The sequence below is a fragment of the Mustela nivalis genome (assembly GCF_964662115.1).
Source record: "Mustela nivalis genome assembly, chromosome: 4".
Taxonomy (NCBI): Eukaryota; Metazoa; Chordata; class Mammalia; order Carnivora; family Mustelidae; genus Mustela; species Mustela nivalis.
In genome coordinates, this window is record NC_139023.1 from 133,238,549 (window position 1) to 133,382,727 (window position 144,179).

Sequence of the window (144,179 nt, forward strand, 5' to 3'; positions counted from 1 at the left end):
TTTTTATCAATTCGTCACCAGATGGGACACATGGTGGCTCAGTCTATTGCGTGTCTGCCTTCAGCTCAGGTCATGGTCCCAGAGTCCTGGGATAGAGCCCCATGTTGGACTCCCTGCTCAGTGGAGAGTCTGTTTCTCCCTCTCCCTCTGTCTGCTGCTACCCCTGCTTGTGTGCTTGTTCTCTCTCTCTCACTCTCTCTCTGCATCAAATAAATAAATAAAATCTTAAAAAAAAATCTGTCACCATATTCTCTTTTTTTATCCATATCAAAACCCCAGGGTATTTGACAACTTCATATTCCTTTGCCTCCATGTCAAATTAGTCAACAAGTCATGCTCCCTCTTTCTGGGGCACCTGGGTGGCTCAGTTGGTTAAGTGTCAGCCTTTGGCTCGGGTCATGACCCCAGGATCCTGGGATCAAGCCCCGCATTGGGCTCCCCTCTCCCTCTCTCTGCCTGCTGCCCTGCTTACTTGTGCTCTCTATCTCTCTGTCAAATAAAAATCTTTAAAAGAATGATTTAAAAAAAATCTCCCTTTCCTGTCCAGGACCATATTCTCTTTTTCTACTCTGTGCCTTTCTCTTTCTTAAGTTTTCAAGTCAGTACTCACCTTATTTGTGAAGACCTTGTTGTCTGGTACTTTTGTTGAGTTAATTTGATTTAATATATTGGATTTATTTCTTGTGTCTGAAGTTAATAACAAGTTTCTTAAAGGCATAATTCTTGCCTTATGTTTTTTTTTAAAGATTTTATTTATTTATTTGTCAGAGAGAGAGAACAAACACAAGCAGGGAGAGCAGCAGAGGGAGAGGGAGAAGCAGGCTCCCTGCTGAGCAGGGAGCCCAATGAGGGACTCATCCCAGGACCCTGGGATTATGACTTGAGCTGAAGGCAGACACTTAACCAACTGAGACACACATAACCCCCAACCGCCACCCCCACCAGCTCCCAACCTATCATAGTATGTTCATCAAATACGTCATTTAATAAATGTTGCTGGTTGACTGACTGGAATCCAAGTAAGTTCCTCTGTGCCTTCCTTATTTATGGAGAGCATTGATTTTATGCTTCTAAAAGTGAAAAAGAAGAAAAAATTAATATATAAATGTTGTATACAAGTGTTCAAATGCACATCGCATGAGTCTGAGTTAGAATATACATTCCTGGAGGTAAATGTTTTGGTCAGTGAATATAGTAAATTGTGCCAGTATGTTCATTCAAAATATGTGTTGCATGCATACTATGTGCTAGAACTTTTCTAAGCCTGCATATGGGGGGGGGGGACCAAACAGACTAAAATCTATGCCTTCATGGAGCTTACATTCCAAGGGGAAAGACAGACGATAAATGAAATAAACATGTAAAACACCTAGTTTGTTAAATTGTGATTTATAAATAAGTGCTTTGGGGAAAAATAAATCAGAAAAGGAGTTTAGAGAGTATTGAGAATACAACTGCAACTTAAAATAGGGTGGTCAGTGCTTACCCTATGTGGCATTAAAAAATTGATATAATACCCAAGTCTAATATAATTAACATTTGCTTGAATCAGTTTGCCTCAGAAAGTATGACTGGGAATATTTTTCTTGTGATTTAGTTTTAGTTGGCTTTTAACAAAGACTTCAAAATGGCAGATTAGGTTCATTTTTAGTTCAGTAAAGAATAGTTCTCATACATATGCAGCCTGGATTCAATTCTATTTCTTGGGTTGGATTATTACCAAGATCCTAACAAGGAAAATGAAGAAATATGGATGCCTCAGGAATTGACTAACCACTTATATCGTGCATTAAACATGCTTCTCTGCATCCAGAAGCTGACTAGAACCAGATTAAGAACTAGAAAGGATTTCTTGGCAAAGGATCCTGACTCGCAAAAATAATTCCGAGACTTGGGCTGAGCTCAAATTTTAGGATTTATGTGGAAATTCATGACTTATCTTTCATATTACCATGTGAACAATTTGAACAAATAATACAAACTCCCAGAGGCTTTGTTCTCAAAAAAGTCTGGTGTTCAAGAATATTTTTCATCTCTTCTGTCAGCATCGTCCTTTATTTAAGTAAAGCATTCCTTTCCCAGTGTTATACAGTACATTAAAGAAAAAGACACATTTCAACATCATACTTTGTTATCAAAAATATTGTGATTAAAATAATATAGAAGACATTGAAATGTATTCTAGGAGAAAGGAGAGTAGGGACTAGGGTATAAAATATTATTTGGCTAAAATAATGCTAATTAGAAGTTACCTCATTATATTAAAACTATTATATTAAAATGTAATCCGCTCATCAATTATTCTGTTAACTCCTATTAGATAATCTCTAAGTTTTATTAGGGATGAAGAAAGGACATTGGAGATGAGTAGCTGGGGACGGCCAGAGGTGATAGATAATTGATTCCAAAAGGGGAAAAAAAAAATGAGAATGCCAACAAAAAATTTATTTCACTGCTTAGGTTCGGGTCCACGCTATGAACAGTCAGCTGTGATGGACACACAGAAGATGTGGGTAGACATTTGTGTGTGTGTGCGCACACATGCACGCATAACTTCAGATGAATGACAGCATGCTAATAATGCTTCTTGTAATTTGTCAAGAATTTTTACTTGCTCTTTCTTCCCCCCAGCTTTGCTGACTGTGTAGAAAGATGTTTTAGATAATTCTCTAATGAGGTATTACATCACTAGACTACATAAATAGATACGATATAACTCTATACAAGTAAAAATAGATTAAGTAGATTTTCTTTTCTTAAAAAAAGCACAGAGAAACTGCTTACCTGATATACATTAGTGTGAAGTCTATTTTTGGATTCTTCCTGCACCAAGTCCAACATATTTCCAATTAAACTTTGCAGCAAACGATTTGCTTTCATGTCTCCTGGAGCCTCCTATCCAGGATAATGGGCAGGTGTGCTATGCTAGAAGTAGGGTGGGTGTCGTAAAGACTGTGAAAACAAGGAAGCATTTGCAGGGTAAAGTGGAGTCATAAAAATGAAGGATTCCTTCCATTAAGGATTTTCTATTGGTCTGGAGCAGAAGACTTACACCACACCCTTTAACACCACAAAGCATGTAATAAATACCTTTAATGTACTGACAAATCCATTTGCTAAACAGCAAAATCTTGCAAAGATATTTTGAAATGCTTCATAATATATTAGGTACACTAAGCTTCTTCCAAATCAGAAGAATAAAAGCAAAAACCCTAATTTAAAATTAGAAAAGCAACTCAAGTAATGCATTTCAAACTACTTATTTAGGATAGAAAATAAAATTTTTTTTTGAAGGTCTCCATCTTCTTTAAAAGTGTATTTTTGAGTAAGTGATGCTTTTCATACCTGCTATATATACACTAAGAAGAATTACAAAAACAGGATCTTCCACCTTTATACTCTTTGGTGAAATTAAGTCTTTTCTTTACATGGATAAGTCTCAGTTCCCAGATTTTTGCCATGTGATATGTTTGTGCCTGCCATTGTTACTGCAATGTCCGATTTCAACTCAGTCTAAGTAATTTTTGTCACCAGCTACTGTCATGGATATGTTCCTCCTTCTTCTCCTCCTCCATCTTCTTTTCGTTTCGTCTTCTGCACAAGTGATATATTCGGGTTATTCCCATTAGCTTTAGGTTGTAGTTACTAATATGGCTAAAGACTTGTTTTATTCCAACAGTATAACAAATGAACTTTTGTGTCATCCCTCTGTGGGGTGTGAAGAACTCATCTAAAGAAACATCAGGAGATGAGTGGAGCTAATAACCTACGCAGGGAGAGCTCAAACACCTTTGCATATCCAGTCATCTCCATACCAAGGAAAGTGGAAATGAGAAGTCCTTGGTGGCCTTGGGTAGCTACTCCTAATCTTTTGTGTCCTTTAGTTGAGAAAATGGTGAAACTGACATACAAATAAAGATGTATTAAATGTTTTTCCCCCCACAAATTGACTTGCTTTCTTCTTGTCAAGCACTGTCATTTACTTTTCTTGTGAATGGTAAAGCATGGTTGGGTCTTGGGGTTGCATCTGGCCAAGGGTCAGCTTTGTGAAGTTACTTGGCCCATGCAAAGATGAAAATGGAAACTGGTTTCATAAGTTGCTACTTATCTTAGGCAGGTCTGCTTATATCGGAAAGCCAAGGATTCCACCACTATCTTTTCAGAAAACAACAAAAGCTCAGTATGGATTAATTAACACTTTTAAATTGCTTCAAGATTCTTAGATGAGATGTTGAGTTGTGGGTTTAGTTCTTCCACTCTTTTGCAACGAACAGGCATCAGGGCAGAGACTTAGATTAGAAATATGGACTGCCTTCAAATTTACCCAGTGGTAAATGGGATACTAGAGCTTGTAGACTGACATTTGACTCTCAGTGAGGTTGAGCTATTCTAGGGTAAAAAGGTACTCTTTCCCAGACCATTTGTAAAATCTACAAATTTAAAACTAGATATAAAAAAGAAAGGTTTGGGTACATACTTAGCATTCTAGATGACCTGGATCCCTTAAGGAGCAGAGAATTCTAACAGATATAATTAACCCAGGGGAGGATGTGAAAGGAGCTATGGTTTGAAGTTGTGTGCCTACTTGTCAGACTTTTTTTTTTCTTCTTGAAAGAGTTCCTGAAATGGCTGATCAAACAGCTCTGCTCACTCACCTTATATGTAGAAAAAGAAAGGCCAAAGTTTTGATCAAATCTAAGTTAGTGTGTATCTCTTGGGTTCAGTACTTAATCTCAGCTCAGTCAGGTATGACTGATAGTCATGTAAATGTGTAGAAATAACAATAGCAATGACCATTTATTAAGTGCTTCCATTATACACTTATGTTATACATTTTAGATAGATTATTTCATTTCATTCTTACAATGATCTGATCAAGTAGGAAGGGGTTTTTTTTGGAATCTGAAAAAACCACCAATAACTCATTGTGTATGGGGCACCTGGGTGGCTCAGTTGATTAAGTGTCTGCCTTCTGCTCAGGTCAAGGTCCCAGGGTCCTGGGACCGAGCCCCGCAATCGGTTCCCTGCTCAGCAGGCAGCCTGTTTTTCCCTCCCCCACTCCCCCACTGCTTGTGTTCCTTCTCTCTTTCTCTCTCTCTTGCACTCTCTCTGTCAAATAAATAAATAAACAAAATCTTTAAAAAATCCTCATTATGTATGCCCTATTCATGGTGGATCAGTAATGCCACCACATATGGAGAGGTTAGCCCATGCTAAGGTATACTAAAATATTGCTTTTTTTTTCTGGAATACTTCACTACGCCACCAAGACATTTCTGGTCCTCCTCCTACCCCATCCACTGTTCCTTCTCTGTCTCCTTTAATGAATTCTCTTCATCTTACTATCTTAATATTGGAGTGCCCCAGGGCTCATTTCTTTGTCCTCTTCCATAGCTACATGATGTAGTGGATCTCAGCCAGTTCCATGACTTTAAATAACACCTGCATGCTGACAAACTCCACGGTTATGTCCACTTCAGATATACTTATCTAATTGTCTACACCTATCTTTACATGGATGTTTAATAGAAACCTCCAACTTAATCATGTCTAAATCAGAGTTTACAAATACTTCCCTCCCCCGACCAAATCTGTTTCTTTCTATCTCCCCAATCTCAGTCAATATCAAGTCCATTCTCCCAAGAGCCCAGATCAAAAACCCTGGGGATCATCTTTGACTCTATTCTTTTTCTTATACTCATATCTAACCTATCAGCAATTCCTGTGTGCTTTATCTTCTAAACAGAATCAGAATCTGCCCACTTCTCTCCATCACTCTGACTTTTCCAGGCCATCCTTATTTCCCATTCCAGCTAGGCTAAACCGTTTGCTCTCTTACTTCCCCACATATTCTGCTCACATAGCAACCAGTCATCTTTTGAAAAACAAAACAAAACACCACTTTTTTTTTTATTATGGGCCTTGAAAAACATGCACATACAAGTAAATGATGAACATCCTCATGTACCCATCACTCAGCGTCAAAAATCAATATTTTGCCCATTTTTAAATCATTTTCCTTCAATTCCTTACCCTTCCTTTTTCTTTTTTGGTGGAGTATTTTGAAACAAATACCAGCAAAGCTGTCCTTTTAATTATCAGATTAATCTGCTCACAACTTCACAGTAGCTCCTCTTCTTGGTGAAAGCCAGATCTTTTACGATGGCCTACAGTGCCTCTGCGATCTGTCAGTACTCCCCACAGGATATCTCCTCGGACTGTCTCCTGTCCTCACTCTGCTTCAGCCACACCAGAGGTTCTCAAACCTTAGGGCATCAGCATCATCTGGAAGCCTTGTTACAGCAGACTCCTAGGCTCCACCCCCCCCCCCCCCCCCGAGTTTCTGGTTCAGTAGATCTGAAGTGGGCCTCCTGAATTCGCATTTCTAACCAACTGCCAGACGCTACTGTTGTCCAGCGGGCGTATCTGGGTGACCACCTGCTACATTGTTCTTCTCCCTGTTCCCCAGCAAGCCAGGCAAGATCTTGCACAGGAGTCTCTGCCTTACTCTTCCCTGGCCCTGAGGACTTTTTGCTTTCCTAAAGATTGATTTTATTCCATCCCTGTTTAAATGATATCATTTGAGGGGACTTCTCAGGCTACTCCTAAAATAGCATCCCATTTTCCTCACTCTGATTTTCTGCATAGCATGCATCCTTCGTTTGTTTCTTAGCCCGTCTAGATTGACAGCTCCGTGAGCAAGGAGACCTGGTTTTGCTCTCTTACCGCATCCCCTACCAAAATCTTGTCTAGTAGGTGCTCACTTCACCTGTACAACGAATGGATCCTACACTGAGAAGGGAGGCCCAGGTCCTTGCTTGGGAAACTGGACAAATTCATTTCTCCTTGCCTCAGTTTCACCATTTGCTAAGAAGTAGTTGGTGAATGCCTACCCTTCTCATCTCCCTGGGCATAGAGAGGTTCAAATCAAAAGAGAATGATGTGAACAGCCTGAGAAGCACAGCACAAGTCAAGAGAGAGCGCTGATATGCTGTGCTTTCGGGTGCCCTTTCCCCGCACAGACAACACCCCCTTCTATTTTCTAGCAACCCCCCTCCTCCCGCCCCGGTGACCCACAACCCCAGCTGCGGGCGGCCGCCGCCCCCGTCCCGCCCCGCACCCGGCTGGCGCCCGCACGCCTCCGCCGGCAGGAACAGCAGCAGCAGCAGCGGCAGCAGCACCCTCCGCAGCGGTAGCACCCTCAGTAGCAGCCGCAGCAGCAGGAGGAGGAGGAAGGGGAGGCGCCGAGGGAGGGGTCCTCGGCCGCCGCGGGAGGCCGCATCGCCGTCCCGTCACGGCGTCGGCGCGGCCGGGGCCGAACCCGGAAGTGGCCGAGCCCGCGCGCCCGCCCGTCCCGCCGCCGCCGCCTCCGTCGCCGCCGCCGCCGCCTCCACCGCCGCCACCGCCCGGCACTCCAGCGAGCGCGGGAGCCGCGCAGGCAGACGGAGCGCGCCCGGCCGAGCGGGCCATGGCCGCGGGGGCCGCCGCCGCAGGTGGTGGCGCGCGGTGAGGCGAGCGCGGCGCCCCCTCTGGGGCGGATGGAACGCGGCTCGGCGGGCGAGCAGTGCCGGCGTCCGCGGCTGGAATGGTGCTGGCGGCGGCGGTCGGTGCCTGCGTTCTGAAGCCCGAGAGGAGCCACAATGGAGACGCCGTCGCTGCCTCCCGCGTGAGTGAGCGGGCGAGCGGGCGGGCGGGCGGGCGGGCTGGCTGTGCCGCTGCGGATAAGCGCGCTGCTGCGGCGCGTGTCGCCGGCCGCGGGGGCTGCTCGGAGACGGCCGCCCGGTGCCCGCTGGCGGAAGCCGCCGGGAGCCGCCGGGGAGCGGACGCCGGGGGCGGCGGGAGGTGGAAGCTGCGGGGCGTGACGAGGCGCGGTTCCCGCAGTCCTGAGGTGGACGCGGACGGAAACTCAGCCTGGCCAGGCAGTGACTTAAAACCCTGTCCAGGATTTCCAGGGAAGGGTCTTCCCGATCCCGGGCGAATAGAAGATTCGGTGTGGGGCTGAGCTTGGGGACTCTGCCCGTCCTGTGTACGCCTCCCTGGAATGCATGGGCTGCTTGTGTCCAGCTTGCCAGCCCCTTTCTGAGGGATGGAGATGTGCTGCACGGGAGTCCGTTGAAAAAAGCAAACTGGAAAGTACCAGACACCGGTGTCTAAATGAATTGGTCTTAGGTCGCTTGCTTCTCTGAATTTCTAGCAAAATTATTATCTGAGGAGCTTTTACATCACTCTAAAGGAGCCACGGCTCTTCAGGGCATGTGACCTCTTTTACCTGGCACTGCAGAAAATTGTATCCAGAAACCGGAGCATCTTCTGTTTCCTTGGTACCCTAGGCAAATTAGTAGTGTAGCGACCTGCCAGGCACAGGTGTCTTTTTCCTTGGTACCCAGATACATTCAAGATACCTGCAACGAAACTACTTTCCAGAAATAATAACAGTTGCACAGTTATTGTGGGAGCTATCGAAGATTTGCATTATTCAGTACAGTATTATGTTTTGGAAAGTGTTTAGTAAAAGTGGACTATAAAATCCTCAGGAGTTTTGAAAATTTCAATTTTGATTTGCCTTCCTTAGGTTAACCTTTAGGAAGGGACAAGAGCCCCTTGAATCTGACTTTTCAGACCTCAAGCAAACCTCATTCTGAGAACGGAGTACCTTTTCATGGGAGCTTATTCATGGAGTCTTATCATTTTTCACTTAGATTTGGCCAGCTTCTCTCCATGGCACCAGCCTCTTGCGGTTAGTTGGCAGAGTTCCAGCCAAAATGTGGATATTTGGCTTGGGTTGAATAATATTTTGATGTCAAGTCCTTTTAGGAGAGCTAATAGGATCCTGGAACTACAATTTCTAAAAGTGCCTTACAGCATTTTTAGCTTGAGTGGAACAGGTCATCGGGATCTGAGGAGTCCGCCGTAAGACTGATGAATTGACCCTCTTGGGCGTATAGAAGCAAGGCTCTGTTGCTTCCTGATCACTATGGCTTTGAGGGGTTTGTAGGCTTTGTTTTCTGGTCATGTTCTTCAGTGGCTTTGGGAAAGCACCTGAACCCCTAGGAAACATGATGGTGGGTTGTTAGCATCAGCAGTGTGAATACAGCACATGGATTCTGTCCAGGCTCAAAGGCAATTAAGGCAGGAAATGTTACCTGTATGTAGATAGCACATAATATATAGAATATACCATGTCGGCATGTTAGTTGTAGTAAATCTTCCCCCTTTATATTCCATTTTCTGCAGTCCCATTTTACTTTTGAAGCAGAGGGAACTATAGGAAAGAACAGGGGCTCTAAGAATGCAGGTGAAAAAAGGGTGTGGACAACAATAAGGCTCTGGAAGGAGAGAGTAGAGACATAGAAAATGGTTTAAATAGACTTAATTGAAAAATGAAATTGATGTGTGCATGCAAACATTGATAAACGGGATCTAGGACAGATCAATTAACCATAATTTTGGTATCTAGCACAATTCTTTGGTATTGAGACTCCATCAGTAATGCTGGAACAATGGCAGGCTGAGATGTGATGGAAGGCTAGGAATGCCCACAGGGATCAAAGAACTGTTAAAACTTCTTTTAATTGTGGGTGTCTAAAGTTGGTGAGACTTTTTCATTGTGCTTATTCATTTAATGATAAATACAAATAGGGTTTGTTTTCATTTGGTCTCTGTAGAATTAATCTTCAGTTCAGAGTTTGTTAGAATCTGTAATAGTTTTCCTTCCTACCACTTGGCCTTTTTGCCTTCACTCCCCTTAGCTTACTTTTTCCTTCCTCACTAAGTCATGGGGTGCTGTGTTTGAGAATTGCAAGACGGTGTCTTTGGGGAAGGAGCTTTATTGGGCCTCGCTGGGCTAAAGCTAGGTGGATGGAGGCAGTGGAAGTTATTGGGAGGACTCAGCTTTTCGTAAGGTTAGATTTTTAGCCTGAGTTTTAAGGCAGGGAAAGATGTTTGATGAAAGATGTCTGAAGCCTTGGGTGATGTGGTAGGAAGCAGGGACTTAGGTCCTCTTTGGGGAAGTGTGTGTTTGTTAATTCATTAATTCTGCAAATATTTGAATGCCTGTCTCTGCCTGACACTGTGTGGGAGCTTATGCTGGTGCTTCTTCTCTAACAGCTAGTTTCAGTGTTTTCAAATCCCACCTTCCTGCCCTTTGGCCTGTTAGCACATGGTCTTAGAGGGGTGGAGTTTCTGTAGTTCCTTTGGGATAGGCTTGTTGAAATTAGGTTTTGATTTCGTGTACTCTTTCCACTCTTTGCCTCCACTTTCTCCTCATCCTTTTTGACTCTCATGTTGTCACTGGGCTTCGTATCTCTGCGTATTGTTTTTTCATTCTATATGTAGCATTTTGATTGTCTTGCATTTTGGAGTTTGGGTGATATGAAGATAATGGGACATTTGCCTCTGATCGAACCTGAAGGTGTGTTACTAAAAACTAGATGTAGGGTAGTAAAGGAAATCCAGGTGCTAAACTGAGATATGCAGCCTTGACCCTAGGAATGTTTCACACATTCTGGCTTTTATGGTTATTTTTGCAAAGGATTTTCATAATTATTAAGTTGAGGGAAGACAGGTATAGAATGGAATGCATTTCTTTGACCACCCCTCACCAGTTTCTTAGCCTTCATTTTCTTTCTGGCTCCTCTTTCACAAGTTGACTTTCTCTCTACAAGCCTTATATTGTTGCTTTTCCTTCACAAAACTAAGCAAACATGCCTCAGATAGAACGGTATCTTGGACCAGTGATTCCATATCACTGGAGAGTCTTGGCATCGGAGTTGTTCAAGCGTAGGCAGGCAAACATCTCGTTGACCACGCTCTAAGGGATTTAGACAGCAGAAGATGGGTTGAATTAGAACAGAAGTTTTCAGAATTTTGGATTTCACTGACCTGTGAAGTTAAAAGAGAAAAACTCAGGTCCAACACAGGATTGCTAAGTTTTTTGTTTTGCCTAGCAGGAAAAAAGATCTATAAAATAATAATTATCAACTTTTACTATAACTCTCACTATCTTTTGGTAAGAGAAAGGACGTTTTAGTGTCCCTTTCCAAATACAAAGAAGGGCATTATCTCAGATTAAAAGCTCGTCCTTAAATGGAATTAATTTAGTTTTATGAAACCTTACTACATTTTCCTTATTTTGTCACAGACCAGTAAAAAGTTCCCTGAAGCCTGACATTTGTAATCCACTGGACCAGATGACCTTTAATGTTCTTTCTACTTTTTAAGATTCAATTACTGGGGATTTAGAACCCTGACACAGGTTACCCCCATATTCATTGGTTTGTCTTTTATAGCACATTGGAATATATTCTTGTTTTTGTATAACTAGACATGAATGTTAAGTTGGGCATCTGTCAGATCATAGGTGAATCTCCTCAGTGACAAATATGTTTAAAATATTTAGGAGCAGTAATGACTGACAAGATGATGTTGAGAGAAGATATGGATTAGTGTGTGTTAAAGGAAGTGTTATATAAGGAAAATTCTTAAGTGTATTTGGGAACTTGAGATGTGGACTCTGGAAATAGGTAACATGTCAGCAGTAGTTTTAAAATTTTCTGATGCTGGGAAATCACTCATCCTCCTCCTACTGAATAGCCCTAATCCTTGTTTCTAGTCTGTACTTTCTAATGCACCCAGTAGGCATTCAATCAATATTAGTAAGTATGCTTTCATGAACGTAAATTTACTCACCTGTGGCTGTTAAGGAACTGCATCAGGAATGTTTATGAAAACAATTGAACTTCTTAAGATCAGATGGAGGGTTCTTTCCAGGTGATACAGAGAATGAAAATTGCTTTTTAGATGCTCTTCTGTAGAGTTCTTCCAAATTCCAGATGTATTTACTGTTTATAATAAGGGAGTTCAGGTTTTTCATTCATGTTTATTGGGTGCTTACTATGACCAGGCTTTGGGGATATCTCAGAAAACAAAGTCCTTCGCCTGGGTGGCTCAGTTGGTTAAGCAGCTGCCTTCGGCTCAGGTCATGATGCCAGTGTCCTGGGATTGAGTCCCACATCGGGCTCCTTGCTCGGCAGGGAGCCTGCTTCTCCCTCTGCCTCTGCCTGCCATTCTGTCTGCCTGTGCTCACTCTCTCTCCGTCTCTCTGCTAAATAAATAACATCTTAAAAAAAAAAAAGAAAAGAAAAGAAAACAAAGTCCTTTTCCTTGTGGTTGAAACTGATTGTGAACAAATTTACTGTAGTGCATGGGTCAGTATATTTTGTGTTATGTGCTTTACTGTTTTACATTTCAGGCTGTTGGCATTTGCTAAAGTATTTTTTTTTTTTAAGATTTTATTTATTTATTTGACAGATCATAAGTAGGCAGAGAAGCAGGCAGAGAGAGAGGAGGAAGCAGGCTCCCTGCTGAGCAGAGAGCCCAATGCGGGGCTCCATCCCAGGACCCTGGGATCATGACCTGAGCCAAAGGCAGAGGCTTTAACCCAGTGAGCGACCCAGGCACCCCACTAAAGTATTTTTTTGATCAGTTCTTTTCACTGATCCTGCCTTGAAAAATAAGTTCTGCTTTTCATGTCACTACTTTTTCTTGGTTTCCTCCTGTAGTTTTTAGGTTGTTAAATATGATTTACTTTATTTCATTTAGTCTTGTCAACACCCTTGTCTGTAGGTCTCTATTATCTTTTTTCAGATGGTTAATTTTCATAGGTTATGAAGTAGAGGAGAAGTTGGGACTCATTGAACACTTTTTTACTGTTTTACATGGCTTCTCTTCTATTACTGTTTGTTGGCTCCTCCTCACAAATGCAGGTCGTGGCCAGTTGTTTTTAATCAACTATTAATCACTAAGTTGTGGCTCCATCTATATCTTAAGCCTGGGTTCTAGATCTGTGCTTCAGTCGTGAATTCTCAGCTTCTTACAGAACATCTACTCTTAGCTTATATCTTAGATTCGACATGCCTAAAACTGAGTTCTCAAACTGACTTCATTTTGTAACATCTGCACTTATTCAGTGGTTAATCATTCTTCTGGTCCTAGATACCCAAAGCCTTGGAAGGGTCTCTGGTGTCTCTCTCTCATCGTCTTCCACTTCTTATTAGCTTCCAGGAAATGTAGAGTCCTGGTTTCAAGTGTTCATTCTGACTACTACCATTCTGACCAACAGATTTTATCCCTTGATACCTGCATTTTTTTTCTCCTACCTTTTCTCCTATTAACCTCTATGTGTTCTTTTCTCACCTTTTAGTCCATCTATGGTTCTAACCCCAACAACATCTTACAGTCACATCCAATGACTTAGCAAACCAGTTATCTCAACCCAGTAATCAGAACCCTCTTACCATTATGGCTTAATCTTATAGTATGTTCAAAATTATTATTTGCTTTTGACCTCCTAGAGTAAACTCTGCCTTATCACATAGCCTTTTCCTGTCCTGTCCCCAGTTAAAACAACTTGGAATTCTTCCAAGGCCCACTTGGAACCCTGTCTTCCTTCAGAGTCTTCCCTATTTACTCCAATTCATTTCAGCCGCTCTTTGCATTCCTACAGTATCAGTAACCCATTATCTTGCACTTGCGTACTGATTTACGCCATTCCCTAGTGGTTTCAAATGTGTCTCCCAGTTAGATGGTAATTGGAGAAGTTTCCTGCGTTCAGCCTCCTGTATATCCCTCACTCTGCTTAATGTTAGTGCATGTGGTCGGCATCTAAGCAGTGCTTACCTACTTGATTTATTAACAGTGGTGGTTGTCTGGAGTATTGCTAATAACTTTTGATTGATTGTTGCAATTAAAAATGAGGAAGGCCATTAAAATCCATAAAAATAGATCTCTACATTCAGTTTAGCTCCCAACCTCAACATTTTTCTTCTTAACTCTGTATTTACATTCATACAGTACTTAGTGCTTGTACAGCTCCCTGAGGCAAGTAGGTGAGGTGTTATTATCTTTGACTTTCCTATTACATTTCATATTAGACATATTTATGGAATAACGAAAGCTTATTTTATAAGTAAACCATCTGAAGCTCAGAGAGACCAAGTGACTATACCCAAGGTCACTTGGTTAGTATTAGGTGTAGCAGAACTACCGTGCAGGTCTTCCAGTTGATTCTGGTCCTCTTCTAGTGCCTTTTCGTTCAAGTGCTAGAAAATGTGGCTTAGTCAACTAAATTGTCAAATCAGATTGCTGCCCTCTCTTACTGGCCAAGTGCTGGTAATACTATGAAAAGTGGTGAAAGAAAGGCCAGAAATAGGAGTTGCTAAAAGGCATGGGAGTGTTTGAAATGGATCATCAACTTCCTCCTCCCAATTTTAGCACATCATAAATATCCCACTCTGACAGTGCTTTGTTAACTGTTCATAATGTATTCTTTAAAATAAGATTGATCTTGCATAAGACACTTTTACCCTGGTCCCTTTCCTGGTAATAGTCACTGCCAGGGACAAAAAGTGCCTGATTGTGCTCTGTTTGTCATGTAGGTGGGAGGGAGAGAGGGAGAGAGAGCCGAGTTGAACTGAAGTAGAGCTTTTTACAGCTCTATTGTTCTACTATCAGAGAACAATTATATCCCAACTTCCATCAGCCTCTCCACTTCAGACATCCCAACCACCTCCTCCTGCCAGTGCTTCTCCACACACTTAACATAAAGCTACACAACTAAATCCTAGGAGGAAAAGAGGGGACATACGTGATTTCTCCCTCTGTCCTCCAGTAGGTTCAGTGCTCTGCTTTCATTGTTAATCCATTTTAGTAAAATTGGGTCTTTCCAGCTTTTCCAGCTCAGAGAAAGCTGAAACATAACTTTTGGGGGGGAAGAAAAGTATATATATATATATATATATATATATAATCAGTGACATTACCTTTTGTTCTGTCACCATGCAAAGTTATTAAAATATTGTTGACTATATTCCCTGTGCTGTGCCTCTCATCCTCGTGACTTATCTTTTTTTTTTTTTTAAAGATTTTATTTATTTATTTGACAGACAGAGATCACAAGTAGGCAGAGAGGCAGGCAGAGAGAGAGGGAAGCAGGCTCCCTGCTGAGCAGAGAGCCCTACGCGGGGCTCAATCCCAGGACCCTGAGATCATGACCCGAGCCGAAGGCAGCAGCTTAACCCACTGAGCCACCCAGGCGCCCCTCTCGTGACTTATCTTATAACTGGAAGTTTGTACCTCTTAGTCCCCTTCACCTGTTTCACCTAGCCCCCAAACCTTCTCCTCTCTAGCAACCACTAGATTGTTTTCTCTATTTATGAATCTGTGTCTCTTTTGTTGTTGTTTAGATTCCACATGTAAGTGAAATCATGTGGTATTTGTCTTTGACCTTTTTCTCTTAACATAATACTCTAGGTTTGTCCATATCTTTGCAAATGGCAAGATTTCAATGGCATTATGATGTTTTTGTAAGGTGTTCTCTGACTAGATGGCATGATTTTTTCTTTGCTTTTTGTATTTGTCTTACAGATGCTTCCTATTCAGTTCTTAAAGGTCTTCATACTGAAGGTATAATCCAAATTCCTACATGTCAGGAGGGCAGATGTTAACGTCTTTTTAAGCTATATTTTTTTGGTAATATGACCATATATTTGTAGATTATAGTTAGTCTGCTGGCTCTGTACCTAATAAAAGTTTAAATTCCAAACACTTGAAGAGAATTTGCAGAGAATGTCTCTTTGTCTTTAGTTAATTGCAAAAATTGAAACCACAACTCTGCCACAAACCAAAACATGTTTCCAGTGGAGAAAGCCCTCTATTTTTACAACCTCTAAATACTGTGGTGGTTATTTGGGTAAGATGAAGGATGTGAGAGTATTTCATTGGTAAACTGTAGAGTGACATAACAAATACTAGTTAAAATATTGGTTATCATTGAATCTCTACTTCTGATATCTTGGTTTTGTGAATGGGAGCAATGTTAGTATGATAATTAGATTCTGAATGCAAGTTTAGCTAGGAAAGCAGCAGAGGAAATAGGAGAGATGTAATAAGGTAATGGAGAAAACTTCAGAGCAGTGGTGGATGGTGACTCTGAAAACAACAGCTGCTGACGTGAACTTGGCAGAAGTTTGTGAGTAATGGTGGGTGACTCATTGCAAGCAAGGGAGTCTTGCAGCTTTTGAGGTGAACAGGCAGAAGGGAGAATGAGATGGTGGCTATCCAGGGGCTAAGTATTTGTGTCCTGAATGTGAAAATGTCTGGATCCCTGTTAAATTTTGCAGCTGCATCATTCACATGAATTGTAGCATTGTTTCCACCAGAAAACCCTAAAAACATGAACAACCCATATTTTCTAAAGTGTTTGTTCTCAATCTGAGATGATTGTCCCAGGGTGGGAGGTAAGTGGGTGGTGGGACATATTACATCACCTTTTTTTTTTTTCAATTTTAAATTATACATAGCTGCTTTTCACCCCTACTCTTGGAGAAGCTGTCATTCTGATATATCTAGTCCTATAAAAAGGGCCTGCCTGAATCTTCATGTGAAAATTTTTCATGTTTGAAAAAATTGCTTGGGTCATTTTGGTCTTGTCCCCTGCCACTGGGAATCACTATTCCAGATCAAATACTATATATCTAAAGAAACTATACCTCATTTCTAAGATGGCCTCAGAACCAACCTCTGCTTGATTATGGGTCTTGACACTTTCAGGGAGATAGCCCTATTAGAGTCTTTATTTTCTCCTTATTGGAGAACTCATTCATTGTCAGTAGTGTGTTTGAGGGCAGAGTTAGAGTCACCTAGTTACCTAGTCTGAGAAGCCAAATCTTAGAATGAGAAGCTTCTCTGGAAAAGGCTAGCTCCCTGCTTTAGAAGGGAACCAGGGAGAAGGTATAACTACACTTGACTGGTATAACCTAAAGGGTAAACCTTCACCTCCCACTTACCTGCTTCCTAGTATATGTTCATTTTCCATACTTGTAGTTTTAGGCATGATGTGTCATTTTTTTTTTTTTTTTTTTTACTCAGCTCTGCTTTTGAATAAGAGACCATCTAACACAAAACCACATAGGAAGTGAAAGATTATGGAAAGGACTTTAATGTTGAAAATGTGTCCCTGTGCAGGGGCGCCTGGGTGGCTCAGTGGGTTAAGCCGCTGCCTTCGGCTCGGGTCGTGATCTCGGTCCTGGGATCGAGCCCCGCATCAGGCTTTCTGCTCAGCGGGGAGCCTGCTTCCTCCTCTCTGCCTGCCTGCCTCTCTGCCTACTTGTGATCTCTGTCTGTCAAATAAATAAATAAAATCTTAAAAAAAAAAAAAAAGTGTCCCTGTGCAGCAGGGTGCTATATTTCTAAGTAGCTCTTAGTACAGGGAACACTTAAAAAAAATTCAGTGTTAAGCCTTTCTTTTCTTTGTAGAGTTTTTGGAGTATATCAGGAAAAACAGAAAATAGACTGAAAATAGACTGCACCAATAAAAATATTGATTATTGTATGGTAGCTGTCTTAAAGTTAATTCTCTACTGCACGAAGTTTTAATTCATAATTTCCTAAGCAAATATAAACATTTTTGACTCTTATATAATGATATTCCTTCTAGGGCTGAGTTACTTTTGCTTCCATTCTGAGCATTGAAAAGCCTTCTATGATAGCTTTGCCAATCTTCAATATTTTATTTCCCCTACGTTGTAAACTCTTTTAAGTTCTTAAACTAGAAGCAGGTGTAAATCTTAACTTGTTATACATGTGGACATCCAGTGTTACATGGTCAGAAAGTTTGCATAGGTTGCATATATCTTACATAATTTTTTTGTCCTACAATTTTCTTTATGAAAGGATGGTGAGAAATAGCATTATGGAGTATGTCTTTCACTATAAAGTATTTCCCAGTCCCCTCTGCCAGATCTGAATGTTCTTTCATCTTTCGCTCCTAGACTTACTAGCTCTTTTTCTCAGGCCAAGTATAAATCATCTGTCTACACACACACACACACACACACACACACACACACATACAGGCCACAGGGCGAAGAGTGCACCATGCTGTTCTCCCATTCCAGCTGTGGGCTCACCCACTGGAGGCAGTGTCTTGTACTAATTTATTTGTAAGGTCCCTTTAAAAAACTCTCAAGGGATGGAGAAAAAGGACTTATATCTACTTCTAGTTTGCAAACCCTGGAAGAATCAGATGCTTCAACTTATGTTGATTCTTGGGGTGCAGAGGAATGGACAAGGATAGCATCTATGGTTGATGATGGAGGTTACATTAATGTTTTAGTGCCTGGGTTTCATTGCTTCATGTGCCTTCTGTGGAATCAATGTTCCCCACATTTCTTTACTGCTAAAGTTTTTCTAGCTCTAGACTCGAATATGTCAATTTGATATCTACTTGGATGTCTGATTATCTTAAAAGCAACATGTATGAAGACGAAGCTCTTGATCTTCCTACTGCAGATTGGTTGCACCTGCAGCCTCCCATCTCAGTTAGTGGAGACTCTATCCTTCCAGTTGCTCAAACCAAAAAATAAGAGGCATTCTGATTTTCTTTGATGTGCCACATGCATTCTGTCAACAGATTTTTTTTTTTTAACTGCGAGATTTTACCATACTTTTACTAGTTTCTGACAAAGCACATAAAAAGAACAAGACTATGAGAGATCTAATATATATATACATATATATATGTGTATATATATATATTTATATATGTAATTAACAATTTTGATCTAGCCTAATAATAAAAACAATAACATTTAAATAGCACCCACTATGTGCCAGACCCTGTTGTAAGCATTTTACAAAGATGAATCCATTTGATTTTCACAATAACCTTAAGAAATGAGTCTGTTATTAAGTCTATCTTACAGATAAGGAAACTGCTAGATATAGCAAAAATAGAAAGATTAAAAAACAACAACAAAAACAACCCTTAGAAGTGTAGAAGTCATTCTTAAACTGTGGATCAAACAGAAAATAGTTGGATGGTACATTCATGGGTGCTTGTTATATTAAAAAGTAAGCAAATAAATAAAAAAACAAAGGCTACTCATGGGCTAAAGATGACAGTGTGTTGTAAGTCAAAGATGATGATTCAACCAATTCTGTCCACTTAAGATCTAGAAAAATAAGAAAGGAAACTTAGAGGTAGAGGAAAAAAAAAAAAAAAAACAACTGGCTGGGGAATAAAAAACTAGAAAGTAATAATATTGAGAGTACCACTCTGTCAACAGATCTTGTTGGCACTACCTTTAAAATATACCCAGAACCCAGTCACTTTTTTTTTTTTTTAAGATTTTATTTATTTATTTGACAGAGAGATCACAAGTAGGCAGAGAGGCAGGCAGAGAGAGGGAGGGAAGCAGGCTCCCTGCTGAGCAGAGAGCCTGATGTGGGGCTCTATCCAAGGACCCTGAGATCACGACCCGAGCCGAAGGCAGAGGCTCAACCCACTGAGCCACCCAGGCGCCCCAACCCAGTCACTTCTTATCACTGCTCCTACTTCCACTGCTGCTGCCATGCTCTGAGCCCCTGTCACCCCCTGCTGCATTATTCTCCTAAACAGTTAACCCTTTTTCATCTTTGCCCACCTTGACTATTCTCAATCAGCAGCCAAAGTGATCCTTTGATAACGCATGTTGGATTGTGTCACTCTTCTGCAATGCCTCCCTGTTGTACTCAGGGTAAAAGCCAAAGTCCTTCCAGCGTCCTACAGCCCTTCATGACCTGCACGCCCCACTGTCCCCCAGCCCCAACCTTGGTCTCATGGTCCTGGAACACGCCAACTTCATACAGGTCTTTGCTCTAGCTCTTCATTCCTTCCGGACATTGTCTCACCTCCTGATCCTGGTTCAAATCTCAGTTCTCAGTTGGGCTATTGATGATCTGATGACCTTGTTGACTAGTGCAAGTTATATCAGTCCATACTCTTGCTTCTCTTTATGTTGCCTGTTTTTTTCCAATCCATTGCTCTTACTTTCTGATGTACTTCTTACTTCATTGGCTTGTTCTGTATATTGTCTCTTCCTTCTCTCCCCTCTTCCCTCCTAGAGTCCAAGCTCTGTGAGGATAGGAGTCTTTTTGCTCATTGTTCACATGTATCCCAAGTGTCTAGAACAGCACTTGGTACATAGTTGGCACTCAAATAATATGTGCCTAATGAATTCATGAGAGATAATGTTTTAAAAATGAATGATTCTTTCAAAATGGGTCAGGAACGGAAGAGGTATAAAGAGAAATGCAGCAATAAATGATGATGTTTGCCTGTTCTTTGTGTGATATATATACAAGTGTGATTTCTTTAGGTTTAATTTGGTATCCTGATTTTTTAAGTTAATTGCTTTATTGACGTATAATTTACATGCCATAAAATTCAATATTATAATTGTACAATTCAGTGATTTTTAGTATATTTCTGGAGTTGTGCAGCCATTTCCTCAAAAAGTTCCCTTTTGTCCATTCACAGTTTTTTTTTTTTTAAAAGATTTTATTTATTTATTTGACAGAGATCACAAGTAGTCAGAGAGGCAGGCAGAGAGAGAAAGGAGAAAGCAGGCTCCCCAAGGAGTGGAGAGCCCGATGCGGGGCTCGATCCCAGGACCCTGGGATCATGACCTGAGCCGAAGGCAGAGGCTTTAACCCACTGAGCCACCCAGGCGCCCTTGTCCATTCACAGTTAATTCACCTCCCCACTATGGTAGCTTGATTTTATTTGTTAATTTTTTTGTCCCCCAAGTTTCAAAAGAATAATTTATATAGCAATACTGATTTAGGGGCGCCTGGGTGGCTCAGTGGGTTAAGCCGCTGCCTTCGGTTCAGGTCATGATCTCAGGGTCCTGGGATCAAGCCCCACATCGGGCTTTCTGCTCAGCAGGTAGCCTGCTTCTCTTCCTCTCTCTCTGCCCACCTCTCTGCCTACTTGTGATCTCTCACTGTCAAATAAATAAATAAAATATTAAAAAAAAAATACTGATTTAGCCCATGCTCTTAAAAATTGTGTTTAAATATGAAGTTAAGTATCATTGTTTAATGTAGGACATTGTATTGAATTAATAGAAAGAATGAGCTTGAAGAATCAAACTGGCTTCAGTCTCATCCAGCTCTACTATTTAGTTGCCCAAATTGTTTTGCCTTCATCTTTTTATCTGTTAAATGGGGATAATAATCGTAATGAGTTCACAGAGTTGTTTTGAAGATTAAGCAAATAATTCAGGTAAATGACTTAGCACTGGGGCACCTGGGTGGCTCAGTGGGTTAAGCCTCTGCCTTCAGCTCAGGTCATGATCTCAGGGTCCTGGGATTGAGCCCCACATCAGGCTCACTGCTCAGCAGGGAGCCTGCTTTCCCCTCTCTCTGCCTGCCTATCTGCCTACCCTACTTGTGATCTCTCTGTCAAATAAATAAATAAAATCTTTTTAAAAAATGACTTAGCACTGTGGCTGCTGTATAGTGAATACTCAGTAAACTCTAGCTAACATGATTAATCTCTTGTTAGAAGAGTAGGTCTGAAATATGTGGGGTAAATAAGCTGGCAGGTGGAGAGCAAAATTCAGATCAGATTCTGAGTTCCTGAAGTTTGTGTGAAATATGATCCTGTTCCTGTCTTGTAATATGTTTGTAAATAATATATGACTACAACAGATTGTTAAAAGCAGGTTAATTTCCAACACAGAGGATCATTTCTCAGCATTTTTATTTCCAGTTGTCTGCTAAATCACTTTTACTGAATTTTCTGTGCTAGTCTTTGACAGAGTTTTGACATGGTAGAGAATACCCACTTTTTTGGTTAAAATCATAGTGAACATCAGAAAATGTTCTGAATTGTGTCTTAATCTTACATTGGGATATATTATGAGACTTCTTCTAAACGAGTTTGGAAGATTCATTGTATTTCTTGTAGCGTGATACGCCTGAACTAAATTATCTGTAATAAGATCTTTTTTTGTTGTTTTTTTCTCTTATGTACAGATGCACAAAGCAGGGTCATCAGAAGCCTCTCGATTCAAAAGATGATAATACTGAAAAACACTGCCCAGTGACAGTGAATCCTTGGCATATGAAGAAAGCTTTTAAAGTCATGAATGAATTAAGAAGGTATTGTTCCATTAGTATACATGTAACCATGGATTTCTTCCCTTAATTTTTTACTTGTTTATAGTGAATATACTCTTCATGCCTCATTGTTGCTTTGTGTGATACAGAGAACATTAAAAGCTTTTTCTGCAGGTTTTTTATCAGAAGCATAGATAGTAAAAGATTGCTCTGCTCTATCCTTGTGGCTAGTCTGAATTGAGATGTTCTGTAAGTGGAAATATATAATAGATTTCCAAGATTTAATACAAAATAGAATATAAAATGTTTTATTAATCAGTTTTAAGAATATCGATTATGTTTTGAAATGATAACATACGGGATATCTTGGGTTAAATAGATATTACTGAAATTATTTTCACTTGTTTCCTTTTTTGTGTGATCAGTACAAGATTTTGACATTGCACATATATTTTATACCATATCTATATTTATCTCTCTATCTGTATCTATATATCTATTTCTGTCTGTGTATCTATCTAATTGCTACTGGACAGCGCTGGTCTAGGGTTTTTAAGTTACCACAGAGAATATGGAAAGAAGACTGTCAGAGAGGGATACCTAGGTGACTCAGTCGTTAAGCTTCTGCTCTCAGCTCAGATCATGATCTCAGGGTCGTAGGATCGAGGTCCACATTGGGCTCTCTGTTCAGCTGGGAGTCTGCGTCTCCCTCTTACTCTCCCTCTCCGCACTCTCTCACAGATAAATCAATAAAATCTTAAAAAAAAAAAAAAAAAGAAAACTATCAGAGAAAAATGTGACTCTCGTGGTGGTGGAGGTCATAGTGGTAGGAATGTTGAGGTTGGTGACATGTCCCTTGCTAAGGTAATTCTCAGGTTTGGTTAGAGTCACTGATATGAAAGGAGTGGCTTTAAAAGTTGGTGGAGAGATGTCTGGGTGGTTCAGTCAGTTAAATGTATGACTCCTGATTTCGGCTCATGTCACGATTTCAGGGCTGTGGGATGGAGCTCTGTTCCATGGTGGGTGTAGAACCTGCTTAAGAGTCTCTCCATCTTTCTCTGTCCCCCCTTTCCAAAATTGATTGAACCACGGGTAATTTTTTTTTTTTAATTAAAAGACGAATATGTGTTGTAACAGTCTCAGTTTTCTTAGCTGTTTGCAGAAGACATGTATTTTTCTTTTTTTAATCCCATCGTTCTCTTTGTGAAAGTCAGTATATTTAAAAGCTTGGGCAATGAAGAAGGGAATGACTTATACTTTCCTTCAATCTGTTTCTGCTATGTCTTCCTAAAAGCCCACGCTTTAGGTCCATCATTTGTTTCTTCTTTACTTAAAGATTTAGTAAATATTTATCTTTTTGGTGCCAGAGATACAATGGTGAGCAAAAACAGACATGTAGCTTATGGTTGAGTGCAGGAAGCAGGCATTAATCAGAGAATTACACACATAGTTTACTGTAAATTTTAATGGTAGTAAGTGCTACAAAGGAGGGCTGCCTGGTGCTCTGAACGTGGATTACAGTGGTCAGAAAAGGCTTCCGGGGAAAGATAGAAGTAATTATGTTGAGATTTAAAGCCAAATGGGGTAAAGAAATGAAGCCAGGATGGGGGTGTGGGAGAGATCAGAGGAGGGTTCCAGGCACAGGGAATGGCAGTACCCACATCTGGTGGTGGGAGGGAGCTGGCCTCATTGGAGGAACTGAGGGGCAGCTGGGGTGTTGATGGCCAGGGGGTCACGGCTAGAGAGAGAAGCCTGAGTTGGCAGGTGAGGCCCAGCATTCTTAGGGCCGTATACATTTTTGTCTTTATCAGGAGTCATCATGGGAGGAAGCCATTGGAGAGTTTTAAACTGGGTGGAGATATGATCAGATTTTCATTTTGAAAAGAACATACTTGCTTCCAGGTAGAAAGTGGATTGGAGAGAGAGAAGTGTAAATTGACTATTACTTGCTTCCTCGTCCTGCTCTGACAGCATTTTTATTTTTATTTATTTACTTTTAAAGATTTTGTTCATTTATTTGAGAGAGTGTGCGTGCATGTGTGCAAGTGGGGGAGAAGGGAAGCAGCAGAGGGGGAGACTCCCTCTGTCAAGCAGGGTCAAGCAGACTCTCAGCTAAGTGCAGAGACCCACACAGGCCAGTCCTAGGACCTTGAGACCACTACCTGAGTTGAAACCAAGCGTCTGATGCTTAACTGACCATGCCACGTAGGGGTTTCTATTTTTTACTTTTCTTTTTACTAATAATTATTTTTTCCCAAATTTTTGTTTAAACTCTAGTTGACCATTAACAAATTTTGTTTAAACTCTAGTTAACACATAGTGTAATGACAGAATTTTTTTTTTTTTAAAGATTTTATTTATTTGTCAGAGAGAGCGAGCGAGAGCAAGCACAGGCAGACAGAGTGGAAGGCAGAGTCAGACGGAGAAGCAGGCTCCCTGCGGAGCAAGGAGCCCCATATGGGACTCGATCCCAGGATGCTTAACCAACTGAGCCACCCAGGCGTCCCTAATGACAGCATTTTTAATAAGTGTTTTCATTTTAGTCTTTGGGTGAATACGTAGCAGGTCTGACTGTGCTGTTTTAGTTTTTTAATTCCATTGTAACAGTCGTTAAAGGTAGACTGTACTGGCTACTAAATAGAACTGCAAGAAAAGTAAGAAACAACAGTCTGGTCATTTTAAAACTGAGATTTTTAGTGGCTCTTCTTTTTCTTTGAAAAGTCTAGAAAGACTTTTTCTAGGCCTGTTCACATTTCCTCCCCTGCCTGTGGGGTGTGGGAGCTATGGCCTTTCATGGATGTGAGTAGGTCTCTGTTGACCCAGGCATGACTCACTGAACTTAGGGCAGGTCACACCTTGTCCTGAGGTAGATGACCCAGGTTTGGGGATGAACCCTTTGACCTTGGGCCAGTAGTTTTACTCCTTTGAGGCTGAGCTGTGAAATGAGGGGAGTGGACAGGATGGAATGTAAGGTTTTTTGTTGCTCTGATGTTCTCTGAGCCTGTGAGCTTTTTTCCTGCTTACCTGCACTTGGTCCTGGGGTTACTTAACACTAGCTTTCCCGTACCTATTTATCCCATTTCGGGTGTGAACTGTGTGGTTCAGAAATAGTACCTTGTTCTTTGTGTCACACCGTTTCAGGAGCTAATGTGTCACCAGGCTGGAAGTTGATGATTTTCAGGACAAAGAGTGACCTTTGAAAAGCCGGAGGGTGTTGGCTGCCAGCTCTATGACCCTGTGATTGTTTTAATAAAGTCACTAGCAGGTAGTGTTTTAAAAAATAAACTCTCTTTGGGGTTCATTAGAATCCCTTTTTTGGTTTGTTTTAATGTCATTCACTTCTCTCTTACCCCTTACAGCCCACTGAGTAATTAAAAAAAAAAGAAAGAAATCTCTAAAGAGGCCTACTCCATAAACAGCTGAAGTCTTATTTCCTGCCATTGCATCAGTTTCCTGCTGCCAGGAAGGGGTAGCTGAGAGTGGTTTCCTGACTTCTGGGAAGGAATATCTTCCTTGTTGTTACCACTCTGCTCTTGGACCCTCACCCTCTACGTGGTAGAGTAACAGCGGTACAGTAGGGAATGTGTTTTATGAACCTTTGGCTGATGGAAGTGATTGATTTTTGGTTTTGTTTTCTTTTTTAGACAGGAGTCCCAGATGCAGCTCTATGTCCTAGCCCAATATGAGCTTGAATAACTTAAAACTGCTTGGTTTAAAAACTCTGCAGTCACTCCTAAACGGTATATTCAACAAGTATTTGTAGGCAGCTTGTTCTCCCTTGAAATCAGCTTGCCTGCCCAAAAGGCTGTGTAGGAGCCAGAAACAGTATCAGACTTGACTCATTCCCTGTGAAATTCTGGATTGCTGCTGGAGATGTCCAGAGAAGAGGAGGAGGTGGTGGAAAAGACTGTGGGCCAGAGAGGATTTTTCACAGGAGAAATCTACAACGACCCACAGAAGTGGTTTCTGCTGGGCCTGTTGGTGCACAGTAGCATTCATACAAAGGACAGGAGAGGAAAGGCATCCTCGCCTGGATAATTGCACGAGTAAGGGATTGGATAAACAGAACTTGTTGGATAAAGTGAATCAAGAGTTCATGCTGGGGAGTCTCTGCAGACGAGACTAGGAAGTGGGAGGAGGACAGAATTGTGCAGGCTTAAATCAAATGATGAATCTGGACTTAATCCTGTGGGCAGTGGGAATCAGGGAAGGCTTTTGTCAAGGGGAGCAGCATTTTAAGATTAATCATGTTGGAGGAACAACCTGGCAGTGTGGTGAAAGGACGGGTCTTCAGCAACACATCTTTGGCAGGAAAGTCAGCGCTTTAAATTTCCCTAGCATGAATTGGCGGGGGTAGGACCTTTTCCGAACACTAACATTTTCAGAATCAAATCAATAAGTCTTTACAGAGTGCTTATTATGTGCAACACACTGTATTGGGTCTGTGGCGGAGACAAGCAGACTAAATCTCAGACATGTTTTATTGAGAACATTATGCTGTGTGGGCTTTTTGAGATGACCAAAAAAGGGAAATGTCAAGAGGCAGCAGCATCTTGCCTTCACAATAAATTTTAAACAGAAAAACTTCAGTTTTGTAGGTTATGGGATTAGACTGTATTTGAGCTTTAAAAATTCCAGATACTATTAGTTGGGGGCAGCCTGTTCCTTGTTTAGAAGGAAGATAATTTTGATCCTTAAGTTAGGAGTTGAAAGTTCTTAGTAAGGATAAATCATATGAAGCCATTCAAATGCTCCCCTATACATCACATGTAAGTCATAGATATTTATTTCAGTTATAACATCAGTTTTTACATTTCCAAAGATAATTTAAACCAGAAACCCTGAAGCTCTCTCTTAAAGGAGCCCTTACTGTATTTTTCCTCCTGGACTTTTAGACATTGTGGGTCCAGATCACTAGTAGGATTAAGTTACCTGTTGTGCAGCTATGAAAAATTTGAGTTGTGGCTCTTTAGTTATTTATATTCTGTTGCTTATTTGGCAAGTGAATTAAAGAACAGACTTAAGTGAGTCTGTTTTTCTCTTCTATACTACTGTTTTATACTACTGTTTTTTTTTAAACTATTTTATTTATTTTACAGAGAGAAATCACAGGTAGGCAGAGAGGCAGGCAGAGAGAGAGGAGGAAGCAGGCTCCCTGCTGAGCAGAGAGCCCGATGCGGGGCTCGATCCCTGGACCCTGGGATCATGACCTGAGCTGAAGGGAGAGGCTTTAACACACTGAGCCACCCAGGCGCCCATACTACTGTTTTTAAAAGAGATTTTAGGAAATTACATATGTGAAATTTTTTATTGCTCTAATACCTATTTCTTCCGATGGTAAAAGATTGTGAGTTCTTTTATTTTCATGTTGTACTAGAGTAGAATATAAGACATCCCTTGAAATATAGGGCAGTTGGGAAGAGCCCCCAAATCAAATAGACTTGTTTATTTAGAAAATTTAAGATAATGGTTTGATGCTTCTAGGCTCAATTTAACTGGTATTCTTCTACAGTGTTTCTTTTTGTTTCTTTGTTTTTTTAAAGATTTTATTTATTTATTTGACAGAGAGAGATCAGAAGTAGGCAGAGAGGCAGGGGCAAGCAGGCTCCCTGCTGAGCAGAGAGCCCAATGTGGGACTCCATTCCAGGACCCTGAGACCATGACCTGAGCCGAAGGCAGAGGCTTAAACCACTGAGCCACCTAGGTATCCCTTCGACAGTGTTTCTTAAGCACATGATTGATCTCTTTTTCAGTGTTGTTTATTTTTTTGTGCATTTTTTAAAAATATTTTATTTATTTATTAAAGAGAGAGTGAGAGCACGCAAGTAGGCAGAGCAGGCAGAGGGAGAAGCAGGCTTTCCACTGAGCTGGGAGCTCCACCTGGAGCTCTGTCCCAGGACCCTGGTGGGATCATGACCTGAGCCGAAGGTAGCCGCTTAATTGACTGAGCCACTCAGGCTCCCCTTAGGTGGTGGTTCTTGAGGATGGATGGAATCATTGAACATTTCAAAGTGTACGAATAATAGATAGCAGTGAAGTAGTTTACTGACCCAACTTGCTTCTTTTCCCTTTCTCTGTGTTGTTGAATACCTACCACACATGAGATAGTGTTCTGTTTCAAAGCTCACTTTCACTAGGCCCTCTTAAATCCGAAAATCAGAAGCTCTTACTCTGGCTTTTTTCTTTTAATTATTATAGCTAAGAGTATCTCATGATTTATTTTACCAATTAAAAATAAAACCTTTTAATGAGGAAGTCTCTTTGTATACATCTTACGTATTCTATCACATAAGCTTTTCATCACATGTTCAGAAACTGCTCTCTGTATTACTTTCCCCCTGAAATCCCTTATCTTCCGCATTTCTCTTTCTCTGTTCTCCCTTTCCCTACCAGCTTTCCTCTGTCCCTAATACCTTCTTTCACTTTATTTTTAATTACTTTTTCCATCTTCTCCTCTCAACTGTGACCAAGTGTTCTTGCAGGTCGTCAGCTCTGGAGATGTTACCTTCCCTTTTCTGAGGTGTTCGGTGATATGCTTTCCTCCTTCTTCCTGTGGCTCTGCTGTCTCGATTCTATTTGAAAAGAATAATATTCTCTATTCTGGGACCCTTAAGTAGTTTTAGGCAGTTTCTAAGTCACTGACTAGTAGTTTTCCCTAACTTTCCAAGTTGACTGTCACCACTTTCTGCTTTCTATTTGAAAATCCCAGCAGGTGCAAATCTGTTGAGGGGGTTGTGCTGTTTTCAGGACTTTTACTATGGTGGTGAATTTATTAAGCCCAGCATTTAGATTTTTCTCTGTACTTAACTGCCACAGAAATTTAAATTCCTATCAAAATCAAACCACCATGGTTTTAAGAAAAAGAAAGAAGACGGTGGTGACACTTGTCAGGGAGTTCTGTTGCTCTTCAAGATTATTGACATTATAGCTGCATTGTATCTCCCTTGTCTGTTGAATAAAATTGTCAGGTACAGGAGGTTTGGTTAAATATGACTAAGTCAGCAGTCATGAAGCCTTTCATGTTTAAACCAGCTCATCTCCCAACCCCACCTCCCTTCGTGTGGAGGACAGTATTCCATGATGCAGCCATGTCCCGAACAGCAACTCCACATCTGCCTCACCCTCTGGTTCCTGGCCAGTTTTTAATTTCCTTGGTTTCTTTCCTTCTTGCCTTGATTTCTGACCCCTTGTCTCATTTCTTTTTATGTCTTGCTATTATTTCTTTATTCTAACACCTGATGCTCTTTCAGAGATGACTGTGGGCACCTTCTTGGGCTCTAGTTTGTGGTTTGCCCATGGACTCTGGCTGGCAGGTCACCTCTCCAGCCTGCTGCTTCGGCTGTTCCTCTGATTCTACTCCATGTGGCAGGAGTGCCTCCAGGTTTTCCCTGGCATCCGAGGGAGGCAGATGGACAGATGCCATGTGATTGCCTCATGACCCCCACTTCCAGTAGAAAGTAAATACCTTTTTTTTTTTTAAAAGATTTTATTTATTTATTTGACAGAGATCACAAGTAGGCAGAGAGGCAGGCGGGGTGGGGCCGGGGAGGGGGTGCAGGCTCCCCGCTGAGCAGAGAGCCCCATGCAGGGCTCCATCCCAGGACCCTGAGATCATGACCTGAACTGAAGGCAGAGGCTTTAACCCACTGAGCCACCGAGGCACCCCAGTAGAAAGTAAATTCTTATTTCATGTTGACTACTCATTATTTTTGACCTCTTAGAGCTGGATGGCCTATTTTACTTTGAGAAAATAGATATACAGCAGTGATAGGTTTTTTCCAGTCTTAGGAATCAGTCACTTTGTATCAGTAAACTAGAGGATGTCTTGGTATGTTCGGGCATGTTTCATTAATTTTCAAAACAGTATTTTTCCTGAGAAAGACCAGTTTGCATGATGATATTTCATTTAGGAGATGGAGTGCCTTTCATTTTTCTGGGCAATTTGAGTTTTACCTAAGGCCTGTATAATGTTTGCTCTTCTCTACATTTGAGCTTAGAAGCTTTTGCAAAGCCTGTTAAGGTTGGGGTTGGCCTCTCCTGTGTGTTCCCAAACACCCCACACCTGCCACACCTTAAAAGTTATAAGTTCATTTTTGTAATTACCTGCTAGCTTGTGTGTTTCTTCCCAGTCGACTATCAACTCCTTGTTATTCATGGACGTGATCTTGCTGTTGTAAATGAGTGTAGTGTGTGCTTGCTTCGGCAATATGTCCAGTAAATGAGCATAGTGCTGGGTGCATAGTAGCCACTCCAAATATTTGACAAATGAATGAACACATGTGAATTTTGCTAAATAGCAACCTTATTTGTCTTGTTATTCAGGAAGACTTTCCCTTCTGCTGTTCATTCCCTCATTAGATTTCAGGTAATAGGAATATAAACTCAGAAACTTACCATGTAGACTTTGGGTATGTGCTGGTAAAGAAGTTGCTCTTTTTTTTATTGCCAGACTTTTCATTTGTAGCTCACTCCTTTCCCAGAAGTTATTCTGCTTCTTATGAAAATGCACATTTGGAAAGAGGTAAGAGCCAGACTCTTTTAGGCACACAAAGTGTGCCTGAAAGAAATTTGGCTGAAAGAAGTTTGGTCAGCTCTCTCTTGTCTTTGAGTGCTGTTTTAAAATATGGTATTGCTGGAAACAAAAAGATAAAAAAATGAAACACTAGAACTAAATATGTTATTGTTTTGGAATGTGACCCCTAGATTCTGTGTGACCCAGCCTAGGGTGCGGCTACATGCTAATTTGACAGTGTGTTTACTTTATTAGTTAACTAACATCAGCTAATAAGCTGGGAAGGCCAGGCTAATTACGTGACAACCAGCAGGTGTTATGCTAGATGCTTCAATCAATGAGTGATTGTAATTGAAGCTAAATATAATTATGTGATTTGGGGGTGTTCAAGTGTAATTCCACTTAAGTTCCATCTTGAAATTAGAGCACTAAGAAGGACTATTACTGACAGAAGGAAAATAGGTGTAAAGATGTACTTGAGTTGTGTCCAGATGCCCTGGTCATTATAGGAACACCTGGATGGCTGCATTCTTGAGAGGCTGTGTGCAACTCTGCTGACCTCACCCCCTCCCTCTCCTGCTCTTTGCTCGCTCTTCTCTCTCTCTGCTTTTCTTCTTCTGGGGGTCCCCATGGTTCTGTGCTGCTTCAGGTCTGTACCGCACACGCTTTTCTCTCTGTTAGGGAGTTCTCTTGTTCCATTTCCATCCTGCTGATGCGTACTTGTTTTTAGAACTCAGCTTCAGGTCAGTAGCTGAAGGAAGACTCTTCTGACCACTCCTCTGATTTAGATATTCCCACAGCACCTTTACAATGATGTTTTCCACTTGATCCTATAATTTTGGCATCATCAGTCCTTTCTGCTAGGCAACTTAAGGGCAGAGATGATCTTGCAGTGATTTGTTGAATTTGATTTTTCTAAATATTCTTGTAGAGGTAGTGATAAAAAACCCACTAAAATTAGGCCTTTTATAAATTAGATATAGAACTTTAAAAAATGTTTCTAGAATATAGTATGTCAACTAATAAATCGTGCTATTTGATTTATACTTTTTTTAAAAAAGATTTTATTTCTTTTTCAGAGATGGAGAGAGCATAAGCAGGGGGAGTGTCAGGCAGAGGGAGAGACAGGCTCACCACTGAGCAAGGAGCCCAATGTGGGACTCGATCCCAGGACTGCGAGATCATGACCTAAGCTGAAGGCAGATGCTTAGCTGACTGAGCCATCCAGGTGTCCCTGATTTATACTTTTTATTCCCTGTTTTATTCAGGTTTTACCAAGTCTTGAAATAGCACAGCTTTAGGTGGTTTTGTGCAGTGGTTAAAAGGCTTTGGAGCCAGACTCCATGGATTTGGATCCTGGCATTGCCAATAGTGGGGACTTAATGGCTGGTTGTTCATCTTTAACCTTGGCTTTCCCAGCTCTACATTTTGGGGGTAAAAAATCCTAATAATACCTACCTCATAAGGACTATGCTGGGGTCTAAATGAGATAATAAATGTAGGTAAAGCTGTTACCTAGCATTCTTCTAAAAACACCACTGGCTTTTCCCATGGTTACTCATGAACCCATGAAATTCATAGACTTGCAGATTGGTTTTATATCCTCCAAGCAGACAGTAGACTTTGTCAGTTTTCCACAGTGGAGGACTCACAAATGGGTAACCTTAGGCCACCTTTGATGACTCTAATGTGGGACCTGCCTGATGTCTCATAGAGCATTGTGAGCCATTACAGTGACACCCATGAGCCATAATTCAGTCTAAAGGGCATAGCAGACTCATCCGTAGGGAGGCCTGCAACACACTTATCACCACTGCTATGGGACTCCTTTTTCTTAGTTGCTCTTGGATTGGAGGGAAAATAGATCCCAGTAGGATCTCACACCAAAAACTTTTAGTGTGAGCGCCACAGAAACAAATTTATAAGCAGTGCGGAAAAATGGAAAACTTCGACTTGGTGAAGCTCATTGAAAATGTTGCTTGTGAGCTCCTAGAAAATTACAGAAGCAGACAGGCCACCCTTGTAGAAAATAGAATATTGGAGGAGGGGGGCCAAGTGTGACCTACGTGTGCTATACACATAAACTCAGTGCTTGGGTGTTTGAGGTATGGAAAGGACTACTTTTGGGCTCACCACACCTGTTTCAGTTATGACATGACTACTGGTAAGGTTGGTTTTAGACTTGGAGCCTCTTTCTTGTTCTGGAAGAAGCGTCAGCACCACTTTTTGCCAAAAAAATAATTCTGTGACATTCTCACTTAGCTGGAAAGGCTCATCTAGCAGCTTGTGTAGAATGTAAAAAGTGTTCATCACGTGGTTTTGAATGACTTAAAATGGATAATTCAGAATTGGAGGGATAATTATGTTTGCTGAATAATGGTTTGTTTTAAGGTAACAAAATGCTTTTTAATTTTGTATATGGTAATGTTTTTTTAGCCTTGAGGAATGAGATGGTTTGCTCTGGTAAAATGTTCTGATTAAGTTAAGCTTCAGATGTCTTATATGCCTTTTAAATAGCAGATGTAATTGAATTTAAGTTTACCTTTGCTTCATGATCAGCATCATTTTAAGTATCTTTTTTGTGTGTGTACTTTGACCCAATTTGGTTTTCTACATATGTTTTATTTTGTCATCATCTTAATGTCAGACTGCCGTCTGCCACTTCCGCTGATGTTGTTCTCAATTCAAACTACCTTCCCTTTTACAGTCCATTGATGGTTTGCTGCCAGTAATTTACTGTAGGTTGAGAAATCAGTAATCAAATTGCGAAAGATTTTTCTGTTAAACAAAGGCAAGATTCTAAGTGAGGGCCCAGCGCCTGCCGGGCATTTGTCATGACTGTTTCCTGTGCGCTTCATGTTTAGGAATTCTCTTTTAGAGGATGGCAGTTTTATTTATTTATTTTTAAAAAATACTTATTTATTTTAGAGAGGTAGAGAGTGCATGGATAGGCGGGATGGGTAGAGGGAGAGAGAATCTGAAGCAGGCTCTGTGCTGAGCGCAGAGCCCAAAGATGGGGTATCAATCCCAGGATCCTGAGATCAGGACCTGAGCTGAAATCAAGAGTGAGCTGCTTAACTGATGTGCTATCTGGGTGCCCCAGAGGATGGCACTTTTAAAAGTTAGCCTCAACTTCAGAAGAGTGGGCTTTTACTGTAATATATTTGCATAGGATGTTCAGTACATTTATTATTGGTATCATTAAAATTTTTTTTCTCTCTCTACTTTGTAAACAGTCAAAATTTGCTGTGTGATGTCACAATTGTGGCTGAAGACATGGAAATCTCTGCTCATAGAGTGGTGCTGGCTGCCTGTAGTCCTTACTTTCATGCCATGTTTACAGGTATGAAATGTCTTGTTATGGGTGTTTTTAAAATGTATCCAGATCTGGGCTTTTCTCTCAATATTTTCTTTTCTTATTAATATTTCACTGTTAGGAAATTCAGTATTGCAGTGGAAGTAAATGCTCTTGCTTTGTTTCAAATTCCTCTTCCTCGTTTTTTGTTTTTGTAATTATGTTGTGTTTATGTGTACATTGCATTCACATACTCAGAATTTTATGCTCAGTTTTCCCCTTTTATATTTATGTTTACACATATTGACTCAGTTTACTTTCCTGCTATTTATAACAACTTTTGGCACTTTGTTACTTTGGCAGAAGCAAAGTTTTTACTTTTTTACTGTTTACTTTTTACTGTTTATGTTTTTACTCTTTCCATTTTTTTTCAAGTGATTTTCACATATGCTTCACTTATTCTATATCATGAATAAAGAGATGTTTATTAAATGTCCTTTGACTTCGATACATAAAAAAATAGAGTGAACACTTAGGTAACTGCAAAAATACAGAGAATGATTTCAGTACTTCTGGAAAAAAGTAATTTATGCCTGCACAGTTGAAGTCCTTAACCTCATTTTTTTTTTTTTAATTTTATGTATTTGAGAGAGCGAGCCTATGAGCACATGAGCAGAGGGAGAGGGAGGAAGAAGCAGATTCCCTGCTGAGTGTGAGCTTGATGTGGGCTCAATCCCAGGACCCTGAGATCATAATCTGAGCCGAAGTCAGACATGTAACTGACTGAGCCACCCAGGTGCCCCCTTAACCTCATTCTTTAAAAAAAAACAAACAATAAAAACAATTAAATGTGTTACTGTACAAAGAAATGAAGTTACGTGTTCTAACAGTGAGCTTATAATCTTAGTATTGGTAGGACAAACAGAATACTTATAAAGACAAACATATTACACAAAAAAGCACAAATATAAAACCATTTATACTTTACAAGTCATGTGCTCGCTTCGGCAGCACATATACTATACTTTAGAAGTCATGAAGTATTTCTTGTGCTTAACATTTTTCTTAGATATTTTAAGAAATACAGAGCAGTGTAAGTGTGCTTCCTACTGCCCTGGTAATGATATGCACACTTTAAATATGCAGTAGTGTATGGAAGATCTGGGTGCCTAGGCAGTGATGCTGGTGGTAAGGGCTGTGATGGGCAGCACTGAGAGAAGGGGATCTGACATTTCCTAAAACCTGATAGGTTTAAAGGGTTCACACACATGAAGATGAATGTGGAAGGCCAGGTGAAAAGGATGGGCTTAGTGTTTTAGGAGTAGAGGAGAGTCTGGAGCCCCTCAGTATTCAGCCTGTTGCAGCCTTACTGTTCCTGAACAGTTAAATAATCAAGAATGTAGGAAGGATAGCAGAGGGGCTATGAGCCAAGTTGGAAGGGTGCCTTTAGCTGAGGCTGATTTGAAAAGTCAATACTGATGAAGTGAGACTAGTAAAATTTTTATGTCCTAGGGTTCATTTCAGTGTCGTGGTTCACATCTTATTTATTTCTCCTGCACAGCTTTCTCAACAGAGTCTCTAGGCTTATGAGAGGAGGGTTTTAGTTGGAATGTGTTGGCCTAGTTTAGGAATTCCCTAATATATAGTGTTGTCCCCTGTAAGTAGCATTCTCTCAGTTGACATTTCTATTGCTACTTCCTTGTTGGAAACTATGGGAAGCTCATGTCATCAATTTATGCTTCAGTTTCCCCATCTGAAGAAGGGGGATGATCATATTACCCATTTCCTAGGATTTTTGTAAAAATTAAATGCGATCATGTATGTGAATTTCTAAGCTATTTACTTGGCACATAGAAAATACACAATTAATTTTGGCTGTAATTATGGTTATTATTATTTTAATTGAAGAATAGCAGACACACAATGACCCATTAGTTTCAGGGTTACTACATAGTGGTTCAGCATCTCTATATGTTATGCTGTGCTCACCACAAAACTAGCTGCCATCTGCCACCATACAACAGTGTTATAATATCATTGATTATATTCCCTGTGCTGTACCTTTTAGCCCCATAACTTACTCACTCCCTAGCTCCCCTTTGCTCATTTTGCACATCCTACCACCCTATCTTCTCTGGTAACCACAAATTTGTTCTCTGTATCTGTTTCTGCTTGTTTGTTTGTTCTGTGTTTTCGGTTCTGTATATAAATAAAATCATGTGGTATATATTTTTCTCTAACTTATTTCATTAGCATGATACCTTCTAGGTCTATCCATGGTGGCTCAAATGCTAAGATCTCGTACTTTTTTACAGCTGAGTAGTATCTATTCATAGTAGATATGTACCAAATCCTTTTTCCATTCATCTATTGATGGCCATTTGGTTTGCTTTCATATCTTGGCTATTGTAAATAATGCTGCAGTAAACATAGGGGTTGTATATATTTTTTCAAAATTTTTTTTTTTTTTTTTTGGTAAATCCAAAATATATAAAGAACTTATACAACTTAACACCACAAAACCCTGAATAATTCAATTCAATTACACAATGGACAGGGGACCTAAATAGGCATTTTTCCAAAGAAGACCAGTGATGGGCAATAGACACTTGAAATGTTAATTAATCATCAAGGAAATGCAAATGATATCTGTCAGAGTTACTAGAATCAAAAAGACAAAAAAAGAACAAGTATTAAAGATATAGAGAAAACAGAGCTTTTTTTGGACTACTGATGGGAATGTAAGTTGGTACAGCCACTATGGAAAGCAGTATGGAAGTTCCTCAAAAAATTTAAAAATAAGCATCCCACATGATCCATTATTTTTCTTATGCTCTAAGTTTAGAGTAGAAGATTGAGGAAGAGTAGAAGATTGAGGAAGCCTTAGACTTGATTATTTTTCTTAAAGATTTTATTTATTTATTTGAGAAGGAGAGATAGAGATAGCCACAGAGAGCACAAGTGGGGAGGAGAGAGAGAAGTAGGCTCTCCACTGAGTAGAGAGCCCGATGAGGAGCTCCATCCCAGGACCCTGGGATCATGACCTGAGCTGCCAGTTTCTCCAACTAGACTACTTTTTGATGAATGTTTTATTTTTTACAGAGTTACAAAAAATATATTATGAACTTAAAACTGCAAAATCAAGGTTAATTTCCTTTCTCTTCAAAAGATAGCACTTAGAGTCTCCAGTCTCCCTCAACTTTGCATATCCAGAAACATGAATGCTGGATAGGGGTGGAGCATCTTATTATATCTTTGTTCTCCTTTTCTGTTTACTTTATGATCTAAACTATATTTTACTTTCCCTCTTTTTTTTTTTTTTTTTTTTGTCTAATGAGTCTCAATTCCTCATGTTTTAGCTGATATCCAATTTATGAATATGTGGGCTTTGCCTAATGATGGGAATGAGAGGCCCTGAAGATATTCTGATTCCATAAATATTCTTAGTTACTCAGTTAACTAGTAGGTGGGTACTTCTTGCAGTCCAATCTGCTTCTGAGGTTTTATCGTCTATATGTAGTCAAATTTCAGATGGCAGTGTACCAGGATAAGTGCAAAATAGGGATACTGTATTAATTTCTGACACATATAAAATACCTCAATTATGTTGTTTTTTCATAGCTTTTTTAAGGCATGTTTTACATATTATAAAATTTACCCATTTCAAGTGCAGTGGTCAGTGACTTTTAGTAAATGTATTGAGTGGTCATCACTGTAAATCAATTTTGGAATTTTTTTTAAAAGATTTTATTTATTTATTTATTTGTCAGAGAGAGAGAGGGAGAAAGCACACACAAACAGGGAAGCAGCAGGCAGAGGGGGAAGCGGGCTCTCTGTAGGACTCAATCTTAGAACCTGGGAATCATGACTTGGGCTGAAGTCAGACACTTAACCGATTGAGCCACCCAGGAGTCCCAGTTTTGGAACATTTTTATTCCCACATTAGTGATTTTGAATTCATCCATGTCATAATATGTATCATGAATTTTTTTTTTATTGCTAAATAAAAATTGTATGGATACACCACAATTTAAATGTCCAGTCACCTGTTGATGGATATTTGGGTTGTTTCCAGTTTTGGGCTGTTATGAATAATCCTGCTGTAAATATCCATGTGCAGTTGTTTGTGTGGACATTTAATTTTATTTCTCAAGGGAGTAGGTACATAGGAGTGGAATTGCTGGTCCTATGGTAAATTTCTGTTTAACTTAAAAAATACTGCTATGCTGTTTATATTCCTACCATTAATGTATGGGAGTTTCCACTTCTCCACATCTTTGTCAACACTTGTTGCTTCTTTTTTTTTTTTTTTTTTTTAATTTGTAGTCATTCTGTTGGGTGTAAAATGGCATCTCTTGCAGTTTTAATCTGTACTTCCCTAATGAGTGATGATGTTGAGCTTCTATCTTTTCATATGCTTACTAGGCTTGACTTTTATGGTTCTTTAGCAATAGATGCTAGTCACCTTTCTGGCAATCTTTGTACATTTTCTACTTTTGAATTCACTGAATAAGTACATCCTTTGTCAGAGATTAGGTAAGAAAGATAAGGAGATTTGGTCTAGGTGGTTTATAATATGCACATACATTTATTTATGTTTTGCTAGAATATGAGTCCATTATTTCTTTTTCATCTTTCTTTCTTTCTTTCTTTCTTTCTTTGGCCTGAGGCCCTGTTTACTTTATTTTTAAAAAAATAGTGAAACCAACCAACCAGTAGACCTTTACATGCTTCCATTGCATCATATGTTATATATATTTATTTTTTTCCTGCTTCGTGGATAATCAGAAGTGTTTGCAATGGCACAGGGCATTACCTACTCTTGTTTTCCTGTGACTGCCTGTCAGGAAATGGGGAATATGCACATGTTCTTTATTGGCTCTTGTTTTTAATCTCCCATAAATTGTAGGGGAATTTTTCATTCAAATTATAGCACCTAAAAAAGTATTCTGTTACTCATTGTACTTCCAAGAATATGGGTAGAGAAGGGAGGTGAAAAGTAATTCTGTGATATACTCACAAGTTTTTACTCTGTGAAGTATGGGCCTATTTAGAGCAAGGCCAGGTGGTTTAACTGTTATTTGAGAAAGCATGTATCAGATAAGAGTTCTTGTGCTGCTAGGTTACTTGTTACAAATGTGGCATTTAAAATGCTATTTCTCTTACACAGATACATTTGCGGCTTATTTAGTGCCATAGGCTAAAATATCTGACATCAAGTGGGAAATAATGAATTTCTATTTTTATTCTTTGTTTTTTGATGATTTCTTTTGTCATATTGAACATGATTCAGTAAGTTAGAATAGGAAAAGGTAGATTATCATTTGCATAATTAAGAAGTGAGATTTTTAAAAAGGTGTTTGGTTATAATTGTCTAAGATTCATGCTTTCACTCATCAAAAAATATTTATTGAGCATTTTTTGTGTGCTAGATCTAGGTGTGGGGACTTTAGAGATGAATAAGGTAGATAAGTCCCTGTTCTCATGATTCTTCTTAGCAGGGGAGGAAAGGTTAGAGAGTAGATGCAAAGAAAAGATCATTTCTGATATCACTGACTGCTGTGAAGAAAATCAAATAGGGTGTTGTGCATAAAGAGCCTAAATTAGGATGCTTTAGTCTACTCATGACACTTAAACTGGTTTAAATAGTAAGGAAATGTATTCTCTCATAACTGGGAAATAGGCTGGACACCAGGCTTGGTCAGATCTGCAGCTCGAGAATTTCATCAGGGATCTGCTTCCTTCTCTCTCTGCCCTGCTGTTTGCAGTGAAAATGTTATCCCAAGGTTGCTTCCCCTTGTGAATGACAAGATGCCTATCGAGTGGACCCAGCATCTCAAGGAAGGAGAGGGAGGACATGCTTTTTCTTTTTTTCTCTCTTTAAGGTCTAGCAGACCTTTTCCAGAAGTTACTCAGACTAGACCAAAACTGGCAGGGAATGCGGCTACAGTGTTTGCCTCAGATTAGTGGTAGGATTGGGGAATTATGTACCATGACCATCTTAGAGAATGGCTGGCAGGGACATCTGGGTCAGCTTTCTGGAATGAAAATACCTGTGTGTCAGTAGCTTCTTTGTGACCCAGGACTAATGACAAACAAAGGGACAATAATGATTAGATTACAAATGAATCTGAAGAGTAATGGAGTAAAATTTATGTATTACATGTAGCTGTAAATTTGCCATTCACTTTTTAGAATTTCAGCACAGTAAAAGATACTGCATTATACTTTTATATTTTTCTCAGATATTTTTATGCTGAACAGTATTGGAAATTAGAATGATAGGATTTTTGCATTGAAATGGATCTTAGAGTTTGCTGTCCTAACCTATTTACTTTTTAGAACTTTAGAGTGCATAAATAAAGTTACCAGTTTTTGCTGGGTTTCAGGAGCCTTGATTAAAGGTCTTTGTGATGGGAATGCTTCTATCCACAAATATGTCCGTAAACTTTTATAATTGGAAGGACTTTGTTTTTTACTCAAAAAAGGTAGAGATGGTGCAGTGTTCCCTAGTGAAGTACTTAGCTTGCCCTAGAATGTATAGTGGATGTTCAGTGAATTTGACTAAAATCCTTCATAGCTAGAAACCCATGTTCAAGATTAATTCACGTGTTAATTTTGTTGAGTAAAGATGCTACATTTTAAATTGGCACATGTTTCACTTTTTATTCTTCTAGTCATTCCTTTACCCATCCAGAATCCTTTACCTATCTATAATAGGTCAGGCATTATGGGATATAGAGATAAGATGAAAAAGACATCTTGCTCTCAGGGAGCTCAAGAATCCAGGTAGGGAGAGCTAAGTACCATTAGAACAGAGTGGATTTGCAGGAGGTACCCAGGTATACCCAGGGTAAGAGCCTAACCCAGCTTTGGGCCACCAGTAGGTAACTCTACATGGAGAGAGGGTCTAGCCGACTCCTGAAGAATGGGGATTAGCCTGGGGAATGAGAGTGTGGGGAGACAAAGAGGACAAAGCTGATAAAGGCATCAAAGCAGGATATCGTTCACTGCATGTGGAAAACTACGGGGAGTTTCTTCTGGATATATTTTAAGGCTAGAAGTGGAAGAGAGAGGAAGCTGGATAGTGAAGCAGGATAGATATGGAAGGATCACATGTGCCTGCACTAGGAGCAGCTGAAAGCTTTTGAGTACCATGGTCAGATCTGTAGAGTTGCCCTAGGGGTAAGGAAAGAATTAGGAGGTTGCTGTGCTAGTGTTGGCAAGATGTGGTAGGACTCCAGTGACCTAGTGGCGGAAGGGATGCAGAGGAGAGGGGGCATTGATTTGAGGTCTCTCTGAGATTCATTCTGAAAATTTTAGTGAATGATGGGATTTATTTATTTGTGTGAGAGAAAGAGAGCGCACAGCAGAGGGAGAGGCAGGCTCCGTGCTGAGCAAGGAGCCCGATGTGGGGGACCCTTGGATCATGACCTGAGCCGAAGGCAGATGTATAATCGACTGAGCCATGCAGGCATCCCTATAACTCTCTTTAGTATGTGTTTTGATTCTTAGTATTACTGGCATTCTCAAACTATTAGTGCAATCTGTGGCAAGCTATTTGTTACTGTTTTTGTAGATTAACATGAAACATAAAGATTATAACATTTTTAAAGCAACATATAATAAGTTGAATTTGTTGAAAGCAGATACAGTTTTCTGGGGAAAGAATTCATTAAAAAGGACACATATGGAATATATGAATTAGCAAAGTACGTCTTATAGTAATATCTTAAAAACTAGGATATTAAAAACTGCTTGTCATAGGACGGATTTCTCACTCAAATATATAAGTTAAAGTCAGACTTTTTTTTTTTTTTTAAGTTTTATTTATTTATTTGACAGAGAGGGAGCACAAGCAAGGGGAATGTGAGAGGGAAAAGCAGGCTTCCCACTGAGCAGGGAGCCTGATGTGGGGCTCCATCCCAGGACCCTGGATCATGCCCTGAGCGGAAGTTAGATGCTTAACCAACTTAACCAGGCCCCCCAAAGTCACACTTGTTTTTGTCTAAACTAGGTCATGAGTAAGTCCTGAGGGCTGAATTCACTCCTTGCGAACTGAGTATGTGGCTTTATACTTGTGTGGCCCCAGGCCCTGCAAGGCTTTATACATTGCCATAGCCCTATAGGTGAATTAGATGTGGCCTTTGTCTAAAGTCCAAGTCCACAGTCCCAACTGTCTTCACGTTAGACACAAAAGAACTTTGAGATGATACAAATTCCATCTGTCTACAAGATCCGGAGAGAGAGTAGGATAGGTGTTGTGCCTTATATGCAAATGAAGAATTATATTTCTGTATTTCTCAACCTTTCTTTTTTCCTCTCTGTTTTTAAAGGGGAAAAAAACAGGCTGAGGCAACACACACATAAGCCAGTCCCTTGTGTTCCTACTGTATAGGCGTATATACCTCTTCCTCATTAACTGTCTTCCCTTGTAATACTGGTAGATGTCCCCCCACCCCATCTCACCCCTATGCCCCTCCCTGGGAGGTGGCAGGATACTTTTGAGATATTTTAGCTCTTAGGGGAACAGCTTCTTTCTGAGATCTTGTCAGAAATAATCTCTAGGGAAGTATGCAGTTAAATGTACATCACTATTATTATTTCTCTCCTCCCAGGGTTTATGTTTACAAAGAATTTGGTGTAATTATGGATTCCCATAGGCTTTTCTGATAGCTTATGGTCGCTGGCAGTGTACCATGGCTAAAAAAAGAAATGAACTTTCAAGAAATCCTGAGGATGTTATCTTGTTTTTCTGACAGATGTTGGATTTAAGTAAAGGTGAGGGGTGGCAGCATCGCTTTTAATGCTGCTGCTTTTATCTTTGTAACCTAATGGAACCAAACTCTTGTGCCAGGTGTCTCATGCACTCAACATAATTTATTAGACTGCCCTCATCATTTTAAATGGAAATTTTCTTTCCTCAGCATTCGACACTTTATATTTCCCTATGTCTTGGGTCATTTTATGTTTTCCGTACATGTGTGGTCAAACCTGCTGCTTTCTCTCCCTAAGTTCCCTTCTCTTTTCTGCTTCCCTGTTTATTTCCACAAGAAGGATCTTATTTTTGATCCTTGAATGTTCCATTAGTTCAGTGAGTAAAGGAGAGAGGTCTTACAGCACTTTTTCGCAGGCACTGAGATAGAAGAACAGCTGGCTTTAGTAAGAAGGGCTGGGCTGGTATGGAAGTGACTTAGGTTTGTGGATAAAGTTACCACAGGTGACAAAGAGGAACAGAACATGGGCTAGAAGATCTCTGTAAGAAGTCCCTTGTCATTGACTAGCCCTTTTGTGATCCCTCTTTTGTCTTGCATTCCTTCAGTGGTTTCTGTAGTTTGTGTCCTAAATGTTTTCTGCATGAGGGTCATGTTGTCCCTGAGGACAAAACCTCTGTGTTCACTGCAGGTCACTCATGCACATGGCAGCCACTGCTGTGCTTGTTGAATGAGTGCTGCTGACCAAGTGAGTCCTTTTTAGCAAGTGCTCATTGCTATTAGCCAAAAGGGGTGACATGGTGACTCTTCTAGTCATGAGTAGAAATCCAAAAAGAAAACTGCCTACAAGCATGGACCAAAAAAAAAAAAAACCATGGACAGAAGCATATACTGAACTTAATAATGCCATAGGTATTATAGTTGGGCATGTGGCATGGTCACTGCTTTGATGTGATTTTCAGGTACAAGTGGGTGACAAGTACATTTTCTGGTTTTGGGGGAGGTAATGGAATGTTCTAGGCCTGCAAAAAGTGGCTGCTTGTGTTGCTTATGAAATACAGCGAGTGGCAAGAAAATGGCATTGGTATTTTCTTTTCTCTACAGCAGTGGCTTGCTGTAGCGTCACTCTTCCTTGTTTGTGTTTTAGGTGAAATGAGTGAGAGCCGAGCAAAGAGAGTTCGAATAAAAGAGGTAGATGGCTGGACCCTGAGAATGCTGATCGATTATGTTTACACTGCAGAAATTCAGGTTACAGAAGAAAATGTACAGGTGAGAGTAAACCCCTCATACCATTTAGCTCTTTGTACATGCCATTTTTTTTTTTTTTTAAATCAAAAGAGCATACCTGCACCGCAGGATACTTTTTGTACTAAAGTAATGGAATTCATTGTTAAAACTGAATTTCTAAGGAATATTTGGAATGATTACATCTTTCTAATGATGTTTCTGATTTCAGTATCTTTTATATTTGAATCTTTGAAGTTTGAATCTGTCAGTTCTCTGAATGACATTTGTTTGTGAAAACGCTGTCATACTCATAACTACTGATTGATGTTGCCCACATTTCTCTATTCCCTTGAGGTTAAAATCTACAAAGGGTGTTTTTGACTATTAACAGTCTTTACTTCTTTTACTATTATAGCATCTTCTGTAATTCTAGAATTTAGATAAAATTTAGCCTTGCATTTTCTTACTTTCTTTAAAGAACGCATGTTTTATATATATAATGTAAAGGAATAATATAGATATATATATAGTATATAGTATGTAGTGTAGAAGGTGAAAGTGCCTCTTTTAAATTATCTTTTCAGACCATTTTCTATGCAATTATGTATACTCATGTACTCACCCATGCACAGTTTTCCTGATATAGATACATTTTTGCTATGCCTGTTTCTCTGAAACTTGCTTTTTTCACTGTACAAAGTATCTTGAAGTTCTTTACACATCAATATATGTGGGCCCAGCCCCTTCTTTTGACTGGCATCCCATATGTTAATCAGTATATATAATTTTTCCACTTTTATAAAGATACTGCAGTGAATGAACATTTTTATATTTCCATCCAAAACTAATGGAATAGATTTCTCAAATGTAATTGGTGGATCAAAGGGTACATGCATGTTTTAATTTTTGATAGGTATGCCAAATTGCCAACTGAAAATTTGTATTTATACTCCTTCCAACAGGTAAACTGTGTTTTGAGGACAACAAAAAGAATTAGGACTAACTTCTTAATAAATAATCTCTGAATTATACTTGCTCAGATAGGAAAGTGTGGGCTCAATATTTTGTCTCTTGTAATTAGTTGAAATATGATACAAAATTTTTGAGTTTGGAGACTGAAATCTTTGGACATTAACTTAAGACATGCTGTTATTAAATCTGAGATACTGGCAGTGGTGAAGCCTTCTGATGATCTTACCCAGGTGGCCTTATTTGCCTTTACTTGGAAATCCAGTTCATGAGGTAAAGCATGTGAAACAACCTTGGTTGGTACTAAAGTTGTGTATAAAGGTGTGAATCAACTGCTGTGTGAACTTTTTTTTTTTTTTTTTTTTAACCTGGAGAGTGTTTGGTACATGTCATGAGGGAGAATAGTACCAGCATATCATTGCAATCTGATTTTTTCTGTATAGTTATGCTAGTTTCTGGGTTTTGGCTTATCGTTTTGAAAGAGACATTATCTTGGTTTTCTTCTTGCTCCTTTTTAAAAATTCATTTGAGTTCATGGGCCTCATTGTGCCCTGTATCTGACCTTCAACGAATGAATTGCTGATTGTCATAATATGTGACATGAGGGAAATTTGCAAAAGATGATTTAGGCCTAAGAGAATAGACTGTGTGAATTCAGTCCTCAATGCTGTTTGCAGTAGTTCTTGCGGTGGAGACATTGGCCTATGGGGAACTGGGAAAACGCCTCTCATGTTTCTTTTAATAACTGTCACGTTCTAGTCCTGAAATATTAGTCATCATAGTCTTTCAGAAAACCTCTTGCCATGCTGATTTGCCTTTTGTGTATATGTTCAGCTCCTACAGGAATACATTCAGAGTTGTATTTGGCAGACTTACTAAATGCTTAATATTCATGTAGTTTTTATTTTTGGGGGGGACGATGGGGGAAGAGAGCATAGAGATACCTTGCTATGCAAAGCCTCATTTATATTCCATTGAAAAATACTTCTTTTAGGAAAGGCAGTTTAGAATAAAATTGATTAAAATAAGTTGCCCTTTCTGTAACAAGTATTTTTCAGTGAAATACATAGTAAGGGTTTACCTATGAAGATACGCCAAACTGCTCTCTCTTCTGTTTTGTGTATCTTCGTGTACACTTTGTTAGATCTTTCTTATAAGCACTGTTCACCTTAGGGAAGGGAGTGGTATGGTGGAGGTATGTGGTGTACTTGTTAAAGTCAAGCTGAAATTTTAAATGGCCCCAACTGGGAACCTGGCTCTGGGTAGATCTGTTTTGAGAGAATTGACAGTGGGGCTAGAACTTTCTGTAGTTCAGAAGTTTGTTGTTGTAGCTATATTTTCTTAATTAGACCTAGAATCAAATGTCAGGTGACCTCTCTTTTAGTAAGTTTCTGTTTTAGTAATAATAAAATATGATTTTAGGATAGCAGATGTCTTAGTGTTTTACTTTGGGATTGCATGTTTTGATGTAGAATCATGGTGCCATAGAATGTTGAGGTCCAGCTGTCTTGGTCAGTTGGTGCCAGAACAGGACCATAATCCTGCTTTTCCTGATTCCTACTTTAGGGCCTCTTCTGTGATACCATATAGTCTCCTATTACACAAATTAAAAAATTAGATATAATAGTCATTTGAAGTGAAGGTTGAACTTTGAGTCAGAATGAGGGAATGAATTAATTTGAAACATTAACTCCAGAAAAGGAATAATTATTACTGTGTTATGTAAGTAATGGGACTTTAATTTTTGGCTCTTTAGGGTTTCCCTGATTTCTTTTTCTTTCTTTCTTTCTTTCTTTCTTTTTTTTTTTTTTTATGTTGCTGTTTTTTATTTTAAGTTTTTAAACTTTGGTTTTGAGATTAGGTATTTGCTTTTATTTATGGCAAGATTGGGGAGTAATTTGAGCCGAATGAATTTCTTTGTGTATTTTTTTTTAAAGGAGAAATAAAAGGAGAATATACATCTTACTACAATCATTTAATTCAGCTTGTTGTTGCTATTGAGTAATTTAACTTGTTTCTAGAATTTCCGTTCAAATTTTATAAACATTCTATATCTGGGAACAGAGAAAATAAAGTCAAAGGCTGTTATAAGATAAGTTTTTAAACTTGGGGGCATCATGGAGCCCCCGAGTGGCTCTTTCAGTTAAGCATCTGACTCTTGGTTTCAGCTCAGGTCATGACCTCAGGGTTGAGATCTAGCCCCACATTGAGCTCCACATTGGGTGTGGAGCTTGCTTAAGATTCTCTCTCCCTCTTCCTCCCCCGCCATTCACTCGTGCTCTCTTAAAAAATACACACATACACAAACACAAAAACTGTTTAAATTGGGGCATCATGAATTCTTTGAGAATGATGAAAAACTATGGATCCTCTCCCAAGCAAAGTGCACCTAGTCGTTTATGCACACAGTTTCGCATATACTTGTAGAGAATTCGTGTACTTTGTCTCTCCCCGCCACTCTCCCACTGTTAAGAATACTTAGCTTTATATGTATATGTGTGTATATGCGTATGTATGAAGGGATTTTACATGAGTTTATTTTCAGCTATGTGCTAGGCATTTTACATATGTCTCATTTGATATTCACCACCTTATTAGATAGGTATTACTCCCATTTTGCAATTAAGGAAGCTCAAGAAGGCTAAGTAATTAGCTCAGTATCACACAGCAGCTGTTAAGTTGTCATTAACTAGTGCTGCTTAAAAAGAAAGTTTATAAATTTGAAAATTAAAATACCTTTATAACCAAAAATATTTTTTTTATTATCTAAAAATTATTGGAGGTTTAACTCTTCTTCTTTTATCAATCAACATTTTTGAAGAAGCCTAAAGCAACTTGAGTTTTTTAAAACATTTACTTCATTGCTAAATTTGTGGTTTTGTTACATACATTTTGACTTCTCAGCTTTTGGGTATTTGTTTTGGCTTGCTAAAAGTAGCTAAGAGTTTTGTTCACTTGATGTAAGTGTGAAAAACAAAGGTAAAAATCTTAATAGATAGTGCAATGTAAGTAAATACTCTCATTTCCAAATTAATATTATGAGTGTTCATCAAGGGGGCACGTGGGTGGCTCAGTGGGTTAAAGCCTCTGCCTTTGGCTCAGGTCATGATCCCAGGGTCCTGGAATCGAGCCCCACATCGAGCCCTGCATCAGGTTCTCTGCTCAGCGGGGAGCCTGCTCCCCCCCCCCCACCTACCTCCACCCTGCCTGCCTCTCTGCCTACTTGTGATCTCTGTCAAATAAATAAATAAAATCTTAAAAATAAAAAATGAGTGTTCATCAAAAGTTCTGTCTACACTAGAACCTTTCTCATTTCAGAAGAATTTAAGAAGCATCTGATAATTGTGAATGGATAGGTTTTAAACAGTTCAGAAAATTTATATGTTGCATAAATTGAAATCATTTGGGAAAGGAAATCTCATCCTTTTAGAAAAGGAACAGAATTTAATTTCAAGAAAGTTAAAATTAATTTTTGGTAATAAACATACCAGAGTGTTTTACACAATCCCAATACAGTAGAAAATTCAACATAGTGTGTCCATTTTGTTGGAGGTGTAGGGCAAGTTGTTTTTGTTTGTTTCAGACCAGAAGTGCTAGCAATATATTGTATAATTGTATATATTGTTTTACCAGTGAGGCATTCCTAAAAAGAAGACAACAGAGAAAGGGGCATCTACAGTAGGAGACCTGTTGACATGGTTGACCAGTTAATCAACAAAAGGCTGTTAAAGTGAAGAAAGCATCAAATAAGAATACATGTATACCCCCAACTATTTTATTTTAACCTATAACTTGCAATTGTACAATTATATGCCAGTCTTTTGTGGTAAAACTAGTATGGTTGGAGAGCCATATTCTTTTTTGCACATGTGACATCATAATGATAGATCAACCCTAATTTTCTAATTTTTAAAAAAGTGCATCAAAGGGACGCCTGGGTGGCTCAGTTGGTTAAGCAGCTGCCTTCGGCTCGGGTCATGATCCCAGGGTTCTGGGATCGAGTCCCACATCAGGCTCCTTGCTTGGCAGGGAGCCTGCTTCTCCCTCTGCCTCTGCCTGCCTCTTTGTCTGCCTGTGCTCACTTGCTCTCTCTCCCTCTGTCTCTTACAAATAAATAAATAAAATCTTTAAAAAAAAAAAAAAAGTGCATCAAGAACTGAGACATGAGTCCCGTATCCGGCCCTCTGCTCGGCGGGGAGCCTGCTTCTGCCTGCCTCCATGCCTGCCTCTCTGCCTGCCTCTCTGCCTACTTGTGATCACTCTGTCAAATAAATAAATAAAATCTTAAAAAAAAAAAAAACCTGAGACATTTGAAAAGAAATCTCAGTGCAAAGTCATTTTTGAATTACACAATTTCTCTTTCCTTCCCCATGTGTAATTTATGAAGCTTTTTTTTTTTTTTGTAGTAACACATTGTTCAAGTAATTCTAAAGCAATCAACTTAGTTTTCATAGAAATAGCTCTCTTTTTACACTTATATCTCACTGGATTATATATGTTTATTTAAATTATGTAATTTCACTAACAAGTGCCAGTGTCATAAACAGATTTGGGAGTGAAACCAAAATGTATGTGTTGGTAAAATGCAGCCCAGCTGGATAGGCAGAAGTGTGCAGGCATATTAGAGAGTACAGGGGGCATGGGAAAGTTGATTAGTCAGGTGGGCAGGTGAAACAGAGGTTGGTAAGCCAGTGCTTTTGCAGTGTGTATTTCTGCATTGTGTAGATAAACACCGAAATGAGATTCCTATTAGATGGGTATTTATTTTCCAATGGATATCAAAGACACCCTGTCAGTTAAGTAGACTAAGTCTTCTGCTAAGTCTCCAGTCCTGTGTTTGGTTCTGATGCTTGGTCCAAAAATGAACAAAGAACAAAACCTAGTAAATATACTATAGATGTTGGCAGTGCTATTGAAATACCTTGGCATTTTGTCCAAAGTTCTTAACTTCTCTGAGCTTTATTTTCTTGCCTGAAAGAGGGGAATAAATTCTGTTCTTTCATATATAGGAACTTGTGAAACATCATTCATTAGATAATTGGTTTATGTATAGGTGAGATATGCTGGGTCCTAACTAAAAGCATAATTGGGATTGAGGCTTGGGCCAGAAATGAATGGGATTAAGAATAGGGGCACCAATCTGGGAGAGCAAGCAATAAGTATTTTTAAATTTATTTTTAATTTTCATTTATTTATTTTTAAGAGATTTTAGTTATTTATGTGACAGGGAACATAAGCAGGGGGAGTGGGAGATGTAGAGGGAGAAGCAGGCATCCCGCTGAGCAGGGAGCCCAATGCAGGGCTTGATCCCAATGCAGGACTTGATCCCAGGACCCTAGGATCATGACCTGAGCTGAAGGCAGAGGCTTAACCTACTGAGCCACCCAGGCACCCCAGTAAATTTTTTTTTTAATTGAGGGCAGCATGTAATCTGAATGAAAGTGCTCCAGGACGAGTGACAGATTCAGGTGTGAATGAGGTGCTCAGGAGGCATGGCAGCAGGAAGTCTCATGGTGGTGGTGCTGGTGATATGGTACCTGCTGTTAGGCTAATGGCAGTATCTTTGATCCAGGAAGAGCTGCCCTGAGTGAACAGTGAGTCAAGTTGATAGCCCCAAGCTCACTTGTCAGGAAAAAGACTTGGTAAACTCTAGGCAATTGTAATACCATAGCTTTGTAAAGTTGGGATTGTGGACGGTAAATCCAGGATCTAAGGCCATGTTCAGTTGGATAGGGCTTTTGGCTCACAGTGTGGGTTGGTAAGCATAAGGATGCTTTAGGGAGCACACCACATTTAAGGCAGCAGGATTAATGACAGACTAGAAACACTGGTTGGGCGCCCAATAAACATAGTCTTGGTCAGATTAGTTTAGGACTGAGTTGGACTGAACTTGAAGATATAAGGCTTTTAACATTTTCAGCTGAATGAGGATAGATCAGGTAAGAATTAATAACCATTTCACTGCTTCTTTATACATGGCTTGCTCTTTCCCTTTCTTACTTCTAAAGATACTGAGCTTGCCCATTTTTCCATTTCCAGTGTTGATCCTTATGAATTCCAGTTCTCAGTGGTAGGGTAGTTCAGTAAAAAATTATCGAGCATCTGTTTTATCTACATCTGTTTTATGCTGGGTAGTGTTCCAGCTATTGGTGATGCAATATCAAGATGGATAGACAAGGCCCTTGTCCTAAGAGTCTTTACAGCCTGTTGCTCTACAGGGTAATAGGTGTTTCTAGTGACTGGATAGATGTGTACATTATCCAGTGTACACTATCCAATGTGCATCATTTTCAGGACCTAGGTCTTCCAATCAGAGGATTGTTTGGTGAGCATGAAATCTTAGAGAAGGGAGCTTACTTCAGATGGATTAGGGAGGGCCCTCGTTGATTATCATTCTGCTGCAAAACACATCTCTAGTGACCAGGAAATTGATCAAGTGCCATCAGACCCAATGCCTCTCTCCCCTGCATGGTAGAAAAACTGACAAGTTATTTCTCTTTACATGACCCATTTCTGAACATTTTGTTAGCTGGTAGTTGTTGTTTCTACCTCTAGGCCCTGGAGGCTGTCAGGATCTCTATTAGCCATCATGGCTTATTGAGGCCAGGATTCTTAATTAGAGGGTAGATCCCCAGTATTTTGAATTCTCATCTGTCTTCATAGAGACTGAATAGTAAGAACTATTTTACTCTTCTGTTAACAATGATTTCTTCTGGCAGAGACTATATACGATTGGTTATGCTTTAACCTTAATTACAGTCACATTCCAGATCTGCCCTATAGTTACTTGATTGAATGACAGTTTTCCATTCTCAGCTATACAAATAGAAGTTGCTCGTGTACCAAAGGAGTTCAGTAGCAGATTTGTCTTCAGGGTGAGCAAAAATGTCTACTGAGCAGTTTTGTAAATATTTTTCGTTTAAATAAAATCATTTAAATCAAATATATAACACTATATATTTAAGTTATTGTTGAACAACTCAGATAATAATAAGGAGGCCCCTTAGATTGGCTCTCTGCTAGAAAACTTTCATGGGCTATTGGACTCTGGCTAATTATTGTATTAGAATTTAGAGCTCAAATCTTGCATTTAACCATTGACTTCAAGAATGGCCTTGAGAATTTTAGCTATTACAAATAAAACTGATAATGCTTTGACACCTCACAGAAATGCTGTGATATATGAAATGTGCCAGTTAAAGCTTATAAAAATATTAAAGTCCTCTATAAATGTTGAACAGAAATAAGAAATGGGCAGCAATAAAAAGTCTTGTGGCCATGAGGAAGAAGAAGAACCCACTGAGACTGTTTGGGATCACTGGGTAAAAAAAAAAAATGGCTCATGTAACCTTTCCCTTATTTTTTATATTCTGAATCCAGATATGTATTTGTGACCAAACCATAAATCTTAAATTGCTGTAGACTTCTCTCCACCCAGCAGGACTTGGGTGTTTGGGTTAGTGTGGAGACAGCACTCTGGGGTGATTGCAGTACCAGTTTGTAACACCTTCTTCCATTGGTCTGACAGGCAGTGAGTGGTTCAAGGAAAAGTGCTCTTTTTCCTAGCACAGGTTTTGGAAGCCTTATTGTTTTTCCATTTCCATTTTCTGTTTCTCTTATGAGATAGAAAGTGAGTTCTTTGTTACTAACAGAATTTGGCAGATGATATGCTTAAAACATAAAAAAAAGTTGAATCAAACTGTCAGGATTAGTGGTTGTTTATGGGATAGCAGTGGGAAATTTATCATTGAAGTGAATTTATCTGACATTCTAATATTCAGAAAACTGTTAAACTAGTATTTTATCAGTTTATCAGAATTATGATAATTTTAGTTTATTATTACCCAGAGGCACAAAATGGTGAATTTCTTTTATATTAATAATTACTATAAACTTAAATATTTACAGTTGATTTTTGGTGTTAATTGCATTTTATTATATTTTAAGTCTGAACTTGGTAATCCTTTTTAATCAATCCTAATTTTAATCAAAATACTTGACCATCTGTTCTCCAGTCATGCCAGTTAAATTATGTTTTACTTTGTATAAGTTAGAAGTATAGAATAAATGAAAACTTATTTAAAATTTAGTTGGAAGAAGCCATTGGAGGTCAGCTAGTTTGAGAAAAATCTAGAGAGTTTATCATAAAAACATCTTATAAATCTTAGATGGGCATCAAATTTGAAGTGTTTAAGTTTTTGTTTGCAGAAAAGCTAGGTACTCAGGAAATATTAATAACTAAGGTTAGTTGTGGCTTTACATTATTAAAATATATAATTTTTTAAAAAAAGTTTTTATTTATCCAGAAATCAAGACACAGAGAGAGAGAGAGAGAGAGAGAGAGAGTCTCTGTATGTGCGTGTGTGTGTGTGTGGAGGGGGAGGGGCTGAGGGAGAGGAACAGGCAGACTCTGCTAAGCACAGAGTCCAGTGCAGGGCTTGATCTCAGGACCTTGAAATCATGCCTTGAACTGAAACCCAGAGTCAGATACTTAACTGACTGAGCCACCTAGGCGCTCCTAAAATATGTAATCTTTGAAGAGGTCCAGTGTTGAGTCATTTTGTGATTGATATTTTAATTAGCTTCATGTGGTATATAAGAGGAATTGATCTTGGTGAGCAAAAAAATGACTTCATCCTGATTGTGATCTAGCATCTTTTAGCAGTGTTGTAATTTGAGCGGTAAAAAGTTAGGTATACATTAAGGTCCTTATTAGGTGGATTTTTTCCTTCACGTTTGAGCCATGCCTCATACTGTTTACATTTGGACCTATGTGCAGCAAAGCACAACTGGGTCAGCTGCCAGTGTTCAGGGTCCAGCTCTCCAGACCAGATTAGGTGGTGGGAGCCTAGAGTTGTTGAATTATCTGTGGTTCAGGCATATTTGGTTTTGAATAAGCCAAAGGTTTTATAAATCCTAGCATTATTGACCCAAAACTTTAAATATTACTACCTTTTGGACTTTAATGTCTTAATTCCATTGTCAGGTTTGTAAAATTAATGTGCTTCGCATCATCTAGTTGAAGTGTACATGTGTCTTTCCCCAGGTTATATGAGTCAATTTTTGTGAAAATAGAATATAGCTATATTACTAACATTTCTTCAAAAGCTGTTGTTTTAAATTAACTTTACAAATACTAGTATAGAAATTTGGTTATGTAAATACAGTTGATATATTTTCATTTATTTTCTTACTTGGGGTTCTATCAGGTAGGATTTTTATTTTTCGTTTTAAATTTGTTTTATAATTAATAAATGCCTTTGACTGACTTCTGGTGACTTTTAGTGTGGGCCTAAAGCACTCTTTTTTTTTTTTTTTCTCTAGTGGGCTATTATTTACATGTTCAGTTTGCTAAGTTTTTAAAAAATTTTTTATTTTTTATTAACATAAAATGTATTGTTAGCCCCAGGGGTACAGGTCTGTGAATCACTAGGTTTACATACTTCATAGCACTCACCATAGCACATACCCTCCCCAATGTCCATAATAGTTTGCTAAGTTTTAACAAGTGTATACACCCATTAACCCACACCCAAATCAGGATATTGAGCATTTATAACCTCAAGCCTCTTCCTGATAAATCTTTAACCTCTGACTCTAGGCAACCACTGTATGATTTCTGCTATAACAGATTAGTTTTGCCTGTTACAGAACTTTATATAAATAGAATCAAGCAGAATATATTCTTTCGATGCTGACTTATTTGGCATAACAGAACATTTGTGAGATTTATCTGTGTTGCTGCATGTTCCAGTACTTAGTTCCTTTTTATAGATGCTGAGTATTCTAGTATATGGATTTATTGCAGTTTAGCATGATGGTGGACATGTATTTAAAGTTTTGGGCTGTTACGAATAGACTTAAGGCACTTTGATAGAGGACATTGAGAAACACATATTCTGTAATTAAGCTGTAGTTGGAGTTGGGGTCAGGGAGAGACTAATCAGTAAGATGGGTAAAGTTATTTAATTGCTTATTAAAAGGGATTTGGGTTTTTGGTTTTTTTTTTTTTTTTTTTTTTTGCTTGACCTGTGCTTTCTTATCATGTGTTTTCTCATTTTTTATTCTCCAGCAATAATTTGATCTTATCTTATAATCTCTATTTCATGTCAAGCCTGGGCTTTGACACATGGGGTTGGGAGATGATACATGAAAGGAGAGAATATATAATCTTGCAACAGAAAAAGTGCTGTTTGTCTAAAGAGTATAAGTATGTGATGTATGTGAGTGTTGGTATGTATGTGTGCATGTATGAATAGATGTCCATGTGTTTTAATTAATAGTTAAAATTTAATTAATTTAATTTAATTAAAATTAAAATTTTAATTAATTTAGTTTTGTATTATTTGTGAAAACAACACAAAACAATCTTTAAAAGATATTAGCAGTCTCTTTGGTCTTGAAAAAATTCCACTGGAATAAAATTTGATGATTGGTGGGGGTGGGGAGGCTCTGAATAATATAAATCAGTTTAGAAAGAAGATGAAAAAGGAGCAGGCATAGACAAAAAGGCGAGAGGGAGAGAGTGAGAGAGGAAAGACCAAGAAGAAGGAGAGGAAGAAGAGGGAGGTGTGTGTGCGAAAGCAATACAGAGCCCTGGGGAGTGAAGTTAGTGAAGTTAACTTATTTTGATGGTTATGTTTGGCAGTTAATTTGGCAGTTACCATCCACAGTTGTGAGTATATCCATGCAGCAGCTTTGAAAAGCCAGAAGCATCATTAGTCCCTGTGCTAAGACTCATATCTTGCATTTGTTGATAATCTTGGCCCCTTAAACTTGCTTGCTTTTGTTTCAGTTTATTTTTTTTAATTTAAAAAAATTTTTAATTTTTTTAAAGATTTTATTTATTTATTTGACAGACAGAGATCACAAGTAGGCAGAGAGGCAGGCAGAGAGACGGAGGGGGGGGGGGGGAAGCAGGCTTCCCGCTGAGCAGAGCTCCTGAAGCAGGACTCTGTCTGAGATCATGACCTGAGCCAAAGGCAAAGGCTTAACCCACTGAGCCACCCAGGCGCTCCCTGTTTCAATTTTTTTTAAAAAAATATTTTTGAGTCCTGATGACAGTTCTTGTTGGTCCTTGTTTTCTATGCTAGGCAGTGGATTGATGCTTCAATCTCACTACCCTAATGAGTTTAAATTCTGTTTTGAAGTTGGATATGGAGTTAGTGATAGTGTTAGTTTATTCTTTATTCATGAAATTCTGAGGTTGTGGAAAGGAAGGACCCTGGAGAATACAGAGGAGATACAGGGGAAATTTGATCTATAGTAGGAGTAAAATGCATGATCAGGTAGTCAAGAGACTAGTAGTCATGTGTTTTGATTTGAGGTGATTTTAGAGAGGAAGGGCTAATGGAGAAGAAATTAAAATAGATTAATGCCCATAAATGATAGCAGAGATAGAATTTAAGGTATTCGTTTAGGAAGAAGGAGCTGTTTACCTTCCATATTCTAGTCACTCTGCTAAGTACTGATCTCATTTAGTTTTTATAACATCCTGGACAGACAGTTGTTTTTTACAATGTAGAGAATTGCAGCTCAGGGAGGTTAAGCGATTTTCTTGGGTCACACAGTGAACATGGAGCATGTCCAGCATTCAAGACCAGAGTTCCCACTCTTGAGCCTATGGTATGGTTTCCCTTCTCCATTCTTTTCATACTAACTCCATTCTGCCCTGAGGCTTTATAGGAACTCAGCGGCAGGTTGGGGGTTAAAATCTATAGCTCCAAGTCCTCCAGGGCCTCTGGACTTTAGACTTTGAGATCTAGACTTCAAGACCACTCGAAGGGCATGAGTGCTGGGATGATGGAAATTACACATGCCCCTACTAAATATAAGCACTACTTGTTAGAATCTAAGCCCTGGGGGGGGGGGGCGCCTGGGTGACTCAGTGGGTTAAAGCCTCTGCCTTCAGCTCTGGTCATGATCCCAGGATCCTGGGATTGAGCCCCCCATCAGGCTCTCTGCTCAGCGGGGAGCCTGCTTCCTCCTCTCTCTCTCTGCTTGCCTCTCTGTCTACTTGTGATCTCTGTCTGTCAAATGAATAAATAAAATCTTTAAAAAAAAAAAAAAATCCAAGCTCTAGGATGGCTTCACTGCCGTATTTCCAAAACTTCAAACTAGTGATTGGACCCTAGGCTGAATGCTCAATAAATATTTGTTAAGTGACGAATGGGGGAATGCCCATAGGATAGGCCTGTTTGATGGATTGAAGTGGAACTAGGCAGGAGATGCTTAGGAGAACAGGAGGAAGGGAGCCTGGGAACAAGCACTCTGCATTTTCTGGGCTGGGACCTAGGGGCAGGATTTCAGCCTCTGAGAGAACTGGTCCATGCCCACTACGGAAGGATCCTAGTTAGAGGTGGGTAGGCTGGAGCTGGGTCTAGGAAACAAAGCGTTGAAGTGCCCAAGGTCGCACTAGCATTGACATGAAGTTGGCCAGGTTGAGCTGCTAATAGTTAGAGTTGAGAGGTGTTCTCTCTGATTAGAGACAGGATTGGATCTAGATCCAGTGCTTCCAGCTATAGAGCTGACAGATGCGAGGGCAGGGAGCCAAGCTGTTGTTAAAAAGACCTGTGCACCGCTTTCTTTACTTAGTGTCCATTATGTGTTAGAAAAATTAAATTGTGTGGAAATGTTCAGTTATGTATTTTTTCTGTCTCTGTCAGCATTGTTTTACTAACCAAATTCCTTTAGATCAAAGAATTTGACATCTGTTAAGTTTTTCCTGTATAATCACAGGTTAGAGCTAGCTGTTTATCCATCTCATTTTATAATTTTGTATGTTATTGCAAATATTTTAGAAATACTAGTTTTTTAAAACCATTATTAGACTTCATTGTCATTGATTATACTGTTTCTTCATGTGGGTTTAATATAATTCATCCAATTGTTGGCATAGTGCTAAGTCTGTAGTTGTTTCTGTTTTGTTTTTTTTAATATTATATTATATTATTATATAATATTATATTATATTGTAAAATTCATGGATGTAACCTGTTCTAGTTTTTGAACTCTTTTTTCTCAGGGTAGATGTTCGGGAGCATACTTCCATCATCAAATGCTTTAAACTTTATATTTTTTGGTAGCTTTTGATGAATATTACCTATTTCTTTTCTAAGAGAGTTGACTAGTTTACAGTGAAGGCAGAAACGTGATAGGGGCCAGGGCTTACTATCCCTTGGCCTGAGTTATGTGGTTGAAAATATCAATAGTCGGGCACTTGAGTGGTTCAGTAGGTTAAGCGTCTGCCTTTGGCTCTCAGGTCGTGGTCCCAGGGTCTTGGGATGAGTCCTGAATATGCTAAGGAGGGAGCTTTCTTCTCTCTCTACCCTTCCCCCTGCTTATGCTCTCTCTCTGTCTCACTCTATCTTTCATAAATAAATAAATCTTAAAAAAAGAATATCAATAGTCATAAAATGCTCTCTCATTTTAATTTATATTTATTTAATAGGTAGGGGGATATCAAATATATTTCCCATTTTTGTATGCAGTGTTTGTTCTTTTTCGAATTGTCCCTGATTATATATTTTACTTTGGGAATATGTGATCAAAAAAGAAAGCAACCTTATGCTTATTGTAAATGATCTGGCATAGAACATCGTCCTGTGAGGAGAGAAGAAATCCTGGCATTCTGTTGTTATGGGATTGAATGTTCAGTTCAATCCAAGAAGAAACCTTGAGTTAGAGCTAATGTGCTCCTTTTCCATGTGCCAGGAACTGCATTAAACAGTAGAACAACTTTTTTTTTTTCAATAACTCTATAAGGTAGATGCTATACACATTTGAGCCACTGTTGAATAAATGAGAGATTTTAGAGAAAACTTAGGTTAAAAAGAATGGAAAAAGCAGCTGTATTTGAAAGGATAGTAGAAGAGGGGTAGTTTTCAGCCTGTGGGAAAGCCACATTGCCCACGTATTTTCTCTTTCTGTACTGCTTGTGCCTTTCTGCCTCATTTATATACCATTGGAAATGACCTCAATTACAGATGTATTCTGCTTAAGAGTCAGCCTCTCTTAAAACTTTAAATATCTCTGGAAGGGATTTGTCCTGGAAGGTGATGCGTTATTAGCCATTAGTATAAATTAATAATAAGATGTCTTTCCTTTCGACTCTGCTGGCCACAGCTATCCCAAGGGGTGGAGCTTGGGACGGGGGGTGTTGGGAGGAGGAAGGTGAGGTAAATACATTTAGAGGATGAAACACTTATCAGTCAGAAAAGGATAATCTTATGGGGGAATCATAGCTGGAGCACAGAGCAGAGGCCAGCTCCTGGTGGTTGAGGTTTAGGGTTTTGAGATGTGGAAGTGTGAATGAGGTGGCAGGATGCCAAGGTCAAACACTTCCTATTTCAAAACTCTGCACCCAGCAAGGCCTACATCCCAAAAAGAGGAAGGAAACTTTCTTTCTCCTTTTTTTCTGCACCAGTGCCCTATAAGATTGTAGCAGTCAAGTGGTAATATTATATTCACTAATACTGTGATTTATTACTATTTTTAATACTGTTTTATGATTAAATGAGTATCAAGAAGCCAGTTGAAAAAATAAACTTGTGAAACATGACTTATAATTTGGAGACTAAACGCAGATTTTAGAAGATGTATGTAGGACTGAAAGTTGTGGGTTATATTTCATAATGAGTTTTTTTTCTTTTTTTTGTCCAAGAGCATATAGCTTAAGTTTGGGAATAATTTCTTCCCTCTCCTCATGCCCTTTGAACAGCTGTTTCTCTGTTTTCAGGTCATTTCTGGTACACAAGGCCCTTGCTCTTTATTTTATTTTTAAAAGATTTTATTTGTTTATTGAGTGAGAGAGAGAGAGAGAGAGAGCATGTGTGCATGAGAGTGGGGGAAGGGAGCAGCCGGAGAGGGAGAGCGAATCTCAGACAGACTTGCTGTTGAGTACAGAGCCTGATGTGGGGCTCAGTTCTGTGACCCTGAGATCATGATCTAGGCTGAAGTCAGGAGTCAGATGCTTAATTGATTGAGCCACCCAGGTGCCTTCCTTGCTCCTTGAACAAACAGGTGCTTCTGATATGAATATAAAATGGCTGGGAAATTAATAAAAAACCTTCTTTTTAGCAGAATAGTCACTGTAAAGTTAATAGTGACTGCATTGTTTCATGTTTGCATGTTTTCATAGACATCTGGAAATCTTGTGTATGGAACAGTCAGACCCCTTGGTAGTCTTTTCTAATAAATGCACTGCTAATGACTCAGGATTTAAAAGACTTACTACATAAATTATTCTCCCCTATGGATTAAATGCCCAAGCTGAAAATAAATTGCAAATCCTAATAGCCAAGCAGAAGGAGTGTACTTGTCTAAGTGAAACATCTTATGTGTAATTTGGCTTGTCAAACAAAGTGAAGTAGGATGAAAGCATCTTACTTAAAATGTGCAGCTGGTGTAAGAGTGTCACACGGGTGCTAATTGTTCGTCTCGGGTATCTTCCATGTCTAGTGTTCCTCTTGTCTTCTCTAATAGCTGGTAGCTTTTCCCCTTCTTCTTTGTTCATTGTAGAAAATGTCTCCACAGTGTAAAATGTTTAGGCTTCTATTTTCTCGGTATTTTGGAAATAAACACATCTAGGTGAAAATAAATTTCTCCTATTTACCAAAATGATTGATTTAAAGTTGTTTATTTAATGAGCTGGTCATGTTCTTTTTTATTTTTATTTATTTATTTATTTGACAGAGAAATCACAAGTAGGCAGAGAGACAGGCAGAGAGAGAGGGGGAAGCAGGCTTCCCGCTGAGCAGAGAGCCCAATGCGGGGCTCGATCCCAGGACCCCGGGATCATGACCTAAGCTGAAGGTAGAGGCTTAACACATTGAGCCTCCCAGGCGCCCATGGTCATGTTCTTTTACTTCACATTTTTCCCGGCACTTAAATATAATGTTTTTCACATGAACAAGAAGAAGAATATGTAGAGCCTATGTAACATTCTACAGAACACTAGTTTGATGATCATAGGCTTTTGAGACTCATGGTACTCAGAAGACAGGCCAAACTGAAGCCGTGCCTGGTGAGTGGTGGGTGATAATCACGGAATAAATAGCTGCCTTTACCATTGCTACTGTGGCTAGAATTCTAGAGATCCAGAAGTGCATTCTTTTACTTGGTTTTCACCAGGACCATCTGAGGAGGCTTATGAAATGTGTCTCAGAACTATCTGCTTGGGAATAAAGAGGGGAAGCATGGAAGCATTTACCTATCATCTTTCTCCATAGGTCAGGGCTGGCCCCACAATCATTATTCCCCCTGTGCTTCCAGGTGGTGCAGCTTTGAGTCCCCAGTGCATTCCCTGGCTGGGACAAAGAGGGGGGTGAGGCATTGTTAAATTATATTTTCACGGAGGTGATCAAAGTCTACTTAGAACTGGTTGCTGCAGTGGTGGCTTGAGCAAGAGGTAGAGCGAAGGAGATTTGCAGCAGGACACAAATGTCCCATATAGACACATTCTAGAAATAGAATTTGTATTTCTGGGTCAAAGGACATCCAAAATTGTATCTCTTTTAAAATACAAATACCCAGGAGAGTACATTCAGGTTGATTGATTTATTATGCATCTAAATATTCTTCTAGTACCTGAGGCTACAATATGGTTAAGAGATGTGACCCCACAGGACCAGAGCATGTATTCTTCTACAGGGAGAGAGACAGTAAACATGGGAGCAGATACATAAAGTCATTTCTGACAATAGTAAGTGTTACAAAGCAGATGAAGCCTGTGTAATGCTGTTAGTAGTGACCTGAAAGGGACTGAGAGATCATGATGAGAACACCAGGGTCTGAGTGGGGAAGCTCAGGGTTGATAGAATAGAACTAAAGGGGAATGAGGAAGAGGCTGCTGGAAGGGGAAGGAGGGTTGGACCCCAAGGCATGACACCAGCTGTATATTTTACCTTAGGCCTTAACATAATTGAGAGAGATATTTCAGTTTTTGGAGTGTGGCCCTCCCTCAGTATATATACTGTATGGGAATTAATCACTTTTTTCCCCCCACTTTTTGATTCTTAGATTGTATCATTAACATTTGTATTATATAACAAACGCAATTCCTTTTTCTTTGATGTTTTGGAATATACTTTAGATCTTAGAGTGCCTTAGGGTTATTTTCATCAATCTCAGTGTTAATGTGGAAAATGGAGCAAATGGAAAATTTCCATTAGGTCATAATGCTTTGTGGCTAGAGGTTTATTGTGTCAATATAATTCCACTTCATATAAGAAGCAGCACTGTTTAACTGCACCTTTGCTCTGGGGAGCTCAGAAAAATTAGTTTTTAAGGCATGAATTTGTTCCTCAGGCCTCTTAATTACAATGCCCAAGATATTTTTGTGACCTAAATAGCAAATTAAGAAACCACCTCTTTACATTGCTAGGTGTTTCCCACATTTGTTGCTAATAGTAGAGTTTATCCACTCTGTAGAAAGTATGCCATGGGATTGTGATAGCCCCACATTAAAGCACAGCCTTCCTTTTCAGTGATAGGCAAAAGCCATAAGAATCAGAATGAGATCACATACTGAAGGATTAGAATAGTGAATTTGGGAGGAGTCAAGATGGTGGAGAAGTAGCAGGCTGAGACTACTTCAGCTAGCCGGAGATCAGCTAGATAGCTTATCTAAAGATTGCAAACACCTGAAAATCCATCGGCAGATCAAAAAGAAGAAGAACAGCAATTCTGGAAACAGAAAAACAACCACTTTCTGAAAGGTGTTTTCTTTTTTAAATTTCTTTTCTTTTCTTTATTTTTTTTTATTTTTTCTTTTTTTTTTCTTTCTTCCTTTTTGAACCTCTTTTTATCCCCTTTCTCCCCCCTCACGATTTTGGATCTCTTCTAATTTGGTTAAAGCATATTTTCCTGGGGTTGTTGCCACCCTTTTAGTATTTTACTTGCCCCTGCATATACTCTTATCTGGACAAAATGACAAGACGGAAAAATTCAACACACAAAAAAGAACAAGAGGCAGTACCGAAGGCTAGGGACCTAATCAACACAGACATTGGTAATATGTCAGATCTAGAGTTCAGAATGACAATTCTCAAGGTTCTAGCTGGGCTCGAAAAAGGCATGGGAGATATTAGAGAAACCCTCTCGAGAGATATAAAAGCCCTTTCTGGAGAAATAAAAGAACTAAAATCTAACCAAGTTGAAATCAAAAAAGCTATTAATGAGGTGCAATCAAAAATGGAGGCTCTCACTGCTAGGATAAATGAGGCAGAAGAAAGAATTAGTGATATAGAAGACCAAATGACAGAGAATAAAGAAGCTGAGCAAAAGAGGGACAAACAGCTACTGGACCACGAGGGGAGAATTCGAGAGATAAGTGACACCATAAGACGAAACAACATTAGAATAATTGGGATTCCAGAAGAAGAAGAAAGAGAGAGGGGAGCAGAAGGTATACTGGAGAGAATTATTGGGGAGAACTTCCCCAATATGGCAAAGGTAACGAGCATCAAAATTCAGGAGGTTCAGAGAACGCCCCTCAAAATCAATAAGAATAGGCCCACACCCCGTCACCTAATAGTAAAATTTACAAGTCTCAGTGACAAAGAGGAAATCCTGAAAGCAGCCCGGGAAAAGAAGTCTGTAACATACAATGTTAAGAATATTAGATTGGCAGCTGACTTATCCACAGAGACCTGGCAGGCCAGAAAGAGCTGGCATGATATTTTCAGAGCACTAAACGAGAAAAACATGCAGCCAAGAAAACTATATCCAGCTAGGCTATCATTGAAAATAGAAGGAGAGATTAAAAGCTTCCAGGACAAACAAAAACTGAAAGAATTTGCAAATATCAAATCAGCTCTACAGGAAATATTGGAAGGGGTCCTCTAAGCAAAGAGAGAGCCTACAAGTGGTAGATCAGAAAGGAACAGAGACCATATACAGTAACAGTCACCTTATAGGCAATACAATGGCACTAAATTTATATCTCTCAATAGTTACCCTGAATGTTAATGGGCTAAATGCCCCTGTCAAAACACACAGGGTATCAGAATGGATAAAAAAACAAAACCCATCTATATGTTGCCTCCAAGAAACTCATTTTAAGCCCGAAGACACCTCCACATTTAAAGTGAGGGGGTGGAAAAGAATTTACCATGCTAATGGACATCAGAAGAAAGCAGGAGTGGCAATCCTTATATCAGATCAATTAGATTTTAAGCCAAAGACTATAATAAGAGATGAGGAAGGACACTATATCATACTCAAAGGGTCTGTCCAACAAGAAGATCTAACAATTTTAAATATCTATGCCCCCAATGTGGGAGCAGCCAACTATATAAACCAATTAATAACAAAATCAAAGAAACACATCAACAATAATACAATAATAGTAGGGGACTTTAACACTCCCCTCACTGAAATGGACAGATCATCCAAGCAAAAGATCAGCAAGGAAATGCTTTAAACGACACACTGGACCAGATGGACATCACAGATATATTCAGAACATTTCATCCCAAAGCAACAGAATACACATTCTTCTCTAGTGCACATGGAACATTCTCCAGAATAGATCACATCCTCGGTCCTAAATCAGGACTCAACCGGTATCAAAAGATTGGGATCATTCCCTGCATATTTTCAGACCACAATGCTCTAAAGCTAGAACTCAACCACAAAAGGAAGTTTGAAAAGAACCCAAATACATGGAGACTAAACAGCATCCTTCTAAAGAATGAATGGGTCAACTGGGAAATTAAAGAAGAATTGAAAAAAATCATGGAAACAAATGATAATGAAAATACAACGGTTCAAAAATCTGTCGGACACAACAAAGGCAGTCCTGAGAGGAAAATATATAGCGGTACAAGCCTTTCTCAAGAAGCAAGAAAGGTCTCAGGTACACAACCTAACCCTACACCTAAAGGAGCTGGATAAAGAACAGGAAAGAAACCCTAAGCCCAGCAGGAGAAGAGAAATCATAAAGATCAGAGCAGAAATCAATGAAATAGAAACCAAAAAAACAATAGAGCAAATCAACGAAACTAGGAGCTGGTTCTTTGAAAGAATTAATAAAATTGATAAACCCCTGGCCCTACTTATCAAAAAGAAAAGAGAAAGGACCCAAATAAATAAAATCATGAATGAAAGAGGAGAGATCACAACTAACACCAAAGAAATACAAACTATTATAAAAACATACTATGAGCAACTCTATGCCAATAAATTTGACAATCTGGAAGAAATGGATGCATTCCTAGAAACATACAAACTACCACAACTGAACCAGGAAGAAATAGAAAGCCTGAACAGACCCATAACCAGTAAGGAGATTGAAACAGTCATTAAAAATCTCCAAAGAAACAAAAGCCCAGGGCCAGATGGCTTCCCGGGGGAATTCTACCAAACATTTAAAGAAGAACTAATTCCTATTCTCCTGAAACTGTTCCAAAAAATAGAAATGGAAGGAAAACTTCCAAACTCATTTTATGAGGCCAGCATCACCTTGATCCCAAAACCAGACAAGGATCCCACCAAAAAAGAGAGTTATAGACCAATATCCTTGATGAACACAGATGCGAAAATACTCAACAAAATACTAGCCAATAGGATTCAACAGTACATTAAAAAGATTATTCACCACGACCAAGTGGGATTTATTCCAGGGCTGCAAGGTTGGTTCAACATCCGCAAATCAGTCAATGTGATACAACACATCAATAAAAGAAAGAACAAGAACCATATGATACTCTCAATAGATGCTGAAAAAGTATTTGACAAAGTACAGCATCCCTTCCTGATCAAAACTCTTCAAAGTGTAGGGATAGAGGGCACAGACCTCAATATCATCAAAGCCATCTATGAAAAACCCACCGCAAATATCATTCTCAATGGAGAAAACTGAAAGCTTTTCCGCTAAGGTCAGGAACACAGCAGGGATGTCCATTATCACCACTGCTATTCAACATAGTACTAGAGGTCCTGGCCTCAGCAAGCAGACAACAAAAGGAAATTAAAGGCATCCAAATCGGCAAAGAAGAAGTCAAATTATCACTCTTCGCAGATGATAGATACTATATGTGGAAAACCCAAAAGACTCCACTCCAAAACTGCTAGAACTTATACAGGAATTCAGTAAAGTGTCAGGATATAAAATCAATGCACAGAAATCAGTTGCATTTCTCTACACCAACAGCAAGACAGAAGAAAGAGAAATTAAGGAGTCAATCCCATTTACAATTGCATCCAAAACCATAAGATACCTAGGAATAAACCTAACCAAAGAGACACAGAATCTATACTCAGAAAACTATAAAGTACTCATGAAAGAAATTGAGGAAGACACAAAGAAATGGAAAAATGTTCCATGCTCCTGGATTGGAAGAATAAATATTGTGAAAATGTCTATGCTACCTAAAGCAATCTACACATTTAATGCAATTCCTATCAAAGTACCATCCATCTTTTTCAAAGAAATGGAACAAATAATGCTAAAATTTATATGGAACCAGAAAAGACCTCGAATAGCCAAAGGGATATTGAAAAAGAAAGCCAACGTTGGTGGCATCACAATTCCGGACTTCAAGCTCTATTACAAAGCTGTCATCATCAAGACAGCATGGTACTGGCACAAAAACAGATATATAGATCATTGGAACAGAATAGAGAGCCCAGAAACAGACCCTCAACTCTATGGTCAACTAATCTTCGACAAAGCAGGAAAGAATGTCCAATGGAAAAAAGACAGCCTCTTCAATAAATGGTGCTGGGAAAATTGGACAGCCACATGCAGAAAAATGAAATTGGACCATTTCCTTACACCACACACAAAAATAGACTCAAAATGGATGAAGGACCTCAATGTGCGAAAGGAATCCATCAAAATCCTTGAGGAGAACACAGGCAGCAACCTCTTCGACCTCTGCCGCAGCAACATCTTCCTAGGAACAACGCCAGAGGCAAGGGAAGTAAGGGCAAAAATGAACTATTGGGATTTCATCAAGATCAAAAGCTTTTGCACAGCAAAGGAAACAGTTAACAAAATCAAAAGACAACTGACAGAATGGGAGAAGATATTTGCAAACGACATATCAGATAAAGGACTAGTGTCCAGAATCTATAAAGAACTTAGCAAACTCAACACCCAAAGAACAAATAATCCAATCAAGAAATGGGCAGAGGACATGAACAGACATTTCTGCAAAGAAGACATCCAGATGACCAACAGACACATGAAAAAGTGCTCTATATCACTCGGCATCAGGGAAATACAAATCAAAACCACAATGAGATATCACCTCACACCAGTCAGAATGGCTAAAATCAACAAGTCAGGAAATGACAGATGCTGGCGAGGATTCGGAGAAAGGGGAACCCTCCTCCACTGTTGGTGGGAATGCAAGCTGGTGCAGCCACTCTGGAAAACAGCATGGAGGTTCCTCAAAATGTTGAAAATAGAACTGCCCTATGACCCAGCAATTGCACTATTGGGTAATTGTATCTTTAGATACAAACGTAGTGATCCAAAGGGGCACGTGCACCCGAATGTTTATAGCAGCAATGTCCACAATAGCCATGCTATGGAAAGAACCTAGATGTCCATCAACAGATGAATGGATCAAGAAGATGTAGTATATCTACACAATGGAATACTATGCAGCCATCAAAAGAAATGAAATCTTGCCATTTGCAACAACATGGATGGAACTAGAGCGTATCATGCTTAGTGAAATAAGGCCAGCAGAGAAAGACAACTATCATATGATCTCCCTGATATGAGGAAGTGGTGATGCAACATGGGGGCTTAAGTGGGTAGAAGAAGAATCAATGAAACAAGATGGGTTTGGGAGGGAGACAAACCATAAGTGACTCTTAATCTCACAAAACAAACTGAGGGTTGCTGGGGGGAGGGGGTTTGGGAGAAGGGGGTGGGATTATGGACATTGGGGAGGGTATGTGCTTTGGTGAGTGCTGTGAAATGTGTAAACCTGGTGATTCACAGACCTGTACCCCTGGGGATAAAAATACATGTTTATAAAAAATAAAAAATTAAAAAAAAAAAAGAATAGTGAATTTGATCTCCCAAATCAGAGGTTTCTGATGTTTTTGTAATTTGTGTGTCACCTTCTTGATTTTGCTATATTCATTAAATAATGTTTTCCTTTATGTTGACTTAATTCTTGCTTAAATATATTTACTTAAAAAGCGTTTATATTATTGAAATAAATAGAGGGTATTTTTAAAAACCTACTCCTAACTAGTGACATAAGAATGCTTATCTGGGTGCCATCTAAAGGCATTATACTCACTCTGGTTAATGCTGCTCTCATAGCAGACTCTACTTGTGCCGTACAAGGTGTGTGATCTTGGGCCAGTTACCCAACTTCTCCAAGCCTCTATATTCATTTGTGTATAATGGGGATAGTGAGATATTATTGCCTACCATGTGCTTAGCACAGTGCCTGATGTAGTAATTGCTCATTAAGTGGAAGCAATTACAAGACTGTATTGTTGGGGGCACCTGGGTGGCTTAGTGGGTTAAAGCCTCTGCCTTCGGCACAGGTCATGATCCCAGCGTCCTGGGATTGAGCCCCTCATTGGGCTCTCTGCTCAGCAGGGAGCCACTTACTTCCCCATCTCTCTCTGTCTGCCTTTCTGCCTACTTGTGATCTCTGTCAAATAAATAAATAAAATCTTAAAAAAAAAAAGAATATTGTTGAGGTGATTGTTGCCTTTATTACTCTTGCTGAATAAAGAAGTACTGGAAATTTAGAAATTGGGCAAACACTTCCATTCTGCACCTATAGAGAGGGCTCAAGGTAGTGGAAAAAATCGCAGACCAAAGAGTTGGCAAATTTGATTATATTCTTAGCTTTCCACTGACCAGCTGTACCACTTGGTCCAGGCTTTGGGCCTCTTCTAAGATTGGGTGTCTTTATCAAACAAATTAGAAGGTTTGATTTGATTTGATCCCAAGGCATCCAGCTCATAGGCTGCCAGCTGTTTGAGTGGTTCTGATTGTGGGTTATGGTTCATCTGAAATTAGGAGCACTTTTTATTTTGTTTCATTTTTGCTTGCTCTCCAATAGACAAAGTAATCTAGAAGGTTGGTGTGCCCCAGGCTGTTTTCCTGTTTTCATCATGAGTAACTAATTCATGGTCACCATGGGTCATATTAGTAAGCCTAGGCCAATTATTCATTGTTTTTGATGCTGTATGTAATTAATAAATAATGAGCTATTGAAATTTAGTCCTGGTAAAATTATATCATAAAACTGAGGCATTTTTAAAGGATTTGCTGACAGAAAGATATTATGCATAAACTTGTTCTATACATTTGACTAACACTTAAGGTATATTTAATAGTATTGTTTGCCAAGCATAGGGACCACTGGACTCATCATTAATTGATAAATCAATTAAAATCAATTGATTTTAATGAATTAAAAATTATATATGTGGGGCGCCCGGGTGGCTCAGTTGGTTAAAGCCTCTGCCTTCAGCTCAGGTCATGATCCCAGGGTTCTGGGATCGAGCTCCACATCGGGCTCTCTGCTCGGTGGGGAGCCTGCTTCCCTTCCTGTCTCTCTCTGTGTGCCTCTCTGCCTACTTGTCTATGAAATAAATTTTAAAAAGTCTTTAAAAATAAAAATTATATGTGAATTTCTAACTACATGGCCTACAATTGAAATAACTTTTCTGTCCCTGGCATGCATATTCCACAGTTTTATGAATTTCATTCTCCTGATAAGGTTGGTCTGGGCTTGGTAGTGATGAAGTTGAAGGTAAGGAAGCAAAATAAAAATTTTAAAAGACTGTTGTAGCTTCTTTTTTAGATGGATGTGTATATACGTGAGGGCATCTGTGTGTATGTTACTTAGTATGAATCAATTACTGATTTTTCTCACTTAAGAATGTATCTTAGAAACTGTCCCATTCATATTGCTTCGTCATTGTTTTGAATGACTGCAGAGCATTCCATTGAGTGGAAGGGATATAAGTGTTTAATCTGTCTCCTTGCAATGGACAGTTAGGCTTTTTCCTAACTTCTGCTCTTACCCTCAGTAGTGATCAAATGAATGTCTTTTGTGTGTGAGATTTTGTGCATTTGTTAGTGTATCTATGGGTCACATTGCTGGGTCGGAGGTTATGTGCATTTGTAATTTTGATTAAAATGGGCCAATTGGTTTTTAAGAACGTTGAGCCAGTATACACTCCTACCAAAAGTGCATGAGTGAGTCCAATTCTGGTCAACCGCTTTTCTCTGCCAGGGCTCCTGTCTTTCTATATTACCATCAGTTTGAATGTTAGTTTCTCACACTGTATTGCGTCTGGGAAAATGTTTATTAGGTGGGTGATTGTTAGTATTTGTACAAATTTCATAGGGATTAAATTTTACACTGAAAACCACTTTCTTAACTGTATGTGTTTGCTGAATTAAATGGCAGCACTGTTAAGCATATTGGAATGTACTTTACGTTGCTTCAGAGCACAATTATACCAGAGTAGAAAAACCTCCAATTTGCAAATTATCAACAACTAAAGGTTTCCATGGAGATCATTTTCATAACGTAATGAAACACACTATTCATATTGTATGAAAGGTTTGGCTATAAACAGCATTATTTGCATTTTGTTTTTCTTAAATTCAGAAGGAAAAGGCCGCTAGATACTGTTTCTATATTTTTAGAGAAAACTAATATTAGTTGGTGAAGTTGCACTAAAAACACATGAAATTATTCTCTCCGTCCTTCATTCTGGCCATTTGATTGTGTACATGTGGGTTAACTACACATGCAGCCTCTAGATTGGAAGGTAGAATTTCTATGGTTCCTTTAAACAAATAGACTAGTTTGTGTTATACAATGACATGAACACCCTCTTTCTTTTCCACATTAAGGATTATTACATAGATAGAGAAAACCACTATCCCAAACTACTGTTTCTTTTCTCATTTTCTTCTTGGGCTACAGCTTGGCATCTATGAGAGTCGATTCCTGAAGGAACTTACGGTTTTATTTATTTTTTATGCTAATGTGATCTTTTCTAAAATTGACCATTGTTCTAATAGTTGAGGTTTTTTTTTTTCTTTTGGCTTTTATAAAAGAGCAGCAGATGTTCAAGAACTTTTTTTAATGAAGTTTTCCTCTTTAATTTGACTTTCAAATGTGGTACTTAACATAGCTTCCTACCAGTTCACTTAACAAGAAAAAAATGTTTCCATTATTGACCTATTTGTAAAGCAGTTGTGGTGTTGGATATAGTTTATAGTGAAGATACTGGTTAAATCTCATAGAAAAATGCATAATTAATATAAAATCTCTTGGAGTTATTAAAATACAAAACAAATTAAAAAGTTAATATTAGGCAATTACCTTTTGTGTTTTCCTTTTTAGTACATATATTACATTTTAGAGAAATCGTATGATTATACTGAGTATTGAATTTAAAATTGTTCTTTCCCCTAAGGAAAGCAGTTTGTTGTGTTATTCAGACAGTGGAAGAGCAAAATGAGGCTTTGTTGTGGTATGTATTACTTTGGCTTCATGCCTTCCCCACAAATCACTGAAGGTCATGATGCTTGAATTGAAGGGGGAAAAAAAAACCATTTTTACTGAACCATAGCACCCCCTAGCATCCTAATAGTTTTTGTTTTGAAAATTCAAAGGTACATTTTGTTTATGCTTATAAAAAAGAACCATTAAGGGCGCCTGGGTGGCTCAGTGGGTTAAGCCACTGCCTTCGGCTCGGGTCATGATCTCGGGGTCTTGGGATCGAGTCCCGCGTCGGGCTCTCTGCTCAGCAGGGAGCCTGCTTCCTCCTCTCTCTCTCTGCCTGCCTCTCTGCCTACTTGTGATCTCTCTCTATCAAAAAAATTTAAAAAAAAGAACCATTAATCTAATACCTAATATCTCTTATATTTTTATGACCAGGAAGGGATCTTTGAAAGATTCTATAGAAATTATGGAGAATGTGGGTCGTCGCCCTTTTTGCAAATAATTGTTCCATTACTTTCCATGGAGTGTTTCCTGTGTCCATGGAGTATTCGGGTCAGGATGCAGATCATAAGTTTTCACTGCATGCGTTGTGATCTGTATAGGAGTGGTAAATAGTAAGTGTTCCTCGGTCCACCTGCCTAACCGGACTGACTTACATGTTGCAGGTACTTCTCCCAGCAGCTGGTCTGTTACAGTTACAGGATGTGAAGAAGACCTGCTGTGAATTTTTGGAGTCTCAGCTTCACCCTGTCAACTGCTTAGGAATTCGAGCTTTTGCTGATATGCATGCATGCACAGACCTCCTGAACAAAGCCAACACCTATGCAGGCAAGTGGAATAGACCTCGGCTGAGTTTGAGATGGAGGAATCTGGAGCTTTTGAGTTCTGATATGAATCTGTAGTGATTTCTAGAAAGTTGTGTCATGTTTCTGGATCTGGACTTTATAAAAATACATTTAAAATCTTATAATGTATCACTGCATAATTGAAGTATGTTTATAAAATTCTGAACTTAAAAAAAAAAGAAAAACCTCTATAAATTGGTATTGGGCCTAAATAGAATAGCTAGTTTTATGCAAGTATTGAATCTCTGTCTTTTTTGAGAAAATATTTGCATATGAAATTAAGTCATCTAATTTCTGTGGCTTTGTACCCCCTTTTCTTAAACCCAAGGCAACAATTTTCTGGCTTAAAAATTTTCAAGGTGTTGAAGTCTAGTTGCCTTTGGGTGGAGTGGAAAAATAGATCTGAAATATAGGCATCTTTCTCCTTAGACACTAGTTCTCAGAATCTCCGGCTGGCACCCTCCTTCTGTGGCAGAGGCAGCCCATTGCTCTTGTCAAGGAAGCCATCACTTTGTTTTCTAGGACCCTCTGATCCTGATCCCCATCTCTCCAGTTTAGGGGGAGAGTTTCTTGTTATTGTTTTGGATATAGCTCAAGTACACAAAAGTAACTTATAATTTATTTTGCTGTGAATTTATAAGCATGTAAAAAATACATATTAAAGGTGATTGTTAGGAAGTTTCTAATTTTTTTAAACATCTTTGGGAAGGTAAGTCTGGTGGAAGTTATAACCCACCATCTCTGTCCTATAGTTGTAAGATCCAGTAAGAACCGTTACTATAGAACCTTCCATGACCACTGCCCCTTAATATGCTTTAGAATCCCAACTTCCTCCAGCCTTCAAATGCAAGAGCCACTTGTCTAAACTCCACTCCACAGTTCTTACTCAACGGGACACTGTAGCACACTGACCCGGATAAGGAGGGGTGTGTGTGTGTGTGTGGGCTTTTACATATGTGTGTGTGTGTTTACATATGTATGCACCAAGCACTGAAGAGAAGTATGCTATCATCCCTATTGTATTTATCAAAGAAATAATGGTAAGTGGTTAGCTGGAGAAAAAACCTGCAGTGCTGCAGTGAAACATAATATGACCAGTAAATTTGAATTTTATAGATTTCTTTGGGGTGGCCTGATTGGTCTGAATACCCTTTATAAGATTCTTTCAGTGGGAAAAACATGATCTGAATTTCAGAAGGCTAATTTACAGATGAACTTTTAGCACACAGCCCTTCTGTAAGTTGGGGGATGCCTATATATGTAATGATATTCATGTAATCCTTCTGAGTGGGATGAGACATTTTAAGAAAAACCAAAGACAAATTTGGATTCACTGATGTATTCCAGTGTTCTTTAGCTCTTCTTCAGCTAAATAGAAAATTTTCCTTCTAAATCTGTAAGATCCATTAACTCTAGACATAATGTGCCTGTTATGAGTGATTTATATTGGGAGAACGAAGGAGGCTTGTATATTTTTTGATGTTTTTTTTTCTGCATGAACATATTTTTCTTGGGCAGCTAGTTGTCTCATATGACTTGATACACATTACTGACTTTTAAGAGATAGGGAAAGGGACTGGGGACAGAATGAATAAAGCAGGACTCATGCAAAAGATGTCCACACATAATTCACATGATGTACTGGAACTCTTAGTTCTGCTTCTGTCAGAACCAACTCATGCTCTGTGTGTTTAGGAGATCTTTATTAGATTTAATTATTTATTTTTCTTATTTAAAATCTTAAATTTAGTGTGGTATACACAAAAAATAAGAACAGTTATTCACCAGAATTTGAAGACCTCTATGTCTTTGTTTGTAGAGTCCTTCTTCATAATTATGCAGAGAATTCTTTGTGGACAGTTTATTGTCATTTTCAGCAAAATTATAAAGAAAAATTCTTAATTTAAAAAAAAATATTTTTAAAATTTATTTTAAAGAGAGAAGGCTCAGGGAGGGTGAGAAACCAGTGGGCAGGGTAGAAAGTGTGAGCAGGGATGGTGTAAATCCTTCCTGCTTATCCTGTTGCACTCCCTTAGCTGTGGCAGTGTGATGCTGGCAGTCATAGCCCGTCACGCTGGCCCTCATGCTTCACTGGGGCCTGTAGCGACATGTTTTTCAAATCATAGACAGCTGAGGGCGACTAGACCAGCCAGGTTAAATGATCTGCATACTGAGGCATGGTGTTCTGGACTGTAATCAGCCTTTGTTATGCTCTTGAATTATTTTCTTAGCTAAAAAGCTAGGTGAAATAGGTGAAATTATTTTTGCTGCATGCCTAAAAAAGAAAATTTTCACACCCAATTCCAGGTTTTACAGACTCGTTTGGATAATGCCGACTTGTGGATGCTGTTATTTCCCATGTATTTTGAGTGGTGTCTGTATTTTAAGAGTTTCCCAAATCACGAATACCTTTGTTTTTAGCATTTTCTCCAGGACAAAAATATGGAGGAGATAAAAAGTGAACTTACTGGTTTCAATGCATTTTAATAGTCCCAGACTGTTTTGAAAGTTAGATTTTAATCTTAACTTGAAATATGAATTTTATTTAGCATTCTGTGTTGACAAACAAAAGTTGCCAGTTGTGAAATTGTAAGAATTAAAACAAATTTAAGGGAAACAACAGTTTTATGTTTTTAATCGTTCATTAATCTCGCCACTGCTGACATTAAAAGTTTGAGAAGCTGCTTACTCTCAGTTCTTAGTGATCTTTGGGGAGATTTGCAGTATCATTTTCAAGCCAGTGTTCTGGCTCAAGTTCTAGGATTGGTGAACACTCAGTATTCCCCAGTGCCAGGAAAACCTGCAGTCTTCTCCAGTCCTTAACATACTTTCAGTTTTCTTTCTTGCCCTCCTCTTGCTATTAACCCTATTGTCTGTTTACATCCTGGCCTGAATTGCCACCCTATTAGCCTTTCTACCTTGCTTGCAACAATGACACTTTTTTATATGCGCAGCTGTTTTCATGTGTGTCCCCTCTCCCTTTGTCTTAAATGAAACTTTGTTTTCCCTCCAAACCAGATTGTTGGGGGCAGACTTCTTTAGGGAACACCCCTCCCCACCAACTCTGGGAAGGTGGATGAAGGGGTACGATTTCAGACTGTTGTTCTGTCCCTGTCACCATCCTCCATTCTGCCCCTGCTGGCTGGAGGCCTGCAGCATTCTCTCTGGAGCCTGTTTTCCCTCCAGACCTCCATGTCTGCTTCTGTCTTTGACACCTAGATTGTCTCCTCCCTCTCTACTTCCTCTCTTTTGCCGTCAGCAATCTCGGGATATTTCCTGTTGGCTTCCTTGAGATTCCTTGTTCATGGTTACTTGTGGCCACCATCTTTCCTCCATAAACAGACGTGCCACCTTAGACCTTGATTCCAGGGCATGTTGAACCTTGTTTGGACACCTTGTTGATATTTGAAACAGCTTTGTGCTGACTCTATTCTTGCCTCCTCATGTATTTCTTCATAAATCTGTTCTCTGATTCCACTTACCCTGCAATCTCTTGGCCCTTTAGCATAGTCTAAATGGCTAGTCATTTCAAAGCTATGCTTTGTGTGTGTCTACTTTACCCAGGCTGCCGTGGGTGATAAAGAGGCTCAGGGCAATTTAACCCCTGCTTACAGGGCCAATAATATTCCACTTACATCCAGGTTCAGTGTCTACATTATGCCTTATTCTCTGTAAAAGTAGGTCTCATAACATTTTATTTATTTTTGCAATCAGTTTGCTTCAATCATTTGCCCACCATTCTGTAATTTAGGCTAGGAGTCACTGTGTGGGGTAAACATCTGTCAAAAAAAGCCTGTGATTTTGAAAGCTGCCCTTTTGAAAGAAACTTGTATTGAGAGTTTGGTTTTTATAGTAGTATTACTAGCCTTGACTGTGTGATATGCATACTAAAGACTAAGGTGCTGATTATCCAAGGGTCTTTGCAGTGTTAATTTACCAATACAGAAGATTTTCCCTTTGGAGAACCATGAAAGCATTTGATGTACGAATTCATGCCGACTTAATTGATGCTTCTTACAAGAACTAATCATTTTTATGTTTTTACATTCATAATGTTCCTCATTTGTGTCCTAGTAAGCGACATGCAATCTCTCTGCTCTGCTTTGGGATGATAGTTTTTCTCATTCAGATGAGTAAGCTGTTTCTAGGTTTCACCAAAGCTGTCTGTGTTAATGGAGCTGCTGGAGATATAAATGTAATTTTTTTTTCCTTAGAGGCTAATAGTATTCAGAATGAAAGAATCACAGAGTATTAGCACCTGTAGGGAACTTAGCGGTTATCTCATCTAACATTTATTTTATTAATTAGGATAACGAAGACCGGGGGGATTTTTATTTTCCCAAAAACACTTTATCTCTCAGGGATAAGCTGTTTTGGGATCTGAAATGTGTTATTATCCATGCACTTACCCTCATTTCTCAGATGGAATTCTGTACTAGGTGGAATATAGAGGAATTATAGGAATTCTTAATGGCACTTAATTCTGATCAAAAAGGTTTTTGATGTTGGGAAGTCAAACATAAAGGATGCTTTGTAGCTTATCACAGGATTTATAACTGAACAAACAAAACTTTGGACTTTTATTTTGTATTTCATTGGACTTAATTTAGGATGAGGGACCAGAGCTAATGATCCCCAACAGACCTTGTGTGACAAATCCCAAGGCTTGTCTTTCATTTCTCTATAATCTTATTTTAGTTGCAGCAACGAAGCAAACAGGAAAATTCAACTATCCTAGAGAGTGAACAGAATCATATATAAGGAAGAATGTATATGTATATCATATATATACAATGAATGTGTTTAATATGTATTGCACATTCATGAGATAGTATGTACTACTGGAGTTATGCCTTCCTGCAGTTGTGGGATTTGTCTAGAGAAAAGGACCTGATTATTGAATGTCAGCTTAACTAGGCTGGCTTTACTCAGCAGCAGTGGTAAACTAGTAAGGGCAGGTTACTAAAGTCACAGTGAAAGCTCTGTGCTGTAAACAGTAATTTGTCAACATGTGAGTAAAAAGGTTGGAGGCAATAGTTGAGGTTGGTAAGGGAGAACCATGGTAATGAAGATAGGAGGTGACTGAAGCCAGTCTGGGGATATGGGAACTAACCAAACGCTGACATGATCTGCTCTTTAGGATTACATTTTAAGTATTTTGTGGGTACATTTTAGTGCATGCAATAACTGTTAATTTGGGTACCTCGCTGAGGTGCAGTAAGCTGAGTAAGAATTCATTCAGTGAAAAGGAAGAATTTCTTATCTTGGCTTTGTGACAGGTATTAAGCTTATATCAGTCAAACCAATCCAAAGATGTTAGCATTTTAGCTGATAGTGTATTGAATAACAGTTCTGTAACTCTGTCTAGAAAGATGTAAGGTGATTATCTCATTCTCTTCTTCCAGGGTCAGACCATATCTATGAAACTGAGTTCATTTTCAGGTTGTGTGTTTTGAGAGAGACTGACAAATGGAAGCCCTAAATTTGGAGCCAGCATGATGGTGAAGATCCCAAGCAGTATTATGTAAGAAATGCTCAAGAGTTAGGAGTTTGTAGACCATGGAAATAAAATTTAGAAGAACATAATGCTCTATAAAAGTTTGAAGGAATTTCAGGAGTGAGAGACATTAATCACGTCTTTGGTGGGCAGAGGTAGTGTCAGTGTTAGAAAATAAGAGGGAGAAAGATTCTAGTGCAACATAAAGCCGAACTGCCACTTATAGTAAGTGTTCAAGAATGGTATGACCACCTTGCTGTCTGTTGATGTGTGCAACATGTGTAACAGATAACCATCAAATACAAGCATTTTAGAGGTTGCTCTGACAGAAAATGAAAGTTGTGTCAGGGACCTTTCAGATTTCTTATACCACTAAATTTTATGATTTCCCATGGCATTAGAGGAAAAGATTCAACAGGATTTGTGAAAGAATTTATTTTAGGGTTTAAAGAGAGGAAGGGATGTAGGAGGGGGGAAAAGGGAAGTTCTTTAATGGATACAGAGTTTCATATTTGCAAGATGAAAAAGTTTTGACTATCTGTTTCACAACATTGTGAGTATACGTAAAACTACTGAACTGTATACTTAAAAATGGTTAAGATGGTAAATTTTATATTCTTTGTCTCACCACAATAAAAAAGGAAAGAAAAAGGAATGAGGAATTGAGGTTTCATTTAGCCTTGGAATCAGTACAGATAGTAGAGCCATTAAGACACAAAAGGAGGGATGCCTGGGTGGCTCAGTCGTTAAGCCACAACCCCGAGATCAAGAGTCACAGGCTTGGGAGGCCTGGGTTGCTCAGTGGGTAAAGTGTCTGCCTTCGGCTCTGGTCATGATTGTAGAGTCCTGGAATTGAGCCCCGCATCAGGCTTCCTGCTTCTCCCTCTTCTACTCCCCCTGCTTGTGTTCCCTCTCTCTCTGTGTCTCTCTCTGTCAAATAAATAAATAAAGTCTTTAAAAAAAAAAAAAGACACAAAAGGAGTATAGGAGGGCACTTTAGGTATCTAGAGGAAGGTACTGACACACTTTGAGGTGTAGGTGGATCTTAGTCTTGATTGCTTGAGGGAGAATGAGAGTGAAGTGCACTATCAATTTTAAGAAATTCTCTGACTGGGCAAGTATATTAGCAATAGGCAAAGGTAGCAGGCCAGTGGAGGACCTTGATTTATTTTGAGAGATAATCAGACTCAGCCAGAGAATCTTTGCCAAGCATCCAACCAAGGTGGGGGAAACTGGGCAATGAAGAAAAATTCAGATAGTAGAGCCAAGGTAAGTGGCCTAAAGTGGTGAATAATGTGAAGGTTTTAGAGGACTGCTTGTATGGATTACTGGGTGTGTGGTTGGGGATGAATCTGTTTAGAAGAGTCATGGTGATGATTCAGATCACGTAGAGACTAACAGGTGGAAATTCAAATATTGAGGTTTGGAGAGAGGTTGAATCTGGGAGCAACCATACTGGGGTGCTAGTTAAAGATAGCTGGGGACACATAAATGTGGATGAGATGGGTAAGGGAGGGTAAGCAGAAAATGAAAAAAGGACTCAGGGCAGACAGGACAAATAAGCACAGGCAGCAGACTCAAATGTTTAGGTAGATGAAGGAGACAAACTGAGTGATTAGAAAGGTTAGACAGACACCTGGCTGGCTCAGTGGGTAGAGCATGTGACTTTTTTTTTTTTTTTTTAAGATTTTATTTATTTATCAGAGAGAGAAAGTGCACGTAAGCAAGGTAGCACAGGCAAGGGGAGCGTCAGGCAGAGGGAGAAGCAGACTCCCCGGCGAGCAAGAGGCCTGATGCAGAGCTCTGATCCCAGCACCCTGGGATCATGACCTGAGCTGAAGGCAGACTCTTAACCCACTGAGCCACACAGGCCTCCCAAGCGTGTGACTCTTAATCTCAGGGTTGTGGGTTTGAGACCCAAGTTGGGTGTAGAGATTACTTAAAAAAATAAAAACTTTTTTAAAAAGTTTAGAAAACAGTATTATAGAATCTGAATTGGGAGAGAGTATCCTTAGGATTAAACACTGTATGGGGGTTGAGAAGTTTTAATCTTAAGAAAAGGACTTCCAAAGAACAAATTCAGGGGAAGGGTGAGCCAGAGGCTACGCTACAACAGGTTAAGATGTGAGAGCACAGTGCTCCAAAATGCAGAGGCTTCTGCTTGTATGAATAAACTAAAGAAGTTTTGTATGAATATCAACAATGTAGGGCAGTGGCCCAAGATGGGGAGGATAACCATTTTTTTTTTCTTACTTAGGACAGCATTTGTCCACTGACGTCAGGACAATAAAATGTGTTCATTATCTATAGCAAAACTTTTTTTCCCACTGGGGAAGGAAACTGGGCCTAGTTTGGAAATACTTTATTTTTTCTTTTATAAAAATCTTAAGCACTAAGATGTTCTTCATTTTTGCCTCCCCACCCCCAACAACAAGTATTCTGTATCTATCCATGTACAAAATGCCTTTGTGGGACCTGTGGGGTCCAGCATCATACATCATCCAGTGGGAGTCTTGCCCACTTGTGCATTGCATAATAGGCAGACAGACTCGTGTCTTGGCTGTGGACTCTGAAGTGACCCATGAACCCATTCTAGCCCTTCTTGACTGAAGTCAAGGAGTCACTGGAGAACATTGACCTAGATGGTCACCTGTGGCCAAGAGAGTCTTTGAAGAGGTCTAGGTTTCCAGAGAAGATCCAGCACTTACCAGAGGGATAAAAAAGTTTGGATACATTAGAGTGGGTCAGAACAGTTTATCTTTACACACATCACACCTTCCCTAAGGTACTACAGCACAGGAGCAAGAGAGAACTTCCTCAGGAAACAATTCTTTTAGTGCAGAAAAGGGAGAGTGTATGAGTGAGTGCCCAGGTACACATTTCTACTAACTGTGTGGTGGACTTCCATCAAAAAGCCTTCCCACTAGCTGCTGGGAAAGCCCCCTGTCTCAGATCCTCTCAACAGACCCATGGCCAGCCCATCCCCTGTGTGCTGTGCCCCTTACCTCCACTGTGTGGCCAGTTTCCTATTTGTGCTTTTGTAGAAAGCATCAAGAGTGGGCTTTGGAAGGTGACAAACAAGCACATGCATCCAAATCTGTGGGTAAGGGAGAGACCACAAACTTCAGCTGTAGCACCACCTTTAAGAAAACAGGAGGCTGTGAGCACTCCGCTTGGTGTGTTGCAGGATGAAGACAAGCATACAAGCTTAAGATTTCTTCCGCAAAAGAGAATAAGAAGCTTAGAGCAGATGTATCCATGGAAGGTCCAGGAAATCCTCAGAAACTCCAGCAGGGCTAAAGACAGATATTAGTCCCCTAAAGACAGTAAAGTGACTGCTACTTCAAATGCAGAGACAGCAGCACATAACTCCAAGAAACATTAAAAAATCATGGTAATATGACACCACCAAAAGGTCACAGTAATCTTCCCATAACCAAGCCCCAAAACATCCAAGATCTGTTATTTTCCTGATAAAGAATCAAAATAGCTGTTTTAAGAAAACTCGGCTTCAAGAAAACACCAATAATTCAGTGATTTCAGGAAAGCAATACAGGAATAAAATAAGTTTAACAAAGAGAGATCATTAAAAAAAATTTTTTTGGAGCTGAAGGATTCATTGAATGAAATGAAAAATGCAGTGGAAAAGATCAACAGACTTGATCAAGCAGAAGAAAGAATCAGGAAGCTTAAAACTATCCAGTCAGGAAACAAGGGAAAAAAGAATGAAAAGGAATGAAGAAAAGCTGCATAATCTATGAAATTCCATCAGAAGGACCAACTGGTGAATCAGTAGAGTTCTAGAAGAAGAAAGGGAGAAGAGGACAGAAAGTTTATTTAAAGAAATAAGGGCTAGGGTGCCTTGGTGGCTCAGAGTGCTAAGCACCTGTCTTTGGCACAGGTCATGATCTCAAGGTCCTGGGATTGAACCCTGCATTGGGCTCCCTGCTCAGCGGAGAGTGTGCTTCCCCCTCTCCCTTGGCCCATCCCACTGCTTGTGCTCTCTCTGTCTTCCTCAAATAAATAAATAAAATCTTTAAAAAAAAAAAAAAGACAAGAAGAAGGGCTATCTGGGTGAAGATTTGGATATCTAAGTTCATGAAGCTTTTATAGGTCACCAAACAAAATCAACTTAAAGACATTTTCTCTAAGATGCATTATAACAAAATAGTCAAAAATCAAAGAGATCATCTTTTTTTTTTTTTAAGATTTTATTTATTTATCAGAGAGAGAGAAGGGGAGAGAGCAAGCACAGGCAGACAGAATGGCAGGCAGAGGCAGAGGGAGAAGCAGGCTCCCTGCTGAGCAAGGAACCCAATGTGGGACTCGATCCCAGGACGCTGGGATCATGACCTGAGCTGAAGGCAGCCGCTTAACCAACTGAGCCACCCAGGTGTCCCAAGAGATCATCTTTTTTGTGTGAGTGTTAGTCACCATACTGTACATCATTAGTTTTCGATGTAGGGAGTTTGCTTCTTCCTTCTCCCTCTCCTTTTGCCCCTCCCCTGCTCATAGGCTCTTTCACTCTCAAATAGATAGAATAGAATACAATAATACTGTAATATGGTGCTGTGTTAATTCTAGCACAAGATTAAATGATAAAAGTATCAAAAATAACTATAGCTTATAATAATTTGTTAGTGAATGCACAATATAAAAAGTAATTTTTCAAAAATTTTAATTTTTTTATTAACATATAATGTATTATTTGCCTCAGGGGTACAGGTCTGTGAATCGTCAGGCTTACACACTTCACAACACTCGCCATAGCACATACCCTCCCCAATGTCCATAACTCAACCACTCTCTCCATACTCCCCTCCCCCAGCAACCCTCGGTTTGTTTTGTGAGATTAAGAGTCTAAAAAGAGGTAATTTTTGACATAAAAAACCATAAACTGTGGAAGGGAGTAAAAGGGTAGAGTTTTGGTATGAGATCAAAGTTAAATTTTTAAATTTTTATTTTTAAAGTTAAAATAGACAGTTATATCTGTTATAAGTTTTATATGAATCTCATGGTAACCACAAAACAAAACTTTATAGTATATATACAAAAGATAAAGAGAAGGTAATAAAGCATACAACTATGGAACATTACCAATTCACAAAGGAAGGAAGCCAGAGGGAGAAAGGAACAAAGGAAATACAAAACAGCCAGAACACAAGAAGATGGAATTAGTAAGGTCTAATTAATAAATACTCTAAATGTAAGTGGATTGAATTCTCCAATCGAAAGGCATACAGTGGTGAGATAGATTAAAAAAACAAGACCCTAGTATATAGTGTCTACCAGAGACTCACTTTAGCTTTAACGACTGAGTGAAGGGATGGAAAAAGATAGTCCATGCGAGGGGAAATCAGAAAAGAGCAAATGTAGGTATATTGATATCATACAAAATAGATCTTGAGCCAAAAACAGTAAGTAGAAACAGAGAAGGTAATTACATAGTGACAAAAAGTTTGATTCATTGAGAAGATGTAATGATTAAAAATAAGTATGACGCGGGGCATCTGGGTAGCTCAGTGGGTTAAGCTTCTGCCTTCTGCTCAGGTCATGATCTCAGGGTCCTGAGACCGAGCCCTGCATGGGACTCTCTGCTCAGCAGGGAGCCTGCTTCCCCCTTCTCTCTGCCTGCCTCTCTGCCTACTTGTGATCTCTCTGTCAAATAAATACATAAATTATCTAAAAAAAAAAAAAAGTATGACCCAACATAGAGCATCTAAGTATATTAAGAAAGACACACCAGAAAGGAGAAATAGACAACAATAAAATAATGGTAGGAGGCTTCAAAATCCACTTTCAACAATGGATAGATCATTTAGACAGAATATCAACAAGGAAACTTTGGACTTGAACCATAGTTTAGACCAAACAGACCTAACAGACGTGGAACATTCCATCCAACAACAGCAGAATAGACATTCTTCTCAAGCACATACAGAATGTTCTCCAGGATAGATCATGTGATAAGTCACAAAACAAATCTTAGCAAATTTAAGATTAAAATCAAACTGGCTATCTTTTCTGAGCACAGTGGTACTAAGCTAGAAATCAGTAACAAGACTAAACTAGAAAATTCACAAATGTGAGGAGATTAAACAACATACTCTTGAACTGCCAGTGGGTCAAGGAAGAAATCAAAAGGGAAATAAATATCTTGAAGCAAACAGAAACACACCACACCAAAATCTATGGGATGCTTCAAAAGTAATTCTAAGAGGAAAGTTTACAGTGATAAAGGCCTATTAACAAGATGGGATTGGGAGGGAGACAAACCATAAGTGACTCCTAATCTCACAAAACAAATTGAGGGTTGCTGGGGGGAGGGGGGTTGGGAGAAGTGGGGTGGGGTTATGGACATTGGGGGGGGGTGTGCTTTGGTGAGTGCTGTGGGGTGTGTGGACCTGGCGATTCACGGACCTGTACCCCTGGGGATAGAAATATAAGTTTATAAAAAATAAAAAATTTTTAAAAAAAGATCCAAAATAAGCAACCTAATTTTATACCTCATGTCACTAGAAAAAGAACAAACTAAACCCAATGTTAGCAGAAGAAAGAAAATGACAAAAGACGGAGTAGAAATAAATGAATTAGAGACCAGAAAAACAATAGAAAAGGTCAATAAAACTAAGAGCTGGGTTTTTTTTGCAGAGGTAAAACTGAGAAAACTTTTAGCAAGACTAAAAAAAAAACGGAGACTCAAATAAATAAAATCAGGAGTGAAAAAGACATTGCAGCTTATACACAGAAACACAAAGGATCATGAGACTAATAAGAACACTTATATGCTAATATAATGAGAAGAAATGGATAAATTTCTAGAAACATGCAGTCTACCAACACTGACTCATGAAGAACTAGAATAATCTGACCAGACCAATAGCAAGTAAGGAGACTGAATCAGTAATCCAAAAGTTCCCCAAAAGAAAGATCCAGGACCATATGGCTTCACAGATGAATTCTGTCAAACATTTAAAGAATTAACACTAATCCTCCAACTCCTTCAAAACACAGAAGAGGAGGGAATACTCTCAAACTCATTTTGCAAGGCCAGGGTTAAAACTAATACCAAAGCCAGATAAGGATATTGCAAGAAAAGGAGATTACATATCAATGATGAATGTAAGTGCAGTAATTCTTACCCACATATTAGCAAAGTGGATTCAGCAGTACATAGAAAATCGAGTGGGATTTATCTGTAGGATTCAAGGATAGTTCAACATCTGCAAACAGTAAATTTGGTACAGCATAGGAATAAAATGAAAGGTAAATATTATGTGATCATCTCAGATGCTGAGAGAGCATTTGACAAAATACGGCATTCTTGGGGCGCCTGGGTGGCTCAGTGGGTTAAGCCGCTGCCTTCGGCTCAGGTCATGATCTCAGAGTCCTGGGATTGAGTCCCGCATCGGGCTCTCTGCTCAGCAGAGAGCCTGCTTCCCTCTCTCTCTCTGCCTGCCTCTCCATCTACTTGTGATTTCTCTCTGTCAAATAAATAAATAAAATCTTAAAAAAAAAAAATACGGCATTCTTCCATGAGACAAACTCTCAACAAATTAGGTATACAAGGAACATACATTAATGTATTAAACTTTAATATAGTAGAGGTCATATATGGCATACCCATAGCTAAAACTTCATACTCAGCCGTGGAAAACTGGAAAGGTTTCTTTAAGATCAGGTAAAAGACAAGGATGCACACTCTCAAAACTCCTGTTGAGCATATTACTGGAAATCCTAGTGGAGCAATCAGGCAAGAGAAAGAAATAAGAGACATTCAGTTGGAAAGGGGGAAGTAAAATTGTCTTCGCAGATTATATGATCATATAATCATATAATCTGCGAAGACAATTTTACTATATATATATATATATATGTATATAAAATCCCAAGATTTCACCAAAAAAAAAAAAAAACCCTTGAATGAATCAACAAATTCAGTAAACTTGCAGGATACAAAATTAACATGCAAATTTGAGTTTCTATGCACTAACAAATATCTGAAAAACAAAACAATCCTATTTGTAATAGCATCAGAACCAATAACATACCAACATACCTAGGGATAAATTTAACCAAGAAGGTAAACAATCTATACATTGAAAACTACAAGACTTTGATGAAAGAAACTGAAAAAAGATAAATAAATGGAACAATATGTTCCATGAATAAGAAGAATTATTCTTCATGAATTCATGAATAAGAAGAATTAATATTGTTAAAATGTCCATGCCACCCAACTCCATCTGTAGATCTAGTGTAATCCCTATTAAAATTCCAATGGTATTGTTCAACAAGTAGAAAAAAAAAATACTAAAAATTTTGTGGAATCATTAAAGACCCCAAATAGCCAAAGCAATCCTAAGAAAGAAGAACAAAAGTGAAGACATTGCACTTTTTGATTTCAAACTATATTACAAAACTATAATAACCAAAAGAGGGTAGGACTGGCATAAAAATTGACACCATGACCAATGGAACAGAATTGAAAGGCTGTAAATAATAGGGTCACTTAATCTATGACAAAGGAGACAAGAATATACATTGGGGAAAAGATAGTTTCTTTAAATGGTGCTGGGAAAACTGGACCATTACATTATACCATATACAAAAGTAAACTCATAATGGATTAAAGACCTGAATGTAAGGCCTGTAGCTGTTAAAGTCCTAAGCGAAAACATTAGGTAATATTCTCATTGACGTCAGCTTTCACGTTTTTCTGGCTATGTCTCCTTAGGCAAGGGGAAACAAAAGCAAAAGTGAACTACTGAAACTGTATCAAACTAAAAACTTTTACACAGTGAGAGAAACCATAAAACAAACAAAAAATATGAAAAGGTAATATACCGAATGGCAAAAGATACTGACAAATAATATATCCTATAAGGGGTTAGTATCCAAAATATATAAAGTACTCATACAGTTCAACACCAAAAAACAAAACAAAGCAAAAACCAACCAGAAACTCAAATAATTTGATTAAGAAGTGGACAGAGAACCTGAATAGGCATTTTTGCAAAGAAGGCATGCAGGCAGCCAGCAGACACATGAAAAGATGCTCAATATTGCTAATCAGGGAAATGCAAATCAAAACCATAATGAAATATCTCACACTAGTCACAATGGGTAGTATCAAAAAAGACAAGAAATAAAAGACAAGTGTTGGCAAGGACGTGGAGGAAAGTTTTCTTGGATGCACTGTTGGTGAGAATGTAAGTTGGTGCAGTCACTATGGAAAACAGTATGGAGGTTTCTCATAAAGAAATATTGTATGATCTAGTAATTCCACTGCTAGGTATTTACCTAAAAGAAACCAAAGCCTCTCATTTGAAGAGATATATGCATCCTTACATTTACTGTGGCATTATTTATAATAGTCAAGATATGGAGGCAGCCCAAATATCCATCAATAGATAAATGGATAAAGAACAAGTAGTATATGTGTACAGTGAATGTTAGCCATGGCAAAGAATGAAATCTTGCCATTCACAACAAATGATTCCTTTTTATTTTATTTTATTTATTTATTTGACAGAGAGAGATCACAAGTAGATGGAGAGGCAGACAGAGAGAGAGAGAGAGGGAAGCAGGCTCCCTGCCGAGCAGAGAGCCCGATGCGGGACTCGATCCCAGGACCCTGAGAACATGACCTGAGCCAAAGGCAGCAGCTTAACCCACTGAGCCACCCAGGCGCCCCCAAATGATTCCTTTTCAAAGTTGTAAAGTCATTGATTATACGAACAGTTTTTCCCCCATTTGGAGGAGTAGGTATATTTGTGAAATCAAAGGTTCTTTTAAGAATTTAAGAATTCTTAAAAATAGGGACGCCTGGGTGGCTCAGTTGGTTAAGCAGCTGCCTTCGGCTCAGGTCATGATCCCAGCGTCCTGGGATCGAGTCCCACATCGGGCTCCTTGCTTGGCGGGGAGCCTGCTTCTCCCTCTGCCTCTGCCTGCCATTCTGTCTGCCTGTGCTCGCTCTCTCCCTCTCTCTCTCTGACAAATAAATAAAATCTTAAAAAAAAAAAAGAATTCTTAAAAATATTTAAGAATTTTAAGAATTTTAGGAATTTTAAGAATGTTAAGAATTTATAGTTTTACCAGTTTCTGAAAGGAGGTTGAGGGTATAAAATAGTATGCTTTGGTCCCCAGATGAAATACCACAGAATTCAGAGCTATCTATATTACAAATCAATCCTGTTTTTTTAATGATGGTCATACGTTCAGACTGACCAGCATTTAAAATTTCTTTGTTTAAAGTTTTCAAATAAAGTTGGTTTCCCTCCTTATTCCAGTATGTTTTGGAGTCCTCTAATATTTTACATAATACATTCAAATGTGTGAATATATAATACCATGTACTTTATCTGATTTATATACTCTAAGGTTTTATGGATTTAAATACTGATAGTCTTATTAGCATATAAGGATAAGGAATACATGTTTAATTCTAAAATACCACCCTTTGAAGGAGCTGAGTATATGATAAGGCAGCTTTCCTACCTGTGTCTCTATTTTGTTACTTAAATAGAGAGCACTTCCCCAGGTGAGATTGTTTGGGTTTTGTTAGCTCTTGCCTTGAGGAAATAGTTGTTTTTCTCATTCTTAGGTTAGATTAAGAAAACCTGCTTCCTTTTGAAACAGATTGAAGCTGGATAATGGAATGTTGGTTTTAATGGGTTTTATTTTTAACCTCCAAACAGAGCAGCATTTTGCAGATGTTGTACTTAGTGAAGAATTTCTCAATCTCGGCATTGAACAAGTGTGCAGCTTAATCTCAAGTGACAAACTTACCATTTCCTCAGAAGAGAAGGTAATTAAATTTTTATTTTCTAGTATATTGTGAAGTAGTACTTTTCCTTTCTTTGTTTCACTTTGTTTTGTAACTTTGTAATCCTGTATGTGTAGTGACAGCCAGTGATCTTTGATGTGGAAGTTATTAGAAACTCCAGTAGTTAACTTGTTGATTGTCTGCAGATTACTGTTTCTTCACTTCATAGGAGGTTCCCTGAATTGCTAAACATTAGAGTTTTGTCCTTGACTCCCACAGCAAGAACTGGTACACATTAAGCTGTTTGAAACAAGTCTTTTGGGTGCTCAGTTTCTTCCCAAAGCTAGATGTCTGTAAAAATTGTGATCTAAGTAATTTCACTATCACATGAGTTGGAAGAAGATACCAGGGATAACAAAGTAATAGCTTGTTCTGGACTGAACATTCTTTGTTAAAAAAAAAAACAAAAACAAAAAAAAACAACTTTATTTATTTGAGAAAGAGAGCATGAGAGCAGGGGGGAAGGGCAGAGGGAGAGAGAAGCACACTCCTTGCTGAGCAAGGAGCCCAATGCAGGACTTGATCCCAGGACCCTGGGATCATGATCTGAGCCAAAGGCAGATGCTTAGCTGACTGAGCTACCCAGATGCCTTAGACTGAACATTCTTGACCATACTCTTCCTTTAGTCTGGTCTCCTGCTACTCATACCCACCCCTACCAGTGCTTCCCTTCTCCCTTCCAGAGTGCTGTGCACCTGCTTTGTCTGGCTGTAGCCTCCCTTTCTCCACATTTTGAGTTGTCTTTGTTAGCCACCTGCACCTTTTTTTTTTTTTTTTTTTTAAGATTTATTTATTTGAGAGAGGGAGAGAGAGCATGAGCAGGAGGGGCAGAGGGAGAGGGAGACACAATCTCAAGCAAATCCTGTGCTGATGAAGCCTGATGTGGGGCTTGATCTCACAACCCTGAGATCATGACCTGAAATCTAAGAGTTGGCTGCTTAACTGACTGAGCCACCCAGACGCCCCTGACTTTCTCTTCTACCCTTAGGGTTTTATTCTTTGGTGAGTGTTATATTCTGTGGGAATCAGGGCACAAAAGCTTGTGAACACACTGAGTTTAGAGAAACAAACTTTTTTTTTCCTTTTTGTTCTTTTCATTTAAAATTATATAAAATTTAGCTTTTATTCTTCAAAGATATCCATCCTGCCTGGCCATAAAAAGACACATTTACTGTTATATTTACTATATGAAAAGAATATGTGAGAAGTGCTTGTTAGATGTATAATCTTAGCACTTTAGAACTATAAAGTAGAAGAAGACATTACTAGTCATATTAACAGACATTTATTGAGTGCCTACTGAATACCAGATACTGCCATAGCATCACAGATATGGAAATACTACCAAAATCGAAATCTTTACTCCACAGACTAGAGGGACATACAGCCGGGTAAATAAATGATTATGGAATGCTGTAGAGGGTACTCTAGGAGCATTTCATCATTCCTGGTGCGGAGGGCAGTTCAGCCTATCTCACATGTGGGACCCAAGTTCTAAAAAATAAGTATGCATTTGCTGGGGAAGTCCAGATGGATGGGGATGGGAAGGGCATTTCAGGTAGAGGTAGAATATGTAAATGTAAAAAAGGTGAGAAAAAATAATTTGCATTATGTTGGTTCTATATGGTTAGAGTTTAGAATATGTTTGGCAGAGTGGTAGGAGTTAAGATGGGAAGGTGACAAAATATCTTCTCAGCCGTATTAAAGAACCTTGACTTCATCCTAGTGGTGGAGAACCTTTAAAGGGTTTTAAGCAGTTGGAGAATAAAATCATAATACCTACATGATAGAAATGTCATGATCACTGTTCTGATTTTCTCCTGCTGCGTAACAAGCCACCCCAAAGTGTAGTGACACAAAACAATAACCATTTTATTATATTCAAAATTCTGTGGGCAGAATTCATTCAGGGCATTTTGGGACAGCATATTTCTGCTCAGTAGTATCTGGGGCTTCTGCTGGCTTGGCCTGAATGTCTGGAGATACCAGCCTGATACCAGATGAGCCATCCTGGAGCTTCAGTCCATTTGCACGTGGTATCTTATATCTCCAGAATTTCCACAGTGGCTCCTTCATTCACTTGTCTGGCTTTTGGGCTAGAGTTTGGTTGGTATCTCCCTCCACCTCTGTCCTCTTCCCCCAGACCCCTCCTTGCACTCACTCTGTGTGGCTAGTTTGGGTTCCTCGTCACAGGGTAATCTCAAGTAATGAGTCTTCTTGCATGACATCTGTCTTCCCCCAAATGAGCATTTCAAGAGACCCGAGTGAAAACTGAAAAGCTTTAGAAATCACTCAGCACTGCTTCTGCTTCTTTATTTATATATATTTTTTGTTATACAGGGCCAACTTAGATTCCCCGTGGCAGGTTTCATAAGGTGTGAATACTCTGGTGTGGTTTATTAGGGGACTATTTTGGAAGCCAGCTGTCACAGTGGTGGTGTGCTGAATGAATCAAAAGTAGGGTGAGGGTCAGATAGGAGGATGTTGAAGTCATACCAGTGAGCAATAGGAGCTGATGTAGGATGGTTGAAACAGGTGGAGGAGAGCGAGCAGAGCTGAGAAACAGTAGATAGAATTGACAAGATTCTTTTTATTTCTAGCACCCAATACCTAGAGGTACTTGGTAGGTACTTGCTGACCAAATGAATTAAAGAGCTATGTTAATTATATTGTAAATAATTTTTAGTTTCTTGTTCTATTTCTATACCAACAGAAGTTTTTTGTTTCAAATGATCCACTTACCTATCATCAGGCATTTTCTACAAGCCTTTAAAATTACTGGGTTATATATTCATCGCCCTGGAGGGAAATTATATAACCAAATATGGGCTTCATATTAGCCTATTAGCTAAGTTGTTAAGTTGTAATGCCCTTGTTATTTCTTTTTTTAAGAAAATTCAAAAACAATAGATTTTAATACATTCCATTGTGAGAAAAGTTGTGTTCATCTATTCTACACACCCTTGATTTAGAAGTGGACCATTAACATTTATGTGTAAACCTAAAGAAAAAGCCCCCAACATAGTTGTTTATAAGGGCATGTGATTTTCATTCCACAGAATCACTTAGCTTTATTATTTTGGGTGCTCTATTCCAAAGAGACTTGAGATTTAAATCTAGGTAAGTAGAACCAAATTCAAATTAAGAAGGTTATCAACTGAATTAGATCGTGTATCATCAGATTATCACAGCAACCATTTAAGTTCAAGAATATTAGATAGTGTATTTGGTGAAATTCTTCGTAAATACCAAATGAAAAATACTTAATGTGTAAAAGTACTAAAGGTACTTACTCAATTAAAAGTAGAATTACTGTATCATCCATCAATCCACTTCTACCTATATCTGAAGGAAATGAAAACAGAATCTTGAAGAGACATCTGCACTCCCATGTGCATTGGTTTATTGCAGCATTGTTCACAAGAACCAAAATATAGAAACAACCTAGTGTCCATCAGTGGATAAATGGATAAAGAAGATAGCTCTCTCACACTCACATGCATGCACACACACACAGACACACACTGAAATATTATTCAGTCACGAGAAAGGAAATAACTGCCATTTGTGACAACATGTGTGGACCTTGAGGGCATTTGCAAAGTGAAAGAAGTCAGAAAAAAAGACAAATGCTATATATCACTTATATGTGGAATCTAAATAAACTGAACTCATAGAAACAAAGTGCAGTGGTGGTTATGTGGGGTTGGAGATGGGAGAAATGAGATTTTGGTGAAAGGGTATAAACTTCTGCTTGTAAGATGAGTAGGTTCTCGGGAATGTATAGTATAGTGATTATAGTTAACAGAACTGTATTATATACTTGAAAGTGGCTAAGAGAGTATATCTTAAATGTTCTCACCACAAAAAAGAAGTACATAATATACATAATTATGTGACATGATGAAGGTATTAGCTAAGGCTATGATGGTCATCATTTTGCAATGTATAAATATATCAGATGAACATCTTAAACTTACACAGTGTTATCTGTCAATTATACTTCAGTGAAGCTGGAAAAAAGTAATTACTAAATACCAAATTAAAAGAAAGAAATAGACTTAATAATTTTTTTAGTACAGCACAGGTCAAGATTTTGAAAAATTTGAGCTATGTGTTAAACTTGAATGTCTTAGCAGGAACTGAGTAAAATGTAATCTCATCATACTTCATTCACATGCCTTGGTCCATAACTCATTACTTATTTTTCTTTTCCCCCTATTTTCTGCAAGGTATTTGAAGCAGTAATAGCTTGGGTAAACCATGACAAAGATGTAAGGCAAGAATTTATGGCTCGGCTGATGGAACATGTGCGGTTACCTTTGCTTCCTCGGGAATATTTAGTTCAGGTAAAAGCATATGCAAAACACATGAATACACATGGCACTTTGTCACGGGTAGCACTGTGTCCCCAGGCTGACAGCATGTAGATGCCTGTTACACAGTGGTAAGATCTGTAGAATACAGATCCACAGGGCACAGGACAGAGGACAGTAAAGGCACCTGCAGTCCTTGGCATCTGTTCTTTCTTTGGCCACTCCCCATTCTTGGAAATTTGCTTCCCCCAATTTTTGATGTGGGCAAGCAAATACTAGAGCTTATCCAGAGTATTTATGGTCATTTACACATAAATAAATGCACCTGTGCCTCTGTGTCCCTGCTCTGTATCTTCTTTGCTTTCCTTTTGAGCTTCTTCTGATTGCCCTGCAGAAATGGAATTTCGACATTTGACCCAAATACTATTTAATTCTACATCATAGTTTTACAGTGGCACGTATTTGGTTTTGGTCTTTATTTCTAATCTGAGGAAACCCAGGGTATTTGAAATAAGTAGAAATAAATGGATTTTAGCGGTCTATGAGAATTTTTTTATTATTAGCATCCTGGTCTGAACATTTTCAACATTTTTATAATTGAAACCATTTAAGGAAACATTCTTTATTAAGAGATTCAGTTGGAGCATTTTAGGATTTCTTGAAGCCTCATTATTTTTTGTGATCTGTATAGTCATTGACAGTCTACTGTTAAGAAAATGAACAGAAAAATCTGTTCTGCATGTGAGGTCAGGAATAGCAGGGACAAGATTTGTTTGTGGTGTAGGCATGTTGTTATAGGTATTTTGAATCATTCTCTTGGGTATTTTATTTGCCTTTTTGTGTTTGAAAAGTGTCTCTAATTTATTAGTATTGCCTACTCCACCTGAAGAACTCATTATCTAAATGTTTTTCTTGCTCTTTGGCTTGATGTTTAAAGATAATACGTGAATTTATACAGAAAAAGAAGAAGAGATATAGATGAATATAGTATTACCTAAAGATTATTCTATAGCTGATGTCGAGGTATTTAATTTTGATTGCCATTCTTTTCTTTATCGCTTACATGTGTTTTTCTCTGCAGACCAGATATTGAGCATTTTTTGGCTTCATTTATTTTTCTCTTAGTGATTTTCATTGTAAGGAAAAGACTGAATCAGAGAGTATAGTTATTATTATTATTTTTTTGCCTCTTCTTTATTTCTGTATCTTTGCCAGTTTTATCATGGAATAGTTATCCCCATCATGGGATATGTCTTATTTCTTCTTATAGAGGGTTGAAGAGGAGGCATTGGTCAAGAATAGCAGTGCTTGCAAAGATTACCTCATTGAAGCTATGAAGTATCATTTGCTGCCAACAGAGCAGCGTATATTAATGAAGAGTGTCCGGACCCGACTGAGGACACCCATGAACCTTCCCAAAGTAGGATCTATTGTTCACACTTGTTACTGCTTCACCTGAAGGGCCCATAGTGAGGCTGTTAATGTTTTTATTCATCTGAGTTTCCACATGCCTGAGAATTCATTGTAGTGTCTATAATTTAGCTTCTCTGTTGGGTTTGTATGTGGAGGGTGGGGATTGTTTGGTTCATTTAATCTTTATAAACCACATGATGTCACTGTTCTGGAACAGAAAGCAACTGATTTTTGTCTCTTCTGAGTTTTATTAGCTTGAGTTACAGTATAAAGGAAAATCAGAGAAGGTAGGAAGATTTGTCTGTAAGCTGTGTGTTTAGGTAATAACTGAAAACTGAGCAGTTTCCCAGAATTACATACTAGAGTTAAGGCTGATGAACAGCTTGTTCAGTTCGTTTCCTCCCTCTTCCCTGTTGTATGCTGTCTGATGGTTCACTCACACATCATCTGTAGTCATTTCAGTGTAGGTCTCCCCTCTGTTGTCCCAGATCACCAGTGTTCACCTTTACCTTGTGTGAGAGTTCATATTCTACCTTTATCTTTTTAGTTGAAGCCATTTATGTTTTACTGATTTAATTTTCCTGACAGAATAACCCCACATTTCTGTCTCTGTTTGCAATTTCTTGTGCCCTTTTTCCATCTTCACAGTACTAGAAAACCAGCTTTATGCCCATTTTGTATGGTCTAATCAGAATGATCCATAATATAATGCTTTTATTTATGTATTTATTTTTAGCTCTTATATGAGTGTGGGGCAATGATAGATTAAGAAATAAGAGTTAATCTGTTACCCATTGTTTTCTTACATCATCTTTAGTTACCACTGTCCTTTCCATTAAATTATGTCTTTTAAATTTTTTCACTTAATGCTCTAACTTAGTGTTCTTTTCAAGTTTTATTTTTGGAGTGTACATTTTTAATTTCTTCAAATCTGTGTTGGCATTGTTTTTCTGTTCTGCCCAGTGTTAATACCAGTTCTCCATTTAGAACTGTGTATTTTGCGAGTATGCTATTTACTCCTTCTTCTAGATCATTAGTAAATATTTTAATTTAGAATGGACCTCACCGCTCTTCCTGGTGACACCTTGCTAGAAATACTCACTCACTGACAAGGTCCATTTGCAGAAAATTTCAGTCCATAGGATTATGTTTATTATCTAAGCCAAAAATAAGTAATTTGGCCTGTAACATCCAGTGAGATTCCGGATCAAATAGATTCAAATTTGGCATGACTTTTTTTTTTTTTTTTTTTTAAACATCCCTCTGCGTGTTACTCATTTTGTTGTCTCCTAGAGGTTTGGAAGCTTTTCTCAAAATACTCTAAATTTTTGCTCAGAGTTATTATCACTTAAAAGGTATTTACAAGGCATTCACTTCCTACCCTGTTTTGAAAATTGGTATTTGCCGTTTTTAAATTTTCTGATCTCTCCTCAGTTCTCCAAGATTTTTCAAAAATAATTGTAAGTGGCTCAGTAAGTACATTAGCTAGTTCCCTTAACACTTTAGTATGCATGCCATCCGGGTCTGCTGATTTTATAAATGTTTACATTTTCCAAGTACCCTTTTACCTGCTTTTATAAATAGCCATCCTTATAAGTCTACATCACTTCATATTTGTCCATATTATTTGGTGTCAGTTTTTGTTCTTAAAAAAAAAAAAAGATTTATAAAAAGTGTTCACAGTCCTAGCCCATTTAAATTATCATTTCTTTTTATGCTAGTTTCTTCAGCATTCTTCTGAGCAGCTTTGTTTTATTTTAATACTTTTTAAAATATTCCATATTTGTAAAAGTTCTCTTCTTCTGGCATCTTAAGCTTTGCTGTCTTTAACTATTCTTCAATGACCTTTAGAGTGAAAACTAACTCTCTTCCAATTTCTGGAATAAACATGTCACTTTTGGAAACTTTCTGAAGTGTTCTTGGTAAAATCCCACCAAGTATTTTATTTCCTCTTTTGTAGAGTTGTGATCATCTGTTCAGTTACATTGATTCTGGGCTTTTCTGGTTGTGGCTTTGGAGTGGCCCTTCCAACTCTCTTAATAGTGATTTCTCAGCTCTACCTTTTATACTATCCATCAAGGTTCTTATTCATTCTGCTGTCTCAGGTGGCTGGGGGCGGGGGGGGGCAGCAGACATGGCAGATGGCAGTATGCTCCACTGTTGCTTAGACTTTGCATTTGCATGGTCCCTTCTCAAAATTTATTTATCTAGGCTCTTCTTGAGCAAGATGTCAGAGGGGTAGGAGACTGAAATATCATTAGGTCCCAGGAGTTCAGCTAGATAGTTATCAAACCATTCTGAACACCTACAAACTTAACAGGAGATAGAAGAGAGGAATAGCTGCAATTCTAGGAACAAAAAATTGACCACTTTCTGGAAGGTAGGATGTGCAGAGAAGTGAATCCAAAGAGATGGGAAGATAGTCCACGGGAGAGGGGCCAGCTCCTGGCAAGTGGTGGAGCAGTGGAGCACAAAATTGGAACTTTTAGGAGTCTTCTCCACTGAGGGACGTTGCTCTAGAGGCTAAGTGGTGGTGGAACTCTCACGGGGACAGTGTGGTCTCAGGACTCACAGGGTCACATAAAGACCAGGGCTGTCTGAGTATGTCAGAGCTGCCAGGTATTGGAGTGTGGAAGCCGACTACAGAGACAGAACAGAGGAGTGAGCTCTCAACTCAAGGTCAACCTTACACCATGATCCAAGGCACAGTTGGGCCACTTTACTTTGACCAGAGACCCCACCTTCCTCTTCTGGGAGGGCTGTGCGGGAGCGTGAGACAGGAATCTGCTGGGTTTGGAGACTCCAAATGGGGCCATGCACCAGAGATAGAAGGGCTCAGTCACAGGCTGTGTGAGCACAGAACGTGCCTGGAGACCAGGGAGACAGGAGTGATTGCCTGCTTTTCTCTGAGGGCACACTGAGTAGTGGGGCCCTGAGCTCTCCACTCCTACAGGGCTGGAGATTGGGAGGCCGCCATTTCTATTCCCATCCTCCAAATCTCTACAGGAAGTGTTCAGGGAACAAAAACTACTGAGAGCGAACCGAAGCAGTTTACTTAGCCTGGTCCCTGGGAAGGGCAGTGAAAGTCTGCCTCGGGCAGAGACATTTGAGAATCACTGCAACAGGTCCCTCCCACAGAAGATTAGCAAGAACATCCAGCCAAGATCAAGTTCACAGATCAGCAGGAACTGAGGAATTCTGGAGAACTCCCCTCCAGAGCTAGGGGAAAGCAGCACATAGAATTCATGGCTTTATCCCCATGCCCTTTTAGTCTTGCAAAGTTAATTTTTTTTTAATTTTATTTTTTTCTTATTCTATTTTTAAAAATTTTCCTTTTTCCTCTTTTGAGGTATTTTAACTCTTTTATTTTAACTAACTTTTTAAAAAAACTTTAAAATTTTTCATTGTTACAGTCATATTTTATTCCTTCATTGTATTTAACCTTATTTTTTGTATACATATAGCTTTTTTTCTTTAAAATTTTGGGATACAAGTTCTTCTAGTAGATCAAAATGTACCCTAAATTAGCACATGGCTTTGTTCTAGTCTCCAGCCTGATCACATTCTCCTCCCATTTTTTTTTTCCTTTTCCACCCAACTTAACAATTCCTTTTTTAGAATCTTTTTTTTATGATTTTTTTACATTTTATATATATATATATATTTCTTTTCAGTGTTCCAGAATTCCTTGTTTATGCACCATATCCAGTGCCCATGCAGTAATTTGTAATTTTCATCTTTACAGTCATATTCCATCCCATCATTGTGTTTACCCTTATTTTTGGATATATATATAAGTCTTTCTTTCCTTAAAATTTTGGGAGCTAGTTTCTTCTAAGACACCAGAATACATCCAAGATCAAGTGGGTGGCTCTGTTCTATTTGCTAGTCCAATATATAAATTTTGTTAATTTTGTATTTTTTCCCCCTTATTTCTCCCCTCCAGTTTTGGGTAACTTCTGATTTGGTTAGTGTATATTTTTCTGGGGTCCTTGCCACCCTTTTAGTATTTTACTCTCTCATTCATATACTCCTATCTGGATAAAATGACAAGGTGGAAAAACTCACCACAAAAAAAAAGAACAAGAGGTAGTACCAACAGCTAGGAACCTAATCAATACAGACATTGGTAATATGTCAGAACTAGAGTTCAGAATGATGATTATCAGTGTGCCAGCTGGGCTTGAAAAAAGCATCGAAGATATTCGTGAATCTTTCTGGAGAAATAAAAGAACTAAAATCTAACCAAGTTGAAATAAAAAAAGCTAATAATGAGGTGCAATAAAAATGGAAACTCTTACTGCTAGGATAAATGAGGCAGAAGAGAGAATTAGTGATATAGAATACCAAATGAAGGAGAATAAAGAAGCTGAGCAAAAGAGAAACAAACAACTACTTGACCACGTGGGGAGAATTTGAGAGATAAGTGATACCATAAGATGAAACAACATTAGAATAATTGTGATCCCAAAAGAAGAAGGAAGAGAAAGAAGGGCAGAAGGTATATTGCAGCAAATTATAGTAGAGAATTTCCCTAATATGGCAAAGGGAACAAGCATCAAAATCCAGGAGGCACAGGAACCCCACTCAAAATCAGTAAAAATAGGTCCACACCTCACCATCTAATAGTAAAACTTGTAAGTCTTAGTGACAAAGAGAAAATTTTGAAAGCAGCTGGGGACAAGAAGTCTGTAACATACAATGGTAGAAATATTAGATTAGCATCAGACTTATCCACAGAGATCTGGTAGGCCAGAAAGAACTGGCATGATATATTCAGAGCAGTAAATGAGAAAAATATGCAGCCAAGAATACTATATCCAGCCAGGCTATCACTGAAAATAGGAGAGAGAAAAAGCTTCCAGGACAAACAAAAATTAAAAGAATTTACAAACACCAGCCAGCCCTATAGGAAATATTGAAAGGGGTCCTCTAAGCAAAGAGAGAGCCTAAAAATAGTAGACCAGAAAGGAACAGAAACAATATATAATAACAGTCACCTTACAGGCAATACAATGGCACTAAATTCGTCTCTTTCAATACTTACCCTGAATGTAAATGGGCTAAATGCCCCAGTCAAAAGACACGGTAAAAAAACAAGACTGATTGATATGCTGTCTACAAGAAACTCATTTTAGACCCAAAGACAGATTTAAAGTGAGGAAAACAATTTACCATGCTTATGGACATCAGAAGAAAGCTGGGGTAGCAATCTTTATATCAGATAAATAAGATTTTAAGCCAAGGACTATAATAAGAGATGAGGAAGGACACTATATTTTACTTAAAGGGTCTGTCCAACAAGAAGATCTAACAATTGTAAATATTTATGCTTCTAACATGGGAGCAGCCAACTATATAAACAAATTAATAACAAAATCAAAGAAACACATTGACAATAATACAATAATAGTATGGGACTTTAACACCCCCCCCCACACTGAAATGAACAGATCATCTAAGCAAAGGATCAACAAGGAAATAAAGGCCTTAAATGACACACTGGACCCAATGGACATCACAGATATATTCAGAACATTCTATCCCAAAGCAACAGAATACACATTCTTCTATAGTGCACATGAAACATTCTCCAGAATAGATCACATCCTGGGTTACAAATCAGGTCTCAACTGGTACCAAAAGACTGGGATCATTCCCTGCATGTTTTCAGACCACAATGCTCTGAAGCTAGAACTCAGTCACAAGAGGAAAGTCGGAAAGAACTCAAATACATGGAGGTTAAAGAGCATCCTACTAAAGAATGAATGGGTCAACCCGGAAATTAAAGAAGAATTGAAAAAATTCGTGGAAACAAATGAAAATGAACAGACAACTGTTCAAAATCTTTGGGGCATAGCAAAGGCGGTCCTGAGAGAAAAGTATATAGCGATGCAAGCCTTTGTCAAGAAACAAGGATGGTCTAAAGTACACAACCTAACCCTACACCTAAAGAAGCTGGAGAAAGAACAGTAAAGAAAGCCTAAATCCAGCAGGAGAAGAGAAATAATAAAGATCAGAGCAGAAATCAATGAAATAGAAACCAAAAGAAGAGTAGACCAAATAAAAAGGAGGAGCTGGTTCCTTGAAAGAATTAATAAGATTGATAAACCCCTGGCCAGACTTATCAAAAAGAAAAGAGAAAGGACCCAAATAAATATAATCATGAATGAAAGAGGAGTGATCACAACCAACACCAAAGAAATACAAACAATTATAGAACATATGAGCAACTATACGCCAGCAGATTTGACAATCTGGAAGAAATGGATGCATTCCTGGAGATATATAAACTACCAAAACTGAACCAGGAAGAAACAGAAAACCTGAACAGACCCATAACCAGTAAGGAGATTGAAACAATCATCAAAAATCTCCCAACATCAAGAGCCCAAGGCCAGATGGCTTCCCAGGGGATTTCTACCAAACATTTAAAGAAGAATTTAATACCTATTCTCCTGAAACTGTACCAAAAAATAGAAATGGAAGGAAAACTTCCAAACTCATTATAAGGCCAACATTACCTTGATCCCAAAACCAGATGAAGGCTCCATCAAAAAGGAGAATTACAGACCAATATCTTTGATGAACACGGATGCAAAAAGTCTCACCAAAATACTAGCCAATAAGATCCAACAGTACATTAAAAGGATTATTCACCATGACCCAAGTAGGATTTATTCCTGGGCTACAAGTTTGGTTCAACATCCATAAATCAATCAATGTGATACAACACATTAATAAAAAAAAGAATAAGAACCATATGATACTAATAGATGCTGAAAAAGCATTTGACAAAGTACAGCATCCTTTCTTGATCAAAACTCTTCAAAGTGTAGGGATAGAGGGTATATACCTCAATATCATCAAAGCTATCTATGAAAAAACAACAGTGAATTTCATTCTCAATGGGGAAAAACTGAGAGCTTTTCCCCTAAGGTCAGGAACAGGGCAGGGATGTCCACTGTCACCACTGCTATTCAGCATAGTACTGGAAGTTCTAGCCTCAGCAGTCAGATAACAACAACAACAACAAAAGGCATCTGAATTGACAAAAAAGAACTAAAACTCTCACTCTTTGCAGATGATATGATACTTTATGTGGAAAACCCAAAAGACTCCACTCCAAAACTGCTAGAACTCATAGGAATTGAGTAAAGTGTCAGGATATAAAGTCAATGTACAGAAATCAGTTGCATTTCTATACACGGACAGCAAGACAGAAGAAAGAGAAATTAAGGAGTTGATCCCATTTACAATTGCACCCAAAACCATAAGATACCTAGGAATAAAGCTAACCAAAGAGGCAAAGAATCTGTACTCAGAAAAATATAAAGTACTCATGAAAGGGAGTGAGGAAGACACAAAGAAATGGAAAACCATTCCATTCTTATGGATTGGAAGAACAAATATTGTGAAAATATCTGTGCTTCCTTTAGCAATCTACACATATAATGCAATCCCTATCAAAACACCATCAATTTTTTTCACAGAAATGGAACAAATAATCCTAAAATTTATTTGGAACCAGAAAAGACCCCCGAATAGCCAGAGGAATGTTGAAAAAGAAAGCCAGAGTTGGTGGCATCACAATTCCAGACTTGAAGTTCTATTAAAAAGCTGTAATCATCAAGACAGTATGGTACTGGCCCCAAAACAGACACATAGCTCAAGGGAAAAGAATGGAGAGCCCAGAAATGGACCCTCTACTCTGTGGTCAACTAATCTTTGACAAAGCATGAAAGAATGCTTGAAATGCTTGAAAAAAGAATTGCATGAAAGAATGTCCAATGGAAAAAAAGACAATCTCTTCAACAAATGGTTTTGGGAAAACTGGACAGCCACCTGCAGAAGAATGAAACTGAACCATTTCCTTGCACTACACACAAAAATAGACTCAAAATGGATGAAAGACCCTCAGTGTGAGACAGGAATCCATCAGAATTCTTGAGGAGAACACAGGCAACAACCTCTTCGACCTCAGTTGCAGCAACTTCTTCCTAGAAACATAGGGAAGCAAGGGCAAAAATGAACTATTGGGACTTCATCCAGATCAAAAGCTTTTGCACAGCAAAGGAAACATTTAACAAAACCAAAAGTAGCTGACAGAATGGGAGAAGATATTCACAAATGACATATCAGATAAAGGGCTAGTGTCCAAAATCTATAAAGAACTTATCAAACTCAACACCCAAAGACCAAATAATCCAATAAAAAAATGGGCAGAAGACATGTACATACATTTCTGCAAAGAAGACAGCCAGATGGCCAACAGACAAATGAAAAGTGCTCCACGTCACTCAGCATCGGGGAAAGAGAAATCAAAACCACAATGAGATGAAACCACCTCACACCAGTCAAAATAACTAAAACTAACAGGTCAGGAAGTGACATGTTGGAAAAGGATGCAGAGAAAGGGGAACCTTCCTACACTGTTGGTGGGAATGCAAGCTTGTTTACCACTCTGGAAAACAGTGTTGTGGTTCCTCAAAAAGTTGAAAATAGAGATACCTTATGACCCAGCAATCACACTACTGGGTTTACCCTAAAGATACAAATGTAGTGATCTGAAGGGGCATGTGCACCCGAATGTTTATAGCAGCAATGTCCACAGTAGCCAAACTATGGAAAGAACCTAGATGTCCATCAACAGATGAATGGATCAAGAAGATGTGGTATATATACACAATGGAATTATGCAGCCATCAAAAGAAATGAAATCTTGCCATTTGCAATGATGTGGATGGAACTAGAGGGTATTATGCTGAGCAAAATAAGTCAACCAGAGAAAGAATTATCATATGAATCTCTTTGATATGAGGAATTTGAGAGACAGGGTGGGGTTGTGGGGATAGGGAAGGAAAAAATGAAACAAGATGGGATCAGGAGGGAGGCAAACCATAAGAGACTCTTAATCTCACAAAACAAACTGAGGGTTGCTGAGAGAGAGTAGGGAGAGGGTGGTTGGGTTATGGACATTGGGGTGGGTATGTGCTATGGTGAGTGCTGTGAAGTGTGTAAGCCTGATATGATAATTCACAGATCTGTACCCCTGGGGCAAACAGTACATTACATGTTAATAAAAACAATTTTATTTATTTTTTTAATAAAAATAATTTTTAAAATTTATTTACACATATTTTTGAAAAGATACTTATATTGGATGCTCTTTCAGCACACTGCCATTTTAGAGTGGTTATATTCAAGATTAATTCTGAATAGGTAGGTAAGAATAATGTAAAGGTTAATTTCTCATGCTTACATATTTTATAATAATGATTCATTTTATCATGGTATTGGTAAGTCAAATCAGACAAAATGTGGAAGTAGTGCTAAGGAATCTTTTGCAATATTCAGTAATATTTCTTCCATGACAGTGACTTAGTACTTTTTATATTAGGCTCTGATTTTATGGAATCATACGGATTTGCATGAATGATTCTTTTTATCTCTCATACATTAGTTTTGCTTCTTCAGTGAACAATATTGGGAGTGTGTAAGGCACTCTTGGATTCGGACATCATAGTGAGAAACTATGTTTGCTCCTGTCCTTTGTTGCCTTTTCACTTTGGAGTCTGTATTTTTAGAAATGTTACCATATTATTTCTGTGTATGTATTCATTTTACTCAGGATATCTGTTCAGATTTCCAACTGGGAAATTATGAAACTTGATTTTTCGGGAGGCATTTTCTACCTAATATTTAGTAGGTGAAGAAAACGAGAAAACAAAGTTTAATATGCATTTTAGGATGGTCGCTTGGGTTTGTTTAACTCCCCTACCTCTTGCCTTCCTTAAACATGTCACATTGAACTTTTCTGTACAAAAAAATGTTTCCAGTTTTCTATTCCTTTATATTAGCATAATTAGTTTGGTGTTTCTCAAAACAGATCAGATGCCTTTTACAAATAACTGTGGTGCCAGAGTCATGATCACTTGTTTTGATGGTTGGTAGCACAGTGGTTTTTAATGCAGTCTCTTGATCTCATACAAATATCCCTGCTCTCTTGTGTTCCCATTATCCATTCTTTGTCTCTCTTCTCTCTGATTCCTGGGAGTCCCAAATCCTCACCTTATTCTGCTGTTCTTGGGTGAGCTCAGGATAGATAATACTGCCATTCTCTGTATTCATTAGTGCGTTTTCCCTTCTGTCCTCATTGTGATGTGCAGAAGAGAACCACCGCATGGAAAGTGTGAGATTCGATGTTTGAGAATCATGAAATCTAATAAATCAGTATTTTTTCTGATTTTTTGAAAAGTATTGCCTTCAGAGATTTGTTCTGTAAAAGTGATCTTCAGAGATGTTAACCAAGCCTTTGATAACTATTGCCTAACTGCTAGGCAGTGTTTAGAAGTTTAAATGCTGATCGATCTTACATAAATAGCTGGATATGGGGATGATCTTTCTGTCTGTCCTACCTCTATGATTTTACAACCTGCCTTTCTTCTCCCCCTCCCCTTTTTTCCGCTTGGTGAAAGCAGGGAGAGTATTGCAGATTTTCTTAATTCTTCCTTATTTGCATCAACATTAGAAGAATGACATATCTGAAAAAAATGTTATTGGTCTATGCCCAGTCTTCTTTTTGAAGACCTTAAAATTTCTTCTACTCTCCAGTTGATAAATTACTAAAAGAGTCTTCTTTTTGGAAACTCGGGATTTACTCTGATTCAGGAATCATGTTTTCGCCATACCCATCTTTCTGTAGTTCTAAGTACAGGTAGGTCATTGCTTTGCTAAGCAAACCTCCCCTTTTTGTATGTATGAGTGATTCCATCTCCTTTTGTGTTGACTTTTTATTTCCTTTGAACATCTGTTTCCTCCTATCATCACATCATCTTTCCCCTGAGGTCCTTGCCATTCTTTAAAGTTTTCCATGCGTGATATCATTAACTTTTATGTTCTTCCAATTTGATAGCTGTGTTTTCAGTGTTGCCAAAGAGTGCCCCTTCATACTCGGTAAAAGACAAACCCAGTGACAGCTAAATTCCATCTGTCTCTCAAGGTTTCACCCCTCCAGGAAGCCTTCACTGAATTATGGCAACATTCCATTTTCTGATCAGCATTAGCGATTCATGTCTATACTAATCATATACCTTTTTGGTCATGCATAATTGTATATTGTTCTTGAATTACTTCATGGGTCTTGTCTCCTTAGTGAGATCTGTAAGCTCTTGGGAGGTAAAGACTGTCTTGTATTTCTTATGTGTATGATACCTAGCACAGTTCTGGACAAATATAGATGATAGGCACTTAGTGAATAGTTGAATTGAACTGAGGAAATTTGTAGACCTTGTTTATTCTTAACACTAGCCTATTGTACATTCATTCATTATGATTCCAGGTATCTCCATTATCTGTCCTTTAGATTGATTTTTTTTGTGTGGCATCAAAGGAGGTCTCTACTTGAGATCTAGAAATGTATGTTCTCTTGTGAACTCCATTCAGTTACTCCCCCCCTTTTCAATAGTTTTTTATTTTCCTTTTTTCATGTTTCTTTTAATACCTTACTGCCCTTTTCATTTCACCTACCTACTAACATAGATTTCACTTCTGTCTGTTCTTCTGAATTGTGGAGACCTAATCCCTGGTCATTATAAAGCCAGGGTCTAGTTTATAGCAAGCCCTATGACATATTGCAGCCTTGCCAGTGCTGAGTGCCTGCTGTTTTTGGCTTTAATACTGCTTTTGCTTGAAGGATCAGAAACTTAGTCTAGTTTCTGAAATCCTTATTTTTGACTAAATGTGCTAGATAATAGAATTGTAGTTCTAACATGTGCCCCCTTTGTTGATGTTTATTAAGTGTTGATTAGGTGGTGGTTTTTTCCCCAGCTCACCCTACCATTTTCATCCTAACACTCTCCACATCAGTGTCTTTGTAGGACATTTTAAATCCCTCTATATGCAATAGTTGCTTATTCAAGTGCTTACATTTCTGCCATTCCAGTTGATGGTGGTAGTTGGGGGCCAAGCACCAAAGGCTATCCGAAGTGTGGAATGCTATGACTTTAAAGAAGAGCGATGGCACCAAGTAGCAGAATTACCTTCCAGGAGATGTAGGGCAGGTAAGCCTGATGCATTGTGGTCATTTCTCTGCTGTTGCATCATTGGGAGCTTCACTCTGTCTTATTTTATTAATTAGAAGACTCTTTACTAGAAAAGCTTTGATTAAAATAGGTATGTCATGAGTATGATATGCCCCAAGATATGCCCCAAGACATTGTTGGGGAAAGCCTTCAGTCTTCATCTTTGCATACCTTTCTGATTCTCTAGTAGAAGATGGCATAGCTAGCAATTTGCTGGATATTTTCGTGGTTACCTTTCCTCAAATGTTGAGAAATAATTCTTTAGGTTGGGACCCTTTGTTCTAAGAGATTCCTGACTTTGCTATATAATGCGTAGTTAGTTGCCTTCTTCCAGGCATGCATTTTATAAACATTTGTTGAAATAGACTTTATTTAGCCAAAACTGCAAGCAGAAAGGCAGTTGTAAACCCGTAAGGGTTCTTCAAACAAACTCCATAATTCATGGCTCCCATAGCAAATGGAATGTAGTACTTTAGCAGTTTATCTTGGTTACTTGGTGATGGTTACATAGCAGCATAGTTATCTCATTCTTTAAGAGCTGTTTAATATTTGGGGGTGGGTCTGGATGTAGTATAGTTGTTGCTAATTTTTGTTGAACATTAAAATTGTTTTTAATCTTGCATTATAAACAGTGCTACAATGAATCCCTGACACTTACATCATTAAGTACATATGCCAATATATTTTAGTGGGGTAAAACTCTAGAGCTTAATCAGGATACCCTGATTCAAAGGGTATCCTAAGAGCAAACACCAATTATTACTACCACAAATAGTAAAATATGAAGGTACCCATTTCCCTACATTCCCAACACCACCTTGGATTAAATATTTTGAGTTTTGCCACTCTGGTAGATGGAAAATATTATCTCATCTTACCTTGTACATCCTTTATTATGAGGAGAGCTCAACATCTTTCTGAATTGTCAGTTTATGATTTTTGCCATTTTTTGTTATTTCACTGGTTTGACATAATATGGTAAGGAAAGTATCATTTTTGTTTGTCATATGTGGTGTGAATATTTATTTGTATTAATCTTTTCTTTTTTGATTTTACTTGTGTTATTTTCACCACATAAAATATTTGCCATTTTATGAAATTCTGTACATCAAGGTTTGCCTTTGGATTTAAGGATTCATTGTGTAGAAAGGGCTTACTCAAAACTATTTGTGTTAGTGTGTATAAAAAATTATTTAAAAAATTATTTAAAAATTATTTAAAAAATTATTTAAAAAAACAAGTTATTTTTAAGCTTTTTATGTTGAAATAATTTTACACTTAGAGAGGAATTGCAAAGATACTATGAAGTGTTCTGATATATTCATTTCTTAATGTTAATATATTATACAACTGATATGATTTGCAAAACTAAGGAATTAGCATTGGTACATTACTATTTAAACTAAACTACAGACTTCATATTTTATGAATTTTTTTATTAATGTCCTTATTCTGTTTCAGAAACCCATATTGCATTTGTCATATTTTCTTAGTCTCTTCTGATCTGTGATAGCTCTGTAGTCTTTCCTTATCTTTCATGCCCTTAATTCCTTGGTTAGGTGTTCTGAAGAATGTCTCTCACTTTGATGTTGTCTCATGATTAGATGGAGATTATCATGATTATCTCTGGTGATGTTAACCTCAGTCACTTGGTTAAGGTGGTGTCTGCTAGGTTTCTCCCCTAAAACAAAATTATATTTTAAAATATGAATTTTTGTAGTATTTGCAGAATTTTAATTTTTATATCCACATCAGAAACATCTAGACTTTATTTTGAAGATGTAGAATTAGTTTTTTTTAATGGTAGCCAGTTCGAAGATTTTTTATTAGCTAATTCAGCTTTTCCCATTCATTTGAAATGCTGCCTTTATCATATACTAAGTTTCTACATTTATTTGGTTTTATTCTGAATATTCAGTCCTGTTCCATTGACTCATCTTGTCTATTTATGCTTCAAAATAGAGCAGTTATCATTATAATTATTATACTTTATAATTTGTTTTAAGATACGATGGGACTAGTTACATGACTGGTGATAGGACTTGCTGCTTCTTCAGATTTTTAACATTTTCTTCATATGGTTCTGATGTTTCTTGGCAAGGTCATTCTTTGATATTTTTTTCTTTATTGTTACTGTTGGAGTCTTTCCTGATATTTATAACTGGTTTCTCATTTCATACCTGATTCCTGATTCAGTTTCCTTTTTATTGCATCATAACTCATTAGACTAGGTCCATTCCAAAGTGTATTTTTCATGCGTAAATTTTACCTTCATTGTGCCCTCGTGAAAGGCACAATGTGCCTCCCCACCCACTTCAGACTGGAGTTGATGCCCTTTAACTGTGGAATTCTGGCCAAATTACTCAAACTTTGGGGGGCTTCCCTGTAACTTTAGGGAGTATCAGTTCTTTTAGTTCACCCCCTCTCCACCCAGAGTGTTTGGGCTCAATACGTCGTTTTCTTCCTTATCACCTGAAATACCCTAGCACTTGCTAAGCATATTGTATATCTCTGAGACATGATTTTTGTTTTGTTTGGAGAGAAAAGAAAATGAACACTGCAGTGGTCCAGATTCCCACAGTGAACATTCCCCAGCGTTCCTCATGATTCATACTGCCTGCTCTGTTCCCTCATAGGAGAAATACCACATTTTCTTTATCAAGGGCACACAGGAAATACAGGGGTTACTCTTCATCATTCATTAGTTCTCTGTGTACTTAAATTGTCTGTTGCCCACAGCTCTCCTCAAATCCTTGAGATTTGCCGGAAAGTAACTTGAGTATTCATTTCCTCATTGAACCAGGGACTGAAAAGTCATTCCTTTCCCCAACAGAGAACTGCCAACACAGGCAGTTTCATTTGAACTGTAAAGAGTCTTCATGCCATAGGAAGGACTGCACATCCCTACATATTTTGGGAGCTGGGGGATCAAGCACCAGAGGCTAAGACAGTCGGGGTTCGTGGTCTGTGCCTTGCCTGATGACATCATATGGAACATTGAGCTGGTCAGCACTTTGGACTGCTGATTCCTGGTCTCCCAGCTGGATTCAGAGAACTGTCAGGCACTGTGCCTGCCCCAAGCTGAGCCGTGACAGAAGCACTACAGAATTGAAGACCAGTAAAACTTGGAACAGTGTATAGTGATGAAAATTCAGACTGTGCGAGATTTACTAACCTCAAATGCGTATCTAGGTGCAATTTGCTCTGGGGGGTTCAGGAGCTAGAGGTAATCCCTTCAGGCTAAAGTAGTTCGAGAGAACGTGGAACTTTCACTGGGACTTGAAACTTGAAGAAAGCAGAATGGGTGGTAAGAGGAGCTGCTCAGATCAGGACAACCACAGGAAAAAGCTTAGAGAAGTGAGAAAGTGATTCAACCCAGAGGCTAGCAACTTGGCTTCTCCATCCAGGGATTCCCTAACCTCTCATTAGCCCAGGGTCAGCAAACTTTTTACCGTACCAGAAAATAAGTACTTCAGGCTTTGTGGGTTATATGGTCTCTGTCACAGCTCAAGTGCCACTACAGTGTGAAAGCAGTCCTAGACACTACATAAATGAATGGGTGGGGCTGTGTTCCAGTGAGACTTTATGGGTGTAGAAATTTGCATTTCGTGTAATTTTTCCTGTGTCACAAAATACTTTTTTTCTTTTGGTTGTTTTTCACCAATTAAAAAATGTAAAAACCACTCCTGGCTCATAGTTTCTACACAGCCCCTGATTTAGCTCATTAACATGATAAACTGGCAGTACATTATGCAAATTGAGAATAAACATATAGAGTGGAAGATCCAAAATTGAAAGGTGTGGGAGCTGTATACAGGTTTAAGCAGTTGGCAAATATTGCCTCAGTATTTAAGTCTGTAAATAAATATTTGAAAAAGCCAAGAGTCAAAATAATGCCTCAGCCCACACCACTGCATTTTTTAATAATCTTGGAAAGGAGGACAATATAGTGCTTAGATATTCTTGCTAATGAATAGAGTTCTATTTAGTTGGTGTTCTCTTAAGAGCAGTTTGTTTTCTGACAACAGCTGTGGACTTACGGGGACGCAGCCTTAAGATAGTGGGGTTGTCTGGCTGCATACTCATAGTTAACTGCTGGATTTCTTTGGCAGGGATGGTCTACATGGCTGGGCTTGTTTTTGCTGTCGGTGGCTTTAATGGCTCTTTGAGAGTCCGCACTGTAGATTCCTATGACCCCGTGAAAGATCAGTGGACCAGCGTTGCAAACATGCGGGACCGCAGAAGCACTTTGGGAGCTGCTGTACTGAATGGATTGTTGTATGCTGTGGGAGGCTTTGATGGCAGCACAGGTAGCTTTCTTTTGGTCTTTTCTATCTTGTATTAAAATTAACATAGCAGGAGCGCCTGGGTGGCTCAGTGGGTTAAAGCTTCTGCTTTCGGCTCAGGTCATGATCCCAGAGTCCTGGGATCAAGCCCCACATCAGGCTCCGCATCGGGCTCTCTGCTCAGCAGGGAGCCTGCTTCCCTTCCTCTCTTTCTCTGCCTGCCTCTCTGACTACTTGTGATCTCTGTCTGTCAAATAAATAAATAAAATCTAAAAAAAAAAAAAAAATAACATAGCAATCATGTTTAGGGAATAAATTGTGGCAAATTTAGTAGGAGACTTTTGAGTGTTTTAACAGGTATTATGAAGGTAAGTTTAAAAGCTCCCGTCAAGGGGCGCCTGGGTGGCTCAGTGGTTAAAGCCTCTGCCTTCAGCTCAGGTCATGATCCCAGGGTCCTGGGATCAAGCCTCGCATCGGGCTCTCTGCTCCGCAGGGAGCCTGCTTCCTCCTCTCTCTCTGCCTGCCTCTCTGCCTACTTGTGGTCTGTCTGTCAAATAAATAAAAATCTTAAAAAAAAAAAAAAAAAAGCTCCCGTCAAGAGTTCTTTTAAGGGGTACATGGGTGGTTCAGTCAGTTAAGCATCTGCCTTGGGCTCAGGTTATGATCCTGGGGTCCTCGGATCAAGTTCCGCATTGGGCTCCCTGCTCAGCTTCTCCCTCTCCCTCTGTGCTCACGTACTCTCTTTCTCAAATAAATAAATAAATATTTTTTTAAGAGTTCTTTTAAATAGTGGAAGAGTACTTAAGTCTATAAATTTTCTTCTTTATGCGTATCACTGTCCTCTTACCATGTTTAAAAAGCTAAGAAGTATCAGTAGCTTGGATAGGAGCCCTGGGGAAAAAAGGTTAGTCCTATGTATCATGTAATTGCTGTTTACATTCCACCATTTTCTTCTTTTAATTTAGACCAATTTAACATACCTGAAGTACTTTTCCCTAGTAGTAAAGGAACAGTTACCTTACTTTTTTTTGTTAGAGGAGGAAATGAAGAGCATTGTGCTTTATTACAGGTTTATCATCTGTGGAAGCATATAATATAAAGTCTAATGAGTGGTTTCACGTGGCTCCAATGAACACGAGGAGGAGCAGCGTGGGTGTCGGTGTTGTCGGAGGTGGGTGCTGACAGTTGTTTCAGGTGAATTTTTCCAGGCACGTATGACTTTTTGATTGCTAAGAGTGATCCTTCCAATAATCTGAACATCAGTTTTCTCAATGGGCAAGCACATGATCATTTAAACAAGGAAAGGAAGAGCCGCTGTAAAATTTTATCATTTTTAAAAAAATTGGCTTGTGTATATAAACTAAACTGTGGAAGCCCTTGTTCTCCAGTCCTCCTTTTTCTCCTTCTGTCCTCTTTTTCATCCCATTCTTTTTTTTCTCTCTCTCTCTCTGTGTTTGTAACCTATATAAAACTGTTAACTGCTCTCAATTCAGTTGTTAAGGGAACAAATCAGAGGACATATGTGCAAAATTTTATTGCTGGAGAAAGGCTGTTTCACATTTAGGAGGATGGGTTGCCTCAATTATTTATATCCTACCTTGTCCACCGAAAGAGCTTAAGAAAGGTTGTAACTATTATTTTTTGGTGCAATTTTTTTAAATTTTAAATTTGCCTTGGCAGATTTGTGGGTTCTCACTCCTTCCCCACTATTGGTATAATACTTTGTACTTTTTTTTAGAACAGCTTTATTGCAATATAATTCACATACCATACAATTCACCCATTTAAAGTGTACAATTCAATGTGCACACATCACCACAATTCATTTTAGAACATTTTTATTCCCCCAAGCAGCAGCCCCACGTCCCTTAGCTGTCACCCCCATCTCCCCAGGTCTCAGCAGCCACTAATTCTTTGTCTATGTATAAATTTCCCACTAATGGACATTTCATATTAATGAAATAATACAGTATGTGCTCTTTTGTGATTGAATTCTTTGATTTAAAGTAATGTTTTTGGGGGTTCATCTGTGTTGTAGCATTTACCAGTACCTCATTTCTTTTTATCGCCAAATAATAATTCACTGTATACTGGTATTAATTTTTGATTTAACTTTTTTTCCCATTTTACTAAGATTACCAAGGTATTTGTTTCCCACGATATTGATTCCTTACCAAATGTTATCCAAAGATGCATGAATGTACGTTATTTTTCAGATTTGTTGATGAAAATTTTAAGTTAATATCATCAGAGATGCCCTGCAGAGCTTCATAATGTGGTTTTATAATGCCTTTGGTCACCACTAGGGAGTATCTTTATAGTTTATAAAAATAATAAAAGAGAAACTGCTATTGTAGAGGAAAATACTTAATGCCTTGAAGAAATAGCTTTTGATGATTCTGGCTTTCTTTGTGATTCCATGTTTAGGTTTGCTCTATGCCGTAGGGGGTTATGATGGAGCTTCACGTCAATGTCTTAGCACAGTAGAATGCTATAATGCTACAACAAACGAGTGGTCATATATAGCAGAAATGAGCACCAGACGGAGCGGAGCCGGTATGTAGGCAACTCGTTTAGATTAAAGCATGAAAATGATGGGAATGAATTAATAAACAAGTGAAATGATTCATTGGCTGCTCTTTATATTACCAGAAAATATATTGCATATCCTGATTTTAATGACACTGTTAAATCTCCTTTGAATTAGGCAGGTAGGTGGATAGCTATATTTAAATATCACTTTGTACAATTCCTAAGTGCTATATTAAAGGCACTTGTATCACTTAATTATTTATATTATTTGGCATTCTTTGAGTTTTTGTTCTTAGTTCTTACTGAACTTCATAATCAAGTCTCTTCATATCCATTTCTTACAAGTTTTATCCTTTAATACTGGTTTGCTTTTACTGTGAAAGTTGTTTTTCAGAAGCATTATATTAAAGGACTTCCCTCTTTGTGTTTCACTCTCATACTATTTTTATTGTATTCGACATGCCTTTTTTAGAATAGTAGTTCTTACTGAGATTCTCATTTGTCAGACCAATTCATTTCCATTTTTTGTGTGCTTTAATATTGACTTACTTTTAAAATCATTTGAATAAAACCTAGGATCTTATAAATTTGTCACTTTTACTCTACTATAGTTTGGTTCTTTGTGTTTTATAGGTGTTGGTGTGTTAAACAACTTACTGTATGCTGTTGGGGGTCATGATGGTCCTTTAGTACGAAAAAGTGTTGAAGTGTATGATCCCACCACCAATACATGGAGACAGGTTGCAGATATGAACATGTGCAGAAGAAATGCAGGTATCTGTCTAGCTTACAATTATGGAATTTATATTGATTTGTATTCGGAGTTTTACTAGCATTGCTGTATATTTTCATTCTTCTTTTACTGGTTTGGGTTTCCTAGTAGATTAGCTCTTTAAAATGAAACTTATATAGTAATCTTATATAGTGAATGCCTAGCTTAGTGGCTACTTTTTGGTGATAATGTAGACTAAATCAGAGGAAGAGCCCTCTATATTTGATGCTTAAATTCATTCATTCTTACCACAGATATTTTTGAGTGTATACATACATATCATGTATTGTGTACTGGAGTTCCAGTCCTCTAGAGTTTATCTGGTTGAGTATTTGTATGAGGTAAAAAGCTAGTAGTTTATCTGAATCTGAAGAAGCTAACCCTAATTTAATATAGTTCATGATTTCTGAAATTGGAAAAGCTAAAACAACATCAACAATAAGTAATTTTTTAAAAGATTGATTTATTTTATTTTTTTAAAGATTTTATTTATTTATTTGCCAGACAGAGATCACAAGTAGGCAGAGAGGCAGGCAGAGAGAGAGGAAGGGAAGCAGGCTCCCTGCTGAGCAGAGAGCCCGATGTGGGGCTCGATCCCAGGACCCTGAAGTCATGACCTGAGCTGAAGGCAGAGGCTCAACACACTGAGCTACCCAGGCACCCCGCCACCCCCCCCAAATGCTCTTCTTAATCTCTCTTTATTTTAAAAATATTGTTGTGTGATTATGAGGGGAGACTAGTATATGGGACTACAAGCACCTTTCCTATCATCTAGTCAATTGTATTTGGTGAGATACCAAAAATCTCTTAGTTATAGATAATCCAGAACCATGGTAAGATTCACAAATCTGGGCCCTAAGTAGAATAAGTGCTTGACCCCAATATATATCAGGTTAGAAAAGCCACAGTAATATGTACCTGTGCCTTGCATTCTGAGCTTTCATTTCCTAAACACTGGAATAGTCTGATTTTTTTCCCCTGCTACCTGTTTTATTGTTTCCAAATCAAAATTAGCTCATTTCTTCTAGCTAAAAGAATAAGGCAGTAAATTGTATATGTAGAACTATCATCCTGCTCTTGCTTTTTAAACAGTTGAACTATATTAAAATTTGCTTTTGCTTCTTGTCAAGAAATTCACATTTGCTTCTTGTTAAGAAATTAGAATAGTAACAAAACTGAATTTGAGTAGCGAAAATCCATTCCATTTGCACAGAAGATACTACTGCTGGGGCGCCTGGGTGGCTCAGTCAGTTAAGCGTCTGCCTCTGGCACAGGTCATGATTTCAGGGTCCTAGGATTGAGCCCCACACTGAGCCCCACATTGGGTCCTCTGCTCCTCTGCCACTTCCCCTGCTTGTGCTCCCTAATAAATAAAATCTTTAACAAAAAGAAAAAAGATACTATTGGTAGAGTACTTTTAAATGTTATATAGAGATTTGGACTCATTATTTTGTTATGTTAAAAATCTACAAGCAGGGCGCCTGGGTGGCTCAGTTAAGTGACTGCCTTTGGCTCAGGTTTTGATCCTGGAGTCTCAGAATAGAGTCCCCCATCAGGCTTCCTGCTTGGCGGAGTCTGCTTCTCCCTCTGACCCTCCCTCTTCTCATGCTCTCTCTCGCTTTCTCTCATTCTCTCTCTCAAATAAATAAATAAAACCTTTAAAAAAAAATCTACAAGCATCTGTTAATTAGGTTAGCAAAACCATCTACAAAACTACAGAAACCAGTGTGTGAGCAACATCCTCTGGTCGTTGTGATGCTCTCTAGTACCAGTTAGTTCTGAACCTTGTTTAAAATTATTAAAAGTATGCTTTTAAAGTATATATTAAAATAAAGAGCTTTTACAAGTTTACTTTTTAACTCAGTTTTCTTTGTAAAAATTTATACTTAGAAAATAGTTGCCTTGGTATGCAAAAAAGTATGTAAGAGGGATTCTTGTTCATTGCAACATTACTATAAGAGCAAAAAAAACTGAAAATAGGGGCACCTGGGTGGCTCAGGGGGTTAAGCCTCTGCCTTCAGCTCAGGTCATGATCTCAGGGTCCTGGGATCGAGCCCCACATCGGGCTCTCTGCTCAGCAGGGAGCCTGCTTCCCCCTCTTGCTCTGCCTGCTGCTCCGTCTACTTGGGATCTCTCTCTCTCTGTCAGATAAATAAATAAAAAATCTTAAAAAAAAATTAAAAAACTGAAAATAACTTAATATCTGTCAGCAAAAGACAATCATGTTATGGTATTATAAATGGAATATTATGCAGCCATTAAACATTATGTAGATCTATATTAACTTAGGGAAATGTCCAAGGTACATTGTTTGGGGGTGGGTGCGTAATAAAGCAGTGTGTGTAGTATAAGCAACTTTAAGGTTAAAAAAAAGAAGTATCTGAGTATATATGCATAGATAAGAGTCAGCAAAAGTAGTGATCAGAATTTCAATGGTCATTATTCTAATTAGTACAGAATTAGAGGTGATCTTTTTTTATATGTACTTTTCTAGATATTTTGAATTTTTACAAAAAAATGAGTTATTTTAGTAATAATGAAATAAATAATGCTTTCTCTCTTTATAGGAGATAAAGTAACCATTCAGTATCATTTCTGAATTCATATCATTTAGTGGTCATATAAAACAACTACTGCATAAATGGAAGAAGTTGGAGCTCGGAAGTGGTATTAGACTATAGATACAAAGGGAATTGTTTTCATGTTTACCACTTTCTCTTCTTAACCCTTTTCAAGGAAATAAGGGTCTTTGGACCACCTCACCAAATACATAAAGGAATATGTATATTTACCCAGATTTTTAAAATAACTGTTTTCTCTCTGCATAATTTTTTTAAAGGAGTTTGTGCAGTTAATGGTCTGTTATATGTAGTTGGCGGGGATGATGGTTCCTGTAACCTGGCATCTGTAGAATATTATAATCCAACGACTGATAAATGGACAGTTGTGTCATCTTGTATGAGCACAGGGAGAAGTTACGCAGGTAATAAATGTCCGATTTTCTTACAGTCTTCTTACAGTCTTCTATTAGATGGAAAAAATACATCATCATGATTTTTATATTATGAATATTCTAAAGAGAATTTTCTCAAAGTTTATTTCTTATTCCCTACTGGATGTATATATTCTAAAATAAAGCATTGGTATTGTTTTGTCATTCTGCAGTCATTTGAATTCAAAATCCCAAAACTTTCTAGTGCAGAATCATATAATAAAACTTAATGTGGCTAAAATCTGTATGCATAGAGTGGAGTTCACTATGTGGCAAGGCTTTCATTACTCAGATAGCCAAGAAATATGACCACTACAACATCTCCCCTGGCAGGGTGCCATGTGATAGTACTGTAGTGAAACTGTGGAGTGATTTTTCTTAGTTACACATAACCCTGGGTGAATTATAAAATACCATTTTTGGTCCATTCTCTTAGTAAGAGAAATAGTAATAATCTTTAATCAATATAATGATGAGTCTTTACAGTTGTATGTTACATATTATTCTAATGATAGATATATGTATATTGACTTAAATTCTAATATTTATTCTAATATTTACCCAGGAGTGGAGAGAAAAGAATTTATATTAATTAGCCATCATTGTTGTTCATGTATCATCCAAAACAACACCTAACAGAAGAACTATATATAGTAGGCTCCCAGAATAATATGGCTCAAAATTAGGTGAAATTTTTAATAACTTTTTATTGAGATATAACTGATACAGAATAGTGTATACTTAAATTGTACAAGTTTATTGTATATACCTGTGAACCCATCAGTCACAATCAAGATAATGACAATATCCATCACCCCACAAAGTTTCTTGTATCCCTTTGAGTATTAAGTGGATTTTGATATTTTCTAAGAAAAATTATTTTCTCTTAATTATAACCATAAAGAGCAAAAAAGTAGTTCTGGATTAAGTAGTCTGATGTAGTTCTGGTCCATAACTAAGTAGAGATCTCACTGTCATTTAGATTAAATGATAGCAGTATTCAAGTTGAGGAAAGAGATCTTGAAAACACACTGATTCATTCAGTCCCTATTGTTTCAATAATAAAGAATTCACTCTTTTCTCAGAGGTACAGAATGCTGCCTGTGACCATCTGTTCTCTTTCTTTCTTTGCTCAGGCGTCACAGTTATTGATAAACCATTATGAGCCAGAAGGACATTTTTGGCGTATTTACACATGAAAAACAGGCTTCACCACGTATTTATGAAGCGACTCAGAGTCTAGCACTTCTCCACTTGTGGCTGCTCTTTAAGTCTCAGCAGAAGATCAGATCGGCTGCCTTAATAGGCCTCAGATACTGAAGATTATTTTTGGTAGAAGTACTGCATAGGGTTTTTCTGCAATGAGCAGCAGCTTACTGAATTTTAATAAGAAATCAGGACTACAGTACTTATTCTGTGGTCTTTAGACAACAGTTGCTTTCTTACAGACTAGTTCTTACCAACCTCGAATGACTATGGATTATTTTGTGAAGGATGATAAAGTAATGTGTGTTCTTGTAAAATTAAATTTTATCTTAATTCCTTCTCTTGAAAATCGGTATACACAGGAACTGAAAATCTTTGAAAAGGTATTAAAATCTGTGTAAGTATACAAACTTGCTGAGGGATAAAACTGTTTGCTTTTATAAAATATCTTTGATTACATGAGTATAATAAATTGTGTGCATATAAATGTGTGTCTATATGCTTTCCTTTAAATATGTTTGAAAAGATGTTTGAAACTTGATTATACTATTTATAATTGGCACAGTACTTTGAATTATGCCAGTACTACATTGTAAAACAGAGTTGTATTTTTTGATATTTAACAATGCTTAACACTTTAAAATGCCACTTCTGAGGAATGAACATGGTGTAACACACTTGAATATGTGTGATGCCAAACTTTTTTAAATAAAATATAAATTATGCTTATTTATTATTTCCTTTAGTTTAATCTTGGTCATGTTTTGGTGTGTATTTTTAATTTTTTTCTTAAAGTAACACTTTGGCATGAACATTACTGCAGGTTTTTGATGAATATAATGAATGTATGGAATTCAGCTGAATTTGCATGGTCTTAAGAATTTTTTCTGTGTGTATAAATTTAGCTGCTATTAACAGAAGAGAGAACTTTCTGTGAGTAGCCATGTGTGTTGATCAAATACAGTTTTTCTGGGATCTTCAATTAATCTCACTTTAAAATGACCAAAACATGTCTTTCTTGAATATCTTTGAATAAAAGTTTGTATATTATTTGTTTCACATTGTCCTTGATTTTTATCTATTTAGTTTCATATTAAGAAAGTTGTCTTTTTTTTTAATTTGCATTTTCTAACTTAACAAATCAGCATTTTTAACTTGTTGCCAAAAGAACGTAAAAGGCAAGTCTATTATCAGTAAGTGAAGTCATTGAAAATTGTAATCCAAGAAAAAGTTATCTCAGCCATCAGGGAAAAGTCTCGCAAGTATTGGTGAAATTTCGAGTTTTTATATTCCTCTGTCCCTACTATGAGAACAAGATAGATGACAATGAAACAAATAGCAAAGGACCAAAAAGTAAGTCAAAGAAAAAATACCCACTCTAGAGCAACTGAGACATAAATTGTGGTTTTGATACAAATCAAAGGAATTGAAGGAATTAGAGCTTGTCCATTGGGATGGACAGCTTAGGTTGTGGATCCCTGAGAGGGTGCAGAGGGGAGGGAAGGAGAATGAGGAGAAAAGTGTGATGGGATGCAGTGGCTATGCCTCAGAAGAGAATTTAAAAGGTTAGCATGAAAAGAAGTTGAGCCAGAACAATCGATAATCAAGAGCAAGAATTAGACCTATGATAAAATTTCCATTTAGTTTAGTACAGAGTACTGAAATTTAAACATATATTTAATACTTACTTGAACTTTTAATTATAAATGGAAACATAAAGAATTTAATCAGAAAAAGAAAGAGCCTCTGCTTACCTTATGAAAGAATGAATTCCTGCATTAGTGTGGCTCCAAGCACATCCAATGTCAACAAACATGCTGAAGATCTAATGAATTTGGAGCACGATTAACTGTTTTCAGCGGCATCAAGGAAAATGTGTGTCAGTATCTTCCTAGTCACTTCCAAACACTGATATTCCATGAAACCTCTGAATTATCAATTAAAGATTTATCTAAAAAATAAATTAAGCTTTTCCTGAAATGCAATCTATTAAGGTAGCAAAGTCTTAGATATTAGCGTGTCAAGTGTCTCTTTGTTTTTACTTCCTTTGAAGCTTTAATAGCTAGACTGTAAAGTAGTTTGCCAAGGTTTGTCAGTAGGTAGATTCGTAACTCTGTCTTCAGAGGCTTTGGATATACCCTGCTCCCCCACACCCCTCTGTCCAGTTTGGAATGCCCCCTTTAAAAAGGGGGGGCATATAAAAGCATTCTTGGCTTATTCTATTATTGTACGAGAAAGACCATAAGTTAAGGCAGAGAGGCATTTCAGAAATCCTGTCAAGAAAACAGTACCAGGGGCGCCTGGGTGGCTCAGTGGGTTAAGCTGCTGCCTTCAGCTCAGGTCATGATCTCAGGGTCTTGGGATCGAGTCCCACGTCGGGCTCTCTGCTCGGCGGGGAGCCTGCTTCCCTCTCTCTCTCTGCCTGCCTCTCCATCTACTTGTGATTTCTCTCTGTCAAATAAATAAATAAAAAAAAAAAAAAAAAAAAGAAAACAGTACCAGGTTCAAGTGGAGCTCAAGGCTAGATTTGGATACCTGCATTATGAAGCAACTCTGCTGCCTGCTTTGCTTGGATATGTGCCTTGTTGGCCAAAAGCACTGGTGGCTATGGTTAAGGTGGATGATACATATACTGCTGGAAGACTTTGACTTCCCTTCCTTTCCCTTGTGCACTCCGGCGTATGATTCCTAGTTTTTGTTATCCTCCCTTATAGCATGAAGACCTGAGTATTTATAATCTCAGCTACTGATGGGTTGTGAAATTACTCCTTTAATAGATACAAGGACAGCATAATATTACACAGTGATGGCTAAACAAGCCTGCCTCTTGTTTCCGTTTGGTATTGAGCAAACTGCCTCCTACTGACTTGTATGGCAGCCAGTGTCTCATTTTGGAGAGGAGTTCACATGGGAGAGTGGAATCACGCTTTGAATCAAGACTCAGGTTCCAGCCTTGCTTTATGACTCCAAAGAAAAAAGCAGTGTGTGTACTGGAAAATCCAAGGGCATAAGAACAAGAAGGCTCTGCATTTGCATCCCCCCTCTATTAGCTGCCAGCTGTGACTTTAAATATGTTATTTAACCTCTGCTTCTTATCTTTCTGCTCTAAAATGGCAGTGTAGTGTCTGTGTCACAAGGTTATTGTAGAATTTGAAAGAAATGATGTATGTGAATATGCCTGGAATACAGAGGACCCTCAATAAATTACCATTTTTGTTAACATTCTCAGAACCTCCTATTTCTTTATTGTATGGAAATAAGTGAGTTGAGCTGCCCTATCTGTATTTCCTTTCTAAATGTCTAAGATTTAAAATAGTAATTTGACCCCTCCAATACATACACCTGCTCTAATTCAGAAAATACATCTACTGTGTAGGCTTTCAAGTATGAAATGATAACCAACATTTTCTGAGCACTTCCTGTATTCCAGGTACTATGCACGTGGCCTTACATACATACTATTTACCATCATAACAAACTAATTTTTTTTTAAGATTTTATTTATTTATTTGACAGAGATCACAAGTAGGCAGAGAAGCAGGCAGAGAGAGAGGGGGAAGCAGGCTCCCTGCTGAGCAGAGAGCCTGATGTGGGGCTCGATCCCAGAACCCTGGGATCATGACCTGAGCCGAAAGCAGAGGCCTTAACCCACTGAGCCACCCAGGTGCCCCCATAACAAACTCTTTTACAGAGGTACTAGATAAAACTTAGCACAGAAGTTAGCACACTGCTAATGGACAAAACCTGGTAAATCTGACCCATGGTGCATATTTTTTAACAGTACTGGAGAAAACGCAACAGGTTTGAGCAGATGAAGAGTAGACTGCAGATGCAGTTACACCTACAACCTCAGCCAGTAAGAGGGGGAGCTCTCGAGCTGATGAGGGGCTGGGCCACTGTACTCCTGCATGGACCAGACTGACCAGACCAGCTGTGGACTCCCGCTGCCCCCTGGAAAGGGGGTGTAGCAGTGGGGAGAGGTGGCGCTTTCTGCCAACACTCAGTAACTGAGCCCCTGCTTCAGTCCTGAAGAAGGGACCTGAGTGGTGCACCACAACATCCACTCCAGGACACCACTCCCCTTCAGATCCCATTTAATTTGATTTGACCCCACTGTAATGATACTTTACAGAGATGTCTTTGTCAGACATGGGACAGTTAGATGGGAGGGTAGAAGTCACTGAAGCTAAGGAAAGGCATTCCTCAAGAGGGAGCTTCCTCAGGCAGATTATACCTGAACTGATAGGTGATGGGTAGGGGAGGAGATGGCTGATGATTTCCGGCAGAAAAACCAGTTTGAGCATAGCCCTGAGAGAAACAACAGCATCCCGTTTTCCTGAACCACTGAGTAGCAGTGCCTTCAACTAGACCAAATTGGTGCCTTTGTGCGAACTTTTAGGACACACCCTTAAGCTGAAATTCGTGTCTTCTTACACCGTCTGTACAGGCTACCCTTATTCCCTGTACATTAGTATTTTAGTGTTGAGAGACGGCTGAGATGAGGCCAGGGCAGTAGACAAGTTGCAAGTGTGTCAAATCCTCTGTGCCCCGCCCCGGCCAGCCCCCTAGCCCCCCCCTCCCCCGGCCCCCGGTATTCTGGAGCTCCCCGTTCCCCTGGGGGTTTCAACGCCTGGGCGTTCTGGCAGCCCACGCACTACTGACCAGGTCAAGGCCTTAACCCCCCCTCAGGGGAACAGCCGTCTGCCATCTGTTAGGTCAAATCATTTTCTAAACTTTTACTAGCTTCCGCTGTTCTCACCTGCAAAATGGGGTAATGATAACTAACTCTCTAGATGATCGCAGGAGATATACTGCATGGGAAATTCTCCATCTTCCATATATATATGGGTTTATTAAAGGTTACTGGGGCTGGGGAAACAGGGAAGGAGAATGATCTAAATCCAAGGTACGCCAAAGAAAGGCGGAGCTATCTGTAAACACAGAACAGTCAAAACCGCATTTGTCCTATTCTCTTTCCAGATTCTGGCGAGGCGACTGCTACACAAATCGCATCTCAAAGTCACGGGGAGGACGAGCTGGTACCCTCTTACCCCGCCAGGGGTGGCGCGGCGGGAACGACGGAGGAACACCGGTTGCCAAGGCAACTCCTTGCGGCGGCCCCCACGTAGCCGCCGTCCGTTTCCACCCCCTCACGCCGTCACGCGTCCTCGCGCTTCCCCGCCTCCAGGCGCGCTGCGGCGCTGGCTACTGGCTAGACGTCTCGGTCTCACTATCCTCACTCCATCCGCGGAGCCAATGGCTGGGATCGCCAGGGGTTCGTTCACGCGAGTCAGACGATGCCTGCAATACCGAGGACCAATCCCAGTGCTGAGAAGGCGGGCTGGGAGCCCTCACAAGCCAATAACGGCAAAAGAAGCCGGCCTCGCGCTCTTGGCTCCACCCCCGACGCGGAGAGGCAGGTTCCGAGGCTGCAGCACCTGGTGGAGTTTGGGTGGCGGTGGCCGGCATTTCCCGCGCAGTCGTCCAGGTGAGGGGACTGGGAGAGAGGCTGGTAGGTCAGAAGGAGGGAGAGGCTGTCTCTGGCCGGCTGCTCCGTGGTGGGAGTGGGGTCCGGCGTGCGTGGGTGCTCGGGGCGTCAGTGCCGGATTTGAGGACTGCGGCCAGGGGGAGCGGATGAAAGCGGTGCGAAATCTTAAATGATGGAATCGGGGTTGTTTGTTGCCCTTTAAGAGCTTTCTAGTCCTCAAAGACGGGAAATACTAGGAGAGAGGTAACAGCGTGGGGTGAAAGAGTGCTGAGAAAGTTTTACAAACACTGCCGGGGGATCAGCTGTGTTGTGTTCGCGCAGTGGCGGGGTGGAGTGGTTGGGAAGGGCGTCTGAGACGGAGGTTACTGAAGGATGAATAGGAGTTGGGTAGGGTGGCATCCCCGGCTAGGTGATGCAGTGTCCGTTGCACGTGAAATATAAGAATATGTTGAGGTGGGAGATAAGATAGATGAAGGGCGGGGAAAGGCCCGGCAGGACCTGATTTGCACCGCTGAGGGCCTTGGTCTTTGTCTTTAGGGGAGGCGCTCCCTTGAATTTTGTATGAAGAAGGGGGTTAATTTACCCGTGTAGATAATATGCTGGCATTGTATCGTTTCGGGAGGGCAAACTTCGAGATTGGGCAACTCCAGCAAATGAGGGAATTTTGCAGTCCGGGCTCAGCGAAGGTAAAGAAAGGGCCAAAGGACAGACACATGCTGACAGCTAAACGTCAGGGTTTCCTCAGAGAATCCACGGAGAACTAACTTTTTCTGAAGATAGAGTAGTTGCCCAGGATGAGAAAAGGAAAAGAAAATTCACTATTTCCCTCTCCCCTCTTTAATTCCTAGTTTCTGCTTTTGTTCATTTGGCAAACGTGTATCCACTTTACTTTCTTGTGTTGGGAGAGTGAACTCCTGAATGTTCATTAAACCAAGTATCTTTAAATTGGGAGCGATTTTGAAGGCTTGTCTTAGGCAGCAGAGACAGAAGAGACTTAGAACATTCTTTTGGTAATGACTAAATACGTGATGGTGCAATTCACCAAATTAGAGGTTAAAGACCGTAGAGTTTTTGGGCAGGGATGCAGGGAGCAGTTGTTGAACTTTTGGACATGTTGAGTTTGACGGGCTTCTGAACGGTCTCTTTGGAGATGGCCAGTCGAGTTTTAGATAATCAGAACCTGGAGTTAAGGAGAGAGGGCTAGGGATAGAAAGGTTGTGCGTGTCAGTGTATTTTTAAAACCGGAAATAGTTGCCATCGCTAGGTACTCTGAAATAGTTGGAAAGGAGTAAGGAAAACATTCTTGGGAAACAAACCTCCATTCCCAAGTCGTCTTTCTTAAAAGCGGTAGCATAAACATACTAAATTAGAAAGCACTGTCTTCTTTCTGATCTCCTGGTTGAGTATTTGGATCTGATGTGCCCTCTCCTCAAAACATTCCCTGTTCCTCCCACTCCACCCTACTTTACTCTGTTTTAATCAGGTCACCTCCCCCTTTTGCTCCAGGTCTCTTGTTTTAAGAACTCTTTCCTGGTCCTCTGTGTTCTAGTTACTGTATTTCCAACCCGTTACTGTCCTTATCACTTAATTTTATGATAGTTTGGTTTTGCTTTGTATTCCTCATTAGAGTTTATGATTTGATATCAGGGGTGAGGACAGCAGCTAGCACAGTAGCTGCTGCACATAGTAGCACAAATTAAATCAGAGTAAATACATGTGAATTCCAAGAACCAAGGAAGGAGAGTATTTTAAGGAGAGAAGTATCAGATCTTCAGGGTCAAATAAAATAAACTGCAAAGAATATTGGATCTGGCAGCTGGGAGATCCTTTGATTGTATTAGTAAGAGTAAGTTCAGTTGCAATGAAGAGAATGGAAAGCAGATTGTAATCGCTGGAGAGTCAATGAGAAATGTGAAAATGAAGACATTATGTATAAAATAATCTTTAAGCTTTTGGAAAGCTGTAGGAGTCACTCCCTTCTTACTATAATATTTCTTGTATGCTTTGTTATTTCTGATTGCAGTAGAGCATAAGGGATGAATGCATAGGCTCCCCTAGTTAGTATTTTTGTAACTTGGGTTATAAAAGTTGTTTATTCTTTCTAAACCTGAGTTTTTCAATTATAGAAGAGTTAATAAAATTACCTACTTTCATGAAGGTGTGGTAGGGATTCAAGTCTTTAATATATTGAGAGAGTATACAGAACTCTTAAAACACAGTTCCTGGCATATAAGAAGTGCTCAAAATTGTTAGCTTCTTGTAGCTACTATGTGTTGGGTTCTATGTTAAGGACTTCACGTGTGTTAGATCTTGGACCCATTAGAACTATTGTTTTTCTTTTTTCAGCTTCATGAAGGTGTAATTGACAGGTAAAATTGTAAGATACTTAAATGTACATTGTGGTGATATAATATATATATACACTATGAAAAGATCCCCACGACCTAGTTACTATTGTTACTGTGTACATTTTGCAGATGATAAAACGGAGGCTCAGAGAGGTTATGTAACTTGCTCAAAGACACACAGCAAGTAAGTGTTGTTGGTTCATTGCCACATTTTGGCAACAACCTCATGAAAAATGAGAATTGGAATGACTTTTACCTTGTAAGTTAGAAGACTGAAGATACCTTGGTGTGAGCGGGAACTATATTGCAAGTAGTTGAGGGGGGTTGTGTGGGTAAGAGCAAAGCAGGGGGAAGGGTTTTTGTTGATTTCTCCCTAGAGAAAGAAGTTGGTTCAAAGAAAAGGAAGAGGGACATTGGCTTGGGGAAGAGGGAATACAGGTTAGGAAAACTTTCCCTAGAAATGAAGACTTTGAGTATGTTTTTAAACTTGAGAGGATGGACTTAGTGAAGAGGGGAGAAATGAAAGATGAGAAAGGATAAGTGACAGAGAGTTCCCAGGTAAAATCAGAACATAAGACTAGTCACTCTCAGAGAGGGTGAGTGAGAAAAGAGAAATTTTGAGGTTGGGATGGCCCAGGATGTATCTGTAGCCTCCCTAGTACAAGTCATTTGAGAGTGAGTAGGACAAAATTCTAAGTGAATTCTGAGACCTGAGGAAGCTGGCTAAGCTTCCCGGTATCCTCCATGAGGAAGGGGTCCAAGGTCAGTATGGGAACAATAAGTATCTGCCTTTAGCTCAGATCATGATACCAGGGTTCTGGGATCTTGTCGCACACTGGGCTTCACACTGGGGTCTGCTTCTCCCTCTGCCCCTGCTTGCTAGCTCTCATGCACTCTCTCTCTAATAAATAAATAAAATCTTTTTAAAAAATAAAATATTTTTGTGTTTAGTCTATCATAATTCATAAATTGGGAACAGCAGTGAACATTTTTAGGAAAGTGACATTCTCGTAAACTTCAAAGTATCAGCATCTTTAGTTCAGCATCCTTGGTCATGGAGTATGTAAGTATAATTGTAAGAAGGTATAAAATGGAAAGTAAAATTTTTGTCCTCTCCTCCATAACGGAACCCCCCACCCACGGCGTGTGCACATAATGCAAATGCATGTATCTGTTACTTCTTAATCTCTTTTCCTTAAAGTCATCACTCTCAGTTGTTCCCCATTGTTCCTCAGATATCCTTCCATACATTTCCTGTGTGTGGGTGTGTGTGTGTCCTTCCGGCAGTCTGTCCATAAGCATGAAAGTGCAGTGTATAGAGCCTTTTCACAAACACTAGGTGGGGGAGCTCTTGTTATGTGCCTTATTCTTCAACTTGCTGTTTCATTTAACATTGTTTCTTGGGACATTTTCTATGTAGAACATAAAGATTTTCCTGTTCTTTGAAATGGCTGCGTAATTGTCTCTGGAAGGACTTAGGGTTTATTTAACTCCTTTCTTATTAATGGACTTACTTCTGTTGTTTTCCTTTTTTCTTTGTTTTTGCTGCTATAAGCAATGCTTCTTTGTGAGTGAGAAAATTGCTGGGTCAAAAGGTATATTTATTTTGAATTGTGACAAATACTGTGAATTTTTCTTCAAAGGCCTACTGATCTCTCCATCAACAATGTATAATGGTGCCTGTTTCCCAAATTGTTACCCTTACCAGTACTGTCTCCTGAACACTGAAACTTTTAAAGACTTTTGTTTTAGGATGTATTCAATCTGAGCTGCTTATTTGTTTAGTGAACATTTGTATTTACTTTTCCGTGAACCCCTTGGGAATGGCCTTTGTCATTTTTCTGTTGGGTTTTTAGTCTTCCCTAAAGCATACTTTGCAGCCATTTTATCATAAGTTTTGGAAATATTTTTTCTGGTTTGCCATTTGATCTTTGACTTTATTTATAATTGTCTTTTTATAACAAGCATATTTAATTTTTATGTAGTCTTATTTGGCACACTTTTTCTTTATAGGTTTTTTGGTATGCTTTTTGTTTTTTGGGTTTTAGGTGACACTTGTACTCCACCATTGCAGATTGAAGGTACAAGTTTTTCCATGGAGACCACATTGACAAGTCTCTTTGAAGATAGTTTGAAGTTCTTTCTCCACTGTTGTTCTTTTAGATCCTGCTCTTGAAAGTTAACATGTGGCTTTTAATTTTTATTTTTAAAAGATTTTATTTATTTATTTATTTGAGAGAGAGAGAGAGCACGCACACGGTGCACGTGGGCGAGGAGGGGTGGTAGTATGGAGGGAGGGGCAGGGAGGGGGAAAGAATCTCAAGTGGATTCTGCCCTGGGGAACAGAGGGCAGGCTTGAGATCATGACCAGAGTGGAAACTAAGAGTTGGATGCTTAACTGGCTGAGCCACCCAAGTGCCCCAACACGTGGCTGGCTTATTTATTTATTTAAATTAAACTAATTTAACATACATTGTTTGTTTCAGAGATACAGGTCTGTGATTCATCAGTTTTATATAATACCCAGTGTTCATTGCAACACATACTGTCCCCAATATCTATCACCCAGTTACCTCATTCCCTTATCCTCTCCCCTCCAGCAAACCTCAGTTTGTTTCCTAAGATTAAGAAGAGTCTCATAAATCAGTGTCTGCAAATGGTCATGGTGATGATATCCATTAGACCTTTGTTTTTAAAATTATCAGAAGATGAATTTTAAAAATTATTTTCTGGGAATTTGATTGTTTGGCTTACTTGGTTTGCTTGCTTGCTTATTTATGTATTTATTTTTTATTTGCCTTTACAGAATTCTAAGGCTTTCTGCAGAGATTTGAAAAATGGCAACAAATGAAAGTGTCAGCATCTTTAGTTCAGCATCCTTGGCTGTGGAGTATGTAGATTCACTTTTACCTGAGAACCCTCTACAAGAACCATTTAAAAATGCATGGAACTATATGTTGGATAATTATACAAAGTTCCAGATTGCAACATGGGGATCCTTGATAGTTCATGAGGTCCTTTATTTCTTGTTCTGTTTACCTGGATTTTTGTTTCAATTTATACCTTACATGAAAAAGTATAAAATTCAAAAGGTGAGTGTGATGTACTTGCAATGAAATGTTACCATTCATGTCAAATATTTTAAAAGTAAATTAACTTTGTTTTGAGAAAACCTAGATCCGGGTTGTCTAATAGAAATAGAAGGAACATTTTACATTTTCTGATAGAATACATAAAAAGGTGTAAAGAAGTAGGGAAATTAATTTTAATATTTACTTAATACAATAAATTGAAACATTTCAACAAGTAGTCAGAATTTAAAAGTACTTAATAGATTATTTTATGTTCATATTCTCACAGAAAAAAGTCTTTGGAAATGGTTATCATAATTTTAGCCCATCAAAGTTTAGTCATATTTAAAGTGTTCACTAGCCACATATTTCTAGTGTCTGCCATATTGGACAGCACTAGATTATTATTGATAATGTTTCAAGAATAATTTTTTAAATTGTGCTTTTACTATATGTGACATTTATCTAATTTGGGTTTATGATCTTTAAACTAGCTGGAAAGCGACATTATGGGCATGTGTAGATACTTTGCAGTTCTCTCCAACTCCTAATGTCTCAGCCATTAGTGTATGTTTAATATCATAAGATCTTGATTGGGGCTATTAAAAGTTTTGTTTTTTCCTTAAATATATAATGGTGGTTCTGCAGGATTCTTGTCATCATGCTCCTAGAGCCTAGATATTTGCTTTAGTGCACTAAATTCCTTGACATTCCCACCATGCATGACAAAATGTTGAGATAGACACAGTGCCTCTTCTCCATTGTAGTCACGGAGGAAATGGTGAGCTCTAGCCCTGTGAAGACTAGAGCTTGACGGGGTGTCCAGAACCGAGTCCAGACTCGCTTATCAGAGATGAGTTATCAGCACTTGGCAAACCCGTGGTAGTGTCTAATACTTGCTGTTTACTTTCTAAAAAGTCATGCCAAACTAAAACTCGGGGCACATGGTCTTGGTACAAAGTGGACATCCTGAGAGCATTGACCTGCGGAGAATGATTTGTACTCACCAAGTACACACCAGGTGGCAGTCATCGTGCACATTTTCCCCCATCAGTCTCCTAGCCCCCGTTGCCTCTCCCAGTGAGTCTCATTGCAAGTGCTCACTCAAGTGCTGTCGCTGATCCTTTCTGGGGGTAGTGCATGGGGTCAGGCCAGTAGACTCTAAGCCAAAGGAAAAGGGGGAGGAAATAAAAAGGGACATGCCCAAAGAGGGGTATCCTGTAAATTAAGGACAGACGTTCCAAAAGCTTTTTATAACAGGGCCTGCTTTGAAAGGCAGAATTCAGTTTGGATGTGTAAGTTCTCTTGCATGTTTGGGGTGATTCTGGAGACCATGTGTCACGCCGTAGTTGTTTATAGGGCTGATACTTGGTGTGTCTGGCCAGGTCAGAGTGTCCTTGTTGTCCTCCTCCCCTCTGCCCTTGACTCACTAGACAGAGGTGGGAACTTTTCCAGAAAGGCCTTTTTCATTTAAGGTTTTATGCATGACTTTAAATTGTCGCAAAAGACAATACAAGTAGTACAGGTAGTTATTTATAAACAGAAATTGAAAGGCTGGGTAGTGTGGCTTCACATTGCCTTGTCCTCCTTTCAGTTTCACAACCATTAAAAATCCCTGCTTTGGATCTTCTTAGTACAAAAATGAATTGTGATAGTAAAGCAGTATAGGTTTAAACCCCTTTAAACAAGGGGTTTAAAGACAAGCAACAAAATCAGTAAAATTAATTACAAGTTTGTTTATTTCAAAGGAAGATCCCCTGAAGCACTGAGGGTACAGGAAAAGGTTGCTAGTGGTGATGAGGATAGCAGCTTTCAAACGGAATAGACTACCGGACAGTTAATGTGCTTTAGAAAGTCTGATATCTTACTAGTTTTCTAGGAATGTTCTTCCAGGGGGTATATACTAAAACTATTCCTTTTTTTTTTTTTAAAGAAAGATTTTATTTATTTATCTTGAGAGAGAGTACATAGGGGCTGGGGGCAGAAGCAGAGGGAGAAGCAGGCTCACTACTGAGCAGGGAGCCCGATTCGGGCCTTGATCCCAGGACCCTAAAATCACGGCCTGAGCGGAAGGCAGCCGCTTAACCCGCTGAGCCACTCGGGTGCACCTGAAACCATTCTTTCTGGAGTCAGTTTTCCTAGTAGTAGTCCTTCATATTAACTTGCAGTTATAAAGTAAAAAATATGGTAAACCCTGATACTCAACAAGTATTTGTATTTCATTGTTCACTATTTTTTAAACTAATTTGTCCACACTTTAAACAGTATGACATGTGATTTTTTAGTCATAATTGATAAATTTTTGTGTTAATTGGTATAGCTAAATGAGTATCAGATTCAAGCTAGGATATTAAAAGTCTGTTAAACATGGTTCTTAGGGAGAAATTGCCCAAGCTGGATTTATATTTTGTCCTCAGTCACAGCCTGGAGGTTGGAGTAGTGAGGTCGGATAATCTCAGAGATAGCCAATGACAAATTATCTTTCTAATCCCTTCATTTTATTGTTAAGGAAACTGAATTGTGGGCATTACAGAGCCAGCTAACTAGTGGGTGAGGCCCTGAGATTGGAGACTGGTTCTTTAGATTGGTTATCAATTGAATGCTTTTCCTTTTTCTTTTTTTTTTTTTTTTTCTTTTTCCTATTACGGAAGAGAACTCGGAATTTTAAGAACAGCAACAACAAGGAGAATTTTAAGTCCAGAACTGGAGACCTAGCTTTTAGTTAGTCCTGGTTTTAATCACTGCCTGTGTGATCCTGGGCTACTAGGTAGTTGACCTCTTTGGGCTTCTGCTAATGAGCAGTAGTTTCCATACTTGGGATATTATGGTTTAGTTAAAAAAGGATTATTGGCAGAAGTCTAAATGTTTGAGTAAGGGCATTGAAAACAAAGCAATAACTGTTATTTATTATCACCATCTTTTTGTAAAACCTAAAGTACTTTTTCTTATCTGACTGCAGCCATTTGAAAATTTATTTATTTATTTATTTATTTGCACAAGAGGGGGAGGGGCTGAGAGTGAGGGAGAAGCCCCTCCCTTGCTGAGCAGGGAGCCAGTCCCAGGAGGATCATGACCTGAGCCCAAGGCAGATGCTTAACCAACTGAGCCACTTAGGCATCTCTAACTGCAGCCCTTTAAATTGAATAAATTTAGTTTTTTTATATGGCTTGCTAAGCCATTTGATATCCTGATGAGGTTTTTGAAATATTTATTACATTGATCTTACTTTTCTCATTCTGGCTTTCATCGCTGAACACTGTTATCTGTGGGCAATAGGTCTCTATTCTTTGAGAACCACTGGACCCATTTCAGAAGTTCTTCCAGCTCAGAGTTTATAATTCTGTCATGAGATGTGAACAAAAATACACTAATTTCTGGGAAGGAGCACCGCTGAATGGCTGGCAGCATGGATTTCCCTTTGTGATAAAGGCTTCAGTGCCGCCTGCAGGACTGTTGCCACACTTGGGAGAACCCAGCTGTGCTCTGAGCATCACGCATTTGTGCTCTGAGATTCCTGGGTGACAGAAGGGAATGATGTGGGACGCAAAGACTGGACAGTTACTCTGTAGTATTTCTTTGGTTCATTTGAGATCGTTACACCTGGGTTTGTCTATTAACAGGTTTTTTTACCTATTTAAACTAGTGATCACAGTTGTCAAGGATTTAGAAGGGGAGGAGGCTGTGATTCCTAGGTCTCAGTTACTGTAACACAGTCACTGTAATAGAGAATTCACATCATAAGATTAATTAAATAATGTAGAATTAAGGTTACCTAGAAACATTAAGAAACAATTAAAAATTCATTCTAAGTTTAAAGTCAAGCTACTGACAGCTGAGGCTAATGCTAAATATCGTAATTTTTTTTCTCCGTAGGATAAACCAGAAACATGGGAAAACCAGTGGAAATGTTTTAAAGTACTTCTCTTTAATCACTTTTTTATCCAGCTTCCTTTGATCTGTGGAACTTATTATTTTACAGAGTATTTTAATATACCTTATGATTGGGAAAGAATGCCAAGATGGTATGTATATAAAGATTTGGTTTTGATACTCAGTCATGCTTTATCATCCAGTTAAAATAATTCTTCATGTTTCTTTCTTCATTTGTTTGTTCTAAATTTCAGAAATAATTAAAACAGAAGAATAAGCCATAGTAGAAACTTAAAACATTCCCATTTTTCTGTCTTTTTGTGTTTTAATGTAATATTTTATTGGAAAGTTATTTATTTAGATATTTTTGGAAAGTAATTTCTTATGTCAGATAACTTTTGTTAGCATCCTTTTTATGATTTTATGCAGATATACCCACTTATACCAAGAAAAACTATATTACATTTGAAGTCTGAAGTGAATAAAAAGAAAAGAGAGAGTAATTGTGAGGTCTGTAATAGTTGTATGCATATAGGAACAAATATATATTACCTGAACACTAGTAGTTGTGTTTAAATTATGTTTGTATTCAACTATCTGCTCTTGACATAACCTGAATAGAGATATACCAGTTATATAGATGCATACTTTTTCATTGTAATACATATTATATAAAAGAGTTTTTGTGTATGTGTTTATTTGTATATAAATATATTTTGCCCATTGCACTTACATCCCTCTCTTTGGTGGAAAGAAGTGATGATTTTACTATTGATGATCTCAGTTCAAGTCCCTCATCGATATTACTCTTTTCCTAGAAGTTTCAGATTTTGTTTCTTAACTTTGATTTTATACATGTGAAATTATTTTCCAGTTGGGTTTTTTTTTTTAAGTAGGCTCCATGCCAGCATTCAGCTTGAACTCATGATCCTTGAGTCAAGAGTTGCATATTCTAACTCCTAAGCCAGCCAGATGTCCCTGTGCCTGTGAATTTTTTTTAAAATGAACTAGAATTGGAATAGTGGTCTGCTTCAGGGGCTATCATAGAGCCACTTTGTACATAGGAGTTGGGGGAGTTTGCTGATCTGTGTTTCCAGGTCGGTCAAGCTGGTTAGTGGGTATTTGGTTCATGTAATTCCTCAAACAGTGAGCCCAAGTAAAAGCTTAGATCACTTAAGTAGATACTATTTTACACTCATTACAGTATTTTCATCCTAAAGGTACCTGCTTTTGGCAAAATGCTTTGGCTGTGCGGTGATTGAGGATACCTGGCACTATTTCCTGCATAGGCTCTTACACCACAAAAGAATATATAAATATATTCATAAAGTTCATCATGAGTTTCAGGTATGTTAGAATTATTTTTAGTAGATTTTTTTCAATTGGAGGCAAAATGCTTTTTTAAAATCTGAGGTTTTTAAAAAAAATTGTCAGTTTTTATTTCTTTCTCTTTGGCGTGAACATGTTAAGAACATCACACACACACACATACACGGCCAGTTCTATAAACGTTCAAGGAAAGTGTTAACATGAAATAGTTCAGTCTCTCATTTGGGCCAGACCACTCTCCTGTCATGATTGGTATGTGGCAGATGAATAGAGACCATAGTGATGTTAAGGTCATTTAAATTGGACCCCAAAACAATGGACGGGTCATCTTTAAATTTCTAACTGTTACCGACTTGTTTAATGAACACCTTTCCACCTCATTCTGATGCCCACAAAAACCTGTTTTATCATAACTGCTTTGATGTACCTTTATCAAACTGGTCATGTTATATATTCCGCATAGGCCCTGATTACGTGGAATGCTAAATCAATTATCCCTTTCTTGGCAAAACAAATTCAGAAGCATAAACCAGAATTGGAATTTAAGTCAGTTGTTTAATGCCTTTATCTTAAACCATCAGAGTCAGTTACTAAGATTCTGTTAAGGACATCCCTTGATGTTTTGATGTTTGGTAGGAACAAAAAGGTGTTTTTATTGAGAATTACTGTTATTTGTTTATATATGTATGGCTAGATATATTGCCATTACTTATAGAAACAATCTAATTTGATAAAACTATGCATAAATTAGAATATATGTATTTGTTGTGGTTCTCTGACAAATCAATAGGAGATACACACATTTATTTTAAGGAACTGGCTCATGTGATTGTGGGGATTGGCAGATCTGAAATGCATTGGACAGACCACAGACTGGAAATTCAAGCAGGGTTTCCATATTGCGGTCGTGAGAATTCTTTCTTCCTCATGAGACCTCAGTCTTTGCTTTTAAGGCCTTCAACTGGTTGGATAAAGCCCACTTGCATTATGGAAGATAATCCCCCTTACTCAGAGACTAACGATTTAAATTTTAGTCACATCTATAAAATCCCTTCATAGCAATGTCCAGGCTGGTGTTTGACCAACCAGATAGTTGGGCACTGTATAGCCTAGCTAATTAAGCCAACACATAAAATTAACAGTCACAGTATATTAAGCAATTCTTATGTATTTATTTTAGGCTCCATTTGGAATGGAAGCTGAATATGCACATCCCTTGGAAACTCTGATTCTTGGAACTGGATTTTTCATTGGAATCATGCTTTTATGTGATCACGTCATTCTCCTTTGGGCATGGGTGACTATTCGTTTGATAGAAACTATTGACGTCCATAGGTGGGTTATGGTTTCTATTCAGATATAATGCATCAAAATATAAAATACCATTGTTTTCATAGTCATAAGATCATCTTTATTTCTAAGCAGACTAATAGGACAGTTTAAATTGTAAAGGATATCTCCTTCCTTCGTTCTTTCCTTCCACTCTTGTCTCCTCCCTTCTGCCCTTTCAGCTTCCTGAGGAAGAGAAGGGGCCGGTGATTCAGAGCTATACAGTTGTGGCTATCAGATTCTAGATTTGTTTTTGGAAATAAAGGAGGATACTGGAAAAGAGTTGCTACATAGTGATTCTCGGGTTTAATCTTCTTAGTGCTTGATACTCATTTAACTTTGCCTAAAGGACATACACTGTCGCGGGCATAAGAACCTGAGGTGAGGAAGCTCCTCTAAAACAGAAAAGGAAAATAATTCTTGAAAATCTGTGTCTAAAGATTTATTTTTATAACCGCTCATTTCATCCCCTGTTGTATAATAATTAAGTTCCATAGAACTTTGAAGGTTTTTATCTTAATTTCTGAAAATGGTTTCTAGAATATGTACCATTTTTCTGTGTGTTTTTGTCTTGTGTCAACCTGTCAGAAACAAAGTGACTTAGGTAAAGTGGAGTGTTATTTGAATTAGTTAACAGGTATGTTACTATCAATGAAAATGTCAGTTATTTGAAGTATATTTATTTCCTTAAAAATCTTGATCATTTTTATTTCAGTGGTTATGACATTCCTCTCAACCCTTTAAATCTGATCCCTTTCTATGCTGGTTCTCGGCATCATGATTTCCACCATATGAACTTCATCGGAAACTACGCTTCAACATTTACATGGTGGGATAGAATTTTCGGAACAGACTCTCAATTTGTTGCTTACAATGAAAAGATGAAGAAGATTGAGAAAAAGACTGAATAAGTATCTCATCTAAACCTTCCTGAAGGTACACACTTTTCCTGAATTGAAGCAAGTAGCTAACATTGCTTCTGCAGAGCAGAAATAAACATGTGTCTTGGCTGCTAAATGATACAGAGAACATTAACAACCTTTAATTATCTTCCTAGTGGGAACTTTTTCTACTTTACATAAAAACTGTGTATGTGTAGAAATAAGTAAATAAATATTTAAGTACAATTTTTCATGAGGAAGTGGTAAAGGCCATGTTGCTAACCTTACAGAAAGGTTTTAAGTAATGGAAGAAGTATTAAATCTGTGTCTTTCCCCAGTAATATCATAGGCCTGAAGTTGAAATGGTCTTTAAAATCTTCTAAATATATAGTGGCCATTTCAGAAACTCTCTTAGTAGGGTGTTGGCCTCGTATTGAACTTTAAACATTTTTTGGAATTGCCTAAACATCAAAGTATCATGGGTTGAACCATATCAATTGACAGCGTGAGTGAGGCTGCCGAAGCAGGAAGAGCCAGCACGGAGAACTTCACTCTTGTCCTGAGCCAGCTGGTTTGGGGTGATTCTCTTTCTTTGAGAAGTCCTTTGGGATTGCACTGTACTACTGGTGTCTATAAATTAAGGCATTTCTGAATTGTAAGTGGAATATTTTAGTCTAAAGGTTTTCGGGTTACTTGAAATTTTTAAAAAATTGAGCTTTATTTCTGCTATTTACCCTTTCATTTTTGTATATCAAGTTTTCATTATACTTAAAAACTGTATCTTGAAACGTGAACTGACTTGCTGTATTTGCACTTTGAACTATTGAAATAAATGTGATTTTTTTTGTCCGATTATCCGGGTTCCAATTTTGAACATCAGTTGTTTTATTTTATTCTTATAAAGAAAAGTACAGAAATCATTATATTATTGTTTTGCAATAAAAGGAATAATTCTACTTTTTTAAAAAGTGCTTCATTTGCTGAACTTTTGGGGCAGTTTTGACATGTATTTATCAGGCTTTGTTAGTGGGGAATTCCATTGACCTAGTATTAAGACAGCTCTTCACTCTTTTAGAAGATGTATGCTTTCTGTACAGAGGGAAGAATAGAGTGAAACTTTTTAAAGCTTATTTAAAGCTTTAAATGGTATCTAGATTCTAACTCAAAAGAGTTGGTAATTCTAACCTAGCATATGATAGTACCAAATTTTTATTTACAATATGGAGTCGTTTCCTGGTGAGTATCTTTTCTTTCTTTTGAAGACACATGGTGAAGAAGTTTCAAATAAGGATTCAGAAAGTTAAACTGAGAATATTCTGCTGGACCATGTTTTCTAACTCAAACCTAGTCCATATGACCCTTTCCATTTTCCCTTTCTGTCCCTTCCCCTACTCTCATGGGTGTGGATTTAGCTCTTCATTCTCAAACTGATTTTGGGGCTGGGCTTAAAATCTTGTAGTTCATTTAAAAATAAACTATAGAAGCTTTAATCTTTACCTTTTGTTCTTTAATATTCATGGAATGCATGCACATGGAATATGCATTCCATGAATATTAAAGAACAAAAGGTAAAGATTGATTATTTATGCCCACATTAATTAAAGGTGACTCAGTACTTGGGGAGAGGGTGACCTCTATCGTTGGAAATGGTACTAAACAATTTGGTATGCCTAATTCATTATTTTCATGCTAGTTAACTTACTGAATGCTTACTGTATATCCTGAATTCTGCTATGAGCTTTAAAAAAAAAAAGTTTATTTATTTTAGGGAGAGAGAGTGTGGGCTAGCAAGGGGAGGGATCAGGAGAGAAGCAGACTTCTAATGAGCGTGGAGCCTGATATGGGGCTCAATCTCAGGATCCTGAGATCATGACCTGAACTGAAATCAAGAGTGGGTTGCTTGACTGACTGAGCCACCCAGGCGCCCACTCTCGTGAGCTTTTAATACATGATCTCATTTAAGTCTGAGGCAAATGCCATTTTCTTTATTTACATGTGAGGGATTTGTCTGAGAGGTTAAGTTACTTAAGATCACAGGGCTAGCCTTTTGACATCAAGCCATGCTTGCAGCCACTATGTTTACTACAATGGGGACTTGCATCTTTTAGAAAAATCTCACAGGATAGGTTTTCAGATTTTTCCCTCACTGTGTACAGTCTTCTGAGAAGAAAGTTCTAAACAAGTAGCTACCCAGAAAATAAGGTTCATACACAACAAAATTGAGCTTTATTTCTGCTATTTACCCTTTCATATTTGTATATCAAGTTTTCATTATACTTAAAAACTGTATCTTGGAACATGACGTAAACACTTTAGTACAAACAAATTTTAATATGACTTACTGGCAAGACCTTTAAAAATTACCTGGATTAGGTTCTATCTCTCTTCTGTTTGTGCTTGACAAAAAACATATGAAGACTAGAGTACAAATACAACACAAAGCTCTGATTCTACTCTAGAAAATCACAACATACTCTCTTGGATTATCCATTGGACTTTACTGAAGTGGAAATTGGAAAGCTTAACGTTAATATTGGAGCTAAAATGATTAGCAGAGTATGTTAGAGTTACATCGATCATGTCACAATTAACTAGTATTTTACTCTTCTATGTATTCTGGCTAAAGATATTTAGACCTTTAGAAAAACCTGGGTTTGCGGTATGTCACGAGACCTCCTGTCCCGCAGCTCCTAGTTCTGCTCTCACAGAAAGCCTCAGACTATGAAATCCATATTCAAGTCCCATATCCCCCTAGCGGGAGAAAGACTCTAAACCATTTTTAAGAGCGGGTGGTCAGATGTTTGTATGTTCATCTGAGGATTTAGATCCTAATCTGTTCTTCAAAAAGATTATATTCTCTGCCAGTATTCTGAAGAGTGATGTGCTTTTCGTCACACGAATAGCAGGTGACTGTCCAATGCTGACATTTTTTTTTTAAGATTTTATTTATTTGACAGAGATTACAAGTAGGGTGGGGGTGGGCGGGGGAGCAGGCTCCCAGCTGAACAAAGAGCAAGCGGGGCTCGATCCCAGGACCCTGAGATCATGACCTGAGCAGAAGGCAGAGGCTTAACCCACTGAACCACCCAGGTGCCTCCAATTCTGACATTCTACCTAAAATTCCTGAAGGACCACTTGAAATCTCTTTAGGATGCATACTTAGAGGACTGTGGAGTTCCACGTGTCAAAAGGAAGGGGATGTGGGAGGCTAAAATCCAGGATCTGAAACTGCCTTCAACCTACTAAGAAAATCACAAAATTCTGGGGACAGATGCTTGCTCACTGTGTACGGAACGGAAAGGGCCGGTGGTGGAGAAGAAGAGCACAGGGTAAGTAATCACCTGAGCTGCTTGCTCGTGGGGAATTGAAGCCAACACTGCAGTGACAGCAACAGGAGAGAGACAAAGCCACAGATGCCATGACAGCATCTCTCACTCCTTCACGCCAGGTAACAGATGTACTTCCTGGAGAGCCATTTCCCCTCCTTTTCCTCGGAGCCTGTCCCCTCATCTATGAAATGAGGCTACTAGTAATAGTTTCGTGAGGATTCAGTAAGATGCTCCATGGGAAGTATGTGTTGCTATATGCAACAAATGTTGACTATTCTGTTAAAAATTCCCTACACCATATTCTTAAGGACCCAGCTCAAGCCTCACCCCACCACCCCCATCTTCCTATTCCTAGGTCTTATTCCTGCTTCAGGTGACCAGTCTCTCACTGCGCTCCCCATGCCGGGTTCGGCAGCACTCTTCTCTATCGCCGCTTGGCATATTTTACTATGGAGCGCCACCCCTTTTTAGCCAAAGATACCTAGTTTGCACCCTTTGCTTCCCCTTTGTGCCGTTTTTCATGCTTATCTTTCAGCCTGAAACAAAGGCTCAGTGAGTGGCGTTCATATGGTCAAAGGCAAGCAGGTCGTGAGTGGCTGGGCTGCCTGAAGAGCTGGGATTTCTGGGATTTCCTCTTCTCTGCGTTTCCCACTGCATCATTTGTACATCTGACGTGAGCTCCTCCCCCCCACCATGGGATCGTTTGAAAAACGCCTACCAATTTAAAGAAGGGGAGAGCCTGTAACAGCATCTTAAGATAGGATTTGGCGATTGTGCTGCCATTGTAATGATCAACTTAGACAGTCTTTTTTTTTTTTTTTAAAGATTTTATTTATTTATTTGACAGAGAGAGATCACAAGTCGGCAGAGAGGCAGGCAGAGAGAGAGAGAGGAGGAAGCAGGCTCCCTGCCGAGCAGAGAGCCCGATGCGGGACTCGATCTCAGGACCCTGAGATCATGACCTGAGCCGAAGGCAGCGGCTTAACCCACTGAGCCACCCAGGCGCCCCATCAACTTAGACAGTCTTAAGTAATAACCGCAAATGGTGGGGAGAGCGGAGGGCAAAGAGGGGTTCTTGAAGTACACGCGGGAGGTGGAACCGTGCGTCGGGGCTGCTTGGGTCCGCTGAGGTCTGGTCGCATTTTCATGCTTTGGCAGCTGAGAGTCTGACTTTATTGATGCATATTCCTATGGTGTAGGCAGCTTTAGATGTTCCGGGGGCACGCATGTCTGTTGAACTTGACAAAAGACGGTGTCCACCTAATAAAGAACATTTAAAATTTTGTTTAGCCTTTTGGCAGATTGAGCAAAACTTCTTGTACTTCATGAAGATTCAGTGAGGTTTCCTTTGCTATAAAATCATTTTGTCTGCTAGGAACAGAAGGAGAGAGTAAGAAGAGCAGGTCACTGCTCAGGAGTAGATGAGGCACTGTTCGCCCAGAGAGCAGCCATCTGAACTCCTTGGCTCTGATACTACTGTGTCAAGGGAACACAATCTGTAGGAGGGAAAGGAAGCAAGACTGCCCTGCTAAGAGAACCGAATCCCTGGGGAGAGGAAGAGCTAGTTCAAGTGTCTAACAGCTTTAAATGCACTTTGAAATGTCCTCAAGTTCCTGACGAGAGAAAGAATTTGCAAATATGACTGTGAAATTATTTTAGATAATCAGGCAGCAAGTGAGTCCTTTCAGACTTTGTCTTTTTCGGTAGGTTGGGTTCAGTGTCTCCTCAGGAGACTGTTCCAGTCTCTCTTTGAGGAAGAATATACCCTGATGCCCAGATTCATTCTGGGAATCAGGTGTGGAAGGGTCCTTAGGAGCCCCAGGTCAGAGGGTGCCCTTTCACAGAATCCCTCAGTTCTCAGCCCCGTGCCCACCTCATCCACAGCTTATTCAGTATCTGGAGACGCTGAGCCTCTCTGCTCAATATCTACTCATTTTTAACAGAACAATAAGCCTACTTTCTCAGGTCTCAGATTAGACACCATTTGTGGTGAACACTGTCTAACCTCTTCTCTTCAGGTCAGATGAAGGTACTTCTCTGTTGACTGTTGACTGTTCTCCTATCATGGAACTTAGCACACTGGATGCTAAGGGCAGTGTACTGCTCTGTATCTCCCAACAGACTTACACTCAGGGATTGTCCTAGTGGGTTTCTTATCCAGAGTAGCCTTCCCAGTTTCTAGGAATGCTAAATAGAGTTAAAATATAACTATTATGGACTGAAGCCAGAATAGGCTGACAAAAGTCTTCTAAAAACTGATTTCATTGTAAATATTTATTAAGTGGATGAATATTTTATCAATCATTATTGACCCATATCAGGAATACCTGTAGATACATAAACTTTTCGAGAAAGTGAAAACACTTGACAGCAACCTGATAGAGAACAGCAGTGTTTAAAATGCAGGAAAATGCATTCTGTGAGACCAGAATTACCTGGATACCAAAATTAGACAATAATATCACAACAAAGAAAAACTACAGAGCAATATCCCTTATGAGTGTAGATGTGGAAATCCATAAGAAAATTCTAGCAAACAGGGCACCTGGGTGGCTCAGTGGGATAAAGCCTCTGCTTTCAGTTCAGGTCATGACCCCAGGGTCCTGGGATGGAGCCCCGCATAGGGCTCTCTGCTCGATGGGGAGTCTGCTTCCTTTCCTCTCTCTCTGCCTCTCTGCCTACTTGTGATCTCTGTCAAATAAATGAATAAAATCTTTAAAAAAAAAAAAAGATATTTCACAGGGAAATTTAGTTAAAAAAAGAAAATACTAGCAAACCAAAGCCAGTATGATATAAAGGATTATTTATACATTATTAGATAGCATTTATGTCAGAAATGTAAAGTTAGTTTTGTTGTCATTGTGTTTTTATTATGTAAGTTTCAGGTGTACAGTTTCATAGTTCAACATCTGTTGAATACACTACATCGTTATCCCCACCCAAGTCTAGTTATCACTCATCACCATAGTCTTAACCCCCTCCACCCCCTTCACCCACTCCCTGATTCCCTTCCCCTCTTGGTGAACACTAGTCTGTTCTTTGTAAGTTTGTTTTTGTTTTATTTGGTTTGTTCATTTGTTTTCCTTTTCAGATTCCACATGTAAGTGAAATCATACAGGACTTATCATTCTCTGTCTGATCTGTTTCACTTAGTATAATACCCATCCATATTATTGCAAATGGCAAGATAGCTCTTTTTTTGTGGCTGAGTTATATTCCATTGTATAATTATATCTTCTTTATCCATTCATCTACTGATGGACACTTAGGTTTTTCTATGTCTTAGCTACATTTGTAAATAATGCTGCAATGAATGTAGGAACACATATGTCTTTCTGAATTAATGTTTTCATATTCTTCAGATAAATACCCAAAACTGGAATAGCTGGGTCATATGGTAGTTCTAGTCTTAAATTTTTGAAGGATCTCCATGATGTTTGCCATCATGGCTGCACTAATTTACAGTGGTGCCTGAAGTTTTCCTTTTATCCACATCCTTTCGAACACTTGCTATTTCTTATCTTTTTGACAATAGTCATTCTAACAGGTGTTAGAAGATGCCTCACTGTCGTTTTGATTTGCAATTCACTGATTAGTGATTTTTTTTTTTTTTTTTTTTTTTGGTAAGACTAGGAGCTTTTATTGAACATTTTTGAGAAGAAAATCACTCCCACCACCTTCCCCCACCTCTCTACTGTAAAGGATTAGTTCATTTTGAAATTCTTTCAACGTAATTTTTTCCAAATAATTTTTGCTGCTGCCCCTCAGAACAATTTGTTACTTAAACTGTAACCCCTGGAGGATTTTACTAGTTGCCAAGCACATTTAGATATGGCCTTAAGAAATACATATACTGACAACAGGTCTTTGGGGAGAAGGACGATGTACAATCGTGAAGCTGGGCAGCTGGGGTGCCCGGCTCGCTCAGGACGGAGGGTCACCCCTTCACAGAAGCCTGGCAGCTGGGAACGCCCGCCCCCCACCCCCAGCCGGGGGCGGAACACCGCCTGCTTCAGGGAAGCCGAGCACCCGGGAACGCCCCCGGTCAGCTCAGGGTGGAACGAAAACCACCTGCTTCCCTTTATCATTATCGCTCCTTGTTAGTTAGATGAGTCATTTGAATGTGCTTGATTAACTATAAACTTTATCCTGCTCCTTGCCTGTCCGCAAGACGTGACTAACGTTTGACCTTCATCGGTCCTTCTGTTGGCTGTTTCTATCTAATAAAGGTGAGACTGTGGAGTTGCTCGGGGCAGCAGTCCTTTTCGACTGTTGTCCCCTGCTCCCAATCTCTTGCAGTTGACTTGTTTGTGCCTAATTCTTCTCCTGTCGCCACCGGAAGCGGCAATTTTTATACTCTTACTGGTTATAAAAATAACCCAAACTACAGTTAGTTACATTGTAGAAATACAAAATACAGAATATGAAATTTAGAATTCATTATTTCCTCTGAAATATACACGATCAATAGTTTTTACATACTTTTGTTCATATATATATTTTTTTAATTAATTAATCTATCTTTTATTTTGATTTCTTAAGTCTTTAATTTTTATGTATGGTATAAAATAGTGATCTATGGTATAAAATAGTAATCTAGTTTCATTTTTTTTTTTTTTTTTTTTGCCTGTGGCTGTGCAGTTTTCCAA

The 144,179-nt window shown here is 38.7% G+C and overlaps 2 protein-coding genes across 4 annotated transcripts; both read left to right on the top strand.

The window, feature by feature from the left end:
* Positions 1-7,311: 7,311 nt before the first annotated feature.
* KLHL2 (kelch like family member 2) lies at positions 7,312-118,944 on the top strand. Of its 2 annotated transcripts, XM_082727243.1 has the most exons (15): positions 7,312-7,666; positions 21,859-21,984; positions 33,691-33,797; positions 43,611-43,732; positions 71,781-71,943; positions 88,158-88,267; positions 92,518-92,634; positions 93,872-94,021; positions 105,959-106,076; positions 110,210-110,407; positions 111,453-111,554; positions 112,811-112,939; positions 113,549-113,689; positions 116,527-116,670; positions 117,816-118,944. In XM_082727243.1, the coding sequence occupies exons 1-15, from the start codon at positions 7,641-7,643 to the stop codon at positions 117,842-117,844; spliced, it is 1,782 nt and encodes a 593-aa protein (XP_082583369.1). In that variant the 5' UTR covers positions 7,312-7,640; the 3' UTR covers positions 117,845-118,944. The 2 variants fall into 2 exon arrangements, with proteins under 2 accessions (XP_082583369.1, XP_082583370.1); XM_082727244.1 differs by lacking the exons at positions 7,312-7,666; positions 21,859-21,984; positions 43,611-43,732.
* Positions 118,945-123,233: 4,289 nt separating this feature from the next.
* On the top strand, positions 123,234-137,056 carry MSMO1 (methylsterol monooxygenase 1). 2 transcript variants are annotated; one of them, XM_082727247.1, is made up of 6 exons: positions 123,234-123,373; positions 128,528-128,813; positions 132,666-132,814; positions 133,883-134,009; positions 135,172-135,326; positions 136,036-137,056. In XM_082727247.1, exons 2-6 carry the CDS (start codon positions 128,559-128,561, stop codon positions 136,229-136,231), a joined length of 882 nt encoding a protein of 293 aa, XP_082583373.1. In that variant the 5' UTR covers positions 123,234-123,373; positions 128,528-128,558; the 3' UTR covers positions 136,232-137,056. The 2 variants fall into 2 exon arrangements, with proteins under 2 accessions (XP_082583373.1, XP_082583374.1); XM_082727248.1 differs by lacking the exon at positions 123,234-123,373 and adding an exon at positions 125,856-125,905.
* The last annotated feature ends 7,123 nt before the right edge of the window (positions 137,057-144,179 follow it).

Excerpts from the sequence above, each read along its gene's own strand:
- KLHL2 (XM_082727243.1), top strand. The coding sequence starts at position 7,641 with ATGGAGACGCCGTCGCTGCCTCCCGC. Across the intron at positions 112,940-113,548 it reads CACCAGACGGAGCGGAGCCG|GTGTTGGTGTGTTAAACAAC; the intron begins GTATGTAGGCAA and ends TGTGTTTTATAG. Across the intron at positions 113,690-116,526 it reads CATGTGCAGAAGAAATGCAG|GAGTTTGTGCAGTTAATGGT; the intron begins GTATCTGTCTAG and ends ATTTTTTTAAAG.
- MSMO1 (XM_082727247.1), top strand. The coding sequence starts at position 128,559 with ATGGCAACAAATGAAAGTGTCAGCATCTTTAGTTCAGCATCCTTGGCT. Across the intron at positions 132,815-133,882 it reads TGGGAAAGAATGCCAAGATG|GTACCTGCTTTTGGCAAAAT; the intron begins GTATGTATATAA and ends TTCATCCTAAAG. Across the intron at positions 135,327-136,035 it reads GAAACTATTGACGTCCATAG|TGGTTATGACATTCCTCTCA; the intron begins GTGGGTTATGGT and ends TTTTTATTTCAG.